Raw genomic sequence first — 144179 nt, 5'->3', positions numbered from 1 at the left:
GTCCGCACCTGAAAACAAAGCTATGGAAGAATAATTCAGTGATTCTTTAGCCACAGGCTTCTGTGTATTCTTCTCCCGCTGCCTCACACCTACTGAGAGGAATTACATCATTGAGAGCTATTACCTGTGAAACTGGCTTTTGAAGAATGGCACCACCTGTTGGACAGTTCCACCATTCTGTTCATCGTCCGGACTGATCACTGCAACCTGGAATACTTACGTTCCGCCAAGAGACCTAACATCTGCCAAGCCTGCTGTTCTGTTTTTTAACCGCTTCAACCCTCACCTATTGCCCTGGGTCCAAGAAAGTCAAGCCAGGCGCATTCTCCTGACTAGAATCACCTGCTCATTCTGATGACCAGCCTCCATTCTGCCTTCCGAGACCCTAGTCGCTGCCACCCAGTTGGAAATCACCGACACAGTGGAGGGGATATTGAAAAGCAATCCATCTCCTGGTAACGTGCCTCATTCCTATTCCTGTCCAGGCTCAGGTTCACTCATAGACATTCATATTGAATGATCTTTTCATCTCCAAAGACTTGGACTCACAGAGACTTGGCAAAAAAGCAAGGAATATGACTCTTTTAACGAACTATGCCCACCAAAGTGTTCTTTCACCTGCGCCCCCGGGACCACGGGTCGAGGTGGGGGTCTAGCCGCAGTGTGCAAGAACTGTTTTTCGGAGGGTGAGCGCTGGCACTTTTCCCTCGTTTGAACTGTTGATGACTCAGTCGGACGTTCTAACTCGTCAGCCCCACACCTCCTGCTGTACCTGTTTTTTCTAATAGGGACTGCAGTAATTTTCTTTCGTTTTTTGTGGACAAGGTTGCTAGTGTCAGGTCTAGAATCATCCCCTTTTCCTCCCCCCTTCCTGTAGGTCCAACCCAACAGTCTATTCTGAGTTGTTTTTCTCCCATCTCCCTGCAAGACCTAACTGATCTAGTGAGCTCTATGAAATCTTCCTCCAGCCCTTTAGACATCTTACCAACGTCTATGCTGAAAGATGTTATTAGTTCAGTAGGTACGTGTTTGGTCTCTATCATTAATAGCTTGCTGGAACCCATCTCTTCCCAAGAACTACAGGCCTATATCCAAGCTGCCTTTTATTTCAAAAATATGATATGATAGTTGCCTATCAGCTCACAGATGTTTTAAATCACCACAACATTCTTGACAAATTCCAGTCTAGTTTTCGTCAGAAGCACTCAACAGAAACGGCTCTTCTCAGAGTTTCAAATGACATTATAATGTCCTCTGATGCTGGTGACTGCTCTATCCTGGTGCTGCTGGATCTCAGTGCCGCTTTTGATACTGTGGATCACCGCATTCTGATAGATAGGCTTAGTGAGTGGGTGGGTGTCTCGGGGAGCGCTCGAGATTGGTTCTCATCTTATCTCTCTGATAGGAGTTTTTCCGTGGCTGTTGGCCCCTACAAATCTGAGTCTGCTGCCTTATCCTGTGGTGTCCCTCAGGGTTCTGTTCTGGGTCCGATTTTGTTTGCTCTGTACATGCTTCCTTTAGGTGTCATTATTAGCAAATTCAAAGGTATTTCCTACCATTGCTATGCGGACGACATTCAGTTGTATCTTTCTTTTAAACCTGACAGGATTGATAAACTTACTGTATTGCATGCCTGTTTATCTGCTATTAAGGACTGGATGGCCAGTAACTTTCTTCAGTTAAATGCAGACAAAACTGAAGTCCTCATCATTGCTGCTGATAATATTCTAATGTTATAAATTGTATTGGGTCTCTTAAATCAAATGTGCGCTCGAAATTGAGAAATCTTGGTGTTGTATTTGATCAGGCTATGCACATTAAGTCTTTGTCCCGTACATGTTTTTTCCACCTTAGAAGCATGACTAAACTCAGGTCTGTTGTATCACATTCTGAGCTGGAAATGATTATACCCGCTTTTATCTCATCACGCCTGGTCTATTGTAACTCGCTTTTTACCTGCCTCAGCAAATCATCTCTAGACCGCCTACAACTGGTGCAAAATGCTGCTGCCAGCCTGCTGACCAGGTCCAGGAGGTCATGTCATATCACTCCTATCTTGGTCTCCTACCTGTCAATTTCAGGATCCAGTTCAAGGTTCTTGTGATCACATATAGAGGTCAGGCACCTGCTTACCTTCGCGATCTCCTCCACCTATATGTTGCCAGCAGGTCTTCTGATCAGGGCTTACTGGTTGTCCCTCGCACTAGGCTCAAAACTAAAGGTCACCGAGCCTTTGAATCGGTGGCACCTAAATTGTGGAATACTCTTCCACCAGACTTAAGAGCTGTGGCACCTGTGGAAAATTTTTTAAAGCAGCTAAAGTCACATCTCTTCAGACAGGCGTTTGTCTAGCCGTTTTTGTGACTGTATTTCCGTTTATTTCATGTTCGTTTATTTGTGATTTGTTGGTTTTATTGACTGTTCTTTTATGTATTATTATTGTTATGACTTATTTTTATTTTGATCCTGTGAAGACTCTGTCTGTGAAAGGTGCTATATAAATAAAATGTACTTACTTACTTACTTTAATGAAGCAAGACGTCATGGAGTTTGCCCAGAATGTGCCCAGGGCAAAGCTAGTAATAAGCATCCTTAAGGTTTACCTCAACCTCTCTCTATTCCTCGTCCTCCTTGGTCACATATGGCATTGGGTCTCATCACCAGGCTACCCACCTCCAAAGGAATAACTGTTATTCTGTCCATCATTGACTATTTCTCCAAGTTCACTCACTTTGTTGCTCTCCCCAAACTACCATCTTCCAAAGAAACTACCAAACATTTTTTTCTATGTCTTCCACCTACACGGTCTCCCTCTTGAGGTGACCTCAAACAGGGGACCCCAATTCGACAGACGTTTTTGCAAAGATTTCTGCTCGCTCATCAGGGCCAAGGCACAGCTGTATTCCGGGTTCCACCCCCAGACCAACAGCCAGACAGAATGTTTAAATCAAGAACTTGAAGAGTCTGTTGCATGACGGAGAAGTCACCCACGTCTCGGGCTGAATCACTTCCCTCGTTCAAGTACGGCTGCTATTTTTTGCCTGTCTCTTCCAGGGTCTGTCACCATTCACCTGCTGCCTGGGGTACCAGCCGCCTCTCTTCCTGGGGGAGAGAGGGAAGCCAGTTGCCAGTGTCGGCAGTTCCTCATGAGTACCTGAATGCCACCTATTACACCCCTCCCTCATCAGGGACATTTCTGTAGAACACCGTGAACTGAATTATATGGGCACCCAGAATCATTTGGAGGACATTTGGAGGTTTTTCTTGATTGAAAATAAAACTAATAATTATTTGTCACAGGAGAAAGTGGAAGTGGCGGGGACAGTGGCAGGGGCAATTTATGAATCTTGGTGTTAAACTTGGCTTTTCGGAGCATTTGCTTACCCCAAGAACTTATCTGTTTTTTTTTCTCATGAAGTCAGATTCTGGCAGGATGTACACAATGTCACAAAAAACCCTCCAAATGAGATCCAAGGTAATTATTTATTTTTCACTTGTCTCCCTCTTGCATCATTTCTCTTAAAAAAGTCATTTGTATTCACATATTTCAAAGTGGCTCTGTAGAAAAAATATCTGAAAGACATGGTAGAAAACTCTCTTGAAATAGTGTGTGAAGTATGTCATGCATTTTCAAGACACGTTGCTATCGGGAAACTTACCCCAGAGTAGCCAGGAAGGGACAAAACGGGGAAACCACACAGGTAACTTCGGAAGAGACACAAGATTGATTTCAATAGCTGAAATTGGGAAATAATGTCCGTGAGCAAACAAGATTCCCTCTCACTATACAAAACTGGCATCTCTTGCAGTGTTAGAAGGAAGCCATTGCCAAAAAAAACATTACATTTTTGTATGGCATTTGCAAAAAAGCATGTAAAGGAGGTTTTCTGGTCAGATTAGATTACTTTTTGAAAAAGTTCCAGGTTTATGAAAATCCAATGTCATAGATCAGTAGCAAACAAACATGTTGGGCCAGATTTATGCACATGAAGCTTGCAGCACATAATGCGGCTTCACTAGGGTGTGTTGGTGCAGTCGCAGTCTGCCTGAAATTAACGTCTTATTTACGAAAGCTACAACTCATTACGCAAACAGCAAATGTAACCAATGAACCACATTTTGTAAAAGAGACAGATTACATTATTGAAATTTTTTACATCATTGACATTTGGCAGATGCTCTTATCCAGAGCGACGTACAGTTGATTAGACTAAGCAGGAGACAATCCTCCCCTGGAGCAACGCAGGGTGAAGGGCCTTGACTCAAGGGCCCAACAGCTGTGTGGATCTTATTGTGGCTACACCGGGATTAGAACCACCGACTTGCGTGTCCCAGTCATTTACCTTAACCACTACGCTACAGGCCACGTAAAAGCATATCCAGTGCAGGACAAAATGTGTCGATATTCCAGCCAGAATACATAAATATGTGAATTCAACGGAATACATAATTTGCCTCACTTATAATATCTATGCCCTTTATTTGTGAAACCCACCCTTAAATGTATATGCATTAAGGACATCTTGTGTCTTGCGATGACCCGCCTAGATCATGCGCATACTGCAGTTCTAGCCCTGTGCGCCAGTTTGATACCAGTCTGAAAATCATCGCAAAAGGCTTAGTGAAAATACCCAGCAGATAACTGTGGGATATCCAAGACAGTTATTGGGACACTGTGATACTGGATGTGCTGTCTTTGACTCAAGCTATTGTTTTTGTTGTCTAGTTTTTGTCTTAGCGATTAGCGTTTCCGTGTTTTGTTACCCGTAGTCTAGTGCGCACTGTAGTCTGTCAGTTCAGTCACTTCATTACTTTGTTTCACCGGTGTTTCACTTCCTGATTATTTCCCCACACCTGATTGTTATTTCCCTCTGGTTATCTGTGTATTTAAACCCCGCTGTTTGTCTAGCTCAGATTGTTATGTGTCCCAACCGTACTCTCCAGAGGTATTTTCTGATTGACTTCTGTTTCGACCTGTTTTGTTTTACCTAATTTTCTGGATTTACCCTTTTGTTTTGATTTGACTCCATTGTGTTTGGACTCTGTTTGGCTATTTGTTTGGACTGCCTGTGTGTTATCAACCCTTTGCTTGTGACATCGACCACGTACTGGATGTTCCCTACTGAACCTGTTTGCTTGTGTACCGACCCTTTGTCTGGACTCGTTTTCGAACTGCCTGATCTCTGTCACTACTGTTTGCTGGATATCGACCCCTGCCTGTCAGATCTGTTATGAAGTTAATGAAGACTTAACTTCAACTTCTGTGGTCTCGCGCTTGGGTTCAGTGTTCTGATTCCTAACAGTCTCAAATGAACAGTGTGCATAATAGTGGCAGCTAACTTTGTCCCCCTGCTGACATCAGCAGATACAATAGCTGATTAATCCTTCAGCTAGTCAGTTTAATGGCAAACATCAATGATATCCCTGTGTCCTTTTGTCAAATTCTACGGGTGCACTGAATGAATAATGCAACAAACATACCTGGAATTAGTAATAATGAGGAATTAATTTATCACACTAATGATTCAATCTCAGAAATTCATTAATCAGCAATGCTAAATATACAGAGATCCTGGCCCATGTTTACACATGCACACGCACACACACAAGTTTCAGCCCTCCTTCCCGACCCCCTGGTAGGTCCAGGTCCAGACTTCCAGAGATCTAGGTGAAGGTCATTTTGATTGGCCAGAGCCAAAATGTAATTATTACCCTGTAAAGATCTCAGCAAAGCATTAACTGCAGGTAACGGTTGTTCTATTATTAGTCAGGTGGAAGAGATAAATGAGCTGTGTAGAACCATTTGTTCCCCTGAAGCATTAGTCAGGTGGTTGGCCCACAAAGTGCTTTTATTTAGTTTCGCCTTTGTGATTTGACTGACTGTCATATTGCTGGAAGGCCTGACTGCAGACAGACTTCCTTTTATAGCATGCTACTGTGCTGATGGCTCAGGAGATACATGCCGGATGGAATACAATATGGTTGTGACATTTTTCACTTGGCAAAGAGACAGCGAGAGCGGCAACAGGAAGAAACAGGCAGACAGCCTGCTGGTGCTCTCTCTCATTACATCCCTCCCTCAGATCTGCAGCTGGTTCTGAAATGGATTCTGTGTTCTACATGCCCTCTGTATTCACCTCAGTCCTTACATTCTGTTACATTTGTGTCACACAGAGTTGTCACTGTACTCTTATTACATTTCCTGCAACATAAAATATAGCAAGATGAGGAAGAACATCTGAGAAGGTTAATGTCATGGATACTCTTCTTTTCCCTGAGGGGTTTACAATATGTCTAATTTATTTTCCTACACACGAAGAACACCTTCTGTGGTTTATCAGGCAGAATTGACAGAACGTTTTGCAGATATCTACCGTATAGTATAATGCAAGGACTGCACAGCTCACAACTACTACTACTGAGTGAGAAGAAGTGGTGGCTGGCAGTACACATTTTTTAGCACAATTGGAGTCCTGTCATAAATCTGTATAAACACAGATGTATTGTAACTATCTAAATCAATTTCACATCATGCCTAACAGGGGTGGCACAGATGGTGCAGTGGGTAGCACTGCAGCCTCACAGCAAGGAGGTCCTGGATTCGAATCCCCGTCGGCCGGGGCCTCTCTGTGCGGAGTTTGCATGATCTCCTCGTGTCTGCGTGGGTTTCCTCCGGGTACTCCGGTTTCCTCCCACAGTCCAAAGACATGCACGTTAGGCTGATTGGAGAGTCTAAATTGCCCGTAGTTAGGAGTGTGTGAGTGAATGGTGTGTGTGCCCTGCGATAGACTGGCGACCTGTCCAGGGTGTCCTGCCTTTCTCCCAATGTATGCTGGGATAGGCTCCAGCCCCCCTGCGACCCTGATCAGGATAAGCGGGTTCAGATAATGGATGGATGGATGGATCATGCCTAACAACACCCCTAGCCAAGCTTCCTGATATTGTTGGGATAATGCAGTGCCCTGTGTAATGCTTGGGACAAAGACCCATTATGTTTTGATTTGCCTCTTTAGATTCAGAATCATGTGTTCTCTGTATTTGGATTCCGTTTCACATCTTCCGTTAAATTTGGTACACTTATTCAGGTGATTTTCTAATCTAGCCATTATCTAATTGCTTGGCAGCAGTGCAATGCATACAATCATGTTGATATGGGTCAGGAGCTTCAGTTAATGTTTACATCAACCAACAGAATGGGGAAACAATTTGATCCAAGTAACTTTGACTGTGGAATGATTGTTGGTGGCAGCTGGTGGTTTGAGTATTTCAGAAACTGCTGATCTCCTGGGATTTTCACTAGTCTCTAGAGTTTGCAAAGAACGGTGCAAAAAAAAAAAAGAATCCAGTGAGCAGCAGTTCTGCAGGCAGAAATGCCTTGTTAATGAGAGATGTAAGAGGAGAATGGCCAGACTGGTCAAAGCTGACAGGAAGGTGACAGTAATGCAAATAACCACACAATACAACAGTGGTATGCAGAAGAGCATCTCTGAACACACAACACATCATAACTCTAAGTGGATAGGCTACAGCAGTAGCAGTCTAAAAAATAAGTTGAATAAATACCTAATAAAGTGCTCAGTGAGTCTAGTTTTATTGCTGATTGTACCTTTTGTGTCCCCATGCTTTTCATGGAATGACCCACATTAATTCAACACCACAAGTGGACAACAACCATTTTTGACAGCAAAGTATTTTATTTAGACGTTTAATTGACAGTCTGGGAAGATAGGTAGGGAAAGCAGGTCATTCTAAACAGTTACTGCTCCTGTGAGCCCCAGACACATGCCTTGTATCATGGTGTGGACTGGCACAAAAGAGGACCCCTCCAGAGAGATGACCTTGATAAACACAATAATTCATTCAGAGGCAGCTGACCTTCATGACTGAAAGCCACCATGTTCTGCTTTGTCATCTGTTCTCCTTCCCACTGAGGAATGAGTTCAAAGCATCAGTATCCCTGGATTTGTTTCAGAGGTCACATGATTTCCCTGCCATCACCATCGGCCATTTTATTCACAAGTTCAAAAAAAGAAATCCTATTATTTTCCATTTCCATGCCAGTGATAGCATATCAGGAAGGAAAAACAGGCAGGGACAGGTCCTGGGGAGGAGCAGAAACCAAGTGGTACAGGACATTATATTAAGGCTGACTGTGTGGCCAAATTTGGATCAATGCCAGCATGGAAACATTCATACAAGTTCAACCCAGGGAGCAAAGTCTATCTGTTTATTTCCATTCATGTGTCATAGTCACACACTTTTGATATTGACGTGCCTTCACTTTCCACGTAACGTGGGTATTTATGTCATACCTCCAACAAACATTCAGTGAAATTACTCAACAACCAACAACCATCTCTCTCTTTCTCTGCACCACTACATTATCTCAAGTCCATTTGAATAAATACCTTAAATAACTTTAAAATGTATCCTACCTTCCTTATCGCATAACAAACTGATATGACAGCCAAGCCTCAAACAGTACAAAACTCCTTCATTGAAACATACAGTGATGTGTCCTTTGCATAAATCATTTGAGTTCTACATGAAGAATCAAAGACATTAGGAATTATGGAATGAAACATGATTGATATTTGTCAGTAACTACAGATTACAAATACCCATAAATGAACGTTAATGCGAACAAATATACACCGATCAGCCGATACATTAAAACCACCTGCTTATTTCATGATTAAAAGTGCTTTAAACTGCTCTATGTTTTAAAAATGCTTTAAAGTCGAAAATTAAAGTTTCGTAACCTATAAATAGCTGTTATGCTTTGGCAAAAACTGTTCTTGAGATTTTATGGCCAGTTGACAGTTGACGTTTTACAGCAAATTTGCAATGCCTACATCTAAATAGAGGACTTCTTTTGGGGGACTTCCAAGGAATCTCAATAGAGGGCATTTTCATCGTTGTGACCCCATTTTAAATCAGTGATCATCCAAATATCGGTGTTTCTAAGCACGCAAGGCACCGGCACAATAATCTGTATCCAACAAAAACAGAAAATCTTTTCAGTGAGAAAAATCTTCTACTTTCTTTGTTTGAGCTTCTGCTCAAACAGCTTTGATTTAGTAATACTGTAATTCTGTTTCTTATAAAACAAACCTTTCATAAGACACTAGTCAAACCCTAGTCAAAATGGTTCAAGAATAGTATGCATTTCATTTTGGGTATGTCATTTTCAAGCTTGTGTTAAGAAAAGGGGTGACATTTAAGGGCTGAAGAGCTGCATTTGTCTGGCCTACCAGTCCATTTTCAGCTGGAATAATAGCCTATGATACTGATGACATAAGTAATTTACCCACCAAAAGAACATGAACGTGAAAGACAAACATCAGTTTCTGTTATGATTGTAAATACACGCACTTAAACTGAGAACACATGCCAGCTTGACTGAACCGGTTTCAGATGTGGCATTGAAAAGCCGTTACAGTTGTTGTGCATCACTACTTCACAATCCTAATGGAATATGAAAACTTCCAGAATGACGGACGGCCAACCACTAACAATTTTCAATGGAAGTGTAAAGAATTGCTTTTTTAGCCCTCAGCTGATTGAATCCACTATGGGGGGGGGGGGGGGTGTAGTTCAGCTTCAACACGGGGCAGCAGCTTGTACCAGGCATGTTCAAGCGACTCCTGTCTGATTTCTCCCCAGCCTTTTTCTCAGATGTATAGACTTGCCTTGTAGAAGTGCTCACAGAACCAGTCAGAATTTTTTTTGCCCACTCATCCAAGCACTGGGGTGGTTGTAGTAATGGCACAGAAGAGTGGACATAGTAACGTTGGCAAATCAACAAGGTTTCACACGGACACATTATACAGTTGCAGCAGTCATGCATGATCAGACAGGGACACATTATAGCAGTAGCCATGCATGATCCATACAGACACATTATAGCAGCCATGTATGATCTAGACAGGGACATTATAGCAGCAGCCATACATGATCCAGACAGAGACACATTATAGCAACCATGCATGATCCAGACAGAGACATTATAGCTGCAGCCATGCATGATCCAGACAGAGACACATTTTAACAGCAGATATGGACAAATCCAGACAGAAATATTAGAGCAGGAGCTATACACAGATCCAGGCAGAGACATTATAGCAGTAGCCATGCATAGATCCAGACAGACACATTATAGCAGCAGCCATGTACAGATCCCGCTTGATATTTCTGTCAGCTCCCTCTGTCACCCAGCACTAATTCTGACAGGAATATGTTGTGCTCACAAATACTAGTGCTCTTGGGTTGTAGGTATCGATCATGGCTTTGCATTGTTTCCGGAAGCTCCAGTCACTGGTGTAATTTGCCCTTGTGAAGCAGAGGGTACATTAGGTCACTGAGAAAAAGGGGGCTGGGCCAAGTGCACACAGATACTCGTGGGACTCTGCCGCTTCGCTGATTCGGCTGAAATCTGCACCATGGCCCTGAGACCTTCTCAAGCCATTCACTGGCTAGTATCCACAACATGTGACTCTGCTGTCATGCCATTGGTGGAATTCTGCAGCATGGCTCTGTGACCTGATCATCTGGCCCTCTCACCATGAGACATCTGGAATATTTAACCTTCAGACCTTGTGATTGAAGAGAATGTGTTTGTCTGCATGCGTGAGTGTGTGTGTGTGTGTGTGTGTATGTGTGATGTGCATACATTTGCATGTGTGTCCTTTCTGCAGTAAAAAAAGGCCCTGCAGGGACAGTATTGCTCATTTTCCACATTTTTCGGTTAGGGAACAACCAGAAAACAGCTGTTAAGAACCTTGAGCTTTTTCTTTATGTCAAAGAAAATTACATAACTGGGCCAGGTATTATGATTATACCAATGTTCACACATTACTGTACTTTAACCATTCTATTATGTTAAGATTTTATGACCACTTTTATGTTTGGGCTCTAAATGAGCCCAACATTATAAATAAACACACAATTATTGTAATAGAAATATTTTGACACTTTGGTCTGAGAGAAACCTCTCATTTTAGAGCCTAAGGTACAATAAGTGAAAGTTTAGCACCTGTATGGGAAAGTGCCACCAGAAACATCCACAAAGAAATGTGAGATAAAAATAAAAATGGTTGGATATTTTTTGACATTTTATACAGTTACAAAGGGTCAAAATAAGCCCATACCACACCCATAAGCCCATAAGTAGGCACAGGACTTCTGAAAACATATCATTATGTTTATTGCATGTTCACTATCTAATCCCACCAAAATAGAAAATTTCATAAAATCATACAGTAACAAGCTGAAAAAAAGGTTAACTGGTTTTTAAGCGATGTCTAACAGTGAATGGGCTCAAATTGACTCCAAACGTAATAGGAGGGCTAAACATAGTATTCCTTGTTTATTAATAAAGTGAATTAAAATGAAAGAGAATTATTTAAAGACTTTGGACGGGAAAAACTCCATATATAAAAAACCTAGAATAACACTAAAATAATTTATCAAACTAACATACGGAGTTACAAACTGATTCTGAATGCTGTTATGTGCCCCAAAGGCATCAATCATATCTTGACTGCTGACTGTGGCCAGGAGTCCCGTAAGGTGAAGTATAATTGAACATGGTCTCACCCAGGGAATGAGAATACTATTCTTTTAATACTATTCTGAGCCCCCATTGGTTTCCTATAGACATGCCATGACTACTATGGATAAACTGGTCCATTCTGTAGATACCTCCAATCTGATGAGTATGAAACATGACTAAAGAAACCAACAGGCATTTTTAAATGCATGAACTGTAATCATTGCAATAAATTGTTTTTGTTTATTCACATATAGCAGTTCATTTTATTAACTGCAATACCTCTGTGTTGTATCATTTGACTGTACTTGCCACTGTTTTATACAGGTTGTATAAGAGATCTTTGGGAACAGCTAACTGAACATAAATATGCCATTAGGATCCGTATCCAGTATCCACACCAATTGGATCCATGTGTTAATACTTTGACTTAACCTGGTTTAAATGAAGAAACCAAGTTCAAAATGTTTCATTAAGTCTTTGTAAATATATGAATGCCATTCTACTTCACTGTGATTACATTTTTTATGCATTCCATTACCTCACATGATGCGTCTTACTTTCATGTGAAGGTGACTCTTTTGTCTGATTGGCCTTTAATTGTACATGTATGACATTTTTTCGAAACAGACCATAATGAAGACCCATGGAGTCAATACCCATTGGCTATTCTTGTTTGGTTATTCCTTTTATATTTCCTGAACAATATGCCAAAATAGTAGACTTTTTAAATGTATTTTACCTCTTCCTCCTCTTACACATAACTGTGCTTTGGACACCAGGAAAGTAAAAGGTACTATTCATATTTTGTTCTCTTTTTTCAGGATTGTTATCACTGAGCTTTGGATTACTTCCTTTTGCTACTGTTGATTATCCTCTGGTTGAAAGAGGATCATTTGATCTGCTGAACAACCCTGCGTTCTCATTGCAAAGTAAACAGTAGCAGCTGGCTATAGATATTTCCAGAGTATGCAAATTATCCTCCTGAAGTAACAGGGGATGATGCAACAATGGCTTACTGTCACAATTGATAAAGTACAGTGCATACTGTAAGTATGTATGCACGTTCAAAGTAGCACTGCTCCCATTAATGCATACATGCTTATCACAAGTATACTGTATATCACATGAAGGACATGCATGAACACTTTTATTTATTTTACAATATTGATTGCCAATTCCAAATTGGGGAATAAAAGAAAACTGATCAGAACAAAATTCCTATTAATTGAATTTACTATTCTCAATGCTATATTGTCCCTTTTTGTAACAGAAGAAAGAATGCAAATCAATTCTCCCATGAGTATTCTTGTGCCCTAATTCCAGACACAAAACATACCCTCTTCAGCTGAGTGAGGCTCTGCTCCTGCAGGTATGCGAAAGTTAAATTGCAAAGGCAGGCTGCAGTGCAATCCAGCGGCATTGCAAATGTGACAAGAATCACAGCCAGTCTCAGGTAAAGCCATGTCCAGGCCAAATTAAACAAAGCTCAATCTCTTTGGTATCCTGCCAGAGGAAACCAAGTCAACACAGCTTTTCAGAGCAGACATTACTGGAAAGAGTTCCACCACATTCATATTTATTTCTGTCTTTTTCTTTTGAAGCGGGAAGCATTGGAAAAGGGAGGAATGGTTGGCTGGAAGAAGACTGGAGTGCACAGATTAGCAGAATGACTCACAGCTTCCTGGCAACAGTTGTTAGGAATCAGTAAGCACTTTGCAAAGTATAATGTGAAGAGAAATATGTAATACATAATGCATGTAATGGATAGTGTCACTGTGATCATCATGGCCCAATGGAAAACTTCATATCTCTTTTTGCACATTCCCAGAACCACAGCTCTCTTATTTCTTAACCCTCAGAGGCCTAAACATTTTGGCTGATAAATACTTGTTAGTTCATAACTTTAGTCCACCCTTACCTTTAACATCAAGCCATGGCCCTTTTTTCAAAACAGTCTCAGCTACATGCACAAATTATTTAATTCTAATAAGTGTGTGTGTGTGTGTGTGTGTGTGTGTGTGTGTGTGTGTGTGTACTACAATGCAAGTACTGCAGCCTTCTTCAGCTCCTGCTTGTTTCAGATTAGTATACTAATTTATTATCTTGGTTAAATTCAAGGTTTTAAATGAGGCTTAAATTGGTTTCTTTTTTGCCATTTCATGTTTGTAATTCCCTGTCTACCTTAATTTTTTACACCGTGTTGTAACTACCTATGTGCAGGTTCCACAGAAAAATGTCACACAATTTCAGCAACATAGCAAACTTCTCTGTTTTGTGCTAGTGATAGCTAGCCACTTAATGAAAAGATTATAAATAATTGAGAGTTGTCAAAGGTTGTTAAAAAACATTATCAAATGTCACATAGTAACGTTAGTGTTAGCTGCCATGTTAATGCTGTGCAAATAATTGGGTATAAATGAGAAAGTCTTGTTCTGCACAAACTGAATATAAACTGAATATAATTTCACTTAAAAGCGACTTAGCTTGGTATGCTATGGAATGTCATCTGGCTACTACCTGCATGTAATAACGTTGCTGTCTCATTTTAGTTTTGAACTTTAGATTAGCCTCATTCATGTTGGTGTCTCCCCAAGTCAATGGACAATTCATTGTCGTGACTTTTAAAGAGTTATTTTTGTGCACAAAAGTTTGTTTTTTATGATCATTCTTTAGGGGTATCCATAACACAGAAATGGCGCAACATATCTATATCAAAATCAGTAGTTGGCGAGCCCGTTGCCATTGTAGTACAGTGCTATACAAAAGTTTTAGGCAGGTGTGAAAGAATGCTGTAAAGTAATAATTCTTTCAAAAATAGAAATGTTAATAGTTTATTTTTATCAATAAACAAAATGCAAAGTGAGTGAACAAAAGAAAAATCTATATTAAATCGATATTTGGTGTGATCACCCTTTGCCTTCAAACCAGCATCAATTCTTCTAGGTACACTTGCACAAAGTCAGGGATTTTGTAGGCATATAGTCAGGTGTGTGATTAACCAATTATACCAAACAGGAGCTAATGATCATCAATGTAATATGTAGGTTGAAACACAATCATTAACTGAAACAGAAACAACTGTTTAGGAGGGTTAAAACTGGGTGAGGAACAGCCAAACTGCTTCCAAGTTGAGGTTGCTGAAGACAGTTTAATGTCAGAAGTCATACACCATGGCAAGACTGAGCACAGCAACAAGACATAAGATACTGCATCAGCAAGATCACTCCTAGGTAGAAATTTCAAGGCAGACAGGGGTTTCCAGATGTGATGTCCAAGCTCGGTTGAAGAAGCACAAAGAAATGGGCAACGTTGAGGATGGTAGACGCAGTGGTCGGACAAGGAAACGTGATGCAGCAGATGAAAGACACATCATGCTTACTTCCCTTGGCAATCCGAAGATGTCCAGCAGTGCCATCAGTTCAGAATTGGCAGAAACCAGTGGGACCCAGGTACACCCATCTACTGTGCGGAGAAGTCTGGTCAGAAGTGGTCTTCATGGAACAAAAAGCCATACCTCTGACGTGGAAGGCCAAGCGTCTCAACTATGCACGAAGACACAGGAAAATGGCAGCAGGTTCTCTGGACTGATGAGTCAAAATGGAAATATTTGGCTGTAGCAGAGGGCAGTTTGTTCGCTGAACAGAGCGGTACAAGAATGAGTGTCTGCAGGCAACAGTGAAGCATGGTGGAGGGCCCTTGCAGGTTTGGGGCTGCATTTCTGCAAATGGAGTTGGGGATTTGGTCAGAATTAATGATCTCCTCAATGCTGAGAAGTACAGGCAGATAGTTATCCATCATGCAATACCATCAGGGAGGCATCTGATTGGCCCCAAATGTATTCTGCAGCAGGACAACGGCCCCAAACATACAGCCAATTTCATTAAGAACTATCTTCAGCGTGAAGAAGAACAAGGAGTCCTGGAAGTGATGGTATGGCCCCCACAGGGCCCTGATCTCAACATCATCGAGTCTGTCTGGGATTACAAGAGGAGACAGAAGCATTTGAGGCTGCCTAAATCCACAGAAGAACTGTGGCTAATTCTCCAAGATGTTTGGAACAACCTACCTGCCCACTTCAAAAACTGGGTGCAAGTATACCTAGATGAATTGATGCTGTTTTGAAGGCAAAGGGTGGTCATACCAAATATTGATTTGATTTAGATTCTTCTTCTGTTCATTCACTTCTTCTGTTCGCATTTTGTTAATTGATAAAAAGAAACTATTCACGTTTCTATTTTTGAAAGCACTTATTTTACAGCATTTTTTCACACATGCCTAAAACCTGCACAGTACTGTATATCTGTGAAATGGTATTGAGATTGGTTTTGAAAGGAGTGAGATACTGAGGTTAAAATTGTGCTGTTTTAATGGAAGAATCAACTAATGCAAACATAGTCAACCATTCTTACTCTAATACATTACATGTCAATTGGCTGACGCTTTTTTTCCAAAGCGACTTACAGTGCTCCCCTGGAGGAATGCAGGGTTAAGGGCCTTGCTCAAGGGCCCAACGGCTGTGCGGATCTTACTGTGGCTACACCAGAGATCGAACCACCCAGTCATGTACCTTAACCAATATGCTACAGGCACCCCCAAAGAATAAAGGGAGCTTTATTCTCATCCATGTGCTCTGGTCTGTGTCTACCTGCGCCAACTAACAAAAGACATGCGCACGGTACTGGGAATCACTCATCCCCTACCTCCACAATTGTGGTTAAAGGTGTGCCTAGCCTATTGCCATATGGAAATGATCTTACACAAACAAAGAAAATCTTCATTTTTGCTTTGACACATTCTGCATGAAAATGGTGAATGCAGAGACATACAAATGAGAATGTAGCAATGTTTTCTGAAAAGCCACGTGGCTGTGGGTTTAATTCCCTGACACAACACTTTCTATCCTGTCCAAGGGTGCTGGAAGAAGCTTAGAGCAGGGATGCTGCCGACAAAAATACTAAGTCACTATAAATATTAGTTGCTTTAATTGTATTTCTAATTTCCAAAAGACAGGAAATTAAATTGATCAGCCCAAATGCTAAGGGCTGATCAATTTAGGCTTCTCTCCATCAAGGTATCAGCACAGATCTCTGGCAACTGCTACAGCCACGTGTAATGCCTACTGTATGTCAAACAACATGTGCTCACCACTGGGCAGATTGTGGATTCTTTCAAAGGTTTAAACAATCTTAGAGTAGTGCAAGTGTATTGGCAATTTAGCATTATTAAAGTTTTCTAATGCATGCTTTATTCCAATGTGTCCTATTTCCACCCACATATCTTGTATCACTGTTTTAAAATAGCTTGCCCACAAACTGTGTTGGTATGTAGCATACAATTTTTAAGCTAGTGTGATTCATAGATAGATCATGCATTAAATTGTACATTGTATAGATTGTAGAGTGTATATTGCTATGATCTCATTCATACAGGCCTACTGTATTTTGCTCTGGATAAAACCAGTAGATGTATAGCCTACAGTATGTAAGTACAGTGGTGTGAAAAAGTGTTTGCCGCCTTCCTGATTTCTTATTTTTTTGCATGTTTGTCACACTTAAATGTTTCAGATCATCAAACAAATTTAAATATTAGTCAAAGACAACACAAGTAAACACAAAATGCAGTTTTTAAATGAAGGTTTTTATTATTAAGGGAGAAAAAAATCCAAACCTACATGGCCCTGTGTGAAAAAGTGATTGCCCCCCCCTGTTAAAACATAACTTAACTGTGGTTTATCAAACCTGAGTTCAATTTCTCTAGCCACACCCAGGCCTGATTACTGCCACACCTGTTCTCAATCAAGAAATCACTTAAATAGGACCTGCCTGACAAAGTGAAGTAGACCAAATGATCCTCAAAAGCTAGACATCATGCCAAGATCTAAAGAAATTCAGGAACAAATGAGAAAGAAAGTAATTGAGATCTATCAGTCTGGAAAAGGTTATAAAGCCATTTCTAAAGCTTTGGGACTCCAGTGAACCACAGTGAGAGCCATTATCCACAAATGGCGAAAACATGGAACAGTGGTGAACCTTCCTAGGAGTGGCCGGCCGACCAAAATTACCCCAGCGCTGCGACGACTCATCCAAGAGGTCACAAAAGACCCCACAACAACATCCAAAGAACTGCAGGCCTCACTTGCCTCAGTTAAGGTCAGTGTTCATGACACCACCATAAGAAAGAGACTGGGCAAAAATGGCCTGCATGGCAGAGTTCCAAGACGAAAACCACTTGTAACCAGTGGGTCATTGTGAATAGTACTTCCGGGTTATTTCCCTATTAGTTGTTTACATTTTGCCACAGTAGCTACCGGGAGCGCAAGCTCATTCATTGCACAGCTGGCTTTGATCTCGTAATCATGCTAATAGCAATGAGGATAAAACCAGGAAGAGGCAGCTTGCGGAAGGTTTGCTCTTTGTTCATTCTGGAATCCATTTGCGGGGAATAGATGGGAATTCTGGCGAGGTAGGTGAGCTGGTGTTTGTGTAAGGCATGTTAACTTGGGTAGTTTAACTAAACATTGTTTGTGTGAAGTCGCCAGGTATCCTCCTTTTCTGTGGTTCGGCTGCAGTGCGGCCGTGTGTCAAACGGTGACTACGGTAGTTGAGTTATTTTACTACTCATTGGCCAAATTAACTAATTGCTTATTTATGCTCACTTTAGGACTGCCAGTACCCTGTGCTTGCTATTTTCCTGCCTTTCTCTCTATGCTGATGGCTCATGTGTTTTTAACTAGAAGACCTATTTTTGTAATAAAGAGATGCTATTGATTAATTCCTCTTTAATGAGTCAATCTATTTAATAAATATTGCCTAGTCAACTGGAATACCTGTCTGTCTTATTTGTACAGTTTGATTCTGGGTGGGGGGGAAACCTGAAGAGTGTGAACTAAGTCTTAGGGTGCAAGGCCTTAGGTGGCGTAATCTGGTATTTTGCCATTTTCAGTGTAACCGAGGGTTGCACACTGCTGAGCAAAAAGAACATTAAGGCTCGTCTCAATTTTGCCAGAAAACATCTTGATGATCCCCAAGACTTTTGGGAAAATACTCTGTGGTCTGACGAGACAAAAGTTGAACTTTTTGGAAGGTGTGTGTCCCATTACATCTGGCGTAAATAACACCGCATTTCAGAAAAAGAACATCATACCAACAGTAAAATATGGTATGGTAGTGTGGTGATCTGGGGCTGTTTTGCTGCTTCAGGACCTGGAAGACTTGCTGTGATAAATGGAAACATGAATTCTGCTGTCTACCAAAAAATCCTGAAGGAGAATGTCCGGCCATCTGTTTGTGACCTCGAGCTGAAACGAACTTGGGTTCTGCAGCAGGACAATGATCCAAAACACACCAGCAAGTCCACCTCTGAATGGCTGAAGAAAAACAAAATTAAGGCTTTGGAGTGGCCTAGTCAAAGTCCTGACCTGAATCCTATTGAGATGCTGTGGCATGACCTTAAAAAGGCGGTTCATGCTCGAAAACCCTCCAATGTGGCTGAATTACAACAATTCTGCAAAGATGAGTGGGCCAAAATTCCTCCACAGCGCTGTAAGAGACTCATTGCAAGTTATTGCAAACGCTTGATTGCAGTTGTTGCTGCTAAGGGTGGCCCAACCAGTTATTAAGTTTAGGGGGCAATCACTTTTTCACACAGGGTCATGTAGGTTTGGTTTTTTTTTTTTTTTTCTCCCTTGATGATAAACCTTCATTTAAAAACTGCATTTTGTGTTTACTTGTGTTGTCTTTGACTAATATTTAAATTTGTTTGATCTGAAACATTGAAGTGTGACAAACATGCAAAAAAGAAATCACACCACTATCTGGGCCCATACATATACAGTACCAGTCAAGTTTGGACACCTTCCCTCTTTCTGCTTTTTCCTATTAATGTTTTATTTCCTCTGTTTGTAATCAAACAATTCATACGTGGTCAAAGTGCAGATTCTCAGCTTTTATTAAAGGGTATTTTTTCACCATGTAGTATCTACAGTACTTTTTATACATAGCCCCGCATTCCAATGTTTGAGACAAATTAACATGATGTCAAATAAAATCGTCATGTTTTGTATTTGTTTGCATGCCATGACTTGACGTCTGTGACCGATCAACATCACCACAATCTGGATACCATATCTTTGTTACGTTTCAGGTCTGTCTCGCCATGTTTTATGTTTTCATTTTGTCTTAGTCTTGTATTGTCTTATGTTGTCATGTATTATGTTAGTCTAGGTTCGTCATGTTTAGTTTATTTCTTGTTACGATTTATTTTCTCGTCATGTCTAGTTTCGTTACGATTATTTTACCTTGTTATGTTGAGTGGTTATCGTCTTAGTTTCGTTTTGTGTTCTGTTTTGATTTATGTTACGGAGACTGGTTACTGTTAAGACATACACTTTTACCGCAAACCTTGCGTTCCGCCTTTTCTCTCTCTCTGTCATTCACACCCTAATTGTTTCCATTTGTCTATTTACTAAAACTACTAACGCTAGATCAGGATTTGGTAGAACTAACAAACTAATCATGTGTTCATGTTACCTTACGTTTCTCGTGCATGTCATTTACTAATTTACTAATGCTAGGGCAGGATAGGCTTATTACGAACGATTACTAATTACCTTTAACTTGTCATCCATCGCACCTATTTCCTTGCTACGCTCTAACTAATTGTCTACACCTGCCTTTATATCCCAGTCGCGCTACTGTTCACTGCGAAATTGTCTGCATCTGGTTTACTACGCAACTCTTGAGCATTATCACTGATTGATTCACGTTAAGATCCAAGCCTGTTTTACCGACCATCGTTTATTGATTTCTGTTTCGTTGACCATTGTTTGTTTTTTGACCACGTCTTCGCCTACCGTTTTGTACCTTTGCCTCGCTGATTGTTTCATGGTTTCGACTTCCGCATCGCCCTCGACTACGACTCTGCCTGCCGTCCGCCTGTACTTCTGCCCCGCTGACGGCTCTCCTGCTACTGGACCTTCCTGCACGTCTACCGACTACGAGTTTGCCTCTTCCCTCGGCACCGTGCTTTTTGTTTGTTTAGTGTTTGTTTGGCTGGATCTACGTGTATGGACTTTGCTTGTTTTGACTACGCTCCTGGGATTCGTCCCAAATAAAGCCCTGCCGGGACTTTATCTAACCATTGTTTCTGAGTCGTGCATTTTGGGTCCAACCCCCACGCACCCGTCTCAATCTTAAGGTTGTCGTTCAAGTGATACAATAATCTCTTTGCATTTTAATGGATCTCTATGGGAACTGGGGGATGGAACTAGATTCAGCTGTAAATTACGCCAAAACAGTATGGAACGCATTTGTCGGCTAAATGGCTTTATGTCATCAAGGGTCCAAGGTGAGATGAGCCTCAAACTATCCTGCTGCTGCCAGATTATAAGCTATTTAGCCAACAAATGTGTTCTATATTGTATCCGCATAATTTACAGCCGAATCTAGTCCCACCCCCCAATTCCCATAGAGATCCAAATGCAAAGAGTTATAGTATCGCCTGTTGGACAACCTGAGAACAAAATATCCAGATGCTGGTGATGTTGATAGGTCCCAGACATCAGGGAGTCATGGTAGGCAATGGATATGCAACCAAATACAAAACATGACTATTTTATTTGACATGTTAATCTGTCTCAAACATTGAAATGTATAAAAAGTTACTACATGGTGCAACAAAATGTATAAAAACATGGTTTAATAAAATATGAGAATCTGCACTACCCTTTGACCACATATGAATTGCTTGATTACAAACAGTGGAAATAAAACCTTAATCAAAAAGGCCAGAAAAGGGCAAGGCAAAGTGTCCAAACTTTTGACTGGTCCTATATATATATATATATATTTATATATTATTTTTTATACTGTATATTATTTTTTTTCAAAATGATAATATGCTGCCAGGTTAATTCTATGCATATAATTTGGTATAAATGTGAGCACAAACTGAACATTGAATATAGGCTACGAGGCAATAGCATGTTGTCAAAAATCTGTGCCTATACTTTGATGGAGAGCAGGCTGATGTTAGAGTTAGGGCTGATCAATTTATAATGTCCTGTCTTTTGAGGCTTTCAGCCAATGCAAACATTTCACTTAAAACATTTTAATTAGGTTTTTTGTTATAAATTCCCTTAATTTTTACATCGGGAGGTTAAATTAATAGTTGACCGATCATTGTAAAATATGCATAAAAAATAAAACCCTTTGCTGAGAACTTGCATTAAATAATCTATTCTGACTAGCTAACTTAAAGGTACAATAGGTAATTTCTAACGAATAGCAGCAACAAAAATGCTCAAACCACAACACTGTTTATTCCACCCCCTCTGTGAATGTGCTGACATTGAAACGCAATTGGCTGTGGCAATTAGAACCAATTTTCAACCAGTGAGTTTGAATTATTGTACAGCTATACAATGTTTTGGTAGTGCCAGCCCATCAATTGCATATTTTGAAACCTGAATTTAAGGACTATAAACACAGGCAACATGTCAGTGAGCCTTTTTCAATGATAGGAAGGGATTTACAATGGTCTTGTAACAATGTTTTAACACAAGTAATGAAAATCACATTCTCCCCATTTCTGACCTCATCTACTGGCAAAAACTGGTATTTTGTAGTTCACTGATAATAAATTATTGCTTATCAACCTTCTATGGTCTATATTCTCAACCAGATTTGATTCTCATAGAACGCAAAATGATCATAGACAATGCAAGATTTAACTGCACTACCTATAATACAGAAATGTAAAGCGTTAGGCTAAGTTTTATCATGAGCATACATCAGAATGTGATAGCATAGGGTGTTAACATGTAAACTGATAGAGTCTGTATAGAGTGTATAATGTAAGAGCTACATTAAACACCATACATTCAGCTAGCTTGGCTAGTATAGGTAGAATGGCTGTTTACTTATTAGCCACATTTTATTCATTTTCATAAAAATGAATAAAACACATTGGTATTGGCTAGTTGAACAAACTAATTATGAAAGGGAACATTCATTTGACTATGTTAAGCTTCACCATAGGTGCTGGCCATATGAAGTTATAGCTAGTTATCTATTCTAGCTAGACATGAGTTAGCAATGAAGGTCCTGCTGAAAAGATAACCCCAGATCACACCCAATATAACAAGTTAGCTAACGATAGATCTAGCAGTTACATTGAGCAAGAGCTACAGGAGCTAGCTATATTTATTATTCTACAGACAAATACATTATTAGCTGAATAGCTAGTTACTTAACTTTGCACTATTGAATTAAATGGTAAAATGGTAAATGGCAGGCATTTATATAGCGCCTTTATCCAAAGCGCTGTACAATTGATGCTTCTCCATTCACCCATTCATACACACCCTCACACACCGACGGCGATTGGCTGCCATGCAAGGCCCCGACCAGCTCGTCAGGAGCATTTGGGGGTTAGGTGTCTTGCCCAGGGACACTTCGACACAGCCCGGGCGGGGGATCGAACCGGCAACCCTCCGACTGCCAGACGACTGCTCTTACTCTTACTGCCTGAGCCAAGCAATTAGTTTGGGTGGCACGGATGGTGCAGTGGGTAGCACTGCCACCTCACAGCAAGGAGGTCCTGGGTTAGAATTCCGGTCGGCCGGGGCATCTCTGTGTGGAGTTTGCATGTTCTCCCTGTGTCTGCGTGGGTTTCCTCTGGGTATTCCGGTTTCCTCCCACAGTCCAAAGACATGCAGGTTAGGCTGATTGGAGAGTCTAAATTGCCCATAGGTATGAGTGTGTGAGTGAATGGTGTGTGTGCTCCCTACGATGGACTGGCGACCTCTCCAGGGTGTATTCCTGCCTTTCGCCCAATGTATGCTGGGATAGGCTCCAGCCCCCTTGCGACCCTGTTCAGGATTAGCGGGTTAGGATAATGAATGAATGAATTAGCTTGTGTTTACAGTGCAGGTTGGGAAAACGGATACCCTGTAATTTTACAAATGGTAGGTAGCCAATATAGCTAGTTACATTAGCTAAAGTAGATGCCCCTGACGAAGGCAGACTTCAAGTTGATTAAGTATGTGATAAGAGCACTTAAACCATCCCAGAAATAACTTTAAATGACTTTATGAAATCTTGTGCTACACAACACTATATTTATTAACACTAATATACACACACACACACACACACACACACGCACACTATTTATATATATATATATATTGCAGTAACAACAAGCAAATAAGCTATTACTAGTTAGCTTCCCAAATTTATAAATATCCACCTGAAGTACAACGCTTGTGCAATCGCTACTATGTTTGTATTGCCCATATTTTATCGTAAGTGGATATTTGTAAATTCGTCAAGCTAACTATAGCTAATTTGCTTGTTGCTACCGATAACCAACTGGTATTGTTTCATAACTACATATGTATTATTTGCTTGGATAATAAGCAATAGTATACAGAGTTTCAGTGATTTCTTGTCTGGAGTGCAAACCTGAACGTTCCTTTTATCGTTTTTACGTCTTCAATCATGCGTGTTTAGTTAAACCTTTATTTGTCTCAAACCGTAAGTTACATTTGCATTGTTTGTGATAGACTATCATATCATAGTTATATAGCCAGCTAGTTACATCGCCAAATAAGTTGCTTGTTCATAATATAGTTGAAAGTGAATACTTAAAAAATATATAAATAGTGTTGTGTAGCACACTAAAGTCAACATTTCATGAAGTCACCAGTTCGAACATATTCTTACTAGAACACTACGAAACGACAGCTGGCTCTGTCGCGTTTGTCACTGTTAGCTTTATATTTCATGTTATATTCATATACTGTGGGAAGGATAAACAGTGGTTTGGGGGTATTCATTCATATCCAATCAAATATTGGTGGTGGTGTGGTGGCCTGTAGCGTAGTGGTTAAGGTAAATGACTGGGACACACAAGGTCGGCGGTTCGAATCCCGGTGCAGCCACAATAAGATCCGCACAGCCGTTAGGCCCTTGAGCAAGGGGGGGATTGTCTCCTGCTTAGTGAAATCAACTGTACGTCGCTCTGGATAAGAGTGTCTGCCAAAATGTCAATAATGTAATGATGCAGTTGGTCAGGATGGGGTAGCAGTAGAAATTGGTCAGGATCTGAGGAGGCAGGTGGGCTTTCTTAAGTCTCCTCAGGGAAGGGGAGGTGATGTTGCACCTTCTTAACTAGGGTGGAGATATTGAGGTTCCAGGAGAGGTCCTCAGGGATGTGGATGGGGTGTGACAACAGCTGTCCGATCGAAGCAAGCATAGAACTGGTTTAACTCTGTCCGGAGGGAGGCGTCATTGGTTGGAATGGCTTTGTATGGTCAAAGGTGTTATCTCCTCTGGTGGGGCAGGGGACATTTAGGTGGAATTTGGGGGGGTACAGGTTTTAAATTAGAGTGGTTGAAATCACCTCCAACAATGAAGGCACCATCCAGATGTGCAGTTTGTAGTTTACAGCAAGCAGTTCTTTCAATGCTAACTTAGCACTAGCATCTGGGGGTATATAAGCTGCAGTTATAATATATCCCCGAATGCCCATAGCTAGCTACTATTCCGAGTACAACGCTGGTTGCCTTCTACCATCGAAGGCAGGTAGCTCTAATTTCTCCCTTCTCTAACCTCTCCCTACTCCGATTTTTCCATCTCACTACGGGATACCACAGTGACCTCATCCCCTCATGCACAAAACCTTGGAGTGGTGATGGACAACAGGCTGTCCTTCTCCGAGAACATTGCTATGGTGACCCGGTTCTTCCTGTACAACATCCGGAGAATCCGACACTTCCTCACCACCTACTCCACTCAGCTCCTTGTCCAAGCAATGGTCCTGTCCCGCCTAGACTATTGCAATTCTCTGCTGGCTGACCTTCCAGCATCTGCTATCAGACCGCTACAACTGATCCAGAATGCCACAGCCCGTCTGGTACTCAATGTTCCCAGACATTCACATGTCACCCCCCTGCTCAGCAACCTCCACTGGCTGCCTGTTATGGCTCACATCAAATTTAAAACTTTGGTGCTTGTGTACCAGGCAGTTAAGGGATCAGCCCCTGTATATATTTAAATCGCTTAACAAGACTTATACACCAGCAAGACCCCTCCGTTCTGCCACTTTGTGCCATCTGGCACCTCCCTCTCGCCACACCTGCACTTCTTGCTCACAACTGCTGTCTGTCCTGGTCCCAAGGTGGTGGAATGACCTCCCTGTGGATATCAGAACAGCAGAGTCTCTGACCTCTTTCAAACAGACTGAAGACTCATCTCTTCAGGCTATACCTTTCCCTCACTAACTCACCACCATGATTCGCCTTGTATATGCCATGGACTATAATGGCACTTATACAGTGATATATAGATATTGTTGTGTTTTGTATTAGCTATTGTATTGTTGTACTCAGGGTGTTTTAGGTGCCAACCGTGGTATGCTAGTTTGTAAGTTGATGTATTCTTCAAGGGTTTCGATTGTATCTGTATGGTCATGCTAGGACTCGGAACCGTACTGTCCTCTCGGATCCTCTTCACACTTATTCCTGTGTTCGATCTGCACTTCATTGTACGCCACTCTGGATAAGAGCGTCTGCTAAATGCCTTGTACTGTGATAATGTAATGTAATGAAGGCTTTCCACAGACTCCATGGCAAAGAGATGGATTCTGATTGTGTTCAGCTCTGATAAAACCTTTTACAATTCTAACTTCGTTCACGATTTGGAGATAGAACCTTTTCATATTTATAAAATTTGTACACAGAAAGTTTGCGCTTTCCATGCAATCTTGTGTCACTATTGCAGGTCCCCCTGGCACATCTTTTTAGCACATTTGAATGGTTAATAATCTCTTATCTCTATTATTGTGGCGACATGGCTCAGGCAGTAAAAGCAGTCGTCTGGCAGTCGGAGGGTTGCCGGTTCGATCCCCCGCCCGGGCTGTGTTGAAGTGTCCCTGAGCAAGACACCTAACCCCCAATTGCTCCTGACGAGCTGGTCGGCGCCTTGCATGGCAGCCAATTGCTGTCAGTGTGTGTATGAGTGGGTGAATGATAAGCATCAATTGTACAGCGCTTTGGATAAAGGCGCTATATAAATGCCAACCATTTACCATTTACCATTATTACAATTCATTAAATGTGATGGGCACCGAACTTGCCCAAGGTTATGGAGGCTGGCAAAATTCCTAAGCTCTGATTGGACCTTCAAGGACAAAGGGGAGAGGCTTAGGATCAGTTATTTCATTTGATGCTGAGAATGCATTATATTGAATAGATTGGGAGCATTTATTTACAGTTCTGAAAAAAATTGTGGACAGTTTTAGTCTATCTATTCACCTTTTGTATCCAGTACCTCTCTTGAAACATTTGTACTAATGATACTTCTTGTATACTTCTGTATTTTCCTTTGATCAGGAGGACATGACAGAGGTATTCCCTTTCACTCTTGCTGTTCACTCTGGCAAACCACTCTCAATTACACTTAAGACCTTGCCTAGATTTCAAGGTGTAATTCAAGAAGGCACATAACACAGAGGTGGAAATGAAGTTCATGGATAGATGTTACAATGGATAGATTTATAGCTTCATTGTCCTCTTCACAGTCAATGCATACAGTATACAACTATTCATACAGACACACATCACCCCTTAACAATCACACAGAGAGCCCCTCAAACAAATCCAATACAGATGTATCAACAGACCCCACAGCACAGAACATAAATTGGGGGGGGGGGGGGGGGGAGAGACAATGAAGGAGCTCAAGGGGCAGGGGGATGATGACGTGCAGTAGTGATATACCATAAGCCATACCAGTGATCTGTCACATGTGAGATTTGAATGCCTATCATGAGCCACAGCTCGCAGTGCCACTGAGAGGTAGATAGCTAGCCAAAATTGAGCTCAGTCATACAGAGGAAAGGAAACCCAATATGAACTTCAAAGGGAACTTTAAATGAGATTTCTGCTGGTAGTATAGGTGCAATGTATGCAGATTCTATACATGTATTGTAATTAATGACAAAAATGGAAGTAATACTATATTCGCTGATAGATGTTACATTAGGATGCACTCTCTAATGCCCTTTATTGGCATGCTGCTGCTGGTCAGCCAAGTGAGCTGATCTGGTACCATAACTTGGCTCTCTCTCACAGACTCACTCAGTCTGAGTCCTGGCAGCAGCTGAGGGGGAGGTTTCAAGCCTCTCTGCTGTCATTGATCATTGGGAAAGGCATGATCGAATCGACAACAAGGGAGCAATTGTCTTTTTGTGTTTCGGAAACAAGTGCAACATTAAGGCGGTACGTGGCTATGCAGCCAGCAAGAGGCTCTCTGCTCCAGTTCTGCACGTAGTCCCTTACTCGCCATTGGCTAATCTCCTGCAACAAGCCCTGTGTCCCCACACACCCCCTCTCCCTTAAATAGAGCACTCTGATCCCTGTCCACTACACCCAATCCCTTGTCACATTCAGACCCCTACCTATCTATAGCCAAATTCCATCCCTCTACAAACAGTCCCCTTACAGACCCCTTATTCCTTATTCCTGGACCACTATCCTCTGACCACAATTTCTATCCCCTTCCACCCAGACAATAAGTGGAGTTTGGGGGAGTGAAGGGGGTGCGGCAGCCCCCTGGGGCCCTGTAAGAGGAGCTTGCACATAGACTTACAGATATTGCTGTACTTTACAGATTTGCCAGCTATGTACATACCAGATAGCATAATGTAGCCCATATTGTGATCAAAGTATGGTGATCTAACAGTCAAGATGTTTTGATTCTGTGTGGTCATTGTGGTAATCTACTCAAGGGACACCTGGCCGCTGGAATATTGATGATTAAATGAGTAATTGAATTATTGTTTCTATAACAGCCAGCATGGTAGGCCTACATGATTTAAAAAATGTACATAATTACAGTGTACCTACTCCCCAAGAATAATTACATTATAAATTGAAGGGGACATCATGTCTCCCCAATATTTAAAGATGCTCAAATTGCCCCAACTGGGATATGTTTTTTCTGGTTGTCTGTTGTATGGTGTCTGCTAAATTCAGGAAAACCGAGTTGGGTAGCTAACATTTCTGGGGTCATTTAATTAGCTAAGCTAGGTTTGCTCAGTACTTTTGGTGCGGTCATTCTGACCGCACTGAACTGATTTAAAACATGTATCATGTGAAGTTGGCTCAGGTATTTACAGTGGTGTGAAAAAGTGTTTGCCCCCTTCCTGATTTCTTTTTTGCATGTTTGTCACATTCAAATGTTTCAGATCATCAAACAAATTTAAATATTAGTCAAAGACAACACAAGTAAACACAAAATGCAGTTTTTAAATGAAGGTTTTTATTATTAAGGGAGAAAAAAAATCCAAACCTACATGGCCCTGCGTGAAAAAGTGATTGCCCCCTAAACCTAATAACTGGTTGGGCCACCCTTAAGCAGCAACAACTGCAATCAAGCGTTTGCGATAACTTGCAATGAGTCTCTTACAGCGCTGTGGAGGAATTTTGGCCCACTCATCTTTGCAGAATTGTTGTAATTCAGCCACATTGGAGGGTTTTCGCGCATGAACCGCCTTTTTAAGGTCATGCCACAGCATCTCAATAGGATTCAGGTCAGGACATTGACTAGGCCACTCCAAAGTCTTCATTTTGTTTTTCTTCAACCATTCAGAGGTGGACTTGCTGGTTTGTTTTAGATCATTGTCCTGCTGCAGAACCCAAGTTTGTTTCAGCTTGAGGTCACGAACAGATGGCCGGACATTCTCCTTCAGGATTTTTTGGTAGACAGCAGAATTCATGGTTCCATTTATCACAGCAAGTCTTCCAGGTCCTGAAGCAGCAAAACAGCCCCAGACCATCACACTACCACCACCATATTTTACTGTTGGTATGATGAGCCTTAAAGTTCTTTTTGCTCAGCAGTGGTTTTCGTCTTGGAACTCTGCCATGCAGGCCATTTTTGCCCAGTCTCTTTCTTATGGTGGAGTCATGAACACTGACCTTAACTGAGGCAAGTGAGGCCTGCAGTTCTTTGGATGTTGTTGTGGGGTCTTTTGTGGCCTCTTGGACGAGTCGTCGCTGCGCTCTTGGGGTCATTTTGGTCGGCCGGCCACTCCTGGGAAGGTTCACCACTGTTCCATGTTTTCGCCATTTGTGGATAATGGCTCTCACTATGGTTCGCTGGAGTCCCAAAGCTTTAGAAATGGCTTTATAACCTTTTCCAGACTGATAGATCTCAATTACTTTCTTTCTCATTTGTTCCTGAATTTCTTTAGATCTCGGCATGATGTCTAGCTTTTGAGGAATATTTGGTCTACTTCACTTTGTCAGGCAGGTCCTATTTAAGTGATTTCTTGATTGAGAACCGGTGTGGCAGTAATCGGGCCTGGGTGTGGCTAGAGAAATTGAACTCAGGTTTGATAAACCACAGTTAAGTTATGTTTTAACAGGGGGGGGGGCAATCACTTTTTCACACAGGGCCAGATAGGTTTGGATTTTTTTTCTCCCTTAATAATAAAAACTGCATTTTGTGTTTACTTGTGTTGTCTTTGACTAATATTTAAATTTGTTTGATGATCTGAAACATTTAAGTGTGACAAACAAGCAAAAAAATAAGAAATCAGGAAGGGGGCAAACACTTTTTCACACCACTGTAGTAATGGCACCTTGTCTTAGTGTTTTAATAAATTTACTGTGTCAGTTGGGGAAAGTGATTCCCAGTGCAGATTAGGAAAGGAATGACTATTTTAGATTTTAGCCAGTTGATTTAGCTTCAGATTAATGAAATCGTGAATGAACTGTGGTCAGAAATGTGGTTAGCTAACTTTTGGTCATTCATTATGTTAATGAGAACTCATCTTGAACAGTTTTCCCCTGAAATCAACCTGGGAGAAGGATATAGCTTAATGAACTATTAACTTATGGGTGACGTTTTATTTTATTTCAAGTGGATCTGAGAAAAAGATTTTCTCTTATTAGTAGCTATGATGTATAATCATGTTCAGTGTGATTGTTTTTACTGAGTCATTCACTTTCGATTCACTCAATCAAAAGAACAACTCTTTCGAATGACACACTTTGTTCACTTGATTCAGTATGGCTAGAGTGCATGGACCCCCACCCCCGACCCTACTGGCGAACAATGACTTGCGATTCTATTTCATTTACCCCTGAAAGCATGCAGTAACCCTTAATTAAGAATAAAGACCCCTACTTTACCCCTCAATATTAATAAGATTCCTTACAATAGCACCCCGTGCATCTCGGAATCACGGTCACAGGCGACACAATGTGTCATTCTCAGATTCCCTACATTTATCCAGGCCGCCGAAGGACGGGGTCGTAGATGGTGTACCCTCAGCTAACAGAGATAATTGGAATAGATATGGTACAGTTGGCTACCAAATTGGGAGAAAATGTGTAAAAAAAAGAAATCCCATTAATAGCTCACATTTGTAATGTGTAAAATGAAATTAAGGGGTTTGGTTTCATAGTGTGGAGAGTAGGCTTTATTGTTTTCAAACTGCAACACATACAGCTTCCCGAATGAGTCGTTCACAGACACTCATCCATTCAGTGGAGTGAGTAGCTCCCCAAATGATTAGTTCACAAACTTTCGTTCAGTGTTTGTTCAAGAGCTTGCAAACTGTTATCAGCTAATGTGTTTGCATTTTGGGTTTACGATGTTATGTCCTGCAACATCAAGTCATTTATGCTTATTCATAGTGCGATAATGTTTAAAAACATTGTTGGTTGGACAGTAGATGATCAAATTGGATCACATTTAACTGTAACACCGCTCCCCTAAATGTTCTCAGATAGTCCTTTGTTTGCAGGCACTCGTTCATTCAAAGACAGTGGAGTGTAGGACTTGGTTGCTTAATTAGCCTAACTACATTTTCAGAGTAGTTAGCTTCCCTACACTGATTATTTCACTGCATTTCAACTATATTAAAATGGATTGTAGGCCTAAAATCTGAAGGGACATAAAATATTTTTTCAAAATGAATCTGAAAAAATAAAGATATCAAAATAAAACATAAATTTGCAGTTGTAGTGTGGTTATTTTGAGGGAATGGTTATTTGTTCACTGAAGAATGCCATTGCATTAGCTAACTGGCTTATGTTAATGCAATGGTATTAATCACCAATAGCTACCATGTTCATGCTTAAACATGGTATTAATTAATATATTTATATACCATTAATATACCAATTAATATATTGATATTAATTGGTAAATTAACTATGGTATTAAGCTTTTTTCACCTTAACGCTGCATTTTTACATGCCATAGCTACGTTTAGGTTACATGTCAACCTTCTGTGTGCACCATTCTTCTAAATGAGTGGCTACAATTTGCAATGGATTGGAGACCTGTGATGTGACTATGTTGCTAGCTAATTATGAATTACATGAAGCAAGGTTGTACAACCAGTAAACATAGCAAGTTAGCAGTGAAGCAATTTGTTCATGATTACTACCTACTGTATGTTCTTAGCCAACTAGTAAACAAGCATAGGAGGCAAACTTGCTACAGTTACTTAATTCTCAAACAATTAATATTGAGGTTGATGATAAAATGCTATCCATCCAATACTAGAAGAAACGGATTCCATATTATGGGATGTGGGGACAGAGGAACCAATCGCAGACTCAAGGATGCAGTGAAATGGCAAGTTTTAATGAAGGGGGATAATGGGGCAGACAGAGCGTAATCCAAGCAGCCAGGCAAAAGTTCAAAAACCGGGTGGTCAGTCCAAACAGGGCAGAGGTACAGAAACGTGATCCGGAAGACAGAGTCCAAAAAGCAGGCAGAAAAAACAGAGAAACAGGGTCACAGAAATAGCTAGAACTGGGGTAAAGGAATACAAGAGCAGAACTCGGAAAACTGGGAGATACAAACCAGCAAAGTGAAACTGAAAAGGACAGGTATGAATACACAGGGGAATGAGGCAACCTAGGCGGGGCATGGGACATCAGGTGGGACACATGAAAGGGCAATCATGTAATAATGAGGGGGGAACGAAAACGCGGGACTGGATTCACATAGTAGTGTAGACAATTGCACAGACTTAAGGAATATAGTGATAGTTAGAGACCAGGGGCCTCATTTATAAACGTTGCGTATGCACAAAAGAATGTGTACGCCACTTTCTAAGCAAACTTTGGCATTTATAAAAAATGAACTTGACGGGAAAATGTGCGGTCCTCCACGGAAACTCTGACCCATGCGTACGCACATTAACTGGAGAACTGAGAAACTGCGACTCCGATGGCAATGGGATGAAACGCGAGAAATGGTGTGAAATTGATACCACTGTATAAAATAAATCGAAATATTACCTCTCACGTATCATATATGAAGAGTTAATTTGCAAAAATGGATAAAAGCCTCTCTTACAACGAATAAACAAACAGCTGTTTGATTGATGCTCCCTGGAGTGCCCAAAAATATGATTTAGGATGATAAATATAAACGGAGATGTTGTTGTAAAATAATCCCTCAAATATGTAGACGAATTGTTAAACAATACTTCATGTTATTAAATGTATTCTCATAAATAATATGGTGAACAGTCGGACAAATTACGCTGCACTGATGCCGTTTACAATGCGTCAGTCGGGCAGATACGAGTGCATATGAGACGGGTGTGTGGGGGTTGGACCCAAAATGCACGACTCAGAAACAATAGTAAAATAAAGTTCCGTCAGGGCTTTATTTGGGACGAATCCCAGGAGCGTAGTCAAAACAAGCAAAGTCCATACACGTAGATCCAGCCAATAAAACAATAAATAAACAGAAAACATGGTGCCGACACGGAGTCGTAGTCGAGGGCGATGCGGAAGTCGAAACCATAAAACAAACAGCGAGGCAAAGGTACAAAAGCAGTAGGTGAGGACGTGGTCAAAAACAAACGATGGTCATCGAAACAGAAATCAATAACGGTGGTTGATAAACAGGCTTGGATCTTAACGTGTAATCAATGGTAATCAATGGTAATAATGCTGAAGAGTTGCTTTGACGGACAAGAGGCAGACAATTTTGCAACGAACAGAAGTGCGACTGGGCTATAAATGCAGGTGTAGACAGGTGTAGACAATTAGTTAGAGAGCAGCAAGGGAATGGAAAACAGGTGCGATGGATGAAGTTTAACAAGGTGATTAGTAATCGTTAGTAATAAACCTATCCTGCCCTAGCATTAGTAAATTAGTAAATGACATGCACGAGAAACGTAAGGTAACATGAACACATGATTAGTCTGTTAGTTCTACCCAATCCTGATCTAGCATTAGTAGTTTTAGTAAATAGACAAATAGAAACAATTAGGGTGTGAGTGACAGAAAGAGAGAGAGAGAAAGCCGGAACGCAAGGTTTGCGGAAAGACATGTAAAAGTGTATGTTTAAACAACGACCAGTCTGCGTAACAATAAACATAAATCAAAACATAACACTAAATGAACTAAGATGATAACCACTCAACATAACAAGGTCAAATAATCGTAACGAAACATAACTAGACATGACAAGAAAATTCATCGTAACAAGAAACAAACTAAACAACATGACAAACCTAGACTAACATAATACATGATAAGACAATACATGACTAAGACAAATGATAAAACATAAAACAGGGCAAGACAGCATAGTTTCATATATTGTAATCATATTCATATATTATGTTTTATAACGTGTTTATTGTTATGGATTTTTGTTTGTTTTATCTCTTAATTTTGTAACTGTGTTTTCAATGGTATTACGTGTATTATTATCATTATTATTATTATTATTATTATTATTATTATTATTATTATTATTATCATCGTCATCATCACATTCGTTGTGCAGAACTGTTCGTCATTTACAATCAATCAGGATAATTCCCACACCTGTAGCTTTTCAGAGGCAATCAAATGGCTGAAATCCCTTTTCTTGGCCTTCTTTTCAGTGTTTGCCATTGTCGTCTTCGTGCAATGCATATTCATTAGGGGTGTTTCACTGCCTATTTATAGGCAACTGTGGGCGGCACATGAAGCTGGCAAAGGTGCGCCACATTTAGAGTTGATTGTGAAAACTGGCATGGGACGTGCGTGTGCACTGTTTTATAAATCAGAATATTTTTGTGCGTATGCACATCCTGGGTTTCATGCGTATGCAACCTTTTGACGTGAACCTTCGCACAGTTTTATAAATGAGGCCCCAGGTGCGAACACTTTGCAGAATTAAGGCAGGCAATCAGAGATAGAACAGGGAGGTGGAGCTACAGAGCAGTGCAGAAATAGAGAATGTCAATGTTAGTTACGTGATTAAACTATAAATACCCCAAATTAGTGAATATTAGTTTGTTAGTTAGATGAACGTATTTGTGTGTTAGTTGGGATTAGTATATTAGTGCTATCTACAAACATGAATGGAGAGAAAGCAGGAACTAAGAAAAGCGAGACTGGGAAGGAAGCGTGGGAAACCCGAAAATTCCAAGAACACCCGAATAGTGAATCAAGCAGACAGGGAAGTGACTTGGGCTCAGAATATAAAGACAGACATCACACGGGAAGACAAGTGCAAAGACTAATGAATGTAAACAGAAAATATTTATGAAAACACAGAATAATCTAACAGGCAGAATCCAGGATCATAACAGGGATGTTCAGCATTTAATCAAACAAAAACATAATGTAAAAGACTATACTTTCATATCATGTAAGTGTTCATTGTATCATTGTCACAAATGTCTTTCAGTCTGTGGCCACCTTAATTGACAGGGTTTTATATTTTCAACCAAGGAATACATGAAACATACCAATTTGGTGAGGTATATTTTAATAAAAAATGTTTTACCCTACTTTGATATCTTTGATATTTTACCCTGCCTCTCTGTCTCGCTGCATGAAAGTTTGTGGCATGAGCTCTCTAAAATAATTGGGTCATTGGCCCCCCTAAACTGGCTAACCCAGGCGCAGACCCATTTAACCCTGCACAGACCCATAAGCCTGACTCCTGTCTCCTACACCTGAAGGCCTATCCCCAAACCCAGACCGAGTCTTATAACCTGAGCCATATCCTGATACACTCAGACAAATATTCCCTACACAGACCTGTCTCCCACACCCAAACCCCTTCCCAACACACACTCCATACCAAAATGTCTGGCCTTTCATTTTAAGATCTGTATCCCCAGCTATATCCTGGTCTAGACTGACATTTGTTTTATATCTGCTCAGTGATTTCCCTTTTTTTCCATTTAAATGACCAGAGTATTTTGAACAATTGCCATCCCGTACGGACTATTCATGGGTTACCAAATGGACAACTTGGCTGAATGACCTTCAGTTTTCCATTATGCTAGTAAACTACGGGAGGTTCATCTAGCTGAAGGGTAACTGGTACACTCACAGACATGCAAGCACATACACACACTCAGCAGTTCTGTTACAAGTTATGTAACTCCAGGAGCTGAGGTAGCTATCTCCTGTGTGGTCTGCAGTGATTAGCATCAGGGAATCTGAGCCTGAAGGCTATAATGCACTGACCAGAAGTATATGATGTAAGCCATGTAGTCTCATCACCTCACAGTTTGCAAGGCTGGCTAGCACAGATGCGAGTCAGAGGAAGACACTTCATAAGTAGCTCAACTGCAAGTACCAAGTCAGGTCACAGGTGTGTGATGAGATGCTGTTATAACTTGGGGCTCATCCACACACTAGATTAAGAATGATACAGGAAGAGCCAGCCAGCAGTTCAGTGCTGCATATTTTTACAATTCATTGTAGGGACCTTACATTGACTTAATATTTCACAATATATATTGTTCAATGGAACTTCATTTATACCATAATTATTAAATGTTTTGGAATTGGAACTAATAAAAAATCTTGAAACCAAACTGAAGTCTGTTGGCACATTGTGAATGAGCCGAAGCTGACGTCAGATGGGAAATCCTTTTTGCATTTCTTGTATTTCTGTGATGCTGAGGTAGTGTGGAGAGGGACAGGCTACACCTTGTTGACCCCAGATGCACTCTCCAGATACTCACATTCTATCATTATTGCCTTCCAAGTTGACTCTGGCACAGACTCACTGAATGACTGTGAATCACTTCTTGCCAGGTTGTGAAACTGGACTCTTGGTTTCTGCTGGCATTCCACTCCTTCCCGATCTAAAGCCACAGTTTAAAGCTGTCACATCTCATTAGAGCCCCTTTAAAATCCTGCTGCAGTGAACACCAGGTCTACCACAAACTTTCAGTGGAGAGGGAAAGAGCTTGTCTCGGGATGAGGTCATAGCCTGTGCTAGGCAACTTCATACCAGGCTCATGGTCTCCCATATTTCTTTCTGCAGACTCATATTGGAATTTTAAATCAGGCCTTGTCTAACAACTGAGAAACTTTGTGTAAGGATTGTGGAAGTCTGTGTAGCAACTAGGTTGGTATTTGCTGGGCTGACAAACTGCATGGGAACTTTAAGTAGAACTGTTAGAATGTGCAGGAAGAGTGCTGTTTCTTACAGCAATCAAACTGAATGGGAACTATTCCAATAGCTGTCGAATGACAGTGGAACTTTCAGTAAAAAATCTCCAGGAGCATCATGGTGTGTCCGTAAATCAAAATTTTCATTAAATTGGAACAATTGTTACAACTGCAGTATAAACCCGGACACATGTACAAGTGCACACACAATCAGGAAGTGTTTTAAAAAGCTGACAGAAGAACTATGCTGAAGAAGGCTGTGTCACAGTGCAGGAAAAGAGAGTGCTCTGCAGGCACGCTCTGTGTGTCAGCGCATTTGGCAGGCGACTCCAGGGCTGACCTGCTCGCTCCAGGCTTGAGGCAGCTGACACTGGCACTCTGCCACTCTGGGACTTAAAGCCGCGGCAACGTGCAGCCCGCCATGTACGCCTTGCAGCTCAGAGCCAGGAATATTCCGCAGGCGTCACACTGAGTCAACAGCAGCCACTGCTGGACAATCTCAGAAACTCAGGTATGCATTTATGCACGATTGTTCACTCATGGCTGATAAAAGATATCCTACTGTAGGAAAATAAATATTGGTAAAATGCAGCACTCATGGTGGATAATGTTTGCAGAGGTGCAAATAAATAATTGTACATTGTGTAAAAAATACATTTATATTTGATTGATTACAAAAAAGTAGTTTTTAAACAAGATTGATAAGTGTATACCCAGCTGAGGAGCCAAGTGTCCCATTTTTGTCCACTATGTACTGTAAATACTGTAATATTGTATCCAGCAAAACTAAATATTTTGCTTGGCAAACTTTGACAGGTTGGCTCTGGGTAATGGCACGGACATGTAATGAAAATAGCTCACACATAAGTTCTTACAGGTATGTCTGTAATGACTTAACATTTAAAAATTTAGTTAACTGTAAAGCAAGTTGCATATTTTTTATTCTAGTTGCTAGTGCCGTCACGTAGCATGCTACAGGCTATTTTATGTGCCTCTAACAAGTGTTAACAAAATGAATGGAGCTAACAGCCTAAATAACATGGTTTGTTTCCTACAAGCCTAGACCCACCTTGATTTTATAACTCTCTCTCTCTCTAGGTTGTGGTATACTGTAAGAAACAGTATATAAATTTGCTGGATCATTTGTATGATGCTTCACGTTCCATATGATGTATGAATTGTGCAAAAATGCTCAGTTGTTAACGTGAATGCCTTTTAATTATTGTGCAATATAATGGTTATTACAAACCACACAAGTGCATGTAGGCTTTTAATAACATTTTTGTTGGAATTTTGTCTATATTATTGACATATTCTTTCAAACAACCAAACTGATTATATTTACACTGCCCAGTTCCAGGCTACACTTTTATTCTCTTCAGATATAATGGCTGTTGACAGGTGTAGTATAATATCTGTTGCCTGCAATACAACTGAACAGCCACAAGGACTAGTTTGTACAGATGGCCTGGAGTGAGTGTCAAGGTACGATAATTTTATAACAATAAGTTTATAAATCTCAATGTTGTGGTGGATTTTGGCGCAGTAACAAATTACGGGCAAATCTGGTCGTACAACCAATTAATGCATGAGGCCCCAGGGAACTGCCATGCAAGAGAGAGGTGTCTGTGGAGACCGAGCTGACAAACTACAGTTTGGTTTGAGTTTGCCTTTGTTATTTTGTCTTCATTATTTTTACCCTTCACACACTGCCTAATAGGAAGTGACCTCAGTTAGCCACCAATCTATCTTTCCATTTACATATCCACACCACAGGCTTTTTTTTTGACTCACTAGATACTCAGCTCCATTCTCTTCATAAATGTGAATTTCAGAAAATTCATAAAGGGCCATGACCAAACACAATGCACGCTCTGTACTGTAATAGCTACAGAAAGTTCTGAAGTTGATAAGCAGGTCTGAAAGTATTTTCTGAGTATTTGGAGAGTCAAAAAAATGATGGACACTTGTGCTCACTGCTGGTTGAGCGTGGGATTCATGGCCACTTTGAGCTGAATTCTGATGGTGCCTGTGACCCTTGGCCTTCTAGATCTCTCCCCATCCTGCCCCTGACAATAGTCTAGCAAGTTCTGGTTCTGGGGTATTAGGGGCAGTTTGTCACAATGATGCAAGGATTACCGCAGGCCAACAAGGTCACCTAGGTTAATCCTCCACGGGAAGTTTTGGATCAGAACAAGCTTGAGCCGGTAATCAGTATTCTGCTTAGTACCAGGTCACACTAAGACAGCTACACAAAGGTCACACAACACCGCAAAAAAATTAGACAACATAAAGGTCTTTGAGCTCTACTTTGTCTCTCCAACACCAACAAAGAATCTGTGTCAAAATAGGGTCCTAGAAAGCTGATAATCAATGCAGTGCACGTCATATCCAATACAAATTCTTTTAATCAAATACAAGTCAGTAAATCCAGTTGCCTTGGTTACCCACTTAACTGACTTGTTATTTTCTAGATTAATTTTCCAGAGGCTTCTGACAGAAGGCAGTATGCGTGATTGTACTTGTACATGAATGGTAGAGTGTGTATGTGTGGGCTTGGATAGTTTAGGCACTAACTGTGACTGAGAATCAGGAAAAAGAGGAACAACTGCTCCCCACAGCTGTGGGTGTACGTGAGGCCCGGCAGGAACGCACTCCTTCATACCAGCCTTTCCTTTCCTCTTTCTCTCTATTTTCCAGACCAAGGGCCTTGACAATGAGAGATGTGTCAATTCAGTCCAACAGATTTCTGAGAAATGCAGAAACGCAAAACCCATTTCCCACAGTTCGTGCATCTGGCCCTGAGTGACCCAGTGCATTGTGTGTGTGTGTGTGTGTGTGTGTGTGTGCGTGCTTGCATGTGTGTGTTTGCATGTGTCTGTATGTGCATATATGTACATGTTTCACACCATAAATTATCCATTCAGATAATTTGTCTTGCACATTGTATTGTATTAGTACAGCATATTATGTGTCATGAGCTATAGTCCACACAGGAGTGCCTACATACGTATGAATGAAGCCCTGCAGCCATACCATGTTACCATTATCAAGGAGTGAAATTCCTTTGCCCCTCCAATCAACAGGCAGTTGGGTGGGTCCCTTCTTCATAGGTACAGGGAACATTACATAAATCTGCTTGTTTGTCTTCAACCCACTCATGTGACCCTGAATAAAAGTAACAGTCATGCCTTTGTACAACTTAAAATACACTGAAGGTCAGCAAGGCTGAAACACTGGTGAAAGAACACAGCTTGAAGCACACACAGAAATAATCTAGACCTTTTGCTTGCTTTCTTGTGCATGAATTAATGATGCATAGACACACAGCTAGCCAAGAAACATCTGAGCAGCCAATTTCTATTACTTTTGCTTTGCTGAAATGGGGCCTATATATAAAAAGGGCTCCTACACGGATCACCCAATATGGCTGTAAATACCCTCCAATTACTTAAATCGTTTAACCATATTCATTGTTTTATTTTAATGCCAAGTACAGAGCCAAAACAATGCATCACAGTCCGAATAACTCTGTATTTAACTATACATGCACACATACATATGAATGTGCACACACACAAAGGAATACATGCACACAAAACCATGAACAAATACTAAAATAAATACATGCTCACACATACAGTTGTATGCAAAAGTCAGATATTTTGATGATTTTTAAATTGAAAAGAAATAAAGAATTAAACATAAAACCCAATTTTCTGCAAATGCTTATGCACATTTAAAAAATGAAATTGTCATTGTGGCATGTGCAAAAGTTTGGACACTCTACATCATAGAACACTCCCTTTGGCAAATATCACAGCTTGCAATCACTTTTTGTATCCAGCTAAAAGTTATTCTTGTATTTTGAATTTTACTTGGAAGCCTTCCTTGCAGGAGGCTTCTAGTTCTGAGTTATTCTTGGGCCATCTTGCATGCACAGCCTGTTTAAGATCTATCCACAGATTTTCAATGATGTATTAGTCAGGGGACTGTGAAGGCCATTCCAAATGCGTCAGTCTTGTGTGGTAGTTCATGGTGGATTTTGTTTGTTTCAGATCATTGTGCTGTTGTAGAAACCATCCTGTTTTCAGCTTTTTTACAGATAGTGGAATCCATTCTTCCCTCCACATTTATAATGTTTCCTGTGCCACTGGCTGCAATACAACCCCAAAGCATAATAGATCCATCTGCATGCTTATCAGTTGGCAAGGCGTTCTTTTCACGAAATACCGTTCCTTTTTTTCTCTCAATATACAGTACTGTGCAAAGGTTTTAGGTGTGAAAAAATGCTGTAAAGTAAGAATTCTTTCAAAAATAAAAATGTTAATAGTTTATTTTCATCAATTAACAAAATGCAAAGTGAGTGAACAGAAGAAAAATCTAAATCAAATCAATATTTAATGGGACCAAACTTTGCCTTCAAACCAGCGTCAATTCTTCAGGTTGCTGAAGGCAGTTTAATGTCAGAAGTCATACACCATGGCAAGACTGAGCACAGCAACAAGACACAAGGTAGTTATACTGCATCAGCAAGTTCTCTCTCAGGCAGAAATTTCAAGGCAGACAGGAGTTTCCAGATGTGCTGTCCAAGCTCTGTTGAAGAAGCACAAAGAAACAGGCAACGGTGAGGACCATAGACGCAGTGGTCGGCCAAGGAAACTTAGTGCAGCAGATGAAAGACACATCATGCTTACTTCCCTTGGCAATCGGAAGATGTCCAGCAGTGCCATCAGCTCAGAATTGGCAGAAACCAGTGGGACCCAGGTACACCTATCTACTGTGCGGCGAAGTCTGGTCAGAAGTGGTTTTCATGGAAGAATTGCGGCCAAAAAGCCATACTGCCGACGTGGAAACAAGGCCAAGCGACTCAACTATTTACGAAAACACAGGAACTGGGGTGCAGTTTGAAATATTTGGCTGTAGCAGAAGGCAGTTTGTTCGCCAAAGGCTGGAGAGCGTTAAAGAATGAGTGTCTGCAGGCAACAGTGAAGCATGGTGGCGGTTCCTTGCAAGTTTTGGGTTGGGGGTTTGGTAAGAATGAATGGTCTCCTCAATGCTGAGAAGTACAGGCAACTAAACCTTCCTGCAGGTTCTTTGCAGTTATATGGGGGTTTTGAAAACGCTTTTCTATCTTCTTGTAGACTTCCCCTGCATTGTGGGCATCAATTAGTTTCATTTTAAGATCCTTAGCCAGTTGCTTTGTCAGTTGCTTAGAGGAGCCATGGTTTGTGTTAGTGTTAGCACAAGGTTTGAAGAGTCAGAGAATTTATAAAGCTTTGAAATTAGCATCAGCTGACAGCTCCTAATGACAATTGTTCACATGCCTCATTCCTAAGGAGCTAATCAAGGTCTAAGACCTTTTAAATATCTGAGACTCTTAGGGTGCCCAAACAATGCACATTCCAGAAATAAATGTATTTATTTTTAATTCATGAATTTTATTTTAAATTAATGTTCCATTTGCTACTGAGGCTGTGTTTATTTTCTATTAAATACAACTTTAAATGGAAGCAAGCACATGCATGCAGCAAATACATGCACGGTGATGCACTTACACTTTACACTTTTTTGTTAAGCAGCCTTATGATTTGGATGGTGATGCAAATTCTGCTTTGGTGAACTTTTAATCCAAATTATGTATTACTGTTCTTAATTAAGAGCACCAACTTAAATAGAATTTATATTAGTTTGTTATATTTGATTTTATAAAAAGCCTTTCAAGTATATTACCAGCAGAATGGCAGACGGATTGGGCAATAGCAGAACAAGATTCCCTACCTAAAGTGGGATGGGGATTTCTGTTAATTTAATGAGAGAGAACAGAGGTGACTGATAGTTATGATTCTGATTTTGAGCCTTGATTTTGTGGGGAAGGACAAGTAATTTTTTTCTGATAGAAAGAACCCCTCAGGTTTATTATTTGAAAACCAATGAATATAAATAAATATTGAATGTACTTTTTTCTGGTTTGATTTTCATATTCTGCATAATTTTAAAAAGCTTTGAAAGTCAGCAGACAGCAGGATTACTGAGTTAGCTGGAACTGCATAGAGTAAAACCCGGAACAGCTCAGTCCATGTTCCTGATTTGGGTGGGGTCCAAGTTTTACTCAATGCAGTTATCCAGTTACCTCAGTACTCATGCTTTGTGGAACAGGCCCAGACTGCCAAGCAATCCTTCATGGGACAGTGTCACAAATCATAGATTTGAGGCCAGCTCTGAAATAATATTTGCCCCCTAGTGGTGAAAATCGGGACATATACTCTGCTTTTAATGTGTGCAGTTTGTGTCGGCGTGGAAAAGCAGTTTAACGTTTCACAATTTCTGAAGACAGAATGTCCCAAATTTTGTGGAACATTCCTAGGGACATCAGTCAAATTTTTCAGATACCAAGCCACACAATAGCCTTTATAAGAAGTTTCCACTTCCACTACAATACTGCAGCAGATTCAAATCTGAGACAAAGAGAAGTTCTTCAAAACAGATCACATAAGTGAGGGGAAAAATAATGCAAGTTGTCTATCCATTTGCCTTCATGCATATTTACAGCAATTAAATGGCATTTTGTTTCTAACACAATCCATCCCCCCTCACAAAAAGTATATGGCCTGTTTCACACACTTATATTGAAGAACAGTTGGAGGGAGGGGTGTCAATCCTTTAGCTCAAAGAAATGTGATAATTGATTAAAAGGGGTTTTGGCTTTGGTTGAGAAAATTTAGTTGGGTTTTAATAGGGGCTAAAAAACAATAGTATAGCAGACATTCTGATTGGTTGAAAAGGTACTATAAGGTTGTGAGTGCTATATGGCACTCTTGGGATTGAAAGGGTTAATAACTCAAGGGGTCTATACTTTACACAACAGGTCCTTTTCCCCAGGTTAAAGTCTTCTGTCATGATTCCAATGTGTCCAACTCACTTTTAATATGAGATGAGACATTATAGCAGACAGAGGAATGAGAACTGAGTGTGAGCGAATGGATGTGCACATGTAAGTGAAGGAATGAGAAGGTGAATGGGAGAAATCTGCAAACTGAAAGCCCAGTGATATCCCATGATCCTTTTTTTGTCTGTGCAGTGCTGGTCACAAATGAGGTGCAGCCTAGAGAATGCTGGAGAGTAGTAGTTGTGTCCTTACTGTCCATAGTCACATAGCAGCAAAGGGAGGTGCTGAATGGAGCTGAAGGTATTTGTGTGTGCAGAGAAGCATGTCCAAGCAAGGCTTTTTTTATTATATGGAACACATTCCTTTGCAATTACATTATATTTTATAACCCCCTAGATGTGCCCTTTATGACCCAGGGTTCAATGTTAAGAAATAAGATAAGAAATGTACTTTCTCAATTTAAATATTATTTATATTTATTGGAAATGGAAAAGTATATGTCAGGAGCAAAATGATCTCTTATTACCTTTGCAGGTACCCCCAAAATCACCAACAGAAAACAAACGAAACAAACAGCAGTAAGTCAAATAAAAAAATCATTAAAACTATATGACCAAGTCTCCCCTAGAATTATCACCTTTGACTGCAGCTGTATCGTTTTTTAAGCTTCCAGTTGTTATCAGAAATGTGGTTCCTTTCACCTAATTTCCGTAAGGCTACTTAAATTATTCAATAATAGGTGTCTGAACATATAAAAGTACTGATCAGAACTTACACATATTATGTAAACATCTCAAACATTTTAGAGCCTGAGGTTTGACACGTGTATGGGAAAGTGCCACCAAAGTCATCCACAAAGACATCGGAGAGAAAAATAAAAATGGTTGTATATTTTCTGACATTTTATACAGCTACAGACGATGAAGTAAAAGTTTTGAAAACATAGCATTATATTTATTTCATGCTTACTGTTTAATCCCACCAATTTAGGAAATCAAGTGAAATGTGGCCGGCCACAGGAAACTGAATGAGTGAGAATATACAATTCATTCAGCAGATGGAAAGCACACACACACACATATCCAAATATTCACACACCCATCCAAACACACACACACACACACACACACTCACTGACACACATGCAAGTCTGCAAACAAAAATGGTACTGTTATCCTACTGCAATATTATCCTGTACAGTGGTATCTTGACTTACGAGTGCACCAACTTACGAGTTTTCCGAGTTACGAGCCGTCGCTTGGTCGATTTTTTGCTTTGTGTTGCGAGCCAAAATTTGAGGTACGAGCGAGCGAAAGTGAATGTGGGAGAGACTTTCATAGTTTATTGAAAGGAAACACCCGGAAAAAGTACCAGTGGCCAGTGCCTTATCTGCTGCAGATGTGTTCCAGCGCCTCCTAGTGGAGTTCCCAGACATCACCTTGCCAATGTTTTATTCGGCAGTGGTCAAGCACGGAGTGGAGCACTATATTACTACCCCAGGTCCGCCGACCCATGCCTGGGCAAGGTGGCTGGACCCGCAGAAGCTGGCTGTGGCTAAATTTTGAGTCGATGGAGCGCCTGGGGATTGTCCATAGATACAACAGTCAATGGGTGTCGCCCCTCCACACGGTTCCGAAACCCGAGGGAGGAGCGCGCCTTTGTGGTGAATATCAACGACTGAACGACCCCACTACTCCTGACTGTAACCCTATACCCCATATTCAGGCTTCTTGGCTCAATTAGCTAGGATTGTAATTTTCTCTAAAATTGATCTTGTCATTGGTTATTATCAGGTTCCCATTCAGCTGCAAGATTTCCCTAAGACTGCAGTAATAACCCCGTTTGGGCTATTCAAATTTCTCCGGATCCCTTTCGATTTGAAAAATGCTGCCTAAACTTTTCGCCTGATGTCATTCCTTTATATCCATTTGGATAACATCCTGGTGGCCAATGTCGAAAAGTGCCAATTTGGGGTTCCCGTGGTAGATTTCTTGGGCCACCACGTCACTAAGGAAGGTGCGGTGCCACTCCCTTTCAAGGTCGAGGCCAAATCAGGTCACAATCTGAATTACAAGAGTTTTTGGGCATGGTTCATTTTTATCATCACTTCATTCCCAGAGCCGCTCATCTCATGCTACCATTGTATGAGATGGCACAGGCGTTTACAAATACTAAGCAGGTTTTAGCAAATGCTACGCTCCTCGTATACCCATTGCCCGACGCTCTGATCTCGATAAACATAGATGCGTCAGATTTGTGGTTGGCGGGGTGCACGAACAACAAGTGGACAGGATTTGGCAACTGCTTGTGTTTTTTAGCCATCAGCGCTGCCCCACTGAACGCAAATATAGCACGTTTTATCGTGTGCGACACTTTCGCTTCTTGCTCAAGGGCTGTACTTTCACTGCCTTTGTGGATCACAACGTTTGGCCCTAGCTATGGCCTTGGTCCGCCCGTCAACAGCGGAAGTTAGCATTCATTTCTGAGTTCACCACAGACCTTCAGCATGTTACAGGAAAAGACAACGTGGTGGCAACGTGGTCTGTCACGATCTATGAGTTAGGGTTAGGGTCGGTACAGCCCACCTAGGCATAGATTACGCTCAGATGGCTGCTGAGCTGGAGGCTGACCCCGAGGTGCAGGCAACATGATCTACAGCTCTCACCCCTTTCACACAGCATCTGGTTTCAGCAAAACTGCTCAATTTCTCAACTAATATTCTGCTATCATTCTGATATGAATTGGGGTCAAAAACCAAGGTCATAATTTGGCAATGACATCACTACAGGTAGTATATGTATATGTTCCCACTTGTTGTATGTAAAAAAGCCTCACTCACAAGTATCCACATTTTTATAAAGTTTTTAATCAATGAAATCTTCCCTGAACCTTCAATTGCATAGTAAAAACAAGCAAAAACATTTTTTGGTTAAAAGTTAAAATTGGCAATAATATGAAATGAGCACAGAGCTGAATTTTCCTCATTTTATGCAAGTGGAAAAATGGAAACCTTCCATCAAACTGACAGCTCATAGGTATAACATTTCCCAGTGCTCAGCAATGGCATTCTGGGAATTATTTAGTTCTTCACCATTCCCCTCATTACTGCATTACCCTGGATGTCCAGTTACCCCTGAAACCTCAGTTTACTATAAGCATTAAAAGCATGTGTGAAATCATCTTATGATCATAATTCCCAGCACTTACATGTTTGAAATGATTGGCTGATTGTAAACATTGATCGACTGGTTTTCCATAAGCCCTGAGGAACACAAACTCCGCCCTTACAGTGGAAAGGGCAGTTCCAAACCACCATGCAGCGATGACACTCTGTAGTTCTGCCGGAAGCTCAGTGGCACTAGAGGACTGATGTACCACATGACTACTCCTGAGGGGTTGATGGAGACAGTGAAATCTGTGGTGTCGCTCAGTCCAGGCATCAACTTTTCAGAAAATACATCATACACCTGTAAAAGAAGAAAAGAAAAAGGGATGCATGTGAAAAGGGAGTACGGTAGTAAAAGGGAGTAAACGGTAAGAATGGTAGTAGGAGAAGATGTGGGGAATGAGAAATTGGAAGTGAAGAGGGTAATTGATTTCAAATTTGGAATGGAATGGTTATATCATTCTTGTAAGGTTCTGTGTTTTTCATTGTCTAGGTTTTGGCATTTCCGTGTATTGTTACCCTCTATGCTTTCTATAGTCTGTCTGTCTCCCCATTAATTTACTGTTATTCATTTCACCTGCTTTTTCACTTCCTGATTGTTTCCTACACCTGATTGCCATTCCCTCTTGTTACCTGTTATTTAAACCCCTTTGTTTGTCCAGTTTGTCACCAGATTCTTATGTGTCCAGACCATACTCTCCAGCGTTTATTTCTGATTTATTTCTGTTACGACCTGTTTTGCCTCCGACTTCCGCTTTTGCTTTACCAGTCTGTTTTGTTTGGAACCATAGTTTATCGACCCGTTTTAGCTTTTCGACTTCCGTTTCTGGATTCTGTTTTTGTTTGGTTTGCTCACCTTTGCCTGTGACTTCGACTTCGACTTCATTTTGGATTATCCATGCTATCTCTGTTTTCTGTTTGCTGATTATCGACCTACACCTGTTTAATCTGCCAAGTTTGCAATAACAATAAAGACTCTGAACTGAATCTGTGGTCTTGGCACTGGGTCCTGTTGTTCTGATTCCTGATGCTTTATACCCATTTACCTTTATACCCATTTAAATGAAAGAGTAATCAAACCAGTGGAAGTGTTTTTCACCATCTGTTTTCCCACTTGATGATATCTTTAGTTTGTGAAGTTTTATTTTGTTCTGGTCGTTCATTATATCAAATAATAGTTTATCAGTCTTAACGTACCTGGATGCTCTCAAATGTCTCAAAAAGAAAACATATTTTCATGAAAATTAGATCATGATAATTAATTAGAGATTAAATTAGACGTGTCAATTTTGCTGGATATTTCAGTTGCACTGTTCAGGCACAAAATGCATTTTCACTATTCTTAATGAATTCATAACCTTTAAAAAGAGTAATTGTTGTTGTTGTTGTTGTTGTTGTGTGTGCATTTTCTGTTGCGTATATCTACACTAAGTGTCAGGGTTGGAGGTAGTACTGGTTGTGGCCACCAGGGGGGCTTATTACTTTCACCTGGTGGTCATTAGTGCTTACTTGATGTCTACCTCCTGAAGGTATTTAAAGCCCTCATTTCCCCTCAGTCTTCGCTTCGGTGTCACTGTTCGCTCTGCCACCTAAGCCGGTATTAGCACATGGTAGACTCAGCATCTTACGAGTCAGGTATTGTGCTGGTTCGCATTGTGTTCAGAAAAGGTAAGGAAGGGGTCTGCGTGCTAGTGTGTGTACACTGCGACCGCCTTCCTTTTGGTTCTTTTGTTCTTTGTTCCTTTTTATTTTCGGCTCGTGTGTGTCCGTGGGTGAGGGACGTTGTCCCCAGTATTTTGTATTTTGATTTGTGTGTTATTTCGGAGCTGCAACTCCTGAATCTTTATTTTTGTTTGCCCAGTCTTTTATACTGGGTTGTACTTTTATTTTGGGTTTTCCCCGGTCCGGGAGATGATTGCTAGCCTTTACGCACTCATTTTTGATTTGTGATTTTCGCCCTGGTTTTGTAGGGTAGTTTTATTTTCAGAGCCGTTATTTGGGGCTCTTCCTTTTGTTTGTGCGGAGTTGTCTCCGAGTTTCAGAGCTGTCTCCTCTACCCCCTGGGGTCTTAGTGGCGGGCACGTTTGTGTGTCCGCTTACAAGGGATTACCCCTTAGTCGCACCTGGCTCTCTGCACCTCCTCAACCTCACACTAAGTGGATGCTGCTTATAAACTTTTTGTGATCGACGTAGAGAGTGATCATGTATTATTCTTATGCACAGTGTAAACATAAGAGATACAGATATGTTTACACTAAGACATAACAGATAGCTATTCACTTAATTAATTTGAAGGGCTACTTGTATCTTTACGTGGTTGAAAAGATGTAATCAGAGCCTCCAGGGAAGGCCAAGGGCAGGTGAGAGAGAAAGTGAGGCAGTACATCTGCTGTACACCTGCAGATCAAAGCAGGATTGCAAAGATGAAACAGTAGAATCGTTTAAGCCTAACAAGATGATCTATAGCTCTGACCCATTTCACACAGCATCTGGTTTCAGCAAAACTGCTGAACTAATCTTCTGCTCATTCTGACATGAATGGGGGTCAAAAACGAGGGTCATAATTTGGCAATTACATCATTACAGGCAGTATATGTATATGTTGCGACTTTTTGAAGTAAAAGTATCCCAATGTTTTTAGTGCTCCATGGCCATGCAATTGTTAGACCAGCCAAACACAGACATTTTTCCGTGGACTTGACCATCACCCTTGATGGCTGTAAAATATCTCTGATCCATCCTTCTCATTTCAGACTCATATTAGGCCATAACTCAAACAGATTTTTTTCATCTTTGCAACATTGCTAAAATCTGACCCATCTGCTACATTGGCTGATGCTGAAATCTTGAGGCATGCATTTGTTTCTTCCAGATTAGATTACTGCAATGTCATTTTCTCCAGTCTACCCAATACAACCATTACAAGTCTTCAACTTGTTTAGAATGCTGCAGTCAGAATCCCTAAACAATCAGTTTGTAAATATATATTAAAAAGCATTCCACTACTGTGTTCCCTACCTGCCCAGTTGCTGTGTATTATATTTTGTTTCATTTTATATTTTTTATTTTGTTTTTAAATGCACAGTTGTGTTGATACCTTTGTGAAATGCACTTGAAATAAATGGTGACTTTATTTCCACCACAAGGCTGCAATAACAGTTGAGACTGTGAGTGAGGTGTAGTGAGCAGTGAGTGAGACCTTGTAGCTGCCGGCCTTGTAGTTCAGTTTCCCCAGGGAAGTTGTGTATCGATACGGCATGTCTGAACGACGACTGAAGAACACCAGAGCACTGTCTGAATTTGACAGGGGGCGCCAAAATACCTCAATTTCAGACTTCTCCTGCAAAAATAAACCGATTCAAAAAAGAAAGAAAGGGAGGGAGATATGGACAGAGGCAGAGAGAGCAAGAGGACAGAAAGAGCAAGACAACAGAAATAAAAAAGTAAAGGGAGGGAGAGAGAAAGAGAACGGTGTTATAGTGAGGTTACGATCCAACATGGACTCTTATAAGATATGAATATAATTATAATTTATCTGTTTTATTTTTAAAATATTTAAATTTTTATTGTATGATTACACATTGTATGTAGTACCACTTCTCATTTTCATTGTTTTAATACTTTAGATAAGGTCAATAAAGCCTCTGTGTAAACAGATCACTGTTTGAATACACCTGACTAATCGGAAAAGCCAGCGGCACGGTTGGTGCAGTGGTTAGCACTGCCACCTCACAGCAAGGAGGTCCTGGGTTTGAATCCCTGTCGGCCGGGGCATCTCTGTGTGGAGTTTGCATGTTCTCCCCGTGTTTGTGTGGGTTTCCTCCCACAGTCCAAAGACATACAGATTAGGCTGGAGAGTCTAAATTGCCCATAGGTATGAGTGTGTGAGTGAATGGTGTGTGCCCTGCGATGGACTGGCGACCTGTCCAGGATGTATTCCTGCCTTTTTCCCAATGTATGCTGGGATAGGCTCCAGCCCCCTTGTGACCCTGTTCAGGATAAGCAGGTTAGGATAATGAATGAATTAATGTTCCTGTTCACCTTCAGAAGGCGTCTGCCCTGGACACCCATTTTGTCCTGGTTGATGGCAATGACAGCTTTGTTTTGCAGGATGGTCCGTGCTTCACTGTTCAGAGTTCGAAGGTCATTGGACATGAAAAGTGGAGCGGCCATAATTGCCCACAGAGCCATCTGAGAGCGTGACTGGTCCAAACTGAGCCCAAAGTCTCCAATGACCAGCTGGGAGAAAAAGACAGCAATGCCAATGAGACATGAGAAAAATATAAGAACATCAGCCAGCATCAGCATGAAGGGCAAGCATAGAACATCCTGGCTCATGTCATTCCCCTAGTCTGGGGCAAATTTAGTACTGTGCTATCTTTGACTATAAGTGGTAATGACAATATGTGACCATTACTAATTTGAAATAAAGTATACAAGCCAATAAATGTTATTTGCATGAATATTGTCATTTTATGTAGAAACATGCTGGATAAAAATTCCAACAGTAAGATACATTACACAACTCAATTATGCATGTATGAACTACATATCCAAAGGTGTAATGATTATTACTTGTTCAACACAAATACAAATTATTCCTTCATTTTTGTTTCATGTTGATATTACCTTAATTACATATTATATTCAGAATTACATAAAATATTGCGTTAGTTGTCAAACCCAAATGTTTCAAGAATTTGTGTCGGTACTGTAACCTGGCTCTGAGAGAATCAGAGGCAAGCAAGCGGGTCATGCTGACAGACCATGTCAGGGTCATTCCAGCGGCCAGGGCCTGCAGTAGTCTGTAGGATATCCTGATGATTGAAGAACCAGTCCACAATGTTTAGCACGCTATCCCACGAGTCCTGGATATCACCATAATTACGCCACAGGTTGCATATCTCTCCCAACTGTGTGTAGTTCACCTGGCGAGACAGGGAAAGTGTGTGAGAGATAAAGCGTGTTTCTGAGTGTGTGGAGACGGAAAAAGAGAGGTACCCCGCAGTGGTATAATGTTATTAAATAATTGAGATAAAGACAAAATAACTACAATGACCAGACTCCCACACCTCACAATTACCACAATTACCCTCTGTCCTCCTAAATTCACATTATAAAAATGTTTATCTTTATTCACAGATAAACCTTAACACAGCCACACAATAGTGTTCCCAACTTGGGATACTTCTTATTGATTTGTGTACAGTATAGTATCAGTTCTCTCCATTACTTCAGTCAATCACAACATCTGCTGATTGTTCATAATAGCCAGTTGTAGAACACACAGATTAATTACTTTCTTTGGTAAAAATATGGACATTTAATACAGTGCAGTGTCAGGGTTGGGAGGTAGTGACCGGTTGTAGGACTTCATTATTTTCACCTGGCCCTCATTAGTGCCAGGGGAGCCTACTTCCTGAGGGTATTTAAAGCCCTCGCTGGCAGTCTGTCAGCACTTTGGTGTCAACCGTTCACCCTTGCACCAAGCTGGTAAGCACGCGGTAGACTCAGTGATTTTGAGTCAGGTATCGTGCTGGTTCGGGTTTCTTTCTCCCTTAAAAGAAAAGGTAAGGAAGGTGATCAGGTTGTTAGTGCTGTGTGCACTTCTGACGCCTTCCTAAAGGTTCTTTTTATTTCTTGCTCGTGTGAGCTTTTGGGTGAGGGACGTTGTCCCCGGTATTGTATTTGGTTTGTGGTTTTCCTGAGCTGTGTTCTCAAGGTTCTTTGCTTTTGCGTGCCTAGTGTTTTTTACAAGGTTGTACTTTTATTTTGGTCCCCGGTCTGGGGTTTCAGTGCTCATTACCTAAGCACTTATTTTGGTTGGGTTGTTCGCCCTGTTTTGGCTTGACCTCTGATTTGGTCAGAGTTTGTCTCTGGGTTGTTTTCTGTTCCTCTTCCCGTTCCGGAAAAAGTCTCCCTCTGTATTGTTTTCTCCCTGTCCCCTTATCTCCCGGGATTTTGTAGCGAACACGTTAGCGTGTCCGCTTAGAAGGTATCATCCTTAGTCGCTCCTGGTTCTCCACCAGTCCCTGTCACTACATGCAGTCCATATGTGTGTGGACAGAGGTACAATTTCTGTCCTTTTAGCTCTGTACTCCAGCACATTGAATTTATGTCCTAAATGAAGATGTCCTTTATAATACAGTATATAGGTGGGTTCTATCGGCTAGATGGCCAATGGGAGTAACAAGAACAAGAACATTAGTTTTTCTGAAAACATACTAATATGGCGGACTGTTCATAAACAGGTTATTCATCCAAAACAGTCAACAAAAATAAATTTCTGAAAACATTTCAGGCAAGAAATAAGCAATGCAATTGCTGAATTTTGATTCATTTTTGATCTGCAGTACCTAGTTTGGAAGTTTTATCTGAGTTTTGTGTGCCAGGTAAGCAGAACACCATTGGAAAGTAACGGAATGCATTGTAGGTCATACAACAGGTTGAGGCTTGTAAATGTTGTTCCCAGCTAAGAAAAAACATTTTAATTAGAGAAAATTAGTGAATGCAGAAGTAACTTGAGCCTCTAAGCAGTTTATACTGTGACTATCTGGCTTCTCAAGGTTATGATTGTTCTTTATGTGACACTTACCTTGGGTGGAAGCCCACCCTGGTAGGCAGGCCAACTGCAGGAATAGCCAATGGGACGCCCTGTGGCATTTAGGGCCTTTGACATGAGCGGGTAGCCTATAAAAGAGGGGTGCAGTGTCAAATATAACATAGCATCACGCATAAAGTGCTCCAAATGTCAGGCCAATACGCCGGCTAAAACAACTAGGTTTCCTGTTTCTCACATTCCCATTCTTTACCGCTGCTGTTCACTTTCCCATTTCCCTGTCCCTCTCTGTCACTTTTCCAGTTCTCTTTGAACTGTATGATGGATAAGATAAAGAACCATGCGTTTCACTGAGCAGAGCTGAGCCAGAGGGTTATAAACTATCATAGTGTGAGAGGCAGTGTGGAACAGTGAGTATTGACTCTGAACCTGAGTGTAAACTTTAACACAAATGCAGCTTTCTTTCTGTACACTCTCCTTCCTCCTACTTCTTATTTCCTTTCATCCACATCTTCCTCTCCCCTCTCTTGCACCTTGAGGGCAGACGGCAATGTTTTGCTTGATGTTATTACTAAATTACTAAATTTCAGTTAAAATTGCCTTTCCCCAAACCCCCTGCACTGAGGTGAAAAATATAATTTGTTATGAGGCAATTTTTTTTTAAAGTGAGCAAAAGTAGATGAGAAAAGATGAGCTTTGAACCCTATATAGAGACAAGCACACAAACAATCTGCTAGGAGCCAGAGCTGCCTAACATGCAGGCGCACCCTTTCGACACGTCTGCCCCCAGAGTGCTATTGAGGGCAAAAAAATAGCTCACTTCTCTCCCTCATCATTCTCCTGTTTCGAAACAGCTCAAGCTAGGTTTTGAAACAGCTGGTAGCTGGTTGACCAGTTCAGACCAGCTCCCAGCTCAACATGGTTTAGCTGGTTGACCAGTTCAGCTCAGCCCTCAGCTTGGCATGGTTTGACCAGCTCTAGCTATGTTTTGAAACAGCTGATAGATAGCTTGTTTGAGCTGGTAGCTGGACAACTATCAGCAGTAGCTGGCTGACCAGCTCATAACCAGCTAGACCAGCTTGACCAGGTGAATTCACAAGTTGGTCAAGCTGGAATAGATTGGATTTTACAGTGGGGGTCCTCACCCTTCTCCTGCTCAGTGGCGTTTGAGTAGCAGCCATCAAATTTGAGCATGTCGATACCCCAGTCCGCGAAGGTCTGTGCATCTGTCTCAATGTTGTCTAGTGTGGTACCAGGGTAGCCCATGCAGGTGAAAGTCCCCAGATCTCCATAGATGCCCAGCAGCAAGCCACGATCATGTACGTAGCGTGCCAGTTCCGGGATACCCCCAGGAAATCTGGAATGAGGTCAATTTCAACTGAGATAACCCAGACCCATACTAACTCAGTTAGTCATTAATTTGATCAAATTTAATTTGAATAACTACCACTACTACTACAGTCACTATTAATCTTGTACTGCCATTACGACTACCAATCTAGCTTTCAGCTAGTCCAAACCATTTCTTTAGGAGCTGTACTTTTTGACTCTTCATTCTGCATGGGTCTTTATTTTAGTGAACTATGATTGGATAAAAAAGCTGCCTCCTCTCACGTGATTAAATGATTAAAATGACTACTAAACAAAAAAAAAAGAAAAAACCTGCTGTACATACATATAATGGATGATTGGCTCCTCGGAGGCAAGCCTCAAATTCACACTATTTCCGGCTAATAGAAAGTCACTGTTTCTGTCACAATGTACAACTAAAAATATGATGTCAAATAATGACCAATTTTCTGTCACGTGTTTATAATTGTATTTGTATTATTAATTTGATTGACAGAGCCTCCACTGGTTCCTAAGTGGTTTTATGTAATAATTCATGCTGTGCTGTGGCCTCAGATCCTCGGATGGAATCTGGACCATCACTCTCTAGCCATCTCTGCTCAAAAATTGGGCACCCCTGGACTATGTGTCAAACATCAAACATATGATCCGAGGCCACCATCATCAAAAAAACCTTTTTTAAGTTTGAAACAAACATTTTTATGTACATACAAATATTTTAATATCACATAGACTACCCAGAACTCCCACTCTCCGTCAAATTATGACACAGCTTGGTAAAATACACAACACTGCAGGCACACAGATTAGCAAACTCAGACTAGACGGAGTCATACATTAAAATTATTCAAGCGATCTCCAACAACATTAAATTCATGATTTCCCACTTTCATTTCCTTATTGTCAATATCTGTTCCCCAACTAAGCTGTTTTTATTTTATGAGGTGCAGTGAAATATGGCACACTAAAACCTGTTGCACAACAATGCACAACACTTACAGTACATAAGTCACTTAATTAATAATTGTAATAATGCAAATACATTTTATGAAACTTGAATTGAGCTAGCTTCATTGATAAATTTATGATAACTAAATTTAACTACTTATAATACTATTCATAATACATTAATAACAGCTAATAAATAATCATTGGAATAGAAATAATTACAACTGGAATTTATCAAAAATAAAGTATTATTGTTGTTGCTATTATTACAGTTGAGTTGACATTGAAATAATAATAATAATAATTATTAGTAGTGGTTGTCGTACTACTTCCTTGATAATCCAATAATGAGGAGGGGGTACCTCTTGGGATCTGGCTGCAGCCGCCCCTTTCCGTCCCGCTTCTTGGAGGACCAGCAGTCGTCAATGTTGACATATGTGTATCCCAGCTCCCTCCAGCCATCCTCTGCCAACCTATCAGCCATATCCCTGAAGAGCGTCTCACTGCAAAGAGGTCAGCATTGTCAGTGCTGTAAAGATGCATGTATATTTTAACAAATAACATTTTACCATATATTTAGCCCTGTGATCCACTGTACGACGTTGGTGTGCACAGCTAAAATTTACCCAGTGGAATTTATTTGTGGAAACAAAAGAGGGTTGTCCACCACTACCATTTAAAAAAAACATTTATAGGATTCAGTTCCATGTACAAATGCATAATATGCATCCACATGAGAAATATACACTCAGTGAGCACTTTATTTGGTATTTATTAGAATTATTAAGTCTTCTGCCACCAACAATCATGCCACGGTCGAAATCACTCAGATCACATTTTTTCCCCATTCTGATGGTTGATGTGAACATTAACTGAAGCTCCTGATCCGTATCTGCATGATTTTATACATTGCACAGCTGCCACACGATTGGTTGATTAGATAATCGCATGAATACAGGAGTACAGGTGTTTCTAATAAAGTGCTCAGTGTGTATATGTGTATATGGACAACAAAAACTGATATAATCATAATGTGGAGGTGAATGTACTATTATCATTTTGCTGTGTAAATATATTACAGTATACATCATAACTACATGGTCTGAATATGGCTTTTATTTTAATATAAGTACAGTCAAAAATGTAATCTCATTCCTCCGATTTACCTGATGCAGTTCTTGGGGTCATTGTCACAATCAATGTCACAGCGATACCGTTCCCATGCCAACCATCCCATTGGAGGGGTCCTCATCAAACCATTGTCCAAAGCCATGGCGACTGTAGTAAGTGCCAGTGCAAAAATAACCACTGGCAAGCCCATTCTTGATAGAAGCTAATGGGGAGATAACACTGGGGAGAACACCAAAATGTTACATGTCCCACAGCCACAAGATTGCTCACATCATGGCGCAAACCTCAGCTGTCACCTGACTAAACTAGTTCATTAGAAACAGCACACACAACTGTGTGTACACAAAGACCTGAAACTTTAAGCAGTGAGGTGGAGTCAAGTGCTGCGCATTTGCCTAAAGCAAGTTGGGACTATAAAATAATCAGATGATTGTCAATCACCTGAACATCACATGACGATATAGCTTTGTTCACAACCTGCAGAACAGGAGGTAAAAAAGCAGGAAGCCTAGGAAACATGAGGTGAGACTGAAAGAGACATAGTATGTATAGACAAAGTATGTGTAGACAGTAAACAGTGGACGTGAACACTGAATCAATCATCTTTTAAGACATAACAGTGACGAGCCACTCACGCAGGAACACTGACAGAGAGGCTCAAATTGCATTCAATATGCATACAACATAAAAGAACACTTAAACCAGATCATTTCCATACATATACCCCTAGTCTGAGGCAAACTAGTTAGCTTTTCCCTGTTCTTTAACATTTTTTAATAACCAAATATTGTGAACGAATACACAATGAGCAAACTCACACAAGCAATACATCTAATATAAAGAAAGAAATGCAGGAATTGCTCTTACTGTGTTCACAGTTGCTGCACTGTGACTTAATCTCCTGGCTTCCTGGTTTAAACAGCTATCTCTGAACTTAAACGCCCCACAAAAAATGTCATATGACCAGGACTCTCTATCATGTGACCTGGATCATGTGAGCCTTACTGCCAAATGACTGAGTGGGAGGAAGGTGAGGGACCAGAACTTCATTGACTAACTTTTTCAGCAGTTGCTACAGTGGATTCCATTCAGTTTTTCTTTGTTATCAGTGTCTTGTTGACAGTAAATATATGGCCACCATCATGATATCATCATGTCTCATCATGATAGTACGAGTAGTTTGAACATAAACATTTTCCTAGAATGCAGCAACCAAATCTTTTAGGAACTGATGTCTGGCAATTTTGTGATTTAGTCAGTTTTTAGTCAGTTTGCGTTGTTTAAATTGTTTAAATGCCATTTACATTATAATTTTTCTTTGCCAGACAGGTAGCAAAAACCAGTTTCCACCCTAATACCATTACAAACATCACAGCATCAATTTCATATTAGTGTAATGTGAATGAAGGTTGTATGTTCCAGAGCTAAAAAAAAAAAAATCCTCAAAATGATAGGATAAGCAGAACACTCTTATTTGTCTGAAGGTACATACAAAACAAGTTTAGCGTCTCGGAGATGAGGAAGTTCGCTGACCGCCACCGTCGCCCTGCCCCCCGTTACGCTTTGGCCAGAAGGTCTTCCCCTCTGATCCACTTGCCCCAAGCTTACCCCCAGATTCATTGGCCCCTTCACCATTACCCGTGTTCTCACGCCCTCTGCAGTCAGACTTTGCCTCCCTTATCAGAGACTTTTTTCGGGTGCACCCAGAAATTAACACTCGGGGTGCTGGGGGTCGCCTGCTGGGGTTCGCCTGTAGAGGCCCTCCACTGTTTTCATTGTCTAGTCTTTTGTCTATGTGCTTCGCGATTCCATGTTTTGGTGCCCTCTGTGCGCACTGTAGTCAGTTAATTAATTCATTGTTATTCGTTTCACCTGCATTTTTACTCCCTGATTGTTTCCCACACCTGATTGCCATTCCCTCTTGTTACCGTTATACTGTTATAAGAACCCTGGTGTTTGTATGTATCGTGGGCAGATTGTTATGTGTCAAATCCATGCTCTCCAGCGTTTATATCTCATTGATACCCAGTATGACCTGTTTTGTTTTCTACTTCCACATTCTGCTTATCCTGTCTAGTTCTGAACCGCCGTGTATCGACCTGTTTTTGTTTTTCGACTTCTTTCTTTGGATTTTGTTTTGGTCTGCTTTGCTTATTTGTTATCGACCCTTGACCACAACCACATTTTGGATTATCCTTGTTGTTCCTGTTTGCTGATGTATTGACCCATTGCCTGGACACTTAATTACAAACTGCTTATTCCCTGCTATTCCTGTTTACTGGCTACCGAAACCCGCCTGTCTGACCTGCCTTTATTTTAAAACCAATTCTGCTGGATTTCTGCGACTGGGTCCTGTTCTGTGAAACTGATAGACATTACAGTACACTGGCATCTTTTATGAGCTAAACAACTGGTGGCATTACAGTAAATGCACTATTTTTGACAATCTTTGAAGTAGTGTATAATTCTGTGCTCTCTGGTTGTTCTTTTCATTTTCTACTGCTCTGTACTGTTCAGTGTTATTCTGAATGGATAATACTATAAAATAACAATAAATACTGTTTGCACTGCTTGGATATTAAGATTGCTTAAGCACAGCTGTGCTACTTACAGCTAACAAATCTATTTGTGTGCTTATGGATTCATATATACAATTATACAATTCTACAAACACTGAGTGGTAACATTTTAAGGTACTGCGAATGGAGACAGGAAAACCTCACTCATGGCACTTTTTTGGTCAGCAATGCAGCACAGCAGTGTTTATAGTAAAGGCCTTGTGCCTCAGCCTGTGCACTAGGGGGCACTGTTGGCTAAGAGATGTGATACGTGGGCGTATGCAGATATCTGTATATACTACAAAAAATGACTTGACTGTACTTTGTCCCAAATTACCCCCCCACCCTGCTTGCAATTTTCTCCATTACATCCACACAGCCAGCAGAACTATTTGGTGAATACCTTATCAGTGTGAGAGAGGAGGGGCAGATAGGCCAGGAGAAAGAGTGCCCTATCTCTGCCATGCAGAACACCCATTCGTCAGGGCAACACGGCAGCCTGTCACTCAGGAATGCATGCCCTCCTTGGCTGTATTTATACACTGCAAAACTGGACTAAACCATCCTCCCCCCTTAAACCATCTCCACTCTTCCCCTCTAAATCCCAAAATCTCTTTCTTCTCCTCCATTCCCCCACCCTCAACAGTTTCTTTCCATCCTCCTCTCTCCTCCCTTCACTCTGTTCTCTCCTCTTCCTTTTTTCCATCCTCTATTCCTTTTCTCATCAAGCCCCTTTTCCCATGATTCCAGGATGTATTATTTTTTATTAACCTCCTATTAAATTTTTGGCTATGGTGGACATATTTGGAATATTTGATGGAATCATGTCAATGATGAAATAATTTTCTCAATAATAGCACTGCATTAATTAATTTTACTAAATAAAAAAAGCATATAATAAACAACATGGATAATGATCAATATTTTATGTTCATACGGGAAAACTATATACTTCTATTTCAAAACATTACTCTCATTTTTCAATGTCTTTTATATTGTAATTTTTTCTAAAAACCACAGGTGCCCAAATTATTAGCACCCCTAACAATTATTGTAAATAAAATTAAACAAGTGAAGTGCATTTTTTCCGCTAGCTGTGTGTAGTTGAAGGGAACTTAAGTATTGTTTCTGTGTTTTTTTCGTGTGAGCAGTAGGTAAAAAGGAAACCTTGTTGGTCTATCAGCTGTTGTAGACTTGTTGTCAAATTGCTGCGTTAGTTAGACCAGGTGTGTTGCATTTTTGTTATTAGTTATCGAATCTAGTGTGTTTTTCACCAGCCGCCGGCAGTTTCGCTCGGTTCTGTTATTCTGATTAGGTAATCAGAATCAGTTGGATACTTTGGACGCTGCAATTGTTAGGATAATTATTAGATCGCTAGTTTGCATTAGTAATTAGCAGTTTATATAGGCGTGCTCAGAGCAACACTAGCGTCGCTCCCTCCCATTTTGGAATGGTATGGTGTGTCAGCACCCCATTACAGTCTGCTCTCTCCCCTTCAGAACGCGCTTCCAGTGACGTGGCCCAGTTAATCTCAGTCTAAAGGAACTATATTGTGTTATTCCATCACTTTTCACTGGAGTATAAAAATGAGGTAACAAGCATGCAAAATCCCTTTGTCAACCATTAGCATGGGAAAAGCCAAAGAACTGCAATTTCAGAAGACATAGATGGTAATTTACTATCATTGGGTCATGGGTACAAAAAAAACGGTAATGGTTAACCATACACTTATCACTTTAAGGGCAATAGTATCCCCACAGACAGTAAGGAAGATGGTGGGGGAGACCAATAGTAACCCAAGGATCGCAGTTTAAGAATTGCAAAGATTGGTTGTGTCTTGGGGTCAAAACTCTTTGGAAAGGTGGCACAAAAACAGTCCTTACTGAGCACAATAAACAAAACCAAGCATCTTGAGTTTAGCAAACCTGGACTGGAAGAGAGTGCTATGGTAAGATGAAACCCAAATTGAACATTTTAGCCATAGACACCATCAAATATGTTTGGATTTCTGCCAGTGGCCCAAGGGCACTATTTTAGATCAATGGCACAATTAATTCAACAAAGTACCAAGAAACTAGGAAGGAGATAGATTATCCAGCAAAAACCTGTTGTCTGAACTGAAGAGGGGGATATCCCAAGGATATGAATGATTCTGAAACTTTCTGCATGGAGGAATGGTCAAAAATCCCTCCAAATGTATCCTCTAAGTTTATCACAACTTATATCATGATGATATCATTATATCAGACTATGATAATCTTATTAAATCATGGCTGTCATCCTTGCCAGGGGTGTTTTCACAAAGTATTAAACTAGGAAATGCCAATAATTATGGAACCTGTTTTTTGGGGAAATAATTTTTTTATTTGAAAAATGTAAGACTTTGATTGATTCCATTGAATCATTAATAAAGCACTCCACTTAATGCATGATGGGAAATAAAGCTTATGTCAATTCTAAAGAAGTAAAAAAAATGGTGAAAATGGTGACAGGTACAAGCGATTTAAGAAGAAATCTGATCATACGAGTGGTTCTTGAGGCCCAATGTTTCAATCCCATAGGGATCTTTCCCAGCTCACAGAGCACTGACATTTATCTGTATATACAGTATAGGCATGGTTATGATGAAACACAATGTAAACCATGTACAGTACTGTGCTGAAGTATTAGGCTCCCTAGACTTTATTATATATATATGTTTATTTGTTTGTGTTATGCCGGGGGGAACAGAAGAACCAAAAGCAGGCAGGGGTGCAGAAAAAATGGCACGTTTAATACAAAAGCAGGGGCAGACAGAGTGGAGTCAAAAAACAAGCCAAGGTCAAAACCAGGGGGTCAGTCCAAAAAGGCAGAGGTACAGATATCCAAAAAAGTAAAGAAGAGTCCAGGGAAGCAGGCAGGGGTCAAAACCGGAAGTCCAATAAACAAGGGCAAGGACTCAGGAACAAGGGCAAGGGCAAGGAAACTAGAACTGGGGGAAGGAATAAAGGACAAGACAAACTGCAACTGAAAAGGATAGGTATAAATACACAGGGGAATGAGACCAACTAGGCGGGGCATGGGAGTGAGGGCAGTCTAACAAATAAACATCAGGTGAGACACATGAAAGGGTAATAGGACAATAACGAGGGGGAAATGAAAACGTGGACTGGATTCACAAAGACACACATGTAATACAAACGGCTCCAGACTAGGGAGTAGACAATTTGCAGAGAATCAGGAGATGCAGAGATACGGAGAGACAGGTGTGAATACTTCGCTGAAACTAAGCAAGTAATCAGTGATAGAATAGGGAGGCGGAGTTACAGAACAGAATTGAAACTGGAGATGCGTTAGTAAGTTAGTTAAGTGATTTAAATTACAAATACCCAAAACTAGTGAATGTTAGTTTGACAAACATATTAGTGTGTTAGTATAATTAGTACTGTACAATTAATTTTTTAGGCCTTTTTCAGCTTTATTGGACAGTATATAGTATAGAGAGACAGGAAGAATGGGAGCGAGAGAGAGGGGAAGATATGCGACAAATGTCAGACGGTCGGATTCGAACTGCCGACGTCGCGGCTCGCAATGAGCATGCGGTCAGTGCTCTACAGGCTGCGCCACCGCAGTTAGTTGAGATTAGTATATTAGTGCTATGTACAAACATAAAATGGGGAGAAAGCAGGAAGTAAGGAATGCAAGATTGGAAGGAAGGTTCAACCCCGGAACTACCGTAAACACCCAAATAGTGGGGCACGCAGACAGGGGAGTGACTAGGCTAGTAAACATTCAGACTCAGACATCACAGGGGAAGATGAGTGCATATAAACAGAACACCAGACATGAATATGAAAAATAATAAATTACAAGAATAATGATAATATCCAATGATAAACTAACAGACAGAACACAGGAACATAACAGTTTGTGTGTGTTAGTATAAAATAACACATTTGAGATTTCCAAATATTCATTTTACAAAAGAATACATTTTACAGAGTTTTATATTTAATTTTAAAAAGTCACATATTACTGTAAGCAATTGAGTACTTTTTACATAAAAACTTGATCAAGGCTGTCTGAGATCAGAAGCAAGGAGCCAACCAAAGTCTGCAGAATAACTGTGGCAAGTTCTCCAACATGCTTGGAACAACCTCCCTGCTGACTGTCTTATAGAACTGCAGGACAGCGTTGGCTATCTTGGAGAAGTGATGCAGTTTTTACCATTGACTACATTGAATACGGGTCTGAATGATCTACAGTATGCTGGAGGTGGTGCTAGTGAGCTCAGCATGACCAGGAAATGGTTTTGGCCACTTACATTTACATTTTACATTTTAGTCATTTGGCAGACGCTTTTAATCCAAAGCGACTTACAAGTGCATAGGTTCTTCCACAAGCATCACATCCATAACTAGGAAAATACACATGAAATGCTGTTCTAAACATATAGTCATCGTAAGTGCAATTACTTTTGGGGGGGTTAGACAAGAGGGATAGGGATATCAGAAAGGGGGGTGGGGGAAATCAGGAGGGAGGACTAAGGTAGAGTTTGACTATCACTTAGTTATTACATGGCTTTGGTGAATGCTTGATTCTGATTGGTCACTTTAGGCATTGAGCAGTCCGTTATTAATGTCGAATGACAACTGTTTACATCTAGCTTTTGATGTTCATATCATTCCGCAGAAAGAAGTGCCATTGTCACTTTAAAGAAGATTAATAAATCTGTCGTCATTAAATCCATGTGGCTCCCCCTTCGTGACTTTTACTAAATATATATACTCACAAGCACTTTATCAGGAACATTTTTACTTCATTACACCTACTTATTCATGCGATTATCTAATCAGACAATTGTGTGGCAGCAGTGCAATGCATACAATCATGTAGATATGAGTCAGGAGCTTCAGTTTATGTTCACCTCAACCACCAGAATGTGGAAAGATTTGTGTGACTTGGAATGATTGTTAGTGGCAGACAGGGTGGTTTGAGTATCTCAGAAACTGCTGATCTCCTGGGAATTTCATGCACACTAGTCTCTAGAGTTTGCAAAGAATGGTGCAAAAAACAAAACAAAATCCAGAGCAGCAGTTCTTTTTTTTTTAAAGAAATTTTTTAGGCCTTTTTCAGCTTTATTGGACAGTATATAGAGACAGGAAGAATGGGGGCGAGAGAGAGGGAAAGACATGCGACAAATTGTCAGACGGTCGGATTCGAACCGTTGACGTCGCGGCTCGCAATGAGCATGCGGTCAGTGCTCTACAGGCTGCGCCACCAAGACACCCCCAGAGCAGCAGTTCTGCAGACAGAAACGCCTTGTTAATGAAAGACACCAGAGGAGAATGGCCAGACTGGTCAAAGCTGACAGGAAGGTGACAGTCACGCAAATAACCACGCATTACAACAGTGATATGCAGAAGAGCATCTCTGAACAGACAACACAAAAAAAAGTGCTTGGTGAGTGTATATAGAGAGAGAATGCACAATACATGATAATTTGCCCAAGATGCACAAAATGATGTTGGAATACTATGTATGTTCTAAACCTTACTGGCACAATGATTTCAGCACTCTGGTCCAAATAACTGAGACAGACATTCCCACTGAAACAAGGCTCACTCTACTGGGGGACGTATCCGTGAACACTGTGGGGGAGTGAGGTTAGTTTCATTAAGATTGCCTTGGTGACAGTTACAGTGCTGGAAAGATATGACTCCACTCTCTGCCTCTGTTTTGCTTAGAGAATTAACCTCGTGTGTTCTATTTGAGAGAATACTGTATTGAATACAGAAGCCTGCAAAGTGTAACAAAATTTTATGGGAGCTCAATCTTAGGGCCACATTGTTATAAATGACCTTGTTATAAATAATGTCATGGTATTAATCTCAGAATTTTAACACCTTGTCCAAAACCGCTCATAAAATTCTTCTCTTTTTTTTCTGGCCTGGGGGTGGAATATCAGAAAATGCAAGGCCCTGGAACTAGTCCTTCGAAATCAGGGATATATGTTCCCTTAAGTTGCGCAACATTGTTTTGTGACCTTGACCTATTTTTCGTCCGGTTGGGCTGCCATCTTGGAAAACAAGATAACTCGAGAAGTATATATCAGATCAGGACAAAGTATCGGCTTGAAAGTTAACTCAAATGACATCTTTCTATATAGGTCAGAGATCAATTGAATTAGAGGTGCGACAAAAATTGGCACTCAAATTTTGTCATATATGCTGTAGCGCAATTAGGTGAAATGCATATTGCCCGTTTATTCAGTCTGCACATGAACATACTTTCAAGATGGATTTCAACTTAACAGCAAAGCAATTTACCTATTTCAGTGTTCCAACATATCTACATATTTACAAGGCATAGTTCTACTATGGTTAGCCATAGTCTGCAATATAAAACAGACATATTGAAATTGGAATTGCAGTGCATTGGGAAGAAAAACAAACCAAGGCAGTGGAACAGGAAATTTTATTTCATTATTTTTGGCACCTATTTTTGCTTTTGGTTTTATTTCATTGGCATTATTGGGTTTATAAAAAAAAATCAAATATATCTATCTATTCTTTTTTTCTGGGATTACATTCAGGGATGCAACAAAACATACATTTTTGAACAAATTCTACCATCCCATTTTGTAAAACGGTCAGATAATTGAGACGGATGTGTGTGTGGGGGTGGGGTTTGGATTGGACCCAAAAGGCACGACTCAAACAGTGGTGTAATAAAGTCCCGTCAGGGCTTTATTCGGGGAATATCCAGAGAGCGTGGTCAAAAAACAAGCAATGTTCATACACAAAAAATCCAGCCAAAAAACCAAAGCGCAGTACCGAGGGAGAAGGCAGTCTCATAATCGGTACACCATGCAAGACGTCCGGTAGCCAGGAAAGTTGTCAGCGGGGCAGACGTACAAGTGGGCGGTAGGCAGGCTCAGGGTCGATGACTGCGTAAGAATCAAGACCGAAGTCTGCTCCGCGGGGCAAAAGTACAAAAACAGCAGGCAAAGACGTGGTACAGGCAGGCAATGGTCAACAAAACAGAAGTCAATAATCTTTGGTCAATAAACAAGCTTGGCTCGTAACAGGTAGCCAATGGCTTGCCAAAAACCGCTCAAAAGATGCACTGACAAACAGGAGGCAAACAATTTTGCAAAGACAAGACATGAAACTGAGCTTTATATGCAGGTGAGAGCAGCAAGAGAATGGAAATCAGGTGTGGAGGATTGACAAGTTAACGAGGTAATTAGTAATCGTTAGTAATAAACCTATCCTGCCCTAGCATTAGTAAATTAGTAAATGACATGCACGAGAAACGTAAGGTAACATGAACACATGATTAGAATGTTAGTATTACCCAATCCTGATCTAGCATTAGTAGATTAGTAAGTAGACAATCTAGTAAACAATTAGGGTGTGAGTGACAGAAAGGGAGAGAGAGAAAGCAGGAATGCAAGATTTGCAGAAAGACATGAAAAAGTGTATGCTAATCAATGACCAGTACAACATAACATGAAACATAAATTGTGACATAACAAGTTTGCGAAATATGACAATAAACGAAATAACATGACATGGCAAGACTAACAATTGAAACATAACATGACATGAAACATAAAAACGTGGTGAGATTAGACGAACATAATACGTGATATGACAATAACATAACCAAGACAATAACTAAACATAAAACATGACATGACAAACATGAAACGTGACAATAATAGTCTAATTGCCAAATTACAGCACACAATTACAGCAGCCTGTAGTTAAATCCCTGCAGTTTACGTCCAGGCATGCTGGTCGATTGCTTGTCTTTTAAAAAAATGCATCGGTAAATATTATCATTCCTAATGTTTTAATACCTCTTCCCTATGGCTTCTGCCTGACATGAAATATGTAAATCTGCTGTTGTTGAGAACTTGGTTACAGGCAGGCTAGTGCACTCAGAATTCTGTGGTTACGAAATATTTTCCTAATATAATATGTATTTATTATATAATATGTCTTTGAAGTACATCTAAAACTTGTATAAAGAGCTAAAAGATACTGTTAGATGTTGTGGTAACCCGCTGGTAGAGAGAGAGAGAGAGAGTAGAATTGGTGGAAAAAAAATTCATTTATTATATTATTATTATATTTTATTATAAATTCCCTTCTCAAACACAGGAATATGGTCACAAAAAGGAAAAAAAGGCAAACTAGAAAATAAGTCCGTGCTCAAAAAACGGTAAACGGCAAACTAAGGCGGACTTCATGCGGCGGGGTTCACCCGTCTGTGTCCGCTGTGGGGCCGTTAACTCTCCGTGGTGTCCCGGCCTCGGAAGTCCTCTTCCCCCGCCTAGGCGTCTAGGATTTAAATGGACAGGTTAGTTGGCTTCTAGCCGGATTGATGGGCTCACGTGCATTTCACTCGCACTGGCTCTGCGTGTCTCCTCTCGTTCGCCCCTGAGCCCCGCTTTGCTCCCTAGTTCGCCCTTTTGTAGGATGTTGATCTCCCCTCCAACTCAGTGCAGCTGTGCCTGGTTAATTAGAAAGGTTAGTGGCGTGCATTCCGTACACGTTCCGGTGGTGCTAACCTTGGTGCTCATTCTTTCCGGCGCGGCTCTCTCCAAGGTGCCGGTCCCTTAAATATGTCCGCGGGAAATATTCCCTGTGAATTACTTTCCCCAGCTCCTGGCGCCGTCGCACAGCCCGCTCCCCTTCAGTGGTGTACTGATCCTCGATCGGGCCACCACAATGTGTATATATATATACAGTGGTGTGAAAAAGTGTTTGCCCCCTTCCTGATTTCTTATTTTTTTGCATGTTTGTCACACTTAAATATTTCAGATCATCAAACAAATTTAAATATTAGTCAAAGACAACCCAAGTAAACACAAAATGCAGTTTTGAAGTGAAGGTTTTTATTATTAAGGGAGAAAAAAAAATCCAAACCTACATGGCCCTGTGTGAAAAAGTGATTGCCCCCTAAACCTAATAACTGGTTAGGCCACCCTTAGCAGCAACAACTGCATACAAGCGTTTACGATAACTTGCAATGAGTCTCTTACAGCGCTGTGGAGGAATTCTGGCCCACTCATCTTTGCAGAATTGTTGTAATTCAGCCACATTGGAGGGTTTTCGAGCATGAACCTCTTTAAGGTCACACCACAGCATCTCAATAGGATTCAGGTCAGGACATTGACTAGGCCACTCCAAAGTCTTCATTTTGTTTTTCTTCAACCATTCAGAGGTGGACTTGCTGGTTTGTTTTAGATCATTGTCCTGCTGCAGAACCCAAGTTTGTTTCAGCTTGAGGTCACGAACAGATGGCCGGACATTCTCCTTCAGGATTTTTTGGTAGACAGCAGAATTCATGGTTCCATTTATCACAGCAAGTCTTCCAGGTCCTGAAGCAGCAAAACAGCCCCAGACCATCACACTACCACCACCATATTTTACTGTTGGTATGATGTTCTTTTTCTGAAATGCGGTGTTACTTTTACGCCAGATGTAATGGGACACACACCTTCCAAAAAGTTCAACTTTTGTCTCGTCAGACCACAGAGTATTTTCCCAAAAGTCTTGGGGATCATCAAGATGTTTTCTGGCAAAATTGAGACGAGCCTTAATGTTCTTTTTGCTCAGCAGTGGTTTTCGTCTTGGAACTCTGCCATGCAGGCCATTTTTGCCCAGTCTCTTTCTTATGGTGGAGTCATGAACACTGACCTTAACTGAGGCAAGTGAGGCCTGCAGTTCTTTGGATGTTGTTGTTGGGTCTTTTGTGACCTCTTGGATGAGTCGTCGCTGCGCTCTTGGGGTAATTTTGGTCGGCCAGCCACTCCTGGGAAGGTTCAACACTGTTCCATGTTTTCGCCATTTGTGGATAATGGCTCTCACTGTGGTTCGCTGGAGTCCCAAAGCTTTAGAAATGGCTTTATAACCTTTTCCAGACTGATAGATCTCAATTACTTTCTTTCTCATTTGTTCCTGAATTTCTTTAGATCTTGGCATGATGTCTAGCTTTTGAGGATCATTTGGTCTACTTAACTTTGTCAGGCAGGTCCTATTTAAGTGATTGAGAACAGGTGTGGCAGTAATCAGGCCTGGGTGTGGCTACAGAAATTGAACTCAGGTTTGATAAACCACAGTTTTAACGGGGGGGGCAATCACTTTTTCACACAGGGCCATGTAGGTTTGGATTTTTTTTCTCCTTTAATAATAAAAACCTTCATTTAAAAACTGCATTTTGTGTTTACGTGTGTTGTCTTTGACTAATATTTAAATTTGTTTGATGATCTGAAACATTTAAGTGTGACAAACATGCAAAAAAATAAGAAATCAGGAAGGGGGCAAACACTTTTCACACCACTGCATATATATATATATATATATATATATATATATATATATATATATATATATATATATATATATATATATATATATATATATATATATAGTTTTTGATGTTTGGAAAAAAGTTACAGTGTACCTTTCATGATGTACACACAAATTGAAATAATTTAAAATAATATGTCAATAAAGCAAGAAAAATAAAATAGGTTTAGATTACATATTCATTCATACAATTAATCACATTTCACCTTCTAGACAGGTTCTCAACCATTGCAAGCATGGCTGCCTGAAATTGTTGTTGCTGCTGCTGCATCAGGACCAACATTTTGAGTCATCTGGTTCTGTGAATCCTCTGCTCTCCTAGTCTGTGCTTCCGACTCACGCCTTTCTAACTCCAACTCTTTCTCTCTTAGATGCATTTCAGATTGAGCCTTCTCCCTCAAGTACTCCAGGATCACATTTCCACTAGGTTGACACTCCTCCCCATCTTCTCCCTGCCTCCTCTTTGTGTGCCCCACCCTCTCTTCCTAGCTTCCTCTACTGTGGACCTGTCTGCTCCCATCTTCCTATTAGAAGTGCCCTCACTCCCTAGGTTTTCTGCAGCTGCATTTTCTTTTTCTATGACTTCATAGATGAGCTCATCATGCTCTGTCGGGGTTTCTGATGTCCCACTACTTCTCTCATCTGCACTATTCTTCGATCTGAACTTGGTCTGCAGTAAGGCAAACCTCTCCCTGACAGACTTACTTTGAACAGAATTTTTCGGCAGCTCTTTTGAGACTCTTTCCACGCTTACTTTTTTTGAAGTTGAAGGGTTCCAATACTAGAATTTTCCCACAAAGAAGCACATCATGCTTTTCTGTCAACTCCATTGGGGGTCTGCAACATCAACGGTCGAATGTTAGCCAATTTGTAACTTTGTAACATTCATAGCAGCGCAAGTCAACTAGCAATCTATCTAAGAAGATAATGTTAGTTAAAAAGGAATTAACTAAGTAACATTAGGCTACATCGTCAGAGACCAACAGAAAGGTAATAGAAGTTAAATGGTTAACTTACTGTGGTCACTTGTTTGACGTTAACGTTAATGCAGTTGACAGATGACAACTATGATGACAGCTATGGAGAACTTTATTTATGAAAATGTATTTTAATTAGACAATTGTCTTTGACAAAATGCTCAGAATTCATTACACATATTGTGTGAATACACATTCTGAAACAAGTATTAATCAACTACATGAAACTGTACAATTTGCCGTTGTAGATGAAGACGCTACAGGGACAGAGCCAAGTATGTAAAATTTGTGCAGTCGCAAAAGTTCCGAAATCCATTTCCGGTCGCCGTAGCAACCCCTGTAGCCGTCGATGGTTAAAGTCCCTCATATCCATGATATATGCATGGCTAAATGGAATCTTCACACATCTTTTAACATTACTCTGTGTTTGTAGATCAACGTTATCTACTTTGTAACTGAAATGAACCTAACGTTGTCATCATTTTGCGAAATGACTTGTGTGCCAGGTGTAATGTAAACTAGCAAGCTAGCTAGCAAATGTTAGTGCAGTGGGGATACTTTATTGCTACCTAACATTAGTAATACCATTACTTAGCTAGTGTAGTGGGTAGGGTTATCCAATTTTTTAAACCCTTAAAAAGTCCCCACATTTTACCACGGTACACGGTTTCACCGTTTAAAAACTATCATGGCCCTAATGTGGCTGGAGGACACGGCTGTTTCACTGAAATGTAGTTAGAGGGTGCTATACAGTCTCCCACCATCTGTGATAATATCAAACAGGCTATTGGTCCTTTGGGTAAATTAATTTAACAGCTGGTGTAGCTTCTAGAATAGCTCAGGTTGACGGTTATTGCATACCATACCATTAGCTAGCTATCTGAAGTGGGAGTATTTCAGAAAGCAGGATTACGGAGTTAGCTGGATAACTGTGCTGAATAAAACCCGTAACTGCTCTTTTTACTTCCATATTCCGAATGTGAGAGAGTTCAGTGCAGTTATCTAGCAAGCTCGTAATCCTGTTTCATGAAACACTCCCTGAATGCTTCTGTCAGCTGATTTTAACAATCATACAGTTATATATTTTTGTTTCTTTGTCAACAAAATTGCAGCGGCATGTAAATTATTTCAGTAGCAATGGCTACGAAATCGCACTGCATTACTGCAAATGCACTGGCACCAGTATTTAGCCATTTTAGCTTGGCAGCACGGCTGCCCCAGTTCATGTTCTTCTTATTTGCACTAGCAGCAAGCAGTGATGGCTACGGAAGCTGCAGCTGGATTACAGCGGACACGCAAGCATCAGATTGTGGTCTCCTTGTTTGGATAAACAGCTAAACAAATGGCTACAAAAGCTGTGACCGTCTCATTTGTTTGGATCTGAGTTGCAAGCACACTGCTCTAGACTAGAATCTGGTGCTGAGGGCTGTTGCTGGTACAGTTTGTAGGTTGTGAAGCAGTTACTAGCAGCTAGAAAAGTTTGACCTGCTTGATTGTACTCTTCAAGGGTTCTGAATTTCTGTATGTTTACACTAGGACTCAGAACACTACTGTCCTCTCAGGTCCACTTTTGCACTTGTTCTTGTGTTTGATTTGCACTTTGTTGTACGTCGCTCTGGATAAGAGCGTCTGCTAAATGCCATGTAATGTAATGTAATACCATACTTTTGTACTGCTAGAATACTTTTAGGAACAGACGGGCGGATGACAGAGGTAAGCAGGTACTTATTGGGGCTGCCTTATGTCATCCGCGTTACAAGGTGACTCGGTTAGTACATGATCTTGGACTGGACATGTGCTATCCAGTGCTTTAAAGCACCATCCTCTAATGGGAGGAATGAATAAAATGCAACCTAACAACTGCAAATCAATCTAAACCGGTACAATCAAGGTAAATATCATCAAAGTGAACACAGACTGTGTGACTTCCCATAAAAATGAGCCAATAGCAGCATGGCATGGACCGTATCCTACTCAAGCAGCGCATTTCTTGCTGACAGATATCTCGCAAAAAGAAGACAGATATGAACAGATGGACAGACGGATACAAATAACAGATAGGCCTTACAATCTTGCTGCCAACGAAGCCATGGATGAGCGTTGGCAAAAAATGGCTGATTGTGTAAATGTGTTATTTAATATCTTAATTAGAGTAATACCTTGTTTGCCTTACCACTCCAAACAAATATTTAAATACAGGATATTTAAAACAGGATATTTAAAACATTGGCATCAAAAAAAAATCTTTTTTGTATGTGAAAATCATAATTTCAGGTGTGAATTTAACATTTATCATGTCACCTATGAACATTTTTACATCTGAATATTTCATATCTGGGGGAGACTGGGGCACAAACTAAGACGGGGCATGTTGATACATTTTCACGTATTAGTTATTAGCTCAAGTTTTTAGCACAATAATTATTAACAAAACAAATGTTTTTTCACCAAAGCATTTTTCAATTAGGCTAACTGATTAGGTATGAACGCCACAGATTCCAAATATATGTAATTGAAATCAATGTATTGTTGGTTATAAGGTAGTTTTTACATGTCACTAGCAGGCAGAAACTGTGAGCCATGCAGAATACACAACTAGCACAGCCAGGGACGCTGCGTTAGCCAGGAATGACCTAGAACTATACCAATGGTCTATTCTCATAGCAAAGACGTGTAACTTCTTTCTAAATGAAAAAATGCTGTAATGTTTTTTTCACTAAGCGAAAACCTAAAAGTATAGGTTGTTCCCCGTTCTCCCCTATTTTTTATCGTTTTATTCTCATCTTTTTAAATGTATTCGTTTAGTTAAATGAAATAAGTTCGAACATTGATATAGCGATCAAGGTGAAAGCCGTTGGGGTTAAATATCCGATGGCAAGAGTGCTGCCTGCGCCGGCGCAGTATGTTTTACAGATGATATAGTACGCGAAAGCAAGGGGATACACCTCATGAGTGCAGACTATGAGGATGCGGGATGTGTTTTCTGAAGGCATATTTGCATGGCGGATGTACTTAACTCTATCAGCAGGACATTTCTTTTAAGGCATTTGGAGCGATACCACTACGTGAAGAGGGGAACCGGTCGGCTGGTGATGCAGGATTGGTTGCAAAACTTTGTTGAATTCTAATATAATTTGCATTTATATTTGAACGAGGAAGCTGTAGTTTATGTGTTACGTTACGTTGCGAAAAATACAACCTAATTTCAATCCATATTAGGTTTTTTTTTTTTTTAAACGGATGGTTTGCAAATTATTACAAGATTGGTGGAGCTATGGACCAGTGGTTAAATGCAACGAAGAGAACATGTTTAAATTGGTTTAATGTTCTTATAATATTCTTCGGATAATTTAAAATTTGTGGTGAAATTAATATTTCACAAAACCACCATGCAACAAGTATTTCCCGTTGGTATTCTGAGGAATTAATACCTCGCTCATGGCAACGACTGGAAGTAGAGAGTGCGAAGTCGTTTCGACATCTAATTTTCATCAGGACCGGTAAAAACTAAACGCTAGGCAACAAGCAAAAGCGTCTCCTTACTATATATTTTTTTATTTATTCATTTCTGTTTTAACCCAAATCCATAGCTTAAAAACTATTTTTTTTTAATTATTTAATATTCATATATTGTCAGTCTTAGCAACTGCCTGCGCCTTGTTACCCTTGTTTATATAAATGATCGCATTGTTTCTTGTAGGCTATTTAATGTTCTTAGTCTGTTGGAGATTTTACCATGGAAACAGAGAAGCAAAGCTTGTGACTGCTATGGTAGACTATATGACTTCCGAGGGTAACTGTCATGGGTATCTGTCATAGTGATAGGAATACAGAGTAGGCTATAATATCCTTAATCGTATCGTAGCCTACTGCTTTGTTGTTTGCCAACAGAAAACATTTTTAGATGATAACCGGTTTAAACTTTCATTGACTCATTTGTGAATACATCCAAATATATCTTCTGGCACATGGCTACAGAAATTACATAAACAGTCGTTTATTTATGCATTCATTAAGTAGGACACGTGTAACTTCCACCCTTTAGCCTTTTCTTAAAGTATGAAAATTTCACTATAATATGTTGGCAAATTCTAAAGTAGGTTTTATGAGAGACATTAAAGGGCATTCCTGTTTGAACATGTGAACATGCTGCAAAGCATGTGATGAACGTGTTTAAAGCTGTCTAACATAAATGGATTGAAAGATGCTGGAGTGAGCTTTTTTTTTGCAGAAGGATTTTCTGGGTTTGATATACTGGAGGAACTAGATTTGTTTTCAGAGTGTTTTATAAGTGCACAAGTGGCCGAACTAGGTCCACTTTTTTGAATCGGGAGGTGTGGAACTTTGACAATGCCTCAGAACCAGGTTTTCGCTGAGCAGGAGAACTCAGCGGACTGCTCGGTGACAGTGCCCTCAGACCCAGGACAGGCAGCGGGGCGCACAAACGAGGTGACGGTGCGCAGCTCCGGCTACTGTCTGTGCCTGCCACGTTTCCTGCGGCTCACCTTTTCACCCGAGTCGCTCGAGAAACTCTACCAGACCTACTTCAGGCGGCAACGGCATGACACGCTACTGGTCCTCGTGGTGTTTGCGGCACTATTTGACTGCTATGTCATTATCATGTGCGCAGTGGTGTACACGCATGACAAGCTGGCCACAATAATACTGGGAGCTGTGGGACTCGTGGCTCAGATTGTTCTCTATGTGCTGTCCCGCTTCGGCTACCTGCCCGACCATGTGGCCCGCAGAATGGTGCCCTACATCGTCTGGGTACTCATCACTGCTCAGATTTTGTGCTACCAGGGCCTGAACTTTTCTCGCTTCCACCAGGCCAGTGATGCGGTTGGCTGGCAGACCTTCTTCGTCTTTTCCTTCTTCCAGATGCTGCCTCTTGGGCTCCTGCCCATCATCATCCTCGCTGTGTTGTCCTGTGGCATGTATACCCTGGTGCTGGGTGTTACTGTTGCTCAGCAGCAGCAGGGGAATCTGCGTGGGGCACTCTTGTGCAGACAGGTGAGGCGGTGGGAATCTGTGAGGGGGCACTTAAAGCATTGGGAGGTGATACAGTCCCCTCCATAATCCTCATGTTTATAAACAGCAATAATAAACTAGGTGCTGAGAGCTCTCTTATAACTGCATTTAGGAAGCAATTAAACACACCTGAGCAATTACAAACACCTGTGAAACCATGTGTCCCAAACTTTATGCTGCCCTGAAGTGTGGGACTATGTATGAACACTGCTGTAATTTCTACATGGTGAAACCAAAATGTGTAAAAAATACACTTTAATAAATTCTGAGAATGTGCAGTTTTTGCATGTCATTTAGCTGATGCTTTTATCCAAAGCGACTTACAGTTGATTAGACTAAGCAGGGGACACCCTGCATGCTCTCTTATAACTGCATTTAGGAAGCAATTAAACACACCTGAGCAATTACAAACACCTGTGAAACCATGTGTCCCAAACTTTATGCTGCCCTGAAGTGTGGGACTATGTATGAACACTGCTGTAATTTCTACATGGTGAAACCAAAATGTGTAAAAAATACACTTTAATAAATTCTGAGAATGTGCAGTTTTTGCATGTCATTTAGCTGATGCTTTTATCCAAAGCGACTTACAGTTGATTTGACTAAGCAGGGGACACCCTGCATCTGCTGGTGTAAACCAAGGCTTGAACCACAAACCTTGTGGGTCCCAGTCATGTACCTAAACCACTATGCTCCAAGCTGCCCACTTTAACCACATGTTAATTGTGTGATTCCAAATCTAAAATTGTGGCACATCATGACATAATGGATCTTTGTCCCAAACATTACTGAGGGCACTCTGGGTGGCAATGGGGAAATTAAGCCATGAAGACACAGTTGAGAGCCCTTCGGGATTTTATTGGACTGAAATCCCCCAGGAGCAGTCCTTGCCTGACCCAACCAAACTCCAAAACCAGGGTTGTCAAACTAGATTTTGTTAGGGCACAGATTCTGCTGGTTTTTATGTTTGTTCAGCACAAATTTTTGTCAATGATTGGCTATTTTCACTTTTTCTTGTCTTTAAGGTATACATTGGCTGCTAAGAAAGAGTGTACTGCCACTGACTTGTAGTTGATTTGTGAATTATTTTGATTGGCTGGGCAATAAGTGTTGATCCACCAAAAACTTACAAAAAGACAATACTTTATGAGTTTGTTGGGGTAGAGTGAGTCTGAGCTACATTAAGTTGTACAGAATTATTGTGGAATTAGCTGTGTAAGCACATAAGTAACAAGGTACTTAATCTGAATAACTTTTGTAATGTAAGAATTTATTTAATTTGAGTCAAGGTGAAGATCACAAATGAATATTGGGATGTTTGGTTCTGTTGGACTTTTGGTAGTGAGATATTTGTTAGGGACCTACCAGACTGAAACAGTGAAAAGGGATCTCAGAGATCTCAAAATTTCCCCCTGACTCTGCAAGGTATTTTTGGCAACTCCAGCAAAGCCCTCTTGGAATCTGTTGCTTGGCAACGTAAAGCAGCAGCCTTACCTCTAACATAAACTTGTGTTTGTTTTTTTGTATTGTGTTGTTATGAGTCCCCACCCTGAGAACGCTGTGTGTGTGCTTTTGTGCATGTTAGTAAGTTCACAGCTGGAAGAACATTTGAATGTGCATTTATGTGTTTACTCAATGCTCTCAGTCTCCTGTCTCACATGACTGATCATATACGTGTATCCCACAGGTGGGGAAGCTACTCTGGCTTTAACAGTCACACTGCATATGTACATACACACCTACACACACGCACGCGTATATGCACATAACAGTCTGTTGATTAGCAGCATATAGACATGTAATTATGTCCATGAAGATGTAGCCTTCTCTTTCTGTTAATATTATCCTATCCAGCTGCTTATCCAGCTTTGTGAGAATATATATAATAGAACAAATAATGGTCTTTTACTGTTGGGGAAGTGAAGATTAATTAAAATATGTTTAATTCCAGAATACAGCAGTTTTAACAGTAGTCTTGTCTGGAACTCCAATACCAAACGGTGATAAAATTACAATATACCACTGCCTGTTGTCAGTTATTGCTTAAATGTGCTCCATGAGATTGAACGATCAATGAGACTTCACTTCATTGATTGGTCAATCTCAGTAACATTATACAATGAAATAGCAATCGACCAATTGTTTTAATGCTACCAGCAGGTTGATATTTACACTTACACTCAGTTTATAAACAAACAAAAGAATCATGCTTGTTAACCAATGGTAGTTTTGGAGGAGTTTAATGCACTGTTCTTGAAACTTAGCTAGGCCTATCTATATAAACAATGCGAGTGGCCTAATACTAGATAGGTAATAAAACTATATGCTTAAAAAGTATTTTCTTGAAATAAATAATAAATAAAGATTTAAAACTTCCGTGTGAAAGGGGTATAAGGGTGAAGGAGTGAAAGAAGGGTCAGACAAGGACTGTCTTCATCTGAGAGAATGTACTTACATTAAAGTTACATTATGTTGTTGGAGGCAGGGCTAAGCACGACTATATTACTTTCAGGAGATTCATGGTTTTAGCATCTATGCTCTAAAAAGTGAACATTTACTCATGCACTGAACAACAGAAGTAATTGTAGACAAATAATTTCAAAATTGGCAGTAGTAATCTCCAATTTAAGGCAGCACACAGTACTGTGCAAAAGACACAAAAAAATCCCTAAAGCAAAGATTCTTTCAAAAATAATTAAGTGAACAGTTCTAAATATAGAAACTAAACTAAACTAAAACTAAATCTTATCAATATTTGTTGTGATCACCCTTCTCCATTAAAGCTGCATAAATTATATTAAGCAGACTTTCCAGCAATTTTATATGGAAATCAGCTGATAGGTTGTACCAAAAATATTGGAGCACTTGCCATAGTTATTCCACAGACTTTGGCTGTCACGCTTGCTTCTGGCTATTGAGGTAATCCCAGACAGCCTGCATCAAGTTTTTATCTGAAAAGTGGTCTATTATAATGTTACATTGTTTAACGAAATGCAAATTTCACTGTAACATTTAACTCAAATTTGCTCTTTTCTACTGGCACACTAATCCAAGTAATGCCAAAGTAACTATTATCCATACAGATATTCTGATTTTCAATCAGTGATTTCAATTAAAATAAAAAAGGGCTTTGATCATTGTGACATGAGGTGCCTGGTCAGCCCCATTGAGACACATACACACTCACATTCACACCTCAAATGGCTACCCCCCAGTTCCTGCTCTCTGTAAATCGTCTTGGGCTCCAGGCCACACTGACCAAGCTCTTTGAAGTTTTCCATAAGGCTTAGAACAAGCCAAACTGCAAACAATCCTCACAATACCAATACATATCAAACAATTCTAATATACTGTATATGATAATATATTGCATGAAAGTGCATTAAATCCTCTTAACTTTCTTGACCACTCTTTCAGCTCTTGGCCAACATAATGATTTATGTGTGCGCTATCATCGTGGGCATCATCGCATACTTCATGGCTGACCGCAAGCATCGCAAGGCCTTTCTGGAAGCACGGCAATCTCTGGAAGTGAAGATAAATCTGGAGGAGCAGAGCCAACAGCAGGTGAGGGAGAGTGAGAGAGAGGAATCCGCAGCAGGTGGGAGGGAGAGTTTTGTTCAAAGATCTGTTCACTTATGCTTGACCTCAAACAGAATTTGACCCAGTTTACAGAAAACCTTTAGTCAGTACCAGTAATTTCCTATGTGGAACAACACCAACTCTGAAAGTAGCGAGAAGGAGTGAGCTATACCAGTAGAGAGAGGGCTAGCTTGCAGTTGTGTATTTGAATGTGAATATCCTATTCAGAAATGCAAAAATAATGTAAAATGGTTTTTTTTCTCAAACTTGATCAAAGATATTCAGAAAATTATCTATTTTGGTCAGTTGTATAAATCCAAACTCATAAAAGAATAAAATATGATAATTAATACAATAATAAAATACTAGAAGTGCACATCTTACTCTGTGCTGGCTGAGTGTAAAATCATCTACAGTCCCATGAAAAAGTATGTGCTCCCTTCCAGATTTCCTCCATTATTACATATTTGTCACAATGAATGGAATCTTTTAATTACTATTCAATTTATTGAAGGAAAAAAGTTCAAACAACCAAATCACCCTTGTGAAAAAGTAATTTAATAACTTCTGCATGTTCAGAAATAATTAAAATTGCAGCAAACAGCAGACAAGCATAAAGTAATTTCATTTGCATGCATTGGGGTGAGAGACAAATTGGATTTGATAAAGACTATAATTAACCCTTTCAGTCCCAAGCCCAATGTGAAGTGGTTCCACGCAAATCCCAAGGAGTTTTTACTTTGGTTGAAAAAATTGAGAAAGTTGAGAAAATTTAGTAGCGTTTTAATAGGGGCTAGTATTGCAGTCATCTGACTGATGTATCACTTCTAAAGTAGGTTATAACATTGTTTGACATTCATGTTGATCGATAATCATCTATAAATCAAATTCCAGACGTTTCAGCTCTCTTCCATTATGCAGTTCCCCCAAGTGACAACGAGCACTTCCCTTGTATTAACTGGTTTTGAAGCGTTTTGAATTTGGAGCACATTTCCTGTTTCATTTGTGCTTTCCCTTTTCCGTTCAGCATGTTGCATTTGATTTAGCTTTTTTCATGTGATTGGAAATTTACATTGTTTCTTGATTTGAAGTGCAATTCCATAAATGTTGATGCTTTTGTTTTTGAAGCGCCATAGAAAGAAACGAAACATAAAATGGAAAAAGTAGCTAAATAAATAGCCTACAAAGATGCTTCTCCCATCCCCTGCTGAGCTTTTACACTTGCACCATCTCTCTCCTTTTTACCTTTTACTTTTCAAGGCCAGAGAACACAAATTCAAATCTGTTTGTTGCATTTCTTGCAGTTGTCTTTATGTTTTGCCAGCATGTAGTCACTTCATCGTATATTAAATGTCAGAGGCATATCTCCATGGAGTTAACCTAGAAATCTTTATAATAGGTGACTACTAAACAATAACTTTAATGTTTTAATATCCCAACAGTAGGAGTGTCCACAACAAAAAAAAAGGATTTTATACCAAGTAAATCCACGTCCATTCCGATTCAAACCATTCCACTTCCATTTTATCCAAATACAAAAATGTTTTTTTTTTTTAAAGATATTTTTTAGGCCTTTTTCAGCTTTATTGGACAGTATATAGTATAGAGAGACAGGAAGAATGGGACCGAGAGAGAGGGGAAGACATGCGACAAATGTCGGACGGTCGGATTTGAACCACCGACGTCGCGGCTCGCAATGAGCATGCGATCTGTGCTCTACAGGCTGCGCCACCGAGACACCCCATACAAAAATGTTATTTAACAAGTACAGATACACATACAAATTGTGGCCTCTCTGAACACCCCTGATAACTTCACTATATGTTTTAATGAGAGAGAGAGAGAGAGAGAGAGACTTCTTGAACAGCTTTTCAGTTAATTTGCGCATGGATGGGGGAGGGGGGGCAGTAATTAGGTGTGCTGTAACCTCCAGTGGAGCAGAGCAGGAACACCAGGTGCTGTTGTGATTAGCCTTGTTTTCTCCCCTTAAGATGCTGTTGTTATCAAACAGGTGCTGTTTATTATGGAATACACTGTTAAACAATATTTTTTGTTGAATACATCGCAGAACAATTTTAGACAATATTATAATAATATAATTATTATAGCACATACTATATACAGTGGCTTCAGAAAGTATTCAGACCCCTTCACTTTTTGCACTTTTTATTGAGTTGTAGATTCTCAATAAATTCATTCTTGCCCATCAATCTACACTCAATTTCCAAAAACCTGAAATCTCTCACTTAGATAAGTACCCTTTGCTGTGACACTTCAAATTGTGGTATTTGCATACTGTTTGCTTTAATCATCCTTGAGATGTGTCCAGAACTAGATTTGAGTCCACCTGTGGCAAATTGAATGGATTGGATATATTATAAAAGCACACACTTTGTGTACTGTATCCCACAACACTACATGTCAGGACAAAAACCAAGCCATGAAGTCCAAGGAACTCTCTGTAGACCTCCGCAATAAAATTGTGGCATAGATCAAGACAAGGGTATAAACCCATTTATTAGTGTTCCCAGGAGCACAGTGGCCTCGATAATTGTGAAATGGAAGAAGTTTGGAACCACCAGGTTCTCTTCCTAGTGTCGGCTGTCCAGCCAATCTCAGTAGCTGGGCAAGGGCCTTGGTCAGGAGCCGCGAACCCAACGATCACTCTAACAGAGTGGCCTATCTGTGGTCTGTAGCGTAGTGGTTAAGGTACATGACTGAGAACCGACTAGCTTCTAGTCTCTGACTGTCCCATAGAACATCTGTTGAGAGACCAGAAGATGGCAGTTCACAGACACATCCAATCTGACAGAGCTTGAGAGGATCTGCCAAGAAGAATGGGACAAACTGCCCCAATCCAGGTGGGCAAAGCTTGTACCCTAGAAGACAGAAAGTTGCCAAAGTTTTAATTCAGCTTTATTTGCTGAATTAATGGTCTGAATACTTATATAAATGAGATTTCAGTTTTCGATTTTTGATACATTTGCTTAAATTTCTAAAAACATGCTTTTACTTTGTCATTATTGAGTGTATGCGATAAATTTTATTTAATCTACAACACAATAAAGTGTGCAAAAAGCGAATGGGTCTGAATACTTTCTGAAGCCACTGTAGGTTTTAAAATATCCATGGGTCTAAAAACCTTAAACCACCTAAATCTAAAACCACTCTGAAAATGAATAAAATATTTTTAGTCCACATACAAAAAGCATATACATTTTCCCCTTGTGGTGGTTTAGGATGAAACATTGATATCATATAATCAGGGCTTAAAGCAAGAAAAAATGATGTGCCTGAAATGTATTGTTCAGAATGTTCAGAATAATCAGAAATTCTTCTGTTAAGGTGGTGGCTGACCATTGAATTTACACAATAACAAAACAAGTAGGTTAATAATTAGCGAAATATTAGACAAGTTATGCTGGTATTTTATGGAATTACGATTAGTCATTTTCCAGTTTGATAACGATTCAATGACTGCACAATGTCATTTTAAACTGCCAAATGCCACTGTTCGATGTCGGATTTCTCATTTTGTATTTTTCTTTTGAATCAATTTTCACTTTTGGGCCATTTTTTGTTAAGGCGGCTCGCCTTAACTATAAACCACTGCGAGAAACACTGAATATGGTAGATGCTCAGTTATAACTTTGCCAAGGTCATCATCATAATAGCTAACTAGGACATTGAGAATTCCATCCATGTTCAGGCTTGTAGACTCATCAGCATTTAAGGAAAACATTCCTTTTTTTAACTTGTCAGATAAACATTGCTACTGCCGTGTATAAGTTTCCTGTCACACACCATGCAGAAACAACTTCACAGAGTTTCTTGCACCAAGTGTTAAGCGGTTGCCCATCCCCACCATTTTCTTCAGCCAAAGCCCATCTCCATTCATTTTCACTCCACTCTCAATTAGGCTTGTATTTGAATTAATTGTGGTTCCATATTTCTGCGGATACTTAGAATTTTGTGCACAGCACAAAGACTGACACGGTGACTGTAGCTCCAAACTCATTTGATGAAAAAACTGCCTTACCGTTGGTAATTGAAGAATGAACGTGATTGAATTGGATGCATCCAGAACAAAAACAAAGACTACTGTATTATGACAATTACGTTTTAAGATCTTGTGTTGCATGTTACGAAATAAGGGATGTTATCATATTGATATATTACACAGGATTAAAATCCTCCAGTATATACTATAATATTATGGGGAAAGTAGCAAAGTTATGTACTATTATTGTCTTGGCCGGGGAGTGGTTGTTGTGTTTTCTTTTATTCATTTATTTATTTATTTTGCGAGAATATCATTTTGTGGAGAAAATGGCCAAACGCCGGAAATCTGGCAACCATGCCTGGGAACTTTAAGCCCTGCATAATAATGTTAAATAAATATGACACACTGTGGTACACATACCTAAATATAATCGGCTTCCATTTTACTCCCACTCATTCCCTCATCTTATTTCCCTACCATCTCCTTTGCTCTCCTCCCATTTCCCTCTCTCTATTTATCTCATTCTGTACCCTCACTACTTTGTATCCCTATTTTGGGATCCTTTCTTTGTCACACTGCTTTAGATTCTTTCATGCAATATGGCACATTTTTCTCAATTCCTTCTGCCACCCTCTCTTGCTCTTTTGAGGTTTCCCTTCCTTCTCCTACTCTCCTTGTCTCCAACTTTTCCATCTATCTCTCTAGACTCCTCACTTAGAACAGCTCAGTGCACTGGGCTTCATTTGTTGCAGCTGATGAACCAATTATCCCACAGCACTCAGGCAAATGAAGTATGATTTGTCTGTCTGATGCAGTAATTCTGTCCCTTGAGTGTTCAGGTGTCACAGAAAGACAGGTGCTCAGCTGCACCAACGAATCACTGCCAGCTTCAGTGATTCCTCCCTCAACTGTCTACCTGAACACTGTACAACTTGTGAACAACCGTTGTTCACTTCAGCACTGTTGAAAAATAAATGTATACATCATAGTATATTGCTCAGCAGGATTCTCCTCAGCACTCTATACCATATGTCCACTTCAGTAGTGTTAAATAATATTCTAGTTCAAACTTACTTTTCTCTATCCACTCAACAATATTAATCTCACTAGTGTGTTCATCCACACAGTCTGTACTCGTACTATTCCTGACCGAATATTATCTCCCTCAATACAATTAATTTGCTTGCTTCATCTAAGCTCTGTGCTTAGAAGTGAAGGGGCTGATGAGCACAAAATTGATGACTTTTTTTGGTGTTGTTTGTTAGTAACTTTGCAACAGTCATTGATTTTACTGTATAATTGTGACGCATGAGTGCACACCATAGTCTGCGATTTAATCTTATCCGTGCCAGTGCCCACTGTGGCTGGCAGTCCTATGAGAGCAGGGCTTTGTGTTGCTCAGGGATATTGGGAGGGATACAGTCGGTAGGGATAGCAGTGTTTGTTGCTCAAGCCACTCCTACTTACAGTTCAGGTGCCTGTGGGTTGCTCGCAAAGCAAGCACATGAAGGGGTTTTTCTCCGCCCTCATTCCGTGGGCTGACATCTGAACTCTGACAGGACAGCTACAGTAGTGTGCAGTGATGATTATACATCTAGCGTTTGTCTAAAAGGGGTCCTAATATGTTACTTCTTCAAATGTTTTTGGTGAAGATTTATTGAACAATACTATTGTAGGCAATGAGAACAAAAAAAAACATTCCCACAATTACATTGGGGTAAAAGTATGGCTAATAAAAAGAAACCCTGAAAGCATGATTATTTTAGACTTTTTTTTTCTTTTCTTTTTTTTTCTTTTGCATAGCATGAATGCATGTTTCATTCCATGATTGTTGATGCTAAACAATTTGTTTAAACTGGTTTGAAGCAGCATTATTCTGCAAAATTACTTCTGATGGTCAGTTGTTCCAGTATTTAACATAACACAAATTTTGAGCAGTGTCACAGTGTTAAACATGATGGCAGGACAGAAGGAGCTCTTTGAGATTGCTCGTAGCTGCATTGTCACCTTACATGATGCTGGTTGGTCATTTGATGAAAATAATCATCTGGTGACATAAAAGTTATGACTTGGCCCGCTCAAAATCCAGACCTTAATCCGATTGAGCTGGATTTGCTGGATACCAAGATAAATAAATCTGTTGTAACATCGAAAGAATCTCTTTGGAATGAACTTCAAACCATATGGAATGGTTTAACGAGTGAAGAAATGAAAAAAATATGTGAACGATTAAATGCAAAGCAAAGAGTGGCCACACTAGATATATACTTTTTTTCTCCAAAAGAGACTATTATTTTTAGCTGCTGTCTTAGTAATGAGCAAACTACCTCCACGCTCGCGACTACACCCCACGGACTGAAAGTGACAAAGTGCCTGCATCAACCCTATGTATCTACACTCAGTGAGCACTTTATTAGGTAGACCATGATTGTTGGTGGTTGTAGTATCTCAGAAACAACAGCACAACAGTCTCAAGAGTTTACAGAGAATGGTGCAAAAAACAAAATACATCCAGTGAGCAGCAGTTCTGCGGGCAAAAACACCTTGTTAATGAGAGAGGTAAGAGGAGAAGGGCCAGACTGGCCAAAGCTGACAGGAAGGTGACAGTAACATAAATAACAGTGTTATGCAGAAGAGCATCTCTGAACACACAATGTGTCAAACCTCTAAGTGGATAGGCTACAGCAGCAGAAGACCAATAACTCTTAAAAAGTCTAATAAATATCTAATGAAGTGCTCACTCAGTGTTTATCAGTGAACATGCAGGAACTCTATACAAGAATAAGCTTTTCAGGGAACCTCATTGACTGCAATGGATGTGCAGACAACAGTTTGACTGCTAAAACATTTTTATAGATCAGAGCAGTTATGTCACTCACTGTGTGCCTTTGACTGTTCTGCCCCATTTCAGGGGCACATTCAGCTGCTCCCACTTAAAATGATAGCAAAAAAAAGATGACAACGACAACAACAAGAAATTTAAAAAGCTAGCTAATAAATAGGTAGCTGGTTGACCAGTTCAGACCAGCTCCCAGCTCAACATTGTTTGACCAGCTCAAGCAATGTTTTGGATATGCCACCAGCACTAGCTGGTTCACCAGCTCATACCCAGCTAGACCAGTTTATGACCTGGTCTGAATACTTATGTAAGTAATTGGTCAAGGTGGCATAGCTGGATTATACAGCAGAGTTGGGTGTTGGGCTCTCAGTAGGCCCTACCACAGTGACATCTCAGAGGGTATGAAACGTCTTCATGTTTATTTCACCAATTAGCTACAGATTTAAGTGAGAGCATGCTGCCAGACCTGCTAATTTTGCGTCATTGTATCTCGTCAGCTCGATTCTGGGTAGCGATGTAACATAATCGGTAGACATTTTCATTGTTAGGGTATGTTAGCACATTCCCTTTGGATTCAAGAAAAATATTTTCCTTTGTAGCCCCCAGAATCATGATGTAGGTGGAAGTACCCATATGTGTTGCTATGATCTATTCTCTATTCAGCTCTTCTCCTCCCCTTTTCTCCCCCCAGCAGGCAATCGACCGCCACGCTACGTCACGAGTACCTCCCATAGATTGAGAAAGATATAGTACCTATGTCGGCATCATGTTGCTGTGCTGTTCAGGAAATAACACCCATCTCCTGCGAGTCTCTTCTTTCTTTGGAAGAGAAAAAAGCTTAATGCTTCTCCTGAATCCAGAGATGGCATTTCATATTTAGCTTCCCTGCACAAAAGTGCAAAGCCATCATTTACATATTTCAATTAGAAAGCTTCCCTTCCCACTGAAAATCTAGTGTTTAGCCAAGGGAGAAAGCAAGCCAAACTTGGCACTGGCGTTTCTACGTTTACTTTTCAAGAATCATTTCAAAATATTTCTTGGCCATCTGTGAATGGAAAAAGTATGAAAACAACACACCAGCACAGATTTCAGCTTGCTGGACCATTAATGTCTAAACTGTGAAAATACAGTAACTGTTAAGTACAACAATATATACTTTTGAAGTACTATACCATGTTAAGAGGGAAACTCACCTCAACACCATGCATGTATACAACCCACCTGAATGATGCATGAGAGCCAGAATAACCAGCACATGCCTGAGGGAGAGAAACAGGCGTTCATGTTACCTAATTTTGGCTATGATACATTCATTTGGTTGGACTGCATACATGGGAATACTCTCATCTTTATTTCTTTTTTAAACCCTCTTCCCTCTGTGTTTCGGACTTACATGGTTTCTGTCTATCATCCCGTCCCCCTGGTCTCTCTATTCCTCTGCCTATATGTTTTCCTCCTGCTTTTCATCCCACTGGCTCTCTGCTGCTATTTATAAGAGAGAGAGAAAGAGAGAGAGAAAGAAACAAGAGAACAAATGGAAAAGCAAAGGCTGTTGGGAAATGGGTAAAAATGCTACAGGTTACCATGGTGGCCAACCTCCAGAGACCATGCTGTCTGTAATCATGCTCACAACTCTTATTTAATACCAAACTCTTCACCCTCTCCATCATCTCTCACACTTAATTGCTTTGTTTGGAACTTGAATTGCAGTGAGAGGGAGTTCTTGATGTGGTATTCCAGGACCTCATGCATAAAATGGTTGTACACAGTCTTGATTGTAGACTGTGACTACACTGAAATCCATAACAAGATTGAGATTTATAAAACTGTCCCAAAAATGTGTGTGCCATACAAACTACTCCTTAGGCTGTTTAGCTGTATTTTAGGCATGAGATACATTTTCCCGACCTGTGAACAGCCATGATATCTGAAGAGCATAAAGTACGACAGTTTACGTAAATGGGTCAGTCCAGTTGTTTAAAAGTGATTGCGATATATGAATAATATAGACAAAATACCTAAATGCCCTTAATGTGGGTTGTATTAAAATCCATCCCAGACGGGAAAAAAATATATTGACACATACTTCAAATATGCTCTGAAATACACTTAATTAGGTATTTATGACTTATTTTTTAGACTTAATGGTATTCTGCGGCTGTAACACATCCACTTCAAGGTTCGATGCTCTTCTGCTTACCATTGTTGTAACACACGATTATTTGAGTTACTGTCTCCTTCCTGTCAGCTTGAATCAGTCTCGCCATTCTCCTCTGACTGCTCTCACAGAACTGCCACTCACTGTATGTTTTTTGTTTGTCGCACCATTCTCTATCGCAAGCAATTACATAAAAAGGCAAATTATCAAAAATAAATGAGTGTGGGAATCGACTCCTAACTGGTGAAATTGTGGCCACCTGGAAGATAATACAGAATTCAAAAACAAAACAAATCATAACGAGCCAAGTGTGCATTGTGTTGATAAATTTAAGGATTAAAAATAATTAGCAGTCAACTGATTAACCCCAGTCTATCACTAAGATAAGGTTAAGAATGATTGTTTGCAATATAGCACAATAAGGACAATACAAATATGAGAGTTTTATTCGTCATGGCATGTATGTACATGTATCTACGTCTGACAGAATGTGGCTTAAGAACACTGTGAACATCAATAGCACATAATTAAGAAAAATGTACAGCTTATTAAAAGTTCTGGGATTCCAACTGTGGTTGGAATTAAAACCAGCATACACAGGTGGCCCCCAGGACCGAGTTTGGAAACCAATGATTGTTATGTGTGAAAATCCCAGGTGTTTCTGAGATATTCAAACCACCCCATCTAGCACAAACAACCATTCCCTGGTCAAAGGCACTTAGCTTCTGTCCATTGAGTTGCTGCCACACGATTCGATATTTGCATTAACAAGCTTGTGCACAGACCTACCAAATAAAGTGAGTGCACTGAGTGCATATTTAAAATATAAGCCAATATACACTCAGTGAGCACTTTATTAGGTAGACCATGATTGTTGGTGCCAGACAGGGTGGTTGGAGTATCTATAGACTTATTGCTCTTCTGCTGCTTTAGCCTATCCACTTAGAGGTTTGACGAGCTGTGTGTTCAGAGATGCATACCACTGTTGTAATGCATGGTTATTTGCATTACTGTCACTTTCTTGTCAGCTTTGACCAGTCTGGCCCTCTCTCATTATCAATGCATTTTTGCTGGCAGAACTGCTGCTCACTGGATGTTTTTGGTTTTTCACACCATTCTCTGCAAACTCTAGAGACTGTTGTGTGTGAAAATCCCAGGAGATCATCACTTTTTCGGTTCTTATTTAAATGTTTAACCGAAACTGAGTTGTACACCTTTACCAAAAAACGCTAACTGATTACCGATTCTTTTTTTCTGTAGCCGAAACGATAAGCTCAGTTCAAAGGTACAATAGGTAAGATTTTTTTGTTAAAATATTGTTACAAGACCATTTTTCCTATCGTTGAAAAAGACTCACTGACATGTTGACTCACCCTCTGCCTGTGTTTATATCCTTAAATTCGGGTTACGAAATATACAGTTGACGGGCCCTGACTCTGAACTCACTTCAGTGTGCATTAGTGTTCTGCTGTTGGTTGGTAGCATTTTCTCCTGGATTAGTTAAGTATCATTTGTTTGTGCTGTTTCTATTAAGTTTAGTTGTCATTATAGTTGTAGGGGTCCTCGCACGGGACTCCAAATTATGTAGGGTCCTTGCACGGGCCGCCAAATAACGCAGGGATTTTACTCTCTACGAAACCGGGGCGCCAGTTAAACGTTGTGTTGCAGTATAACTGCGAAAAGTAATCAGTCTCATAAAATTACTGTTATCAGAAATATCCAACCACAAATATAGTATTTCAATTAATTAAAATAACCAATATTAATGATTGAACATACCGATAACCTGAAGGTTGGAAGTTCTTCGAAAGACTGCTTTAACTCGGCTCTCATGTCTATGCGATTCCAAAACGGACACCGGGGTTTAATAAAATATATTTATTAAACAAACATACAAACACATAACAGATAAACTAACGGGAAGTTAGTAAGGAAATTTAGTTTGGTATGTGTGTGTGCGTGTGTGTGGCGCGCGCAAGCGCGCGTGTCGCTAGAGTTCTGGGTGTGGTAATGAGTTAGAGTTAGCTGTGAGAAGGGACTACTTGCGTAGTTTTACTCTATATATGCGCAAAAGACGGCGAATCAATTCACGTACATATATATGTAGCTAACCAAACACATTACAATGGTTGGATGGTAAATATTGAAACACAGATTCACAAAAACAGTTAAGACTAAACTAAACACTGGCTATGCCTGAATGTTTGTTTTCTTACTGAGTCCATACGCATTGCTGGATCCAAAAGACATGCTGTCCTTGTAGAAGCGGCGATGGTGCTGTGAATGGTGTCCGGGAGAGATGCGCAGGCTGGGGTGTTCCCGTCTTAGCAGCGCGTTGTCGTCTGATCCGCTGGTCCTTTTCCAGGTGTAAAAGTTCGTTGCTGTTTCGTTGTTGGGCTTTATTGGGGTAAACTGATGTAGCGTTCCGCGTACAACAATTTCCACTCACTATAGGCCACGTAGTTACCGCGAGGTAACTGGGTGTGTCCGTAGGCCTGGTAGTGCGCTGTGCAGCATTCAGCCTCTGTCCGAGTCTCGGAGCAGATGAGCTGAAGCGACTGGCCAAAAAGGGTGCGTCGAAGAGAACAAGCAGAAGAGGCAGAAAAAGCAGAAGAGCCAGAAGAGAGATCCCAAGAACATGTCTTGCTCTTATACGGGACCGTTTATTGCTCCCGCCATTACGGGATTGGCTGAACCAAGTTAGACGTCATTCGTGGTGGACGTCGCAGAATTTTCCTGTGGGAATGTGGAAGTTGTAGTCCCTACATCCCCCCTGTGGTCTCAGGATGCGGCTGAAGCCAGTGTTCCTCGAGAGCACAAAAGTCAGTTCACAGTCCACAGGTCAAGTACATTGGGTCGGTAACACAGTTCACAATTGACTGACAAACATCCAGGCATTTATCAACAATTAACTAAACTGGTCTAAAACACATGATACAAACAATGTGAAACACTAAGGTCGAACAGTGAATACATTGTCACAAAACATGAGAAACCTTGGTGAAAGGGTTAGTCGTTTTGTTAGTTCAGGTGTTTTGTTAGTTATTGGATGGTGTCCAGAAGGTGGAGCACCAACAGGAATGACCCAGCCATGAAAATGTTCAGATGATGTAGGGGTCTAGGATGGAGAGGCTGTAGCCTTTTTGGAAGTCTTGTTCAGACTGACCAATTGTTCTAGTCCCTACAGTCAGGTTGCTGACGAGGGTTGTCATCTGAAATATGTGGGGGCATTTTCAAATTAGGGCAGCTTTCTGTATCCAAGCTTAACCTTATGGCTGTGTCATCAGGAAGGAAATGGAGAGGTGGTCTCATTTCTAAATGATGTGGTAAGCTCACAAGTGGTCTTGTCTTGCTTGGGGAAGAGGTGGAGTAAGGCACACTGGGGTGTGGCAATATACTTGTAAAGATTACACTGTAGTTTCTACATGCAATACTTTATGATGGTTCAGTAGGTGTAGAAAGAAGCAATGAACGTTTACGAGTTATAACAGGTGTCGGATTTAACTCTACAGTACCTACTTACGATCTGCGTTTGCTGCTGCTACATGCAGATCTAAGTGGCTGCTATAAACTACCTGTTTATTTTGCCACCCCCCTTTGGTAGGAAAGGTGTGCAAAAGAAAGTGGTCAAAGCTTCAGCTGGGAGTCTGCCTGTGAGGAGACCACGGCTATAGATCAGTCTTATTCAGTCTTTTGATGGAGGTTGAACAAGACCAGATAGCTCTTTGGAGTGGTTACTCAAGGCATACACACTACTGAACAAAGGTTAGAGGCTTTAGTTGTCCTCCGAGGAACTGAAGAAGCTCTCTTCAGACAAGGTATCTTCCCTATCAGAGTCATGCTGGTGACTCTGAGGCTTGGGCCTACCGGGTCGGTCTTCTCTCCAATTCCGGCTGGAATCAGAGTGTGAGAAGCAACCACGGTGGCTCTTAACCGGGAACTTACTCACATGCCGTTGTTTTGAGCCATTAGATTTTAATGGGGCAACTTGGGAAGTGCCGGCGGGCTTGGTTGGAACAACGTGCTTAGCTGTTTCCAATACCTCGTTCCTGGGCACAATCCTTAAAGTGTCCCAGACCATTTGGGCTTCATTTCTTAATTCAAGGGCTGAGTGTTGGCCCCTTGAAAACAGTGAAACATGAGTTCGGACGCAGGGGTGCAGGTTGTGCACAAAAAGGGATTTGAAGGCTTGATCTTCATCTAAGCCTGGTCCGTTTCTGCCCTGGAAAAATGCATGTTTAAGTCGTTGGTAAAAGTCTTTTGGTCGTTCTGTACGGCTATGTTTAACCTCCACAGATTTGATCATGGCTGTGGCCTGATCAAACCGTGGCAGGTACTCAGCTACCAACGCTTCACAAACCTTGGGATAGCTGGAACGAACCTGTGGTGGAAGTTGTTCCATAAATGTATGGATCTCTCTGGTAGAGGTTTTCCATACAAGTCGTACCTTTTCTCGATCGGTTGCCCTGGGCAGATCCGAGAGACAGTAGTCAACTTCTCTCAAGTAACTCTGAATGTTAAATTCAGAGTCCTTGGGGTCAAATGTGTGGACATACTTCGCCATGGCCTCTAGCTCCTCAAAGCGAAGACCATGTGAAGTTGCACTAGTCTGCCTGTTTGGAGAAGGAGAGCCTGAAATCACATTTGAATGTGAATGCGTTTCATGCGGAGCTCGACGTCCTCGGTTTGGTTTAGAGGGTGGAGCTACAAAACTGTCATTCTCACAATGGTTGGCAGAAGATGAATTGTCGCTGTCAGTGTACTGTACAGAGCTGTCACCTATCCTCTCAGTTATAAAGGGAAAGCTAGCGGGATTAGCGTTGCTTTTTGTGTGCCCAATTAATAACGTTAGATCTCCTCTACCGTGTCCACGGGAGGGTTCCCTGACCTCCTCACGAGAGGGGTGGGCATGGAAGGTACAGTCCTGTACTTGCCTGACTGTTTCTCCCTTGCGGAGATGGACCACCGTTGGGATGGAGTCCCCCCTTTCCCTCTCCAGGGAAGAGGTGGGCAAACCATTGCATGGGTGGTCAACAGCACTGCAATCTGAGGAGACTGACGAGTCTCCATCAGAGCAAGCTGTGGAACCGGGATCTGACAAACCCGAATCAATTTGTGACCCCCCTTCCCCCGCCTTGTGGTGTAAGGAGGAAGCAGGAGAAGCTGGAGTTGGGCAAGCCTGAGAAAGCAGGCTTACAGAAGAGAGTGGATGTGGTAGCTTGTGGCATCCACTCTTCAACTGAAATAATTCCTCTCTGTAGGAACAAAGATCTGATTCGGCTGAATGCAGATCACGCAAGTATTGTACTGCTTTCTTGCCAACAGTTTGAAGCTCAAGTAAAACACTGGTGTGTTGTCCTCTGAGGTATGCCATCTCTGAGTCTAAGTTTTTGTTGCTCTGAAGAGCAAGGCTAATCTGTCTGGCAAAATTCAAGACCAGACAACTTAGAATTGGGTCTTTTGAATGGTTGGGGGAGTGACCTTTCTCGTTGATTAATGAGAACATTTCTTTCCTACAATCAGTGAGGTTCATCTGATTCAGGAAAGCTATGTAGCCAGGTGCTAAACCTTGGGCTAAAAAGGAAAGGTACTCATCAATAGATATGGGTTCCATATCTCAAGCCAAATAAAGCTAAAAGCTAAAATCAGTAACTTAAGAGGGTACTCTTGAAGTTAACAATTTGACAAGGGCCTTGAGCTCCTAACAGTTGGCAATGAATTGTTTCCCAATATCACAATCCAACATACAAGTTGTGATGAAGGATAAAGAATTTAAAACGCTCTTTGAATATTCTCTATAACTATAGTACAAGGTAGCTATAGCATCACACAGGGACTCGAGTTGCACTAGCAGTACTGCAATGCAACAACAGCAAAATGAACAAACATATGGCGGATATTCAGACCGTAAAATAGGAACTGTGATGCTGATCACATTAATCCTAAATACCAGAATGTGATTGGTTGAAATTACAATTAAATTTGGATTTAAATGTAAAATTCAATTAATTATTAAAATTACTTTGACCAAGTAATTATAATTAATAATACAGTGCGGCTAATAATACTATTATTGATAATACGTATTATACCGGAAGGTAAATGCCAATCAACAAACTACCGTGTAAGATTACGAATGTAATGCCACAATGTTACACGAGGGGGCAGTATATTGAGAAAGCAGCTCATGCAGGCTTTCAAAAATGGTACAAGGGTGACATCTAGCGGTATTTTCAAAAAATTGCACTGGTGGCAATTTAGCTGAGAAAGAATGCCGAGAATTCGTTCTGGAGGCACGTGACATGAGCCAAAGCTCGTCTTTCTCACGCAGAGCTCCAAATTAGGATGGGGAATTCGTTATGAAGTCACAAGACATGAAATTTGAGCCAAAGCTAGTCTTCCTCACACGGGGCACCAAAATATGTAGGGGTCCTCGCACGGGACTCCAAATTATGTAGGGTCCTTGCACGGGCCGCCAAATAACGCAGGGATTTTACTCTCTACGAAACCGGGGCGCCAGTTAAACGTTGTGTTGCAGTATAACTGCGAAAAGTAATCAGTCTCATAAAATTACTGTTATCAGAAATATCCAACCACAAATATAGTATTTCAATTAATTAAAATAACCAATATTAATGATTGAACATACCGATAACCTGAAGGTTGGAAGTTCTTCGAAAGACTGCTTTAACTCGGCTCTCATGTCTATGCGATTCCAAAACGGACACCGGGGTTTAATAAAATATATTTATTAAACAAACATACAAACACATAACAGATAAACTAACGGGAAGTTAGTAAGGAAATTTAGTTTGGTATGTGTGTGTGCGTGTGTGTGGCGCGCGCAAGCGCGCGTGTCGCTAGAGTTCTGGGTGTGGTAATGAGTTAGAGTTAGCTGTGAGAAGGGACTACTTGCGTAGTTTTACTCTATATATGCGCAAAAGACGGCGAATCAATTCACGTACATATATATGTAGCTAACCAAACACATTACAATGGTTGGATGGTAAATATTGAAACACAGATTCACAAAAACAGTTAAGACTAAACTAAACACTGGCTATGCCTGAATGTTTGTTTTCTTACTGAGTCCATACGCATTGCTGGATCCAAAAGACATGCTGTCCTTGTAGAAGCGGCGATGGTGCTGTGAATGGTGTCCGGGAGAGATGCGCAGGCTGGGGTGTTCCCGTCTTAGCAGCGCGTTGTCGTCTGATCCGCTGGTCCTTTTCCAGGTGTAAAAGTTCGTTGCTGTTTCGTTGTTGGGCTTTATTGGGGTAAACTGATGTAGCGTTCCGCGTACAACAATTTCCACTCACTATAGGCCACGTAGTTACCGCGAGGTAACTGGGTGTGTCCGTAGGCCTGGTAGTGCGCTGTGCAGCATTCAGCCTCTGTCCGAGTCTCGGAGCAGATGAGCTGAAGCGACTGGCCAAAAAGGGTGCGTCGAAGAGAACAAGCAGAAGAGGCAGAAAAAGCAGAAGAGCCAGAAGAGAGATCCCAAGAACATGTCTTGCTCTTATACGGGACCGTTTATTGCTCCCGCCATTACGGGATTGGCTGAACCAAGTTAGACGTCATTCGTGGTGGACGTCGCAGAATTTTCCTGTGGGAATGTGGAAGTTGTAGTCCCTACATAGTGTTCTGCTGTTTATTTGTTTGTTTGTTTGTTTGTTTGTTAGTTAGTGCAAGTGGTGTTTATTTAGATTACAGTGTGTTTGTTTCTCTCAGGTGTGCTAGGCTATTAAGTTAGGCTATTGTTTTCACTGGCTGGCAGTGAGTTTTTGTTGTAGGAGGAGCCAATAGTTTGCACCCTGCTCAGGGTATAATTACTGGCACAGCTGAACTAAAATTTGCACTTATGATGACTATATGTTTAGAACAGCATTTTCCTAGTTATGGATGTGATGCTTTGACTTGTGGAAGAACCTATGCACTTGTAAGTCGCTTTGGATTAAAAGCGTCTGCCAAATGACTAAAATGTGAATGTAAATGTATCAAAACATTGTACAGCTGTACAATAATTCAAGCTCATTGGTTGAAAATTGGTTCTAATTGCAAGTGAAGACTACATATCTAGTTATGAACCAATACCAGTTCACTATCGGTAGCAATGGATATTTGTAAATTCGGCAAGCTGACTAATAGCTAATTTGCTTGTTGCTAGATATGTATTCTTTGCTTGAATAATAACTAATAGTATACAGAGTTTCAGCTCATCTGGAATGCAATTTGGGCAGCCACACGTTCCTTTTATCTCTTTCTGTCTTCAATCATGTGTGTTTAGCTAAACCTTTATTTGTCTCAAACTGTAAGTTACAGTTGCATCACTTGTGGTAGACTATCATATCTTAGTTATATAGGCAGCTAGTTACATAGTCAAATACGTTGCTTGCTCATAATATAGTTGGTTAGCTAAAGTGAAAGAAAGACAAAAAATATCAATTGTGTTGTGTTGTGGCGCACACTGAAGTCAGCATTTCATCAAGGCACGTGTTTGAACATTTTCTTACTAGAACACTATAAAAAGACATCAGGCTCTGTCGCGTTTGTCACTGTCAGCTTTCCAAAACAGTACATGAGAACACTGAACTGTATCATAACGCTTTATATTATGCATTATATTCATAGACTGGGATAGATTAAACAGTGGTTTGAGGGTGTTTGTTGTTGCAATTCCTCAATTGACCGTTAGGAGTCCAAAATGACTTATTGTACCTTTAATGAAATAACTACGCTTTCACCACCATTGACAAAATGCACAAATTGTTGCTGCATAATAACTTCTGTCAGGCTAGTCCTAGCTGTCTTTGGCTATGTCAGGGGGTTAAGAATGCAGACAACACAAGGAATTGAATGCTGCAGTATTATAGTTATCAAATTATTTCTGTGTGTTTTAAATCTGTACTTGTTGGTTCACTTATGGCATATTGTATGGCATTTCGTAAGGTTCACAGAACGTAGCTTTCCACTTTGCCGTATATAAATACAAATAAAGCAAAAGGCTACATCATTGGACATTTTGCACGGAACATTACTAAGTTGGAAAATAAAGGCTATAATTATGTGTAACCACTGTACATGATTTTATTTTAGTCTAACTTACTTAGCCTAATCACTACACAACGTTTATTTTTAAATGTTGGGTTCCACATATCTAATGTTGGCCAGAGCTAGCTTACTTACATTTTTCTGGACCTTGTCGTTTAACTATTTCTATAATGAAGTAGAATTGTAATTTGACCAGTAGCTAGCCTATCATATCCATTGGATATTGAAAGCGAAAATTCCCTGCTTTAAAAGGACCACATTAATCCTCAAAGATTGCTCTGCACCATATTAAATCAAATGCATTGGCAAAGCTTACTGTTACATTGAAATATAAGCCAAATTGTAGAGAAACCATTGGTATACAAGTAAAATAATTTGACCAGTCGACTGTGTTATCAATTTTTTTATATTTACTCCGTTTCCATGTTACTGTTGGCCTATATCATGCAAATATTGGGCATTAAGGTGACCACAGAATTTTGAGTGCAAAGTTTTCAATCGCAGCAGTTTGGGCACATTTCTTGCCAATCAAGTCTGTCAGGCAGAATACATAGGGAAGAGGGATGAAAACATGAGGAATTATTTTAACCAATGTATTTTCTTTAAATGATACACGATAGACCAGCAAGCCTGGATGTAACTGCTGGACTTCTGTGAATGTCAATGTAAATTTTAATTTAAATGCTATTATCTGACTTACAATGTTGACATTTCAATTAAACTATTTAAAACAGCATAGGGTCTTAAAATATCTAGGGTTCCAAAAACCTACCCAAAACCCCAAACAAGAAGAAAATAATTTTTTGTCTAGCATTTATATTTGTCAAGCGCAGTTACACATCACAATGTGCTGTTACCAACACTTGAAAAATTTACAGTGAAATGTGAAAAAGAAATACTCTAAAATGGTGAAAATGATTTACAAAGACACTGGGCTGCATGCTCAGTCCTTCACAGTGCCTAGGGGTGAACAAGTAGTGCATTACTTGTATCCGTATCCATTTCTCGGAATCAGAAGTGGGTGTGACGTAACCCGGAAGTGGTGTCGTTTAAACAGTCCCCCTTACTAGATTGCGATTTGCAGTACATTGAAACCAAGACTTTCACCTGAAGCACAACTACTTACCGTCACACTCACTTCTTTAAACACTCACCAACTTTTTCCGAAAGCACTATTCATGGGTACCATGTGACGTCACTGTGTTTTACCGCCGCCATCTTTGTGTCCGGTCTCAGCTGCGCGCCACAACCAAAACGACCAGAGAAAACGAAGGAAGATCCACGATAAAGTTGATAAAATATGCCCGGGATATGTTGTGCTGTTGGCTGTGACAACAGTCGTCAGAGAAACCCTGGACTACAATTCTATTCGATCCCAAAGGAGTTAGATTGGCGAAATAAATGGTGAAACCCTTTATTATTTATTTATTTATTTAATAAATGAAACCCTGCCAAACCCTGTGCAATGTGCCATCACCACTGTCCCGATCTCCTGCACCACTATCCATGGACATGTTGCTTTTGTGTTCAGAGCCTGGAAATGATTGACCTGTTAAGTGAAAAATGCAGCACTTTATTATAATTTAGGGATGTTAGTGGTCAGCCAGTTAGTCACAAGATAAAAAATATTGTTCCACATTTTGTTGACAATGTTACTTGGTTAAATAATGGGAGCGATGTCATTATTTTAAACAAACTCAAGGAGGCGCAATTACGTAGTAGACTAGGCTATGCCTAGTTTCAGACCCGCGGCTGGTTGTCCTGCATTTCTGATCAGAGCGACCGAGAACTGTGTAAAGTCTAACGTTAATAGCCACATGTAAATGAAACGCACGAAGCCGAAGCAATCACTATCACTCTAGACTTAACCACCACCAAAATAACACGGTTGATGATTGTTGTTGAATTACTTAGGTTAATTGGTGACTCTAAAATGACCATATGTGTGAATGTGTGTAACTGTGTGAATGTGAGATCTCGTATCTCAATGGGACCTTTCTGGATAAATAAATAAAATACAAATGACCCATCCTGCAACTGAGTATTGATAGGCATCCGTACTCTTGAAAGCCTTAAGGCTGTCTCCGGTGTATGGGGATGGATTATGTATCAGATAAATGTAGATGTCGGGGAAAGTAAGTTGGGGCAGATTTTAAGGGACAAAGTAAAGTTAAAGGTAATAAATAAGGATCACAACCAATAATCGCCGTTTTTTCCAAATATCGCTTTCTTTCTGTCTCGCTTAGATGCGCTGTATTCGCTGCCGTGACGGTCCAAAAGTGTCAGTCGGACACAAATATGGCGGCGGGCATTCCGGAAGTGACGTCTTTGGTACCCATGAATACTCTTAAGCAGCACATGTGTCACAGTTTGTACATAAATAAAATAATGCAGATAAAAAACACTCAAATAACATACCGCAAATCAGAAACACTCCCGTCCAGACCACACCTGTCCAGATCCTCGGACAGCTAACTCTCATGGTAATCTGTGACAGAGGCAATGGAGGCAATACACCTCATTCAATACACTGGGTTTGCATGGATTATCGGTACGTTTCAAAATAAGTAACATCGGAATACAACTGCCCCATTCCTTGCTATCAGGTGACGTCTATCACCCACACTACAGTACAGTCAGCCTAAAGTCACTAGCTAGGCTACCAACCACTAAGGTTACAATAAACAGGCTTATTTCAGTTCAGCTACTTCACCACTTTAGGAGCTAAACATCTATTAATTGACATTATCTTTAAAACACTGTACGTACATGTATGATTGATTTCTTTAACAACATCCTGGGGAATGCAGCATGTTTGGGGCATTATGGATTTATTCAGAGCCGTAATCCTGCTTTGTGATTTACCACCAGTTCAGATTGCTAGCTAGCTAACTAGCTACAGCAGATACTGTAGCTAAAATGCTATACATGCATGTAGTAACAACCCCAATAAGCCAACTGGGTCCACCAAGATAACCGTTTGATGTTATAGTAGACTAACTGTTGGATTAACTTGAAGGACCAGGAACAGAGGTGTTGATTAGTTAAACGTAGGCAAAGAATGGCTAGACATTAAGGATTTTCAGCCATCCTCACACATTAAAGTGTGTTCAGACCACTTCAGATCACAGGTAATCTGACCAGAAAAATCTGACTTGAACAAACAAATCAAGCCGATGGCAATCGCCCACACGTTCAGCACAATCCCAGTACCTAGCTAGCTGGCCAGTAAACACATTTAAAACGAAATAACAAAAATCACCACCAGAAAAAAAAGTTTGAATATGTTCACTAACGTTTGCAATCTTGAACGCACCCCTGATCACACGATATTAGTAGTTATATCCTTAATCTACCATCGGTTCACACAACAGTCTCTTGATATGCATAAGAGAGAAGTGAGGAAAATAAAAGCAGGCAGTAATTTTTACTGATCTAAGGAGGAGGAACTGGCCTATCACGAAACAGTGCTAACTTTATGTTACGCATTTGTCACTGATGTACAGCTACTGCAGCCAATGTAAAAAATCAATAAATAAACCGATTCTCCAATCACGGATAATGAGACCAATTACTCATACAACATTCGTATTCGGAATAAACTCGTCAATACTCCTTACAAGTATTCGTATGAAATGAATACTCAGCTCACCCCTAATAATTCAACACTGACAATTCGTGCTTGTTTGGCTCTATCTTGTTGCTATGACAGAATACACATTTTTGGTGGTTAAATATTGGCTTGTGTCCCTGTGCTGTGTTCATATATCCACATGTACTTTATTCTCCAATGGGTCACTATAGTTGCATATGAGATGGGGTTAGGGGGGACTGTGTCACCAGTGAACTCAGGGACAGCAGTGGCACTTGGGAAACCCGTATTTTTAACCGCTTGGTAATTAAATTTGGAACAAAAACTTGATGTTTCCTTTCATCGTGTGGTTGCAGGAACACTGAATGTCGGCGTCAAGCAGTCATGTGACAAGCGCATCATGGCCTCTAGGGGTTTTCGCAAAGTGATTAAAATAGGTATACAGATCCTATAAGTCCTGTTACCATACCATAATGCAAAAAAAAAAACCTTACCTGGCCAAAAACCTTACCTGGTTCAGCAAGTGACTTGAGCTCCTGATCAAGTAAAAGAGTTTCACTTGACCAAACGATAAGTACCTCAGCAAGCTTAATATCAAGCCCTGCTTTATTTTGGCTAAAAATGTATCTCCACTCCCATAACAGCATAATGTAAATACTGAAGCTTTGTTCCTCCACATCACAACTTCATATACTCACAGAGTGGGACTGTCCTTATTCCACAGGAGGAACTGTTACTGTCCATCCTGCCCAAGCACATTGCAGATGAGATGCTGCAGGGAATGAAGAAAGAGGAAAACCAGAATGACAACCAGCAGCAGTTTAGCACCATGTACATGTACCGGCATGAGAATGTCAGGTAAACACTGTAACAGCATGAGGATAACACCATGACAGCATTAGGTAAATGCAGTGACAAAATAAGGCAAACACTTTGACATTGTCAAGTAAACAGAATGACAACATGGATTATATGCCACAAAGATTTTAGGTAAGCCCCGAGAATGGCAGGTGAATTCTACATGGACAACACATACGTTGATAAATAAATGTGACAACATGGGGTAAATGCTAGCAGTGTCTGATAAAGGATAGTCTTTCAGTCAGATGAAATTATTTAATGTTACAGATTATAGTATGGAAAACAATGTCATGTCTTCAGAAGAAACCCAACATAATTATCACATTTAAATGTGTAACCATTTATTGAAAGTTATTCCCCCCTCCTCTTTTATCACAATCGCCCTTCTTCTCCCCTTATGTCTCTATTTTTTTCCTCTATTGCAGTATCCTGTTTGCTGATATTGTGGGTTTCACACAGCTGTCTTCGGCCTGTAGTGCACAGGAGTTGGTCAAACTGCTCAATGAGTTGTTTGCTCGCTTTGACAAGCTGGCTGCAGTGAGTGCCTCTCTCCCTCTCTCTTTCTCTCTCCCTCTTTCTATAATTCTCTCCCTCTTTCTCTCACATTAATAATTGTCACCATGACTGTGTTGGGGAAGTGAGAATTTGTTTGAAATATGGCAATTTCCAAACACCCTCATTGATGAACTCAGGGGGAGGGCAATGGATTGGTCTCCGTCATTTCGTTTGTTTGTTTGTTTGTCCCAGTGTACTATTATGTGTCCGCCTTGGATTGACTTGCCACTTGTTCGGTTTGACGTAGCTACCACTAGCACCCAGCTAGGAATTGTTCTCGGTAGGCTACTGAGCTTCGTAACAGATCTATCATGGTAAATAATTTATATCCCATCCATCCATCCATCCATTATCTGAACCCGCTTATCCTGAACAGGGTCACAGGGGGCTGGAGCCTATCCCAGCATACATTGGGCGAAAGGCAGGAATACACCCTGGACAGGTCGCCAGTCCATCGCAGGGCGCACACACACCATTCACTCACACACTCATACCTATGGGCAATTTAGACTCTCCAATCAGCCTAACCTGCGTGTCTTTCGACTGTGGGAGGAAACTGGAGTACCCGGAGGAAACCCAAGCAGACACAGGGAGAACATGCAAGCTCCGCACAGAGAGGCCCCGACTGACGGGGATTCGAACCCAGGACCTCCTTGCTGTGAGGCGGCAGTGCTACCCACTGCACCATCCGAGCCGCCCATAATTTATATCATGTTTGCTTATTTATATCATATTGTTATCAAAGGATTCATGATTTTAGTCTCTTTCTGCAGAGAATATTGTAGGAGGTACACAAGTTCAGTTATTGAATACTTCCAATATTGTTTCTGCTTGTAACAATAGGGGTGATATTTGTAGACAAGTGATTGTTAAATCTTCAAGAAACATGGGTTTTCCATGTATCAAAACCAAATTCTTCATTTCAGCTTGAAGCTGGAATTGCTTCAATTTTTTTAGATTGTGATTTTCAATCAATTACTTCAGTTAGATGTTTGATCGCCTAATATCAGAATGTGGGATGTTAGGCACCACGGTGGGGTGGGGGGGGGGGGGGGGTTCCTAAGCCAAAAAGTAATTCAATTGTTTCTGGGAAGGGGGTACAAGATAGAGAGAACTCCCAGATAGCATTCCATGAACATGGCTTACAAAAGCGGAGAACTTAAACACAAAATTAATTGACAAATTATTTTGTATTTGTATTGTAACTGCATTATTTGTTAAGAAAAGTTCACTAGCTCACCATCACCTAAAGGAAATCTAGAGTTAGGCTATTAACTAATGTTAGCTTGCAAAATAATGGCAAGCTATTTCTATTTGATGCTGTATTGCAGACTTCAGTGCCATGCAACTGGAAACGGCTGGCCCTTCCCATTTTGGACGGAAGCAAACAAAGACCTCAGTATTTTGTTGTATTTTACAGCATGGTGGCTGTCAAAATTAGCTGGATGTCTCATTCTTGCAGGCAGTCCCGCAAATTGTTTTCGGACTGTGGCTATTCTGCTACATCCCATGCATCACAATTGCCGCAGTAGCCTTGGCTCGATAATCAGACTACTTACATAGGTGAAATTCACAGTGCAGCTCAGATGGCTTTCTGACTGGTTTACCGCGAGGCCCAGGTCATGGGCCATGCCTTGAGTGCCTCCATTGCAAGGCACAGGTCTTATGGCTGAATCAAGCCCCCAATCCAGAGTGGGACTGGGGCACCAGTTTGGATGTACTTTTTTGAGCATAGTGGATATTTACAATAAAAATAATGCATTCTCTATACTAATAGAGAATAGTATAGCAGTATCAAAGTAATTAAAATAAAAGCAGATTACCTACTCTGCCACTGTAAGGCACACAACAAAAACTGTGCTCAAATGAAATATATACTGATACAGAGATCTGGCACCCTCATGCTGATAAAGCAAGTGCACGCACTAAGGCCACCTGCTTTGAGTTCCTCATTCAGGGACCTGCTGTCCCAGGCTCCTGACTCCTCCCCAAACCATCCTGGCAGCATACCTCGATCGCTGGGGGATATGTACACATTTGACAGATTGCTGTGCACCATACAACAAGGACATACAACTGCCTGCGTAGCCTCCAATTAGAATAAACACAGAATTGAGTGACTGTGGCTCAGTCTGTACTTTCTGCAGCCTAGCAGCAGGATTTCTCTTAATATCCATTCTGTTTGATCCATTCATAATGACAGATTGTATCAATGTTTCCCACAAATTGAGTTCAAACAGACAGCACATTGTGGTGTTTGCCATGGACTTCACATAGTATGGAGGAGTTAGTCTTTTCCTCCCTGTCTCAGTGGTATTACTGTTAGTGCAGTGTCGCTTGGTTACTCATGTACCCACTGTTCCCTGAATAAAGACTAGGCTGCCATATCACCTCATTGCTCAGTCCCTCAAGGGGATCTAACAAAGAAATTAGGCTGAATAACAGGCTTCCTTTCTATCTCAGTTGTCTAGCCAATCTAGTCATGCAGTATAAGATATCCCAACCGCCCTGGCCGTCTATTTCTTATTTCCCAAAAAACAGGTTTCACAATTTTTAGAGCCCCTGATTTAATAGTTTCTGCAACCACCCCTGGCATAGATGACAGTTGTGAGTCCTCAAATTTTCCTATAATTTGTGATAAGGTTAGAAAACACATTTGGGGGATTTTTCACCATTCGTCCCTGCAGAACATTTTTTAATCATTGATATCCTTGGGTTTGTACTTATGACTTTTGATGGGCTTTAAGTCTGGAAACTGAGATGGCTATTGCAGAACTGTTCCTCTGTGGATTGGTGTCATTGCCATCATGTATGTTTGGGGTCATTTTCCTGCTGGAAAAACCACCTGGTCTTCTCAGCTTCCTAGCAGAGACAACCAGATTTTCTGTAAAAAATTCCTGGTATTTAAACATTATGTTAAATTCATTATTGCATTGATCTTAAATAGTGCCCCTAGACCACTGGCAGGAAAAACATCCCCAAAACATCAATGACCCACCTCCATATTTGACAGTAGGCATGAGGTGTGCTTCTCCTTGTATGCATTCCACTTTTGCCACCAAACATGTCTATGGTGTATATAGCCAGAAAAGTATAATTTTGGCCTCCATTGACCATAGCCTTCTCTTCTAGTCATAGTTGCAATAATGTTTGGCTCCAGATGCTTGGTTTTGTTTATTGTGCTCAGTAAGGGTTTTCTCCATGCCACCCTTCTGAAGCACGCCCTGGCCATCTATTACATTATATTACAGGCATTTAGCTCTTATCCAGAGCAACGTACAATAAAGTGCAAATCGAACACATTTACATTTTAGTCATTTGGCAGACGCTTTTAATCCAAAGCGACTTACAAGTGCATAGGTTCTACCACAAGTCAAAGCATCACATCCAGAACTAGGAGGGGGGGGGGGGGGTTAGACAGGGATAGGGGTATCAGAAGGCGGGGGCGGGGTAAATCAGGAGGGAGGACTAAGGTAGAGTTTGAAGAGGTGTGTTTTGAGTCTGCATCGAAATAGGGGGAGGGATTCTGCTGTCCTGACAGTGGTAGGCAAGTCATTCCACCACTGAGGAACCAGAACGGAAAACAGGCGTGAACGTGCAGCTCGACCGCCAGGTGCCCGTAGAGAGGGAACCGTAAGGCGACCAGAGCTGGCAGACCGGAGTGGTCTAGCTGGGGAGTAGGGAGTGATCAGGGATTGTATGTAATGTGGGGCAGTCCCCTTAGCAGCCTGAAATGCCAACACTAGGGCCTTGAATCGGATGCGTGCGGCGATAGGAAGCCAGTGGAGGCCAATGAGAAGCGGGGTGACATGAGCCGACCTGGGCTGACTGGTGATCAAGCGGGCTGCAGCATTTTGGACCAGCTGGAGGGGCTTGATGGCGCACGCTGGAAGACCGGCTAGGAGGGAGTTGCAGTAATCCAGGCGGGAAATGACGAGCGCCTGGACTAGGAGCTGGGTGGCTTTCTCCGTCAGGAGATGACGGATGCGGCGTATATTATACAGAAAGAACCTGCAGGTTCTGGCAGTGGAGGATACTTGTGGAGCCAGGGAGAGGCAGTTATCAAGAGTCACCCCAAGATTCTTTGCCGTACGGGAGGAGGAAACTACAAAGTCCTCCACAGTCAGTGAGAGGTCGATTGACGGAGAGGACTTAGCAGGGATGTAGAGAAGCTCAGTTTTGGCAAGGTTGAGCTTCAGGTGATGGGAAGTCATCCACGCAGAGATATCAGCCAAGCAGGCAGAGATCTGTGTGGTGATTTGGGTGTCGGGGGGGAAGGAAATGAAGAGTTGGGTGTCATCAGCGTAGGAGTGATAAGAGAAGCCGTGGGAAGAGATAACAGAACCAAGGGACATGGTGTATAGCGAGAAGAGGAGAGGCCCAAAAACCGAGCCCTGCGGGACTCCAGTTCGTAGGGGTTGAGGGTCGGAGAGTGCGCCCCTCCAAGTCACCTGGTAGGAGCGACCAGAGAGGTAGGAGGAAAACCAAGCGAGTGCAGAACCTGTGACACCCATCCCAGACAGCGATGAGAGCAGAATCTCATGGTTGACTGTATCGAAGGCGGCTGACAGGTCGAGGAAGAGTGGAGTGCCTCAGTGACCACGAGCAGGGCGGTTTCAGTGGAGTGGCCACTCTTGAAGCCAGACTGGTTGGGGTCATGGAGATTGTTGTGGAGAAGATAAGTGGACAGTTGGGAGCAGACCGCCCGTTCCAGGGTTTTAGCGAGAAAGGGAAGAAGAGAGACAGGCCGGTAGTTGTTCAGGGCAGAGGGATCAAGAGTAGGTTTTTTGAGGAGGGGAGTGACTCTGGCCCTCTTCAGGGAAGAGGGCATGGTGCCGGAAGAGAGGGAGGTGTTGATTAGAGAGGAGAGAAAAGGGAGAATGTCCTCAGATATAGATTGTAGGAGGGGAGAGGGGATGGGGTCAAGAGGACAGGTGGTCGGGCGGTGGGAAGTAAGGAGTTTCAGTGTGTCGGCGTCAGAGAGGGGAGAAAAGGAGGTTAGGGAGTTGGGGAGGGTAGGAGGGTCAGCAGGGGTGGAGGGTTGGGAGAAGGAATTGCGAATAGCATCGACCTTCTTTTCAAAGAAGGAGACAAAGGCATCAGGTGTGAGTGATGAGGGGGGTGGGGGGGGAGGGGGGGCCAGAAGAGAGGAGAAAGTTGAAAACAGTTTGCGGGGATTAGAGGCGGCCGCGTTAATTTTCGAGTGAAAGAAGGAAGATTTAGCTAGAGAGACAGAGGAATGGAAAGATGATAAGAGGGCATGGAAGGAAGCTATATCACTGGGGAGACAGGACCTTTTCCATTTTCTCTCCGCCGCCCGCAGTTCGGTTCGGACAGCTCGTAGAGCATCAGAAAGCCAAGGACTGGGGGGGGAGGCCCGAGCTAGTTTGGTGGTGAGGGGACACAGAGAGTCAAAGGAAGATGAGAGGGAGGACATGAGAGTTGTAGCCGCATCATCGGTAGACAGTCGAGAGAAAGACACCGCAGATGGTAGGGAGGAGAGGATTGTAGATGAGAGGGTGGAGGAAGACAGGTGCCGTAGGTTCCGTCGACAGGTGACAGTGGACGGTGGGAGAGATGGATGGGTGTTAGAGGAGAGTGGAAGAGAGAAAGAGATGAAGGAGTGGTCAGATATATGGAGTGGTGTTACAGAGAGGTTGGTTGTTGTGCAGCTCCTTGTGAAGATGAGGTCAAGAAGGTTGCCTGCTTTGTGGGTGGGAGGGGAAAGAGTGAGGGTAAGGTCAAAAGAAGAGAGGAGGGAGAGAAAGGTAGACTGGGTGGACTCTGAGTTGAGGTTGAAGTCACCCAGGAGGATCAGGGGGGTGTCATTCACAGGTGAGGAGCTGAGGAGGATGTCCATCTCATCCAAAAAGTTTCCCAGAGGACCCGGGGGGCGATAAACAACAATAACAAACAGTTTGCACGGCAGAGTAACAGAAACCGCATGAAATTCAAAAGAGGAGAAGGAGAGGGATGAGGAGAAGACACTAGATCTCCATGAGGATGAGATTAGGAGACCTGTGCCACCTCCTCTGCCAGAGGATCTGGGTGTGTGGGAAAAAGAGAAGGCAGAGGAAAGGGCAGCCGGGGTGGCCGTGTTCTCAGGTGAGAGCCACGTTTCAGTTAAAGCAAGAAAGTCAAGGTTGAGGTGGGAGGCATAGGCAGATATGAAGTCTGCTTTCTGGACAGCGGACTGGCAGTTCCAGAGGCCACCAGCCACACAGAGATCAATACCAGGGGATCTGGGAGGGAAGATGAGGTTAGAGATATTCTGCCCATGTTGGCGGGAGGCGAACCTCCTACCTGACTGGGACCTGGGGAGAGGAGAGAGGACAGGGATGGGAAGGAAACACATGGAGGGAACTAGGGAGGACAAGGGGAATACTACACAGTGGAATGAGGGCAGGCAGCAAAAACAAAATCAAACATCAGGCTCTCGGACAGCCTCGATGGACACCCGTAGATAGACACCCTCGACTTTGTAAACCTGCGACTTCGTACGCCGAGGCAAGTAGCCGAGGCTGCCGCACACAGCTGCCGCTGGTGCGCTACACAACTGCCTAAGTAACACTGACGCCGAATACAGAAAATGCAACCAACCCACTGCAGAACAGTAATGCACACTGAAGTGAGTTCAGGTGTGCCAGTACTAATAGCCTGAGCAGGGTGCAAAGTATTGGCTCCTCCTACAACAAAAGCTGTGGCCTGCCAGCCAGTAAAACAATAGCCTAACTTAATAGCCTAGCTTTCCTGAGAGAAACAAACACCTAACCCAGTTTCACTGAATCTAAATAAACACCACTTGTAATAGCTAACAAACAAACAAGTACACAACAGAACACTAAAATGACAACTAAACTGAATTTAGAATCAGCAAGCAAACAAATAATACTTAACTAATCCAGGAGAAAATGCAACCAACCCACTGCAGAACAGTAATGCACACTGAAGTGAGTTCAGGTGTGCCAGGTGTGCCAGTACTGAACACAGGGACAAGTGCGATGAAGACCCTAGAGGAAAGTACGGATCCGATTCCTAGCATGAACACATTGATACAATTTGAACCCTTGAAGAATACCTCAACTTACAAACTAGCATACCACGGTTGGCAGCTCGAATACCCTGAGTACAACAATAACTATATATAAGTGCCATTATAATCTATGGCATGCACAAGGCTAATCATGGTGGTGAGGTAGGGAGGGAAAGGTGCAGCCTGAAGAGGTGAGTCTTCAGTTTGCACTTGAAAGTGGTGAAAGACTGCTGTTCTGTCATTCCACCACGGTGGAGCCAGAACAGACAGCAGTCATGACCAGGCGTCCCGAAGTAGCAGAACGGAGGGGTCTGGCTGGTGATCTGGTATAATATATGTGATTGAATATATGCAGGGACTGATCCCTTAACTGCCTTACATGCGAGCACCAAGGGCAAGGGAGACAGAGAGTGAACGCAAACTATAGATAAACAAAAAACGTCTTCATCCGTCACCCTCCCGGGATCTGGATCAAAATGGTAAACTAAAACAATGACAACAAACAAAACTGTTGCCTTCCTCTGCAGATTCCGCTGTCATTTGTCAACTCCCGGCTCTCTTGTACAACCACTATCTCTCCACCAGTCTCAGACACCTACTGCGGGAGCACACATTTAACAGCCTGAACTAATTCAACATGTAGTCCAGGTGTCTGTCTACTTAACCAGTAGGCGTGGTCCTCGGATTGCCCTGCCTCCTTTCAGCAAACCGAGCCCCACCTGCCACAGGTGCCAATAATTCTGGCTGTAGGTACATAGCATGCAATCCAGTTACATACATACGTATATATGTGTGTATATATATACAACTTGCTATACAATTACGAACAATGCTCCACCTGGGAATTTAACCTAAAACTCCAAAGTTGGCCACTTCCCCAACAATGGTCTAATAATTGTGTTCACACTGTTGTATCTGATGCAGTGGCTGCCTTATCTTTCATCCATTCCTATTCTTATCTTTCTCTTCAGAAATACCACCAGCTGAGGATTAAGATCCTGGGAGACTGTTACTACTGCATCTGTGGGCTGCCAGATTACCGCGATGATCATGCAGCCTGCTCTATCATGATGGGCCTGGCCATGGTGGAGGCCATCTCGTGAGTGCAGGCCGGTGTTAATGTGGGCAGGGTGGGGTGGGTTGGGGCTAAGGGATCAGAGGGCAACATGTGTGTATCTTATGTTATATTATTTACCATGTAAAATTTGTCTACATTGATTTTAACTGATTTTATTGATTGATTTGTTTTATTATGGGGCCCAAGCAGCGTGTTCTGTCAAAATACAGCCAAATGATAACTTAATGAATTTGACTCGACTCGGACTTGTCAATAAGGACTTGTGAACAATAAGAGTCTTCGTAATGAAAATTACGAAGTGAATAATGTCACAGCCAATGATTATTTTTTATGAAATATATTCCTTAGTTAAAACACAACCAACATCGTTTTACGCACCACACCATATGCCTTTTAGTTGCAACTATAGCAACACCCTACTCTGTATTTCTTGCATAGCTCGCTAAGATTATATTTTTCAATGATTTATATGAAATATATTCCTTAGAGAAAACACACCCAACGTCATTTTACATGCCACACCGTGCGCCTTTTAGTTGCAACTATAGCAACACCTTACCCTGTATTTCTTGCATAGCTTGCTAAGATTACAGTTTAAATAATTCAGGTTTATCGGGCCAAACAAAATGATTGCAACTAGCAAACTGTGGACAATTAAAATAAAAGATGTGGGAGCAACCACGTCAAATTTCAACAGACGTTTGAAAACTCATACAGAAAGGTAAGTCAGTTTACCAGCACCGGAGCTGATCAGCCCTGGAATTATACTCACCTGAATCATTGAAGCCCTAATGACTAAATCACCTGGATCTGGGCCTTGGTAATCATCTTTTTAAAAAGTAAAATAATCTAAAAGGGTTCCCAAACTTTTGCAGAGGACCCTTTTCTTTTTTTGTAATTTATAAACAGTAAAACATTTTAAATAAAATGCTTTAAAATTTTAAGAAAAGTCTCATGTTTAACTCTCTACCATTTAGATTTGCTTTCAATCACATATAGATTCATTGTAACAGACATTTAAACCAGGTGTCCAAATGTTTGCACCCCATTGTACATAAGGACAACGGCATGAAATGCAACAGTTATGTGTATGGTCCCTGCTCGCACAGTGATGGTGATAGAGTGAGTGCTTGGAAGTCATTGGAACTATGTTTTAGTACCTGACACTGTTTATGCATTAATTCTGAAAACTTCAAAAAGGCTGTCATAACTGCAGTTTCCACATTTATGTTAATGTACATGCATTGCTTTGGTGCTGGTGTTTTTCTGAATTTGACTTAGTTGTATAGGTCTGAAACTTATTCAGATTCCATGTTGGCTGTCCTAAGGTATGTGCGTGAGAAGACTCAGACAGAGGTGGACATGCGTGTGGGCGTGCACACGGGCACTGTGCTGGGAGGAGTCCTGGGGCAGAAACGCTGGCAATATGATGTGTGGTCCACTGATGTCTCAGTGGCAAACAAGATGGAGTCAGGGGGGCTCCCTGGGTAAGAGGAGGCTCTGACCATACCCTTCAGAATGGAACCGCCTATGTACTCCATTATACCTCTACACCTATACCGTAGCTGAGCATAGTGAGGGCCAGATCTATTAAAGGACTGCAACTGCTTTTCCAATGCAAAAGTAGTTGCTACAAGGTTGCAATATGTACATGGGATTTGCTATTAGGATGTAATTTTCCGGGGATTAGGTTGGTCTGCGATTTTCCTTTGGATGCATCTTAAAATGTGTTCATGCATATATCTAGTGAAAGTGACTAAAGTATGCATTAATTGTGACTGCCAGTAAATCTGGCCCTACTTAATAAACACTGAGGGCCAGATTGTTATTGAGACCCAAATGCAGACCAGGGAATTCCAAAAATCATAGTTTATTTCAGTCCGATATCAAAGCCAGCTATTCAGAACACACAGTGCCAAATCGAGTTGCCGAAGAATAGTAAGGGTACAGTCCAAGGTCAAAAATCCAAACCAGCAGAAAGGCAAGGTACAAAAGGACAAGGCAAGAGAATAGTCGAAATAACAGATGTAGATCAAAAACCAAAAAGCAAACAAATCAAAGAGGCATGGTAAACTCGGAATCAGGCAAAGAGGTGCCGCAAGAATCTCATGAATAATAGGCATACAAATAATCAGCTGTAATATTATGATCAACGGTCTGACAATGGTAACTACTGAGACTGGGGTTTAAATACACTGAGGGATAAGACAAACTAGGCAGGGCATGGGAGTGAGGATGATCTAACAAATATACAGTACTGTGCAAAGGTCTTAGGCACCTGTATAACATTCTGAGCAGATAAGATTCTTTCTTCCTAAATAAACTTACTATACATTTTACATTACATTTAGTAATTTTAGAACTGAATCAAATCGATATTTTTGTGACCACCCTTCGGCGTTAAAACTGCATCATTTCTCTGAGATAGCCCACGCTGTCCTGCAGTTCAAAAGACAGGGAGGTTGTTCCAAGCATGTTGGAGCACTTGCCACAGTTCTTCTGCAGACTTTGGTTGGCTCCTTGCTTCTGATCTCAGACAGCCTTGATCAAGTTTTTATGTAAAAAGTTGTCAACTGCTTACAGTAATATGTTACTTTTTTAAATTAAATACGAAAAGGTCTCTGCAAAATTAAATTTTTTGGAAAATGAATATTTGGAAATCTCAAATGTGTTTATACTAACACACACAAAAAAGAAACATATGTATAATAAAGTCTAGGGTGCCTAAGACTTATGCACAGTACTGAACATCAGGTGAGAAACATGAAAGGGCAATAATACAATAACGAGGGATGCGCGAAGACGGACTGGATTCACAAAGACACACGTAATACAAACGACTCCGGATTGGGGTGTAGACAATTGCACATAATTAAGGAACGTAGAGATAGTGGAGAGCAGGTGTGAACACTTCACTGAATTAAGGCAGGCAATTTAGAGATAGAACAGGGAGGTGGAGCTATAGAGCAGTATATAAATAGAGATAAAGTTAGTCTATTAGTTTACGTGATTAAATTATAATTACCCAAAACTAGTGACTGTTAGTTATACAGACAAATTAGTGCATTAATATAACTAGTACTGTACAAAATCTGTTTGTTGGTATTAGTAGATTAGTGCTATCTACAAACATGGAGAAAAAGCTGGACGTAAGAAAAGCGAGACTGAGAAGGAATCGTGGGAAACCGGAAAATTCCAAAAACACCCTAATAGTGAATCACGCAGAGAGGGTAGTGACTCGGACTTAGAGCTACATAGAGACACAGACATCACAGGGGAAGACGAGTGCAATGAACAATGAATGTAAATCGAAAACCAGACAAGAATATGAAAAATAATACATTTACAAGAATACAAAATTAAATTAACAGACAAAACTCAGGAAGATTACACAGATTTACTAAGGAAACAGTCGCAACGCAAAAACATTCACTCTATTGCAGCTCTTTTGTGGTCACAGATACCAACACATTAATGACTGATTTACAAAGACTGTTACTAATTACTCAGCCCCTCCTCAGTTTGGATACACCTCATTAGTCATTGCCTTGGAGGTTTTATCCACTCTTGCTGTTTGACCAATTTTTTAAACATTTTATTTCAACCTTAATTGATAATTGTATTGCCTTTAATCATAATGACACTAGCTCCCATGTTGTTATAGGATACAAGCATAAGTTATTTCTTACTCGACACACTCAAACAAGATGCGTAAAGCCAGGTTACAAGAGCGTACTTCTGATATTCAAAATAGAGAATATTATTCTCTCAATTAAAGCTATGCAGAATAATAAGGCTCCAGGCCTGGATGGAGTTTTTATAGAGTTTTTTTTAAAGTTTCAGAATGCAGCGTTGGCAGCGTTACTGCTGTTAGGACCCAGCTTCTCACAGTGGAATCAAAGTCGGAGAATGCAGGAACTCACCCAAGACAACAAGCAATTCCCAGACAAGAGTAGAAGTTTACTGAATGTCATGCCGGCCCAGCAGGAAGATGGTTAAACAATGGTCATGGCTGGGCATGGTGGTGTTGGTGGTGACATCAGGAGCAAATATGCCGATAGAAACAAAAATGTCAGAATGCAGTAAGAAATCTTAGTTTCTGTGAAGCTTTTAAAGGACCGCCCGCACAAAGTGGTGGAGCTTGCTCACTCTGCTATGGCTCCATTTACTTTTGCTAATACGGCTTGTCCTGATTTTCAGGGAGCAGTGCACAGCACCCTTGCCCCTACCGTGGAACACTGCTCCTGGGAGAAAGCTACCTGCTGCTGGCCATCAGTGATAACATACTGAATTCTGCAGAAGTGACTGTGGCATGGGTAGGGAAGTGGATGTACCCGTCCCACGCAGACTAACCCCTTTAATCATGTTATCCTCCTGGCAAAGCCCAATTGCCAATAGGGACCCCTCGCTAGCTGTCACCCATGATTTTCTGGGAAGCTAGAACTGTAATTCTCACCCGGCACCTGGGACGCGAGCAGGTTTCCTATCAGGACTGTCACTTCCATTCCAGCCCAATAACAACACCCCTCTTTTCTGTGGGTGCAAGCATTCTCCAAGAGCAGTGCATTTTTAAACAGTTACTTTCTAACCCCATGGAGCATAACAGAGATAGCTTCTCCTGTACCCTGCGTAGCTGCAGCCAGATTGGCATGCAGCCTGGTTAAAAAGAAGCCCTCCCTTCACCACTGACACCATTCCATCTGCTAACAAATTTTTTAATGGTTAGACCTTTTAATTGCATTTGCTGCTGAACCTTTAACCCCTCCCCGTGCATCAATGTCAGATGACATGTCCCTGCATTCTCTTGAGTGCTACAGGATTATATTACCGGGAAGGTCATCTCTGCAATATATTAGACAATTTGAATATGGTCTTGTGGAAAAATTGATTCAAAGAACACTTTTTATCCACGTTATCTGATACACTTGTGAGTGTTGGACTGATACTCACTAGGGCCGGGAGGGGCTTCCTTTTGTGAAACCAAATTTGGGGCCTTCATATAATTTAGGACAGGAGCCAGGCTTCCCTGGAAGAACACATCTAATCGTCAGCTCTCCTTGTGCATGGGTAGCAAATTTATGAATTGCTTCCACTGAGAGTAAAAACATACTCCTTCAGTCCTGCTGCTGTCTTTGCCCAGTTTGCCCCATATATCTCATGATAACTTAATTCAATCTCCCATCCCATTCCAGTATGAACCCATACTCTCAGACTTCTCCAGCACAGAGACTCACAACAGCAACCAGGCTCCCTAGGAGTCCATAGGGTGGGCAGGGATCATTATGCCCCATGGTGAGCCTCACCTTTGTATTTCCGTAAACGTGACAAATGAATTCCTGCAATGGTGTGGTCAGCAGAACTGTGTGTGGCCCAGTCCCATTATGGTCGAGTGACTTATTCTGGAAAGCTTTTACCAGAACCTGATCCCCTGGTTCCACCTCACACTCCTCACATTCCTCCTCTGCAGTGTCTGGCTCAGTCCTTGTGAAACAAGTTGTGACAGGTGCCTGCATACTCCACTAACTTATCTCTTATGATATGCCTGTGAGGCATCAAACATGAGGCAGGGACAGCCTGTTAGAACTTCAGACGGTGAAAGTTCTTTAGGGTTAGTTGGTGGTGCTCTCAGTCCTTCCTTGCAGTAGAGAATTGACTGTGAAAGTTGTAGTGTCAAGCTAGCATGACCGTGCAAATCATGGCTGAGTAGGCGGGGTAGATTGATACACATACATTGTTACATATGCTTGACATATACATGTAATTAACTAAAAACACACAAACAAACTAAAACTATATAATTAGTTAGTTTACATACCAGTTAGAAAAAGCACATTGGGTTTGGGCATTTCGTGTTATCATTGCTCTTACTCAGAACTGACAGAGAAGCACATGTCAGACAAGATGGGATCCAGTTGGACTAGATGACAAACTGAGGTGCTCCCATGAACTCAACGGTAATGCACACTAATTTGAATACAAACTGGTTGGATCTCATATTAACCCAATCTTTACCAACAGAATGAGGGAACATGAACCTCATACAACATACAGTTCATTTAAAAATGTAAAAAACTGTAACAACTGACCTCACCCATTGTAACCCATTTTTTTGGGGGAGGGAAAACACCTAGTATCCGTAAATCGCTACTAATAAGATTTAAATTCAGCAGGGGACTCCCAATTTTCATTATATTACTGGTCGGCTCATATTCATAAATTAATTTATTGGTTTGGACCAATGGACCCTCCCTGAAGTAGATTATAGGCACAATCCTGTATTTCATCTTCTCTTTCAGCTTCACTCACCACCTCCGTAGCGCCCTTAATGAAGATGCCCTCTTTCATAGTTATGCAGGGTTATCCACAGAATTTGACTTAGTGGCTGTAGCATGTTGTCAAAGGTTTGTGCTGATACACTTTGATTGAGAGCAGGCTGATGAATTTACTGTCTTTTGAGGCTTTCAGGAAATGCAAACATTTCATTTAAAACATACTTTTTATGTGATTAACATGTCATATTTTTGACATGCCTATAATAGAGAAAATGCACCAACTGCATCATAAGCAATGATGTCTCCCATGTATAATGTCTCCACTCACCTCCATTACAGGATGGCTGGCATTCAGATGAAACTAAAACATGTTTAAATCTTCAGTTATGTCATAAATGTTGTGAGTGCCACTTGGGAAAAAGGGGGAAGCAATGGGTTGTTTGCCATCATGTGGTATTTTTAAATTCATATTGACTTAAATGATCAGAAGAGATGTTATATCCTATTGACATCATGCGGGGGGGGGGGGGGGGTTTGCAGCTATAGATTTTGATATGTGAAGTACAGGTCAGATCAATAAATCTGAGTGTAAAACAGAATATACCAGATTATGAATTTTCTTTTTTTTTTTACAACCTTTTGACATACATCACAGACGGGTCCACATTTCTCAGAGTACAATGGAATGCCTGCATGGGGAGTTTGACGTGGAGCCGGGTGATGGGGGTGAACGTTGTGATTACTTGAAGGAGAAAGGCTATGAGACCTTTCTAGTGGTTGTACCCAACGGCAAGGAGGGACTCAAAGGTCTGGTGAGTGGCATCTCCTCACAAATCTGTCACCCTTATGTGCATGTGTATGTGTTTGGGGGATATTTAGGGCTCTGCAGTGTTGCCTATATTAAGGATTATGCATTTGCCTCTTGAATAACTAGATGCACTACCATCTCTCTCTTTCTCTCTCTCTCTCTATTGTTGTTTCGCATTTTGTTCAAGAAGCTCTCTGTTGATACACCCGCTCCAAGTTCCCCAGCATTAATAAATACAACAGAATGCAATGGGAGCGTCCACACAGCCTGCACCACGCCCGCAGCGGAGCCTGAGGAAGTGGACTTGCAGGTATAAAAATCAATGTTAAACAAGATTCTAACCTTCTATGTATCTTAATGCTAAACCGTGAACCGTGATGGTAAACCAGACTCAGTTGGGGGGGGGGGGGGTTATGGCATCCAAAGTCAGTCAGTTTCGAGCAGGTTGTATGAAGAATCTGAAAGTAGCGGTCCAGGGATGTGGTAGCAGGCTAGAATAGTGGACAAAGGGAGGACTTCGAGGAGGAGGGGAAGGAGGCAATTGTGTCATTCATGAGAGAGTAACAAAAAAAAGAGTTGGGCAAAAGCTGTAGGTAGAAAACAAAGATACACTGAGTAGAAACAAATACTTCACAGGGACTAGCCTGAGATAAGACACGGTGGAGCACACTAGGCTCAGATGAATGCACTCTGTTTGATGTGACACTGACGTTTCGGCATCAAACAACGTTTTGACTCTGAGGAAGAAGTCGTTTGACGTTTAAACGTCTGTCTCACAGTAAACAGGGCATTTCTCTGAGCTCCACCATTTCTTATTTCGGGCTAGTCCCTGTGAAGTTGTCTTGTGTAATCTATCTGTCCTGCTTGTAGAGCACCTATTGGATCCTTTATTTAGCTGGCTTGTAGCACGTTTTTCCCTTTCTGCATATGTCTGTGTGCATTCCATGTCCTGTCTCAGCAACGTCGGCTGCGTAACCTGGCAGAGAGGGTGGTGAATGCTCAGGAGGATGAGCAGGAGCTAAACAACCTGCTGAATGAGGCCCTGCTGGAGCGGGAGACTGGGCAAGCGTAAGTGTGCTAACCCCAAGATACACACTCAGCTCTTGATAATGATGAGCAACAACACAGGTCATGAGCTATATTATATGCCTAGAAATGGGAACTATATATGTGTTCTACTAATGCAATTGCTCAGAGAAAAGATTTTAACAAGTAATATGTTTATCTCCCAAAAACACAGGTGTAAGAATAATTGGCATTCCTGTTTTTGGTACTTTGTGCATCCACCACGACTGAATGGCTTTCTATAGTGTTATACTGTATGAGATGTTAGAGTCTATATGGTGAATATATTGAGTGGGGGAGATTTTTCACTTTTCCTTCGATTTAGCAAAAGAGATGACATTTTAGGGAAAAATATCAGGACTTACCTTTAGGTTAATAACAGCGATAGAGTACAATAGAAAGTGAGGGGGAACTGATTCTGGATCTGGAGGACTGTGTTGGCCAAAAACTATAAAAAGTTGTTACCATAAGTTTACATGCACAATGAAAACTTTACAAGAATATATCCCCCTTTATTCCCTGCCCCTTCCCCCTCTCACTTGCCCATCTCCTTCCCCTCTCCTCTTACCACTCCACTCCCCTTCTCCCTCTCTCCCTCTGTCTTCTACCAGTCTCAAAGAGAAGCACACGGATGCTCTGTACCTGCGTTTTATGGATCCAGAGCTGGAGATGCGGTATTCAGTGGAGAAGGAGAAGCAGACTGGAGCCGCATTCAGCTGCTCCTGTGTGGTCCTGCTGTTCACCGCTGCCATGGAGACCTTCATTGATCCACAGTATGTGCACTCAATATTAATTTGCCATCCAAAATATCCAAATGATGCATTTAAAATCCAATTTCATGGTTTTCAGTTTTGGTGGCTTACAAATACATATTTAAGAGATTCTGCTGCATTTCCCCTCTTTTTCATCCTCTCTCTCTCTCTCTCTCTCTCTCTCTCTCTCTCTCTCTCTCAATCACACACACATACTCCAACAACTCTCTGTTCTTCTATTTCCTTAGGCTGACCGTGAACTATGTCACATTTTTTATTGGGGAAGCCTTGTTACTTATTCTCACTACTTGCTCAATGGCGGCCATCTTTCCCAAGGTAAGTGCCCAGTATGCCTCGTTCAACAAGCCAGTTCAATCATTGCAATCCACCTCTGCAGATAAATATGAAATCAATGAGATCACTGTGGTATTCATGCTGATTATGCTGGCGTTACTGACTTTCTGGAAATTGACCACTGTTTATTGATTAATAATTGATTGATATCTGTGTAACAGATGTTTCCCAAGAAGCTGGTTTCCTTCTCTATTTGGATTGACCACACACGCTGGGCCCGCAATACATGGGCCATGGCGGCCATCTTTGTTCTCACCATGGCTGACATTGTGGACATGGTGAGCAAGGCAGTCCTCATTGTCCCTCTTCTTCCTCCCTCAGCTCTTCTTCTCTTCCTTATTTTCTTTTTTCCTTCATCCTGTCTTCTCTCATTTCTTTTCATTCTTTTTCTTCACCACTGTCCCCAAGGCATTTTTGGGTTTTGGGTAAATGTTCCTAATGTACATTTTGTTCATTTTCCAAGATGTCCCTTTATGTTATTAAGTAAAATGAAAGTTTGGCATGCAAACAAGCCTTAAAGCTGATATTTTCAAGAAACGGGTAACGATGTTGCCTAATTGCGGTGCACTGCCCATGCTGGAACCATCATCTTTCTAAAAGAGCAAGAATCTGTTCTTCCAACTTCACAATTGTCACTGCTGTCATATAATTGATAAAATATAATCAAAAAAAGATGTTTGTAATTACTGGCAATGAGGTTACTGTGTCAACTTTCAGCTTTAATTTGATGTACATCCATATTGGGTATTCCATGTAGGAACTATTATACATGGTCCCCCCATTTTAGGGGAACAAAAGTAATTGGTTGGTTGCTCAGCTTTGTGTCCTTGCATGATTAGTTCATGCACACGAAAGCTAACAAATGTTCCAGAGTTGATTCTAGGTGAGACTTTACATTTTATTTATCAGACTTTTATCCAAAGTGACATAAAGTGCACACCAAGGTCATTAAAACAAACCACAGAACAGGTCGGATAAGGTACAATGTGCTTGGCACATTGTTAAGAAGCAATAATGCATTGGTGAGCTCAGCTACAGCAAACACCCTGGTAGCGCACAGAAGACCACTAGTAGATGACCGAAGACAACTTTAGTTTGTGTAGAAAAAACTATTTTCAGCTATTATATTTGTTACGACTAGGAATTATACGCACTCACAAACCTTTGACGTTCTTTTTTTGTTTTGGTTTTGGCACTTGCTGCTGTGACCTCAGGCAGCAGGACACACCTCTGTTCCACAGGTGATTTAGATTGGCCTCCTAATTGTTGTGGGAAAATGGGGGTAGAGAGAGCGTGGGTTGTAGGAGAGAGTACGTTGGCAGCAGGCACAAGATTTTGAATATTGTTTGACGGATTCTTTGGTTTTTTGGAAGGAGTTAGGATTATGGATGAATGGAATTAAAAAATATGGAGTTTGAGGTGCACAGAGGAATTGTTCTCTAACCAAATATCAGGTAGTATGTTTTCACTGTGGGGAAAACCATGAAGTGGGTACAAAGAAGTGTGAGAGGGAAAATGGAGAGTGAGGTGGAATTGGCAAGAGCTCAGGGGAAAACGTTATATGCAGAAGCAAGATAGAAAGTGAGGGCTGAAAGAGGAATTGTGAGGAAGGAACAGGACCAAACTATGGCAGTGGAAAAAAAACAAGGACACAGACGAAGTATAAATATAAATAAAGTGTCATGGGGTTTGCCTAGCTCAGTTGGTTTTCCGGGCTTTACCTCTTGGAGGCACGAGAGGGCACTCCTGTCACATTCATGTCTCCCCCGTGTAGTCAGTAATCAGTAATTGCACAAGGAGTTGGTCATCACAAACAGGTGTGTCTCATCTATTTAAGCCCCTTCCCTAGACTCTGTTTTTTTTTTTACTGCAGCGATGTTGTGTGCTTTCTGTGCTCGACTCGGCTTAGTAGCTCTGTTATTATAAGAAGAGCTGGAGGCAAGAGCTTTATGTGGTCTAGGTTCGTTTTGTTACTTTTATGTTATTCACATTTATGGCCGTCTGTCACCATTTGTAGAGCTCTGGTTAACCTCACCGGTAGTAGGACTGGACGCAGAGTTGGCTTTGTGCAATTACCTTCGTTGTCCCTTTTCTGTTATTTACAAAGCTAGGTTAGCGTTATCCACTGTATTCCATAAGCCACAATGAACACTGCAGTGTGTCGGGCTAAATGCCACAATGAACACTGTGCTGTGGGTAGGGCTATAAGACAGTCTGAACACCCTACTGTACCCTGCACTGTGTTTAGGACTGTGTGTCCCTCTGAACATCCTACAAAACACAGTGACGTGTGTAGCGCTGCAGCCACTCTGTACACAGTACTGACCTGTGTGCTGTGTGTAGGGCTGCATATCATTTAGAACATCCTCTTAACACAGTGCTGTGCATAGAACTGTAAGCCACACAGTACTGACCTGTGTGTAGTGCAGTATGTCATACTATAAGCTTTGGAATTGGATAGGGGGTTGTACCTATTCCCTCCTCGGCTTGTTTTGATACCTTTCTCACTGATGGAGGCGGAGTTCACTGGGTGTACATCTTTCATCATTACCTGCTGGTCACCAAACTAGATAGATGTTAACCGGAGGTCTGGTTTCCACCTGGGATGGGCTGCCCTTGAGTTTGGCAGTCACGTTGTCTACCTGTTGTTCCTCGCCTCGGATTTGCACTCCTGTGATTACTAGTGGGGCGCAAAACGGAGGGTTGCTTGGGTGACCTTGGTTGTGTGTCAGAAGCCCCCCCCAGCTTTATATCTGTTTCTTATTCTCGCAACCTTTTCTCGGGGTAGCTTTGTGTTGGCAGTTTGCCAGGCAACCTTTTCCTTATTTAGTTGCACTTTATGAACGAGTGGTTACCTCACGTTAAGATCCCCTTCACGGTCAGACCCGGTCGTTGGACCGCAGTCTCTCCCGGTTCACAAAAGCTCCTGGTCCTCCGAACCCACTCCCTCACATAAATTTATTTATTGCAATGGTCATCAATTGTGCTAGTGACATTGTTACAAAATCAGAAGGGATCAAGATGATTTTGGGTGTTACTGATGTGAAAGGGGGGATTCAAGGAATTTTAGAGACAGGGTTCGGTGGGAGTCAAACACCAAGGAAATAGAGAAATCGAAATGAATGAGCGATTATGGATGGGAGAGTTATATGCATGTTGTTGGTTTTATATTTATAAATGTAGTTGTTTTATATATGTATTTAAAAATATATATTTAATGGAGAAATAAATTCCAACAAAATGATTACGTACATTCAGTAGGTGGCGGTAATGTCAGGGATCAAAACAACAGGACCCAGTAGCAAGACCATAAAGTAGTGTTCAGAATTTTTATTGTTGACTTGGCAGAGTATACAGGCGGAGGTGGATAGCCAGCAAACAGAATAAGAAGGGAATAGGCACTTCGTAAGTAAGTGTCCAGGCAGAGGGTAAATACACCAGCAAACAGATAGCAGAGATAATCCAAAGTGCTAATCCAGAGATAGCAGGGATAATCCAAAATGAAGTCAAAGTCACGGGCAAAGGGTTGATAACAAGCGGGCAAACCAAACAAAATCCGAAACGAAAGTCAAATACAGGTCGATAGACTATGGTTCAAAACGAGACAGACGGATAAAGCAACAGCCAGGAAGTCTAAGACAAAACAGGTCATAACAGGAATCAATCATAAATAAACGCTGGAGAGTATGGTCGGGACACATAACAATCTGGCAACGAATTAGACTAACAAAGGAGTTTTTATACACAGGTAGTGAGAGGGAAATGACAATCAGGTGTGGGAAACAATCAGGAAGTGGGAGACAGGTGAAACAAATGACAGGGAATGAATGAACTGACAGACTACAGTGTGCACAGAGGGTAACAATAAACAGAAACACTCTGAGACAAAACTAGACAACGAAAAACACAGAACCTGACAGGTAATGTAACCTATAAACAAATAAATTAAACTATCTGCAAATAGAGTAGAAGGATTTGGCTGGCCCTGGCGAGAATAAGGGGGTTGTTGGGTCACCTGTGGAAAAGGTGGATGTGTTCCGTGCCATTTCGTTTTCATTTTTCTATTAGGCTCACAGCACACACCTTAGGTCGGAAATCTCTCTTTAATTGAGTCTTGACAGGTGCATCGCTGTCCGGCCAGCACACTAAAGGCTCAATTTGATTGATCTATTTCCTAGAAACATAGAGATTCATAAAATATAGATCAAGAACACACTCCAGTAGGCATAAATGTTTCAAAGACTACCATTAAGAGCAGATTACTCCAGCATAACCTCAGAGGGTGCAAGATGCAAGATGCAAGATGCAAACTGGTGAGCCTCGGGAAGAGAATGGCAATGGACAGATGACTCTATCAAACTGCTACAACCTCATCTTTGAAACATGGCAGAGGCAGTGTTATGGCTTGGGCGTGCAAGGCTGCCATTGGAACTGGCTGACTTGTCTTTATTCATGATGCGACTGCTGATGGTCACATCAGGATGAATTCTGAAGTGTGCAGAAACATCTTACAGTGGGCTCCAGAATTATTGGCTCCCTTAATAAAAATGGAGAAAAAAGGCTGCATATAATATACAACATGGATAATTATCTATCAAACATGATTATTAGGTAGACGTGTACACCAAATATTTAATCAGCCAGTCATGTGGCAGCAACCAAATGCTATGCACCCCTAACAATTATTGTAAATCAAACAAAGTGAAATTTGCAATAAAATTTTACTTAATTTAGCTAATCTCAGTCTATTGGAACTATTTTGTGTCATTCCATCTCTTCTTGTTTCACTAGGGAAAATCCAAAGAACTGTCAATTCAGAAGACAGAGTTAGTAATTGGGCATCACAAGTTGAGTAATGGGTACAAAAATATACATAAACGATTTAACATACCACTTAGTAAGGCCTTACATACCATCAACATGTTTGGCGGCAAAATAGAATACAAGGAGAAGCACCTCATACTTACTGTCAAATAGGCAGTGGGTCATTGATGTTCCAGGAAATCTTGGCAGAGACTCTGGTTGCCTCTGCCAGGAAGCTGAGACTTGGTCATAGGTAGATTGTCCAGCAGGACATTAACTCCAAACCACACAGAAATAGTTACTTTAAGTAAAAACAACATTCTGGACAACAACAACCATGTTCTGCAATGGCCACCTCTGTGTAGATACTTAAATCCTATGAAAAATCTGTGGTCTGAACTGAAGATAATTTCTTTTGTTAATAAAGCACACTGCTTTATATGTGTTGGAAAATAAAGCTTATGTCACTAACTATATTTTTTAATTGCATTTTTTGTGCATATTTATCAACCAATAATTATGGAGCCCACTGCATCTGCTCAGATCTAACCAAATGCCTCAAAATTAATTGGATGACACTTCATTTTGCAGTAGGACAATGACCCCAAACATACTGCTAAAGCAACCAAGAAGTTCCAAAATAATTTGATGATCCTGACTGGCAAGTCAATCACCCAACCTGAATCCAACTGAACATGTGGTGTGCCTGGTGAAGAGAGGACTGAAGGCAAAAAGCTCCCAAAACAAAAAGGAGCTGAAGATGGCTGCAGTACAAGCCTGGCACAGAACCACCAGGAAAGAGAATCAGCATATGGTGATAACTTTGGATCACAGACTTCAGGCAGTCATCAAATGAAAGGATTCGCAACCAAATACTAACTATAACAACTTTATTAGTGTGATTGCATAGCAATACTCTACTGTTATTCTAATGTCAACTTTATCAGTGCAAACCACCGCAATCAGGAAATGCACATCCCTAGTTTTCGATGTTATTTTTTCCAATTAATCTTGGTCCCTAAAATGGTGGAACTATGTATAACATGGGATGCAATTCCTACAAGAATCACCCTCAAATGAAAGCTGCCAATCTACACTTTAACACCATATTCAATGTTTCATTTCATATTCAATGTGCTGGGGTACAAAGCCAAAACAACACAAATTGTGTCACAGTCCAAATACTTATGAACTGCACTGTAAATTGCTTTTTGCTATTTGTGTGTCAGGGCCGTGTAGAGACTTTTTGAGGGGCAGGTACTCAGTGAGAAAAAAGGACAAGGATTGGACACCCAATCATTGTTTTGTACTTCTCCTGATATTGTTGAGGTTGATTTTGCTGTAATTTTGTTCTAATGTTACTCTGAAATTGTCCTTCTAATACTCAGATGTTGATATTGTGTGATATTGTGCTGATATTGTAGCTAAGCTGTCTGCAGCCCCCGTTCTTGCTGGGGAACAGCAGTAGCAATATGGAGCTTTTTCTGGGGCCACCGGAAGGCGAGGGGGGCTGTGTGGATAACCCCAAATACTACAGCTACATTACTGTGCTGGCACTTGTGGCGACCACCATGTTGGTGCAGGTCAGTCACTTGGTCAAGCTCACCCTCATGCTACTCATCACCGTGTCTATTGGTGTGATCAACATCTACAGCTGGTGGGACCTCTTTGACCAATACGACCGTGTCCGCTTTAAGGAATACACGTGAGTATTATTTCTCATTGTTTACTTAAGGACCAATGGCGTCGCGTGAGCTCAGAAATTGTGGGGCGCAAAACTTTCCTTTAAACTAATCATTGATCTCAAACGGTTTTCTTTAATTAACAAATGTGTAATTATCTGACTAATCAATCGGGAATTTACAAAAATCTGTTTTAATCACTAAACAGTCAATACATCAATTAATTCACAAAATACTCACCGTCAGAGGTAGTACTGTCAGATATAGCCAGCTCTCGCCAATTAGGTATCAGTATTTAGTAGCCTATGCTTTATGCATTTAATTATATTTGCATTACAAAATCATGCACATTTTATCAAAATTATTTGCGGACACATGTAGACTTCTACATGAGATGCATCTTTTTGATAAGTGTTGGCTAGGCTACTTAGTGGTTAATTGATTAGCCCCATCATTGAAACATTTGTTAATCAAGATAATTGAATGAAAACCGGATGAGGTCAGTGATTAGTTTAAAGGAAAGTTTTGCAGCCCACCAATTCTGAGCTCATGAGATGCCACTGCCACATACTGTCAGTATTTAGCTAATGTTGAAGGGATAGTTCGCATTTTTCAGGCCCATGTCTGCTGAGTTTCTCATCACAAATGATGTAATAAATTGTGGACATGTCAGGCTGTCCTACATCAAGTTTGCGTAGCTCACTCTCCGTTAGCCATTAGCTTAGTTAACCAAAAACTAGCAAAATAACATTGATTTAACAGGGGGGTAAAAAAACTGAACGAACCAATGAATGAACCAAACTCAAATAAACATGTTGTCATGTGTTCATTTTCTTGCAGAAATACAAAGGCTATCGTGTAATGAAAACGCGCCAATATTGCCAAAACAAGTGTCTTTTTAGTTGGTTTTGGACCATTTGCCTAAACCAACGGAAATCATATGTTGCTTGGCTACTCTTGCTGAATGCACTTACAGCACTTCTCAGGGTTGCCTATGACAGGTGCACCAGCACTTTTTGTTTACCCTTTCCCTCGTCGCACTCTCAGCTGATACAGCTTCAGCAAGTTGCGCTTGCTCTCTTTCTGCCAAAGCCCTCTCAATCTCCATAAGCTTCTCATCCGTATATTCGGGTCATCACTGACACTCAAAATTATTTAACCACCGTTTACAGCCAGAGAGTAGCAGTAGAGAGGATCAACCTAGAGGCTAAATCGGCCCACGCTTAAATGCTTATGCAGACCACAGTGCTGTTTTTACATTTTGGCAATTTAGTTGAGAAGAAAAGTAGGTTTTACACCAAGGGTCAAATTCTCAAAAGAAGGCTGCAACATCTGGCAATAGGTTTTGTTCATATTAGCAACATTAGCTCAAGCAGTAAGAGCAGTCATCTGGCAGTCGGAGGGTTGCCAGTTCGATCCCACCCTGGGTGTGTCGAAGTGTCCCTGAGCAAGACACCTAATTCCCAAATACTCCTGATGAGCTGGTTGGTGCCTTGCATGGCAGCCAATCGCTGTTGGTGTGTGAGTGTGTGTATGAATGGATGAATGAGAAGCATAAATTGTACAGCACTTTGTATAAAGGTGCTCTATAAATTCCAACCATTTCCCATTTATTATAGGCTACATATAATTCATTTAAATAAATCATATTGTTAATCAAATTCACAAATATGGGAATGAAAATGGTCCAAAATGATGTGAAAGTGCATAGATTTTCATCAAGTAACATGCATTTAAAAAAATGAATGTACACATTGGAGATGTATCATATATAGTGCAAGTGATTACTAGTGGTACTAGTGGTTGTTATGATTGAGCAGTTGCATTAAAAAAAACATCTGCAGTAACTTTATTATTCAATGTTTCTTTTCACAGGCCTTATATAGTTCCTTCCAAGTACTCCATGACTGTAATGATCGTCATTATGATGTTCGGCTTCTACTATTTTGCCCGCCATGTATGTATCTCGCACTCCTCCTGCTCAATGCTTCCTTTTCCCAGTATGGGGCTCAATTTATGTTATAAGCAATAAAAGTAATATTACAAATTAGTGTTGCATATTTTTGGCTTTAGATGAGGTGATCTCTTAATTTTTGTACAATGCACAGGATGTCGACTACTGTATCAGTTACTGCTTGATAGCTCTGCATATGTTTTTATTTGAGCGTAAGTATCACTAGCCAAAAGCTCACATAAACAAGAGCTGTTCTCTCAACCCCCCCCCCCCCCCCCCCCCCCCAGATGGAGAAACTAGCACGGACCCTTTTCTTGTGGAAGATTGAAGTGCATGACCAGAAGGAGAAGGTTTCTGAGATGAGGCGCTGGAATGAGGCACTGGTCATTAACATGCTGCCGGAACATGTTGCGCGACATTTTCTGGGATCAAAGAAAAGGGACGAGGTAAGACAGTGAGCTAAAAACGCAGTGGACTGAGAGAAGCATTACGATCATTGTCATTATTAATTCATGCATTTTCCTTCTATTGCTGTGCATTGCTATCCATAATCCAAAAACAGTAAAGTAAGGCAAATAAGATTCAAGAGTTAATACATACTTTATGGCCAGTTGATTCAAATGCATTTGTCATTGAGGCTAACTACAGCCCCAATGATGGATCCAGATGGGGTTCACAGGACATGAAACCTGGGTGAAACCCATCCCCCCTCTGGACAGATTAAGAGGATTTATACTCAGTGAGCACTTTATTAGGTATTTATTACTTATTTTTTAAACTTCTACTGCTGTAGCCTATACACTTAGAGTTATGATGCGTTGTGTGTTCAGAGACTTTTGCATACCACTATCAATTTTTTCCACATCCTGATGGTTGATGTGAACAGTGACTAAAACTCCTGACCCGTATCTACATGATTGTACGCATTGCACTGCTGCCACACAATTTGCTGATTAGATAATCGCATGAATAAGTAGGTGTAATAAAGTAGAAATGTTCCTAATAAAGTGCTCGGTGAGTGTATGCTGTGTTTGCAGCATGTTAGACAGCAAATTTAGCAGAAAAGCAAAAGTGTTATAGTTTTGACTGTTTACACAGATTACAGTTTAGCAATAAAAAACAGGACTCTGGATAGGCTTCCTGCAAATGACAAAATCTAAACATTACTATCTTATTATAATGGAAGATATGAATAATGAGTATTCCTGAGTGTTGATTAACGTAATGCCCACTTGCAACCAGACTTAATTACAGATGAATAAATCTGTCAAGGATTAAGGGTTATAGCTGAGTTCGATCCTGGCTTCCTGCAGGAACTCTACAGCCAGTCCTATGATGAGATTGGGGTAATGTTTGCTTCCATACCAAACTTCGCTGACTTCTACACAGAGGAGAGCATCAACAACGGTGGCATCGAATGCCTCAGGTTCCTTAATGAGATAATCTCTGACTTTGACAGTGTGAGTAGCCGCACTTTAGACTTCCCAGTTTACTGTACCAGACCAGCTTTGTTCTTTGTAAAATACCACTGGACCCTTGAGAGTGCATTTTGTGAATGACCTTTGACCACTGGCAGCTCCTGGATGCTCCTCAGTTTCGCTGCATCACCAAGATCAAAACCATCGGAAGCACTTACATGGCAGCATCAGGAGTCACACCCGAAGCGAACACCAATGGATACAAGGTGAGTCACACCTAAATCAGGGTTTTACCTGTATATATTACAACCTACACACCTGGCTGAGTCACAGATACATTAGCGCACTCATGATAATAATAATGATGAGGATGATTAAACCTAAAATATGGGGTGACCTACATACAGTACGTATGCATTTTTAAAAAATTTGGTGGTGGAAGAGATGTTGTTGTTGCAAATGGTAATGTTTATGATGATGGCTACATTGTATCCTACTCCCCAACATCCAAGGATTATCTCCCAGGCAAGTGTATGAGTTGGTAATGAGAATGTTGATTGCCATGAAAATGTTTATGATGATGATGATGACTGTATTGTGTTCTACAGAAAGATGAGATGTCAGGCCGGGAACGATGGCAACACCTTGCAGACCTGGCCGAATTTGCCCTGGCCATGAAGGTCACTCTCACAAACATCAACTGCCAGTCTTTCAACAACTTCATGCTCCGTATTGGTCAGTGTACAGTACTACATGTGTGTGAGCGGGCATGCTTGCATCTTAGGTGTATGTTTGTGCATATGTGCACATGTGCATGTGTAACAGGAAGTGCCATACTCTTTCTCAGGGCTCAACAAAGGTGCAGTGTTGGCGGGAGTAATCGGGGCACGAAAACCTCACTATGACATCTGGGGAAACAGCGTCAATGTAGCCAGTCGTATGGAGTCAACAGGAGTCATGGGCAACATCCAGGTATATCACACCTGTACAAGCAATCAAATAAATGGAGGAGTAGAACAGCTACTTTGGTAGAAACATAGATATGGATATATTTCCTAGACCTTTGGAATGAAAGTGTTTAATCAGTGGTCAGCTTCATTTTACAAAAATATTTCAGTGGAATTAAGCCACTTGACAGTTTGCCAATGCACTGCCTCAGTTAAAGTGAACAGGACAGTTTATTTAACTTAAATTGTTTATTGTAGAAATGCATACTTCTTCAAGTATCCCTAACTGTCTCCATGGCTGTAACGCCCTCAGGTGGTGGAGGACTGCTATGTCATCCTGAGAGAGTATGGATTCCGTTTTGTGAGGCGAGGGCCCATCTTTGTGAAGGGAAAAGGGGAGCTACTGACGTTCTTCCTGAAGGGGCGGGATAAACAGGGCTCCAATGTCAACCTGCCCCACCAGGTGGCTGACAATTCCTGACCGCACACACTGACACAATGGTTGTCACACACTGACATGCCCTCTGTCACACATTGCCTTTCACGCACTGACATGCCCTCTGTCAGATACTGACATGCCCTCTTGCATACCCACTCAAACACAAACCATCCATCTTCTCTCACGCACCCCTACGTAGGTATGCTGTGTACACCTACATAAATAACACACTTAAAACGATATACAATGCAATGATATACAAATGATATACACATAGGTGAGTTTTAGTACTACGCTTGCATACAGCAGAATCATCTTTGACTGCTTTATCAGATGCTATTCAGTACAAATGCTCTCTGGAAAATGACAGCAACAAGCCAGCAGGCTGCCTCAGCTATCCATGTTGAGTACATCCCTCATGACCTATAGGTATGTGTGTGTGTTGCAGAGGCATATATGACACCTTAGACTGATGTCCTATTCCTCTGTGACATGGATGAAAGTGCAATATCTAATTCCGTCTCTGTAAACCCTAACCCCCGTCACACTTGCCTCCTGTTATCCTTGCAATGTACGAAAGCACACTTGCCCACAAGATGTATTTTTATACTCTAATTGTAACACATTTTTTGTTCAACTAGAAAAATGTTCTGAAATCATGTGCAGGTCCAATACATAACCATGTGTGTACCATTTTGCATCACATTCATTCAGAAAACTACAGGGTCAGTAGAGAAGAAATAGCTAAGCTATACAATATTTTAGACAAGGATCAGTATCGAGAGCCTTGGCATCAGAAGGTAGACATTTTTGATCCTTTCTTGAAATGGTGAAATGGTGAAAACAGATATCTAGTAGAGAGCCAAACAGCCTTCATTAACAATATTGCTTCAGACTAATATTGCTTATTCCTTTTGGTTTGTGCCGTCTTAAGACAAGATGTCATCTCACACCATCCTGTCTCCATCTTTGTATAATTCCAGGGTGTAGATATTTGGAGGCCACAGTCTTTGTTGTTAATTCTCAAGCCCTTATACTCAGGATTGGGAACTGTGAATAATGTTATTCATCTAAATTATTTGTACAATTATTTTATTAAAACTTTTAAAATGTGATACACAATCTCTGTGGTGTGGTATACTTTCTTATTGGTGGTAAACTCATTCCCTTTCGGCTAAAATCTCCTATTTTAAATCCTGATGCATGTAATTGAATGTATATTTGCATTAAAAAAACCTTTTGGGATTACTCCCTCTGTGGATATGTAATTGAAACCGCAACCAAGTGACAGGTTTAAATTCTGGAAGAATCTCTTTTTTACCAAGGCATGATCTAGATAGATAGATAGATAGATAGATACTTTATTCATCCCGAGGGAAATTTTAGGCATTCAGTAGCTTATACATACACATATATACACACATATCTCACACACATAAAGATCAAAAGTAAAAAAATCAGAAATAAGGTGCTATGGTAATAAAAATAAGGTGCTATGTTAAATTAAATAAATGTGCAATCAAATAAATGTGCAATCGTGGTAGTGCAAAAAGTACAAAGTAAACAGTAAACAGTAGACAGCGTGATGTTGTGGAAGGAGCAGAAAGAGACTCATGGTGAAAAGTCCAGTTATCTCCTCCCGTTTTGTGTATTGTATAAATGAATGGCCCATGGAACAAAGGACCTTCTTGACCTGTCTGTTGAGCATGTCAGAGACAGGAGTCTGCTGCTGAAGATGCTCTTCTGTCGGTTTAGTGTGTTATATAGTGGGTGGCGGTCATTGTCCATGATTGCCAGCATCCTGTTCAGTGTCCTTTTCTCTGCTGTTGATGTTGTTAAGCACTCCAGCTCCATTCCAACTACAGAGCCAGCTTTCCTTACCAGCCTTTCCAGTCGCCCAGCGTCCCTTTTCTTAATGCTGCCTCCCCAGCACACAATGGCATAAGAAAGGACACTGGCGATGACAGATTGGTAAAACATCCAGAGGAGCTTACTGCAGACATTGAAAGACCGCAGCCTCCTGAGGAAGTAGAGCCGACTCTGCCCTTTCCTGTAGAGTGCTTCAGTGTTGGCTGACCAGTCCAGTTTATTGTCCAGGTGTACCCCTAGGTATCTGTATGTGCTGACCACCTCCACATTGACCCCTTGGAGACTGGCAGCATAGTTGGCTTCGTCCTCCTGAAATCCACCACCATCTCCTTGGTTTTGGGAATGTTCAGTTGCATATGGTTTACATTGCACCACTGGACAAAATCATCCACCAGGTTCCTGTACTCATCCTCCTGCCCATCCCTGATACACGCCACTATTGCAGTGTCGTCTGAAAACTTCTGCATGTGGCATGACTCTGAGTTGTGCCTGAAGTCAGATGTATACAGGGCGAACAGGACCGGTGAAAGCACAGTCCCCTGTGGTGCTCCGGTGCTGTTGACCTACTGCTCTGAGAAACAGTCCTTCATCCTGATTTTGGTTTTAGTGTATGTTTCCAATTGGCCCAGATAGTGTTTGTTTAAGATTAAGGATATTTTGATTCAGTTAAGGCATAAGTGAACATTTTAAAAATCATTATGTGGTTTCAGTGGCTGCCGTTCCTACATTGTTGTATGGAGCGAATTCAGTGGCAGTATTATTTACTGGTGTTTTGTGCGTTGTAAGCATATTTTGTTAATTTCTCAGTTTACGATAGGGGGAAAAGGACTAGCAGATGAACCAATGAAAATTACCGTATCCACAGCCTTCCTTCAGCTCATACCATCACATCGCTGGCTAATTTAAAGCACCTACAATTATTTTTTGCAGATTATTTACCAGAATCCAGATGTTAGAGTAGCTGTCAGAACTGGTCAACTGCCCACTCTGGAGGCATCCCAGAGGCCCAGAACTGGGCCAAGTATGCCTACTGGCCCTGTCAGCTCTTCCGTCTGGCCACGATCATGCACGCAGGCATAGGTAGCTAACTAGTGTGTCAATTTAATCTGAAATGTGTAATTCACATTCTGTGTAGTGTGAATATATTAACACAGAAAGTAACGTGAGGTCTAATGAAGACTTGCATATATCATCTACTTGATGTTATGATGCAATGATATATCTCAAATAATACATTTACAAAAATGATTAAAGCAGTTAATACAGGCATGTAAAGTGGGCTGAGAATAATACGGTAGGCCGTCTCCTGCTTATGTTCTAGTTGAGTAGACAAGGTTTGGGTAAGACCAGGGTGCCAGACAGGGGCTGTGTACTCCACTAAAGGTCTAATGTAGCCAATGGCAAGAATGGCAAGAAGGTGACTTGTAGCAACAGAGAAGCGCTTGATGCACTTGAGTAGGTATAGCATCCTACAGGTCATGACATTTACCTGATCACTCCACCAGAGGTCATGCTGGATAGTAAGGCCCAGTACCTTGATTTTATTAAACAGCACATATATGTGAATGCTATTAATAGAGAGATGAAGTGGAGTTGTTACTGAAAGTTATGTGCATACATTATAGATAGCTGTACATTTATTTCCGTTGAGCATGCTTGTAGGCGAGTGGCCAAAGCATCTACCTTTTTTGCACAAAGCATCTACCCTCATTAAAATTTATCTTAAGGTCAAATTTTTTCCTGACCATAGTATTTCCTTTAGGGTTGTTGCACAAAACATCTTAAATCTATATGAGAGAAGATGCTGTTTCCAACTGCCATGGTTGATCAAGACCGTGACTTACAATTGGCTAGCCAATAAACTATAAATATAAATAAATCAAATACATTTAAAATACGTAATGGCCAATGAAGAACAAAGAAAACGACGATGAATAGGACAGAGGAGAAGAAGCTATTGAATGCGATGAACCACCTGGCACACAGTTGACTTGTGGACTCATCACTTATTGCAGACCTCAAAGCAATCATAAATTGGATCACTGCCGGGAAAAATCTGTTTGGTTTGGTGGTCCAGTGCTGATTAATTTTTTATCAGTTAACCCCTGAAGTATCACCCTTTTTCTTGACACAAGCTTGAAAATGACATACCCAAAATAAAATGGTTACTATACTTGAACCCGGTGGCCTGTAGCGTAGTGGTTAGTGTAAATGACTGGGACATGCAAGGTCGGTGGTTCTAATCCCGGTGTAGCCACAACAAGATCTGCACAGCCATTGGGCCCTTGAGCAAGGCCCTTAACCCTGCATTGCTCCAGGGGAGGATTGTCTCCTGCTTAGTTTAATCAACTGTACGTCGCTCTGGATAAGAACATCTGCCAAATGCCATTAATGTAATATAATGAACCCTAGACTACCAGCATAATCCTGGTGTCTTCTGAACAGTAACCTTTTGTCAAATACGCAACCTCCATCAATAAGTCAAAACAGATTCCATAATTTCCAAATTTAAGCTATTTATTATTCAAAAGCAATAATAAAATATTTTGAGAATATATTTAGATGCTCACTGATATAAAATGGGGAAAATTCCCTCTATATTGGAGCCAAAGGCGTTTTCATGGTTGAAATATTCACTCCAGAGGCTAGAGATCAGAGATTCCTTGGAAGTCCAAAGGAAGTCCTCTATTTAGATGTAGGCATGGCAAAATAGGCCTACATTTTTTGTTGTAAAATGTCAACCTTTTTGGCCATAAAATCTCAAGAACTGTTTTTGCTGAAGTATAACAGTATAACACTTGTTTTGCCACCCACATTATAAAATAAGGAACTGTTATCGCTAAAGTAATGGCATTTTAAAATAGGTTATACAGATGGTAGCATGCGTTTTAACACTTTCAAATGGTATATCCTGTTACCATAGTGATTGAAAATTGCACGGTAAAAAAAGGAATTAATGCAAAAAACATACTCAAGACTCAAGGGGTTAAAGTATCCAAAGGATTTTCTCTGTCATGGAACACATTCTTTCGGGACACATTCATCCTCCTCGCCGATGAACATGCAAACTCAGTGATATTCTAAATGTGGTTTAGGTTGCGTTGTAGGTATCTTAAGTTTTTATCTTTATTTTCGTTGCTTACCTTTCTGCAACACCTAACAGATTTGAAGAAATACCTTAAGCCCTAAATTCAAGATAAGGAGAAAAAATCTATGTATTTAAGCAAACCGCCTTAGGGCAAGAACTTTATGCGACTCATTTTATTTTAAGGAAACTTCAACTTAAGATGCTTTGTGCAGCCAGCCATAGGTTGAGCCGCTCCAGCATAGATGAGGACTGCTGCCACAATCGGGACTCCAGAAAGCTCATGTCATCTACAAAGTTCCAGACAGTATTGGGGGCCTCTGTTTTACTGGCTGAATCAGGGCAGAAAGCGGATGGGTCCCAGGATGGGTCTCACATCATGGTAGCCCACTTCAGTGCAAAGATCTGACGTTTTGTTGTCTCTACTTCCGTTTTGAGATTGAACAGCAAGTCGATAAGTAATAGTTTACCTGACAGTTGCTGTAGTCTCTGAAAAAGTTTGTTCTCAAACTCACATCCTTTGTCATAGTGCAGCTTTTCAGGGTACCCAAAGCAAGGGATGAAGTCTTGGAACATCTTTTCAGCTACAGTCTTTCCCAACATGTTCTTTGATGGACACGCCTGTGCAAAGCGGGTAAAGTGATCAACAAGAACGAGGATGTACTCATACTAGGGGTGAGCGAGTACTGCATTACTTGTATCTGTTTCCATATCTGTTAAACCAATTAAATTAGGCTATCTGTATCCTTATCTATTACTCATACTCAGAAGTGGGCGTCTATATAAAATGATGTGTGTACATGCGTAAGTAATTTTACAAGAAACTATTCTGCCTGAGCCACCCGCCCATTCGTATCAGAACCACTATCCGCGTTGCCGCCACACTCGCCTCTTTAAACACACACCCAAGTTTTCCTAAAGCACTATACTCTTAAGGGTCACAGTTTGTTACATAAATAAAACAATGCAGGTAAACATCACTCAAATAACATACCGTGAATCACAAACACTTGTGTGACCAGCGGCCACACTACCGTCCAGAACCCCGGACCAGATGGATTATCAGTAAGTTTCAAAATAAGTAAGGTCAGAACAAACTTGCCCCATACCTTGCTATCGAGTGACGTCTATCCATCACCCACACTACAGTAGTCAGCTTAAAGTAGCCGGCTAGGCTACCAACCACTAACGTTACAATAAACAGGCTTATTTCAATTCAGCTACTTGACCACTTTCGGAGCTAAAAATGTATTCGTTGACATGATCATTAAAACACTGTACTTACAAGTATGATTGATTTCTTTAACAACCCCAACCGGAGAATGCAGCATGTTTGGGGCATTATGGGTTTATTGAGAGCAGTAATTCTGCTTTGTGAAATACCACCAGTTCAGATTGCTAGCTAGCTAGCTAGCTACAGCAGATGCTGTAGCTAAAATGGTATGCTGTGCTATACATGTATGTAGCAACAACAGCAATAAGCCAACAGTCCACCGAGATAAGGGTTTAACATTATAGTACGCCAACTGTTAGGTGAAGAATGGCAAGACATCAAGGATTTTCAGTCATCCTCACACAGTAACGTGTTCAGACCACTTCAGATTACAGATAATTTGACCAGAAAAATTGGTAGGACATAACAAGCTCACTAGCTAGCTAGCTACATTAACATTACAGCAACATAACTGCGAACAACTTCAACCAACAAATCAAGCCAATCGCCCACACGTGTCACAGCACAATCCCAGTACCTAGCTAGCGGGCTAGGAAACATGTTTAAAAGTGAAAAACTAAATAACAAGAATCCCTACCAAAAAAAAAATAGCGAAATTGACAAAATGTACTACCTTACCTATAGCTAAAATAATGTCCATGTCCCCAAAATCATACCATGTAGTACATCCTCCATCCTTACAATAAAATGTTTTAATCCTGGATTGTTTATGTCTAGTCAGCTTGTCTGAAGCACATGGCTGTGTGTTTACAATGGGTTGTGTCTTCCCCGTCGGCAGCCAGTCTCTTCACATGCCCAAGAGAGAAGTGAGGAAAATAACAGCAGGCAGTAGTTTTGACTGCTCTAAGGGGGAGGAACCAGGGAGGAACTGGCCTATTACAAAACGGTGTTATCTTTTTGGTACATTCGTCACTGATGTACAGCTACTGCAGCCAATATAAAAAATAAATCAATAAAGCAGGCCAATTCTCCGATCACGGATAATGAATCAAATTACTCGTATAACATTCGTATTCGGAAGAAAGTCAATACTCGTGATGAGTACTCGTATGAAATGAATACTTGGCTTACCCCTAACTCATACACTCCCCTCTACTAGGCTCCAGATGCATGTAATCAACACAAACGAGCTCAGAAGGTGGACTTGTAGTAATTGAACCCATCCATGCTGTCTGAGGTACATTGGGACCTTTCTGTTTGATACAGGTACACTTTGTCACATATTCCTCGACGTCTTGCTGCATGAAGGGCCAGTAGAACCTTTCCTGGGCCAGATGGATCACCTTCTCTAGGCTGACATTTCCCATGTCATCATGCAAGTTCTTTATTACCACTGGTTTGAGCTTTTGAGGGAGAACTAACTGTTTGTGTTTCCCCATTTGATGGTACAGAATTCCACCCACCACGTCCAGTTTCATTCAATCATTAGCCGTTTGTCTTCAGCATTTGAGATCCATACTTTTAGTTTCAAGGGGATCATGGTTTCTGGGTGTTCATCCATCACAGTTTCTGTGTGTTCATCCACGTGGTCCAGGAAGGGATCAGGGTATCTCAACAGCATATCTGCATCGGCATTAATTTTTCTGTGTCTGTCAGCCAGCTCACCCACCCAGTGGTACCCAACTTCAGTCTGGCCATAGGATAAGACATACACATTGGCAGACATTACACATTGTTTCAGCCCCATCATTCTATACACAAACTGCTGTGGGGTTTCCTTTCCATGTTGTTTTACATTACTCAATTCTTGAAACAGTTCAGCACTACTTTTGTCTCTGTGGTGTGCTCTGAGGGAAAGTTTAGTGTTCAGCATATATTTAAATGTTAAAGACTTGGTTACCTTTAAGACTGTTCTACTCATTTCTGACTGAGTAATATTGTCTTATACCCTCATCCATTTGCTTGCAAACATTACTGTCTGCAATCTGTCCACCATGAATTTTAGGGCAGGAATGCAGCTATATCTTTTAGTCTTACCAACCCAGATGCCTGTTCAACACTCACAGGTGCTGGCTTTGTCTGTCCAGCCATCACTGATCTGTTCACAGGGTCAGGTGCTGGAGTTTGCAATGAGTCAACAAGGTTATGAAAGTCATGCAGGCGAGCCATCCCTTGGTCCTTGAGATGCTTCAAATGCTCACCTTTCAGAAAGTCAACAATGAAGTGAAACATTTTGATCTCTGTAGCTTACCCCTCTGGCAAATCTTCAGTTGCATCAGCTTCACATGCCAGTCTGTAGAGCAGGTCTGTTCTAGAAGCATTGATCAATCAATGTAGCTCCTTCTGGATATCCCATAGTAGTTCTTGGTGAGTAGTCATGACAAGATTCCTGCGGTCTGTCACCTAACGTGTTGGTCCAGGCAGCATGAAGACAGGATCCCGCAGTTCTTCTAATATTTAGCAGCCGGTCACTAGGTGGCGCTGATCCCAAATTGTTACCCACCTCCGCTAGTGGTCAGAGGTCAAGTAACCTGTGGTGTGATAGAAAACACACAAAAATAACTAAGATGTCACACGTGCTGGATTTATTCGAATAAAATCTTTGCATAAGTGTATTCCATCTACCACAAGTGGGCCGTGCCCGCTAGAGGGCTGGTGCTATGAACCATCTATATTGAAATCAAAAGCCATTGTTTGCTTTATATAATAGAATGATTATATAAAAAATAATCAACCCTTAACACTAGCTGTCCGTAAAAGCCACCTAGTTATCTATAAAAAATGCGACTTGCAGCTAGTTAACTAGCTAGGTTGTATGCCACAGCTAGGTGGGCTTGCGATCTAGCTAGCTGTACAAAAAAGCCACCTAGTTGTGCAAGAAGGCCACCTGGTTAACAAGCTAAAATTACACTTAGCTAGCTAACTAGCAATGTTGCACAAAGGTTTACGTGTCAGCTAGCTAGGTTGTAAGACATTATTAAAACACAGCGAGTTGTAGAATTCTCCTTACAACTGAGCTGGCTCAATAATAAACCTTAATAAAACATAGCTAGTTAACATTTAAGCACCAATTTACGAAAGCTAGAAAACTAGCTGTGTTTTGTCTGTGGTTACAACCTAGCTAGTTAACTAGCTGCACTTTTGTGCCACTTAGTTGGCCAAAATCGTCTAGCTTTTTGCACAACTAGCTAGGCCGTATGGCCAACTAGTAGGCCTAAATGGCAGCTAGTTTAGGCAACTGTGGTAGCTAGCTAAGTTGTATGACCAAGACGGTAATTAGCTACGGAAGTCGAATAAATGTTAAAAGGGCTTGCCATAGCAAAGTGTATACGTGCATGCTGTTTGTGTAATGAAATTGGCCAGTACAATAGGCTACTACTGGCACTAATGCAATACTCACGGTACAAGCTAGGTTAAAAGCACTTCATTTAACTTCATATCTCAACCCTAGCTACTATGTGAAATGTTACTGTTAGCCTACCATTTTATTAAATAATTAGCTTAGCTACGAAGGGGAAATAATACCCTATAGCATCACATGATGTCCTGGATTTACCTGAAAAGGTACCTGTTACCTGTATCCTGGTAATAACAAATATCAGCACAAGCATAATGGGATAATGGATTATGGTTAGTTGATGCTGCTGTATTCTTTTGCAATCAGTATGTTTAATAAGCAATTAAACAATGAATATAGGCAATTTTATTTGGTATAGCCTAAAGAAAAAAATTTCCAAGGCAGTCTTCTTTGGAAGTTCTTCATACATTTAAAAAAAATCGCTTTTATTAATAGTGACATGCCAGAAAGGAACCTGCACATCATCTTAGTATCCATATGGCAGTGGTTCTTAAACTGGGGGGCACAACCCAGGCGGGTCAGCAAAGAAATGGGAGGGGTCGCAAGATGATTTTCTGTTTGAATGTATTAAACAAGTTTATTTAAAAATGTACGTTTTTTTATTTTAATCTATCATTTTTTTTATTATTCAGCCGCCTAGCCCTAGATGCACAATCGAGAAAGTTTCCATACTGTTCCTTGAAGAGAAAGAAATGCTCTGTCTACGCAAACTCAAATCTTGCTTTATTAAAGAAAACAATCAACTGAATGCTTGAGTTGCTAGCCAGCTAAAACGAAATGGCTCCAGAAATAAGCAGTGAATAAGAGCAAGCCTTCCACTAAGTGTCAGCATTATTGGAAAGAATATATAAGATACAGCTTCACCTGGCAAGTCAAAAATTAAATGGACCACCCACAATGTGTGCTTTGCGGTTATGTCCTGGCAAAGGAGAGTTTAAAACCAGTCAAAATGAAGAGGAATCTTGAGACCAGACATCCCGATCAAGTTTATAAACCCGTACAGTACTTTCAGTGAAAGCAAACTAAACTTCTTGCGCAAAAGACCGTAATACATGGGCAAGCTACTTTACCCACCAAAGCCCTAGCAGCTAACATCTCCAAATGTAATGATGACATTGCTTGCTACATTGCTACACAGCTCATAGAGTGAGCGAAAAAATGTAGATTTTCTTTACAACTAGACGAGTCTACTGATGTGTCAAATGTTGCACATTTAATGGTGTTTATTTGCTACAATCACTAAGGGAAACTCCATGGATATGCTGTTCTGTTCTGCACTGGAGGGGAGGTGATGACATTTTAAACAAGCTTAACAGTAAGATGGAGGAGGAAGGGCTGTGCTGAGAAAATTGCATTGGCATATGCACAGATGGCGCTGGAGCTATGCAGGGAAAAAACTAAGGACTAAAAGCAAATGTTCTATGTGTCGCCCCACATGTCAAATTTACCCACTGTATGATCCACAGGGAAGGCCTTGCTACCAAGACACTAGAGCCAAAGCTTAACAATATTCTCCAAAGAGCAACCAAAATAGTAAATTATATTAAATCATGCCCACTAAATACCTTCTCACTTCTCTGTCAAGAAATGGGGTCTGAGTCTCTTCTTTTCCATTCCGAAGTACTGTTCCTTTTAAGGGGCAAAGTCCTTACAAGCCTGTTTGAGATGCAGGATGAGGTGCCCATCTTCCTCTTGGGTCGACATATCTATGCGAAAAGACATTTTCTTCACTGGCGTACATAAAAAACAAATCCAGATGTCGGCTCAGCAGAGTGGAGGAAAATCTCTGTGTAGCTATGTCCAGCATCAGGCCAATAATTGATCTGTTATGTTTGAGTAAGCAGGCCCACGCATCTCATTAAAATATGTAAATGAAAAAGAATAAGCCCATAAAAAGGTAATAATAACTATTGTGAGACAATACAAGCCAAATATATATCAATGTATTTAAACGCATTTCAGTGTACTGGGATCAATTTTGTTTTTGCTTAGAAATTGGGGACAGGTGGCTACACTGTTTAGCTTGTATGAAAGAATTTGTTTCATTGAATGAGGGAATCTTTTACAAGTCTAATTGCTTTTCCAATTTCACTGTATTTATTATTATTATTATTATTTTTAACCCTTATACTTGTTCCATCTGCTTTCCGTTTTATGCAGTGGTTAACACTTGAGGGAAGATAGCCATGACAGTATGCTGTCAAATCGGTGGGTTGGGAAAGAAGGGACTTGACCACTATTTTCTGGGGGGGCGCCAGACAAAAAGTTCAAGAACCGTTGCCGTATGGGATGTTGGCAGGAGGGAAAAAAAACATCTTTGTAAAAAGTTGACATCCTGGGCCCCTTCCCCACCACTGACTCGGCCCAGGTGTTTCAGGAGGTCTGCAACCGGTTGGGCGTCAACAAAACCTGAACAACCCTCCTCCATCCTCAGATTGATGGGCTAGTGGAAAGATTGAACCGCACCCTGGCTACACAGCTGACTATCCTATCTGGCTGCCCCTCGTGCTGCGGCCATACAGAATGGCGTTGAAGGAGTCCACGCAATGCACGCCTGCCCTCCTACTGTTTGGCTGGGAACTGTGGACTCTGGTGGACTCAGTGTTCGGGCCGCCACTGGGGTCCAAGGAGCAAGGACGGGGGGAGTGTGAGTATGCTGAACAACTGCAGGAGCGCCTCCGCATTGCCCATGACTTCTCTCATCCTGCCCAGGCCACTTTTGGAATGCGCAAGAAGAAGGCAAACAACACCTGTTGCTGGCGGTGGGACTTTGCCCCCGGTGACACGCCTTGCAGCTATAAGGGGGTATACCCCAACTCAATTCCCATTGGGAGGGGCCGTGCCTCGTCCTAGCCAAAATCTTGGACGTGGTCTTCCGGGTGCACACCAAGACCCTGGAGATATGAACTTGATGTAAGATTTCAATTATTAGATTAATATTTCAATACCTTTCAGGTCACATCACCAATTACATGCTATTTTTTCATTAAAATAATAGAAATCTGTCTTTTTCACATTTAAGCCTTTTGTGGGATTAACAGTAGAATTATATGTCACTGGATCATATGGCCTGGGAACTATTGAACAAAACTATTGAAAAAATACTTTTCCATTAATTAAAAATAAAGGAGCGTACTGTATATTGACAATGAAAAGAGGTGTGCCCTATGAAGATAATAGTAATAGTAATTAATAGCAATTAGCTTGGAGTCAAAGGGTAATGTCACCTCAAAGCTATTCAATTTGAAAATCAATTATTTTTCCAATTCAATCATGGAAATGTATTCTTTCACTTTAAATACTTATTAAAAAGCTATAAATAATATATTGACAATACAAAGAGTTGTGCCCTATTTCACATGAATAGTGGAATTATTTAGCATTGATTTCCAGTGGATCATGTGACCTGAAAGGTATTGAAATATTCATATAATAATTGAAATATTTTCCAAAAATAAAACATGAAT

At 41.0% G+C, this 144179-nt stretch overlaps 1 protein-coding gene and 1 pseudogene across 1 annotated transcript; one reads left to right on the top strand and one right to left on the bottom strand.

Annotated features, from left to right (window-relative positions):
- Positions 1-46742: 46742 nt before the first annotated feature.
- Positions 46743-58036, bottom strand: LOC133128569 (alpha-N-acetylgalactosaminidase-like). The gene is made up of 9 exons (XM_061242198.1): positions 57918-58036; positions 57086-57269; positions 56282-56422; positions 54767-54978; positions 53658-53752; positions 51829-51990; positions 51104-51301; positions 50262-50402; positions 46743-47363 (listed from the first exon to the last, which is right to left on the bottom strand). The coding sequence occupies exons 2-9, from the start codon at positions 57238-57240 to the stop codon at positions 47181-47183; spliced, it is 1287 nt and encodes a 428-aa protein (XP_061098182.1). The 5' UTR covers positions 57241-57269; positions 57918-58036; the 3' UTR covers positions 46743-47180.
- Positions 58037-75299: 17263 nt separating this feature from the next.
- Positions 75300-132348, top strand: LOC133129462 (adenylate cyclase type 3-like; annotated as a pseudogene).
- The last annotated feature ends 11831 nt before the right edge of the window (positions 132349-144179 follow it).

The sequence above is a fragment of the Conger conger genome, chromosome 5, assembly GCF_963514075.1.
Source record: "Conger conger chromosome 5, fConCon1.1, whole genome shotgun sequence".
NCBI classification, from domain to species: domain Eukaryota; kingdom Metazoa; phylum Chordata; class Actinopteri; order Anguilliformes; family Congridae; genus Conger; species Conger conger.
This window is presented reverse-complemented; position numbering and strand designations above follow the sequence as displayed.

Bases quoted from the DNA above. Each gene is read 5' to 3' on its own strand.
- LOC133128569 (XM_061242198.1), bottom strand. From the start codon at position 57,240: ATGGGCTTGCCAGTGGTTATTTTTGCACTGGCACTTACTACAGTCGCC. The intron at 54,979-56,281 runs GTACCCCCTCCT...ACCTCATTCCAG, and splicing joins CTGCAGCCAGATCCCAAGAG to ATTTCCTGGGGGTATCCCGG. The intron at 53,753-54,766 runs GTGAGGACCCCC...CCTCTTTTATAG, and splicing joins CGCCACTGAGCAGGAGAAGG to GCTACCCGCTCATGTCAAAG.